The sequence below is a fragment of the Triplophysa rosa genome, linkage group LG8 (genome assembly GCF_024868665.1).
Source record: "Triplophysa rosa linkage group LG8, Trosa_1v2, whole genome shotgun sequence".
Classification (NCBI taxonomy): Eukaryota; Metazoa; Chordata; class Actinopteri; order Cypriniformes; family Nemacheilidae; genus Triplophysa; species Triplophysa rosa.
The window spans coordinates 2336647-2480825 of NC_079897.1; the positions used below are offsets into that span (position 1 = coordinate 2336647).

Below are 144179 nucleotides of genomic sequence, written 5' to 3' on the forward strand. Positions count from 1 at the left end.
GTGTTGTGGTGGTACATTTTACAAGTATTACTATGCTTTACTTACAATATATACACTAAAATATGCAATATGCAGAGGCACTACAGCTCCCCCTAGTGTCTTCTATAGAGATGTGCAATAATTGCGATGATCTGAAACCATCGCGATGAGGTCAAACAATCGCAATGAGATGATTATTTAATAATGGTGACAGCCCTAGTGTCTAATAATATAACTATATATATTTTATTTTATTAATGATCATATTAGTTATATTATAATAATATTATTAAATAAACTATTTGTTGAATTTTGTTGTGTGTTCATTTTATTAAATATTAAATAAATAATTTATTTATTAAACTATTTGTTGAACGTTACGGCTCCGACGCGGCTACCGGAACTGATCGTGGACCTATGTGCATCACGCATCATGTCAAAATACGTGCCTGCTGCAGACGCGTGGAAAGGGTTTATGATAAAAGAGATTCACAACGAACGATTTTTTTGAAGTGTAGGCTGAGCGATCGCTCCGGCCTTTGGATAAAAACCCGCTCCCGCGCTCCAACTATATTTTGCCCGCTCCGCTCACATGCTCTGATGTGCAGTAACGTTTGTTTATGTTATCTATAACCAGTGTTGGGTAAGTTACTCTCAAAAAGTAATTAATTACTAGTTACTAATTACATATTCAATAGTGTAATTAGATTACTGTACAAATTACTCTCTCCAAAAAGTATTTAGTTACGTTACTTATTACTAATTACTTTCTATATCCTACATCAACCTTGATGAGTTAAGTGATTCAAGGATAGACATGAAACGGCTCTTTTAATTCATTCAAATAAATAATATTAAACTACATATAGTATTATTAACCGACCAAAGTATTACAAATGTGAGAATTATTCATTAAAGCACAGATTTTAAAGTTAGACTCTGAATTTTGATGTCAATTCCACTATTGCACACACATATATTACACAAAGTATTTAGTTTAATTACATCAAAAGTAACTGTAATTAAATTACATAAAAAATAAGAGTAATCCCTTACTTTACTTTTTCAAGGGAAAAGTAATTAAATTACAGTAACTAATTACTTAGTAACTAGTTACACCCAACACTGTCTATAACCAGACAGATTTTGCCCCCATTGACTACCAGAGTAGGAAAAAATATTTCTTACTAATATTTTGTTGTCACAAAGTCACAGTGTCCCGCCCCCTTAGTGCCAAATTCAAAATGACTCGCGCGTGAACAATCCTAGCTAGTGCACGCGTAGAGTAGCACTTGCGCGTGTAGTCAATACTTTGACTCGGGGCTTTGTTATTTCCCCCCGTAAGTCTTGATTTACGTGCATAATCTTGGTTTTTGTGTTCAAGTTAGAGATTTGCGATCTCTACAGGTTTAAAATTTACGCACGAGTGTTTTCAGTGTGCGCGCAGCTGTAATCTGCTAGCGCGCTGTGTTTACACGCTCGCATAGTTTTGTCCAATTTCTAACGTCATAAAACGATCGCAACATCCGGTTCACAGGGACTTTAAAGACCATGTCCTTGTTTTTAGAAGGTTGCAGACTTCGAATTGGGACACAGAGTGTGTATCCAATTTTTCATGAGATGAATAATAGTAGTACTAACTGTAAAAATAATTTCCTGAAGATTGCAATTAGTTATGTAGAAAGATGAGTTGAAACTACATTACAATAATTAAGTTTGCAAATTACTATATGCATGAAAAGTTTGCAATAATACCATAACATGTAAATAAAATGCATATGTTACAGTTAAATGTATTAATGTGTTAAATGTTATTAATAGCTTAATAACCGGCGTCAGCAGTGTCCCAGTGAGCATGCCAGTGGCAAGGAACCAAAACTCCACTTGTTTGCAAGTGGAGAAAAAAACCTTGGGAGAAACCAGACTCAACTGGGACGGCCAGTTCTCCTCTGGCACATTAACATAACTGCTGAGATTCACGCAGTTAAATAATAGAAAAATAGAAAAAAGATGACCAATCCTGTCCCGCATCATGGCCAAACTGGAGCTGCGCCTCCGGTGTCCTCGGGAACCCGAGGATTAGACATTAAAAAGCATTTGATGTTAGCCATAGAGGCCACTCCCATACAGTCGAAGTGACACTTCTAGACGTTGCTGCCGGCTTTCATTCTTGGGTAAACCAGCGGTGCTCTAAGATCTGCTCCAACGTAGGGCGTTTACTTTGATCCATCTGTACACACCTTTCTGCAAGGCTTTTGCATGCTGTAAAAGTTTAAAGAAGAGAATTGGTTTGTCATGACCACCTGACACACGTAACCTCTGATCATGTGACATATGATGCATCCTAACTGAACTATATCAAGTCTCTGATAACTCTAAGGCCTCACTGTTTCAACTGAAGCATTAAGGAGGGTTTTACTTGCTAGATCTGACATCAGCTCTAATAACGTTCAGCACTTTCTGTGTGTGATTAACATTTTTTTTTTGTCACTTTACTAACCATAGGAGACGGAAGTATTTTTATGGACTTCAAAGTATAGGGGATGACGATCATGAGGTTTGAAAACCATGTCATGCAGGAGAAACCCTAGTTGCATGACGTTTGCTGTTATAGCACTTTGCTCGTACTCAGGTGGTATATGCTCTCCTGTAACACAGACATCATCAGAGTTGAGCGAATCTGTAAAAGGTTCACATGATGAATACACTTCAACACTGCGCAACAAGAACACAAAATGCCAACTCACCAGCACCTCGATAGTATTTTTTGCCAGTGTATGGTATGGAATAGCCGAAGTCAATCAGCTTGATGTCCAAAGTGCTTGTGTTGATCAGGATGTTTTCTGGACTGATTTTGCAGTGAAAGACGCCTTGGGCAATGCAGTGTTGTGCTGCTTGTACTGCCTGACGCATGATGACGCGTGCTATCTTTTCGCCCAGTGGATGAAGATTCATTATTTTCTTCAATACCGTGCAGGGACCAGGGTCTTCCATAACGATATACGTGTCAGACCGCTCGTGAAACCACTCCAGCATCTGTATCACGTAGGGGCTTATGGGAGGTTGCTTTAGTAGAGACATCATAGCCACTTCGGTCATCACACTATCCATATAGCCAGCCTAGAGAAAATAGTATAAGAAAGGGTTATTTGGCTACGGTTAGCTCTTTAGATAAGAACAAAAATAGTTGTTTTCGATGGATGTTATATCAACTTGATCTCTGTAGATACGATCGCAAGAGCCAAACCTGCTCAAAGCTCTGTGGGACATTATATTGCCTATTTCTTGTTAACTGCCACATGTCATAGGCCATTAAATAACCACACATTAATTCATTATGATTGACAAACTTACCATACTATAATTCGAAGCGCTCCAATAATCTCTCACTATTCGTTTGACAGCAACCTGTAAATAAAAAAACATGATTATATGACAATCTACAGTCTTTGAACCGTGTGTTGATTAAAACATGAACATGAATCTCTAGGTACATAAGGAATAAAAATTTGGTAGAAAGGCACTACCTTTTGGCCATCAGATTTACGGGTTGCTAAGAAGACTTCTGCGAAGCGTTCCCGCCCTAGTGTGACAAACTCCTCGACATAGAGAGAGCTAAATATTTCTGCAAAACACACAGAGAATGTAGTAATACTGAATATGATGTTGCCAATTCCTGTGATTGTGAAAATATAACTGCAGGCGACAATAAACAGACAGACAGACTCACCATCAGACGGCTTAAACATTGGGGGAACAGACAACGGCGTTCTTTTGCGTGCCTCTTTTGCACGTTGTTCTAAAATATAGAAAAGAACAAACAGTGATTAGTTGACAATAGTTGACAAGTGTGTGTGTTATTGTATCATGTATTTGGCTCTTCAGACCGACACAAAGAACAGTGAAAATGCAAATGATCGTCTAAGTATTATGGGTGTAAATGTCCAGGTTTATTTCATCTCACCTTGGGTTTGGGGTTCGTTGTCCACCTTGTCCTGGATGCTGACGCTCTCTGTGGCAGAGGGAACACTGACAGAAGGCCGCTCAGAACTGATCTGTTCTCTGTCAGCCTTCCGCTGGAGGCCAGAAGCACACGGGACGGGCGTGTCCGGCACAACAGCCTCCGCTTTGGTCTCGGGACGCTTTACAGCCTTCCGTGTTCTCTTGAAGAACCCACGGATTCCCTTCTTCTTTTCTTTGCGATGTTGTTCTAAAACACAGAACAAAAAAACTGTGATTATAAAAACCCAAGTGTGTCATTATCATGTGTTTGACTCTTCAGACTCAAATGTCCAGGTTTACACATTTATTTCATCTCACCTTGTGTCTTGCGCTGCCACTCTTCTAACATCAGATCACTACGAACTGCATTGAAAGAAATACAAGTTCCAAATTATTCAACCAAATTGATCCATCAACAGCTAATAATTGCCAGAGAGCGAACACAAATTCAAAGAACACTACAACAAAATGATCAAAATCTAATATCAGCATAAATGTTCACGTTTATATCGTCTCACATTGTTGTGGGTAGTTGGCGGGACCACGGACTGAAGGCACCGTAGAACTGATCTGCTCTCGGACACCTAAAACAATCATATATGGGCGAAAGGGGCAGCTGTGGTGGTGTTCACAGCAGCGGTGGTGGGGGCAGCGGCGGTGGCGGTAACGCTGCTGCCTGCGCTCTCTGAAGCGGCGGCGACAGCGCATGAAGAAAACCTCTCTACGAATCCTTGATCGCCTCATGAGATCCTTTACACCCTGTCGTGCTCTCTTGAAGACACCACCGTTTCCTTTCTTCTTCTCTTTTTTGACACGTTCTAAGACACAGAACAAAACACAGCGATTATTAAAAAAAAACAGGAAATAGTTGACAAGTGTGTGATTATCATCTGTTTGGCTCTTCAGACTGAGGCACAGAGAACCATTTGACTGAAAAGGTAAATGATCTTCTGATATCGGTATACACGAACCAGGTTTACTCGTGTATTTCATCTCACCTTGTTTCGTCTTGGTTTTGCTGCTGTTTCGACAGAAGGGACGCTTTATAGCCTTCCACATCCTCTTGAAAACGCCTTTCTTCTTCTCTACTTTGGCATGTTGCTCTAAAACACAGAACAGAAACAGTGATTATCAACAAAATAATAGTCAGGAAATAGTTGACAACTGAGTCATTATCATCTATTTGGCTCTTCAGACTGAGGCGCACAGAACTAGTTTAGTGCAAAGGAAACGGATCTATCTTTTATCGTCATAAATGTCCAGGTTTATGTCATCTCACCTTGCTCTGGTTTATTCTCCTCACTGTTCTGGAGGCTGGCGGTCAATATGTTTCCTGCTGAAGCATCAGACGGCAGCACAGAGTCCTGCTGGATGTTGTTCCTGACAGACCAGTCGCTGCTGGTAATGCTGACTACATCCAGATCATCATCAACTCTTCTGCCCTGTTTGGGAGGCAAAGCTGTGGCCGGTGGCCGGCAGGGACCACTGACAGAAGACAGCGGAGAACTGATCTCTTCTCTGTCAGCTGTTTGCTGAAGGCCAGAAGCACACGGGACGGGCGTGTCCGGCACAACAGCCTCCACTTTGGTCTCTTGGCTGCTGCGACGGGAGGGGCGCTTCATAGCCTTCCATGTTCTCTTGAAGAAGCCACGGACTCCTTTCCTCTTTTTTTCTTTGGCAAGTTGCTCTACAACACAGAAGTGTAAACTATTAAAACATCTCTGAGCACAGACCAAACAAAAGCGATTAACGTGTTAGAGTTACTCTATTAAAAGCATGAGCAAATGATTTTATTATATTTGGCTAATGAAACAATGAGAAAATTTGGCAGTGACATTTTAAAAAATTCTGTGAAAAACACAAAACAGTGCTGGGCCACAGCGCAGAATTCTCAATGAACTGTTAAATGCTCACATGAAATGTTTTGAATCTACAGTAATGCTAGTTTAATGTCATTTTAAATAAATATCTGGAAATATACTGTAAGATTGGAGATTTGACTTCATGGAACCAGTTTCAAAGGAATTCAAACTTACATTCTTTAAAGACATGATGCTAGATTTTCTTATCATGATGACTTGTGCATATAAAGAAATGTTCATATACTAGAGATGTGATTTTTTTTAGGAATATTTTTGTTATATTCATTGATTAAAAAGTATCGATAAATCATTAAACGCATATGAAGAACTTAAGGCCACAAAAGAGTAACAGCTGCAGTGCATCATACTGATGTAAACAGACACAGAGCTTTCAATACACTACACAATCACAATAAATACTGTTTGTTTATACATGTTTGTCATGCGTGGGGAAAAAAACATTTACATGTAAATTCATCTGTTTGTCGTACATTTATGCCAAACATATAGAGCATAGCGTTATTTTAGACGATGGTTTTAAACGATGCACAGTTCACAAAGATTAAATGTTATGGATACATTACTTACCGGTTGTACTCCCATCGGACAAAACCGTGTTAACCGGTACTTGTTTATCCACAGTGACGGTGAAATCTTCCGTGGCCATACCGGGTAATGGTGTATCCATAGATCGTCCCACTGAAGACATGTTGACCGAGTTCACAGATTCAAAAACACTCGAGTGTTCCGACACTTTCGCGCTCTTTCTCTGTGTAAACTGCTCGATGATTCTCTTCGCTCAGATTGTCACTCAAATAGTCGATATCAGACAAAAACTGAACCAACTGTGAGAGATATTCAGTAAATCGATCGCTAGAGATGAGCAGTGAAGCACTCTAATCAGTCGCGGGATCTCTGCTGCAACTTCTTTTCGTTTGTAGAATTTCAGGACTTGACGTCACAACGATCGTGTGCGTGTACAGCGTCTGTGCGCTTGTGTGTGTGTGCGTTTCATTGTCCTACCCAGACTGCAGAAATGTGCAAAACTAATACATGGTTCACCTATTTTTTATTTGTATGAATGTGCGAACATACACATGACGTTTTTATCCCTGAGTTATATTTGAAACTCTTCACGTTATATAGACGGTTTCATCGGACGCACGCGCTGGCCGGACGTTAACTTCCGGTCTGTGTTCGATTATATTATAACAATTTTATATTTAACTTATATTAGTATTAGTATATATTAATATTTGATTGTATATTAATTGTATTAAATTAAATTAAAACTACTACATAGTTAATGATTCTTTGCAGAGGTCTACCGGAAGTTACGTTTGGGCAGAATAACGCTTGTTTATGTTGTTGCCACTGAAACGTCTATTCTGGCAATAACAGTATAATGAATCCAGTACTAAGACCTAAATGAAGAGTGAAATGTGATGTGAAGATGAACTTAAAGCATTAACTAAACCAGGGCTTCCAACTCTCACGCAATTGACTGTCAATCAAATCAAAGAAGAAAGTTAAGTTTCGAGTGCAACGCACAAATGAGCGGCTAAACATTCAATATCTAAAGATTTTAACAATAGAAACGAGGAGCGATAGTATCCACTGATGCAAACCACAAAACGCTGTTTTAATTGGAAAATATGTAATTTACTAATAATTCGCAATTATCACTGTGACGAGCCAAGAGGCCCCTCCTTCATTTTTGTGCGAGCTTCCTCGTGCCTGAACAAACTACAGCAATTCATCCCAAGCCAGTTTCAATAATTAATCAATAAACTGTTGTTAATGGGTGAACGAAATAAATAAATGCAGTGCGTTGACCAATATATGACAAGAAAGGTTTATCATTGTCTCTTTATGCCTATAATCTTACATTTATGATCAAAAACAACCCACAGGGCTCCCTCGTGTTTTGACCAATGAAAATTCTGCCTTCGTTTACGTACCCTCATGTCATTCCAAACCTGTATGACTTTCTTTCTTCCGCAGAACACCAAAGAAGATTAAGTTTAAACAACATTGGATCCCATTGACTTCCATTGTAGTCATTTCTCAAAATATCTTGTTTTGTGTTGTGCAGAAGAATGAGCCCTTACTATTCCCTTAACTTTTGCTATTTGTGATAACTGGACATACACATTGAAAAATAATTTGTTTTATTCATTCTTAACACCGTTCCAGCAGGCTATATTCATGGCGAGAACTGGTCAATCCATACACAAGTCTGTTCTATACACAAGTCGATCCTTACACAAGTTGGGGGGACGATTTGGAATCCTCAATCAACCTAACCTGCATGTCTTTGGGCTGTGGGAGGAAACCGGCGCATGTAGAGAATCTTCATGATTTTGTCTGACATTTTTCAGGTCTTTTAATGACGGAGCCAATTATTGTATAGAAATACCACTTCAGTCACCAAAAACAAAACATTCACACGGTTCACTTGTTGTATTTGCATTTCCATTCAAACAAAAGCCACTGAATGATTCTGAGTGCATATACTCTCCATTATACTGCAGATATGAAATGTCACAAAACAAACTCCTATACATTCAAAAAGAATGGCTTACAGCAATGCACTGCAAATAAATACACACTAGAAACATACAGAAGGAAAAACAGGACCTTGGTATAATGGAATGTATATACAATAAAGATTGTTTCAGAAATGGGTTTCTATTGCTTAATGTGATCAGCCTCTAGTCTTCCCCTAAAATCATAACTTCAGGTTAACCTTCAGTCTATGACCCCTGTAACTAGCTTATTCAAAAACATGTAACTCAATCTAGCAGCTTTTCTCTAGGGCTCATAAACAAACACAGTCTCTCTGTTGTAATCCAAAACGACTGTTATTTTGACAGATTCTTATAATCTAATAACAAGAGACACTGTAAATGTCCTGTCACTACAGTTTCAGATATGACACACAAAATAAAAGAGTGTTAAAAGAGACCCATGTCTTGCAGATGGAGGAAACCAGACAGCGGTTTCTTTGTGCATATTCGCTCTCTCCAAAACCTCGTGACACACATGAGGCACTGCAAAGCCGTACGGACAGTTAGCGAGCGACCGGGTATACATCGCATGAAAAAAATCCCCAAACCTTACAGGTGCATCGCAGGGCAGAAACTCCTTAAAGTCAAGCATTTTCTTCGTGAGTTTACTCATCAAACCCCATCGCCATTCTGAAGTCCTTTTGAAACGACACCGCGCGTTTTGGTTGCTCGGAATGAGACACAGGTCCTGATTTCTAAAGCAATACTTGAAGAATATTGAGCGGTTTAGAGCCGTAATGGAAGCAAACAAAACGACAAGGTTTTTCCGTCAACTAAGAAATGTAGTTACGGTCACGCACTCCCACTGGAGTTTCCCATTATGGGCATTTCGGTAAAAGTCTTCTTTATAAAAGAAAAAAAATCCTACGCAATATATACATCTGTACCCAGAAATCAACGACAGAACAGAGTGTCCCCTATCAGCAGGCTTCATCCCAGAAGTCAGCGCCATCTCTTCATCTCGAGTCAGAATCACTGCTGTCTGATGAAGAGGAGGAAGAGGAGGATGAGGAAGAGTCTGAACTGGAGCTGCTGGCACTGAGGCGAGACGCAGCGTTGTGAGGTTCCACACTGCTGGCCTTCTCCACTGAAAAGTGAAGAACACAACCAGGTTAAAACGAGAACTGGTTTGGCAGGAGGCAGTGAGCGGCGATGTCAGCCCTACCTTTGGGTTTCTGGGGCTTCTTGGCAGAGTTGAGCTGTCCACTCACATCGTGCAATCTTCTCTCTAATTCTCTCTTTTTCTCCAGAGCTAGCTCCTCTTGGCTCTTCCCGCCGCCCTTCTTCACGGCTGCAGAGGAGAATTCAAGATTACGTTCATTTCGCGCTGTCGTTTTGAAAACCGGTCCCAAAAATATTGTTACTAACCAGCTGCAGATAAGGAAGGGTGACATATATACCACTGCAATGGAGTAAAACTGATTTTTCTATTTTGTGTGTAGTAGACCAAATGAGATGAAGAAATATAGACAAATATCAAAACACAAGGCAAGAGTGTCTTTAGATTTCAATCCGACAGCAATGAAATACAGCGACGTATATTCAATTTGGGTTTCAAGGACAAGGCAGCTCACCGCAAGGTTTGCGAGGTTTCTTGCGCAGGCAGGTCATGACGTATCGCTCCAGCTCGCGCAGAGTGGACGGCTTTAGCATCTCTAAGTCGATCTCGATCTCCTCTGGGTTCGTGTCGCGCAGAGAGGGCTCGCGTGACTGGATGATGTGCACCACGCGGCCCAGCTTCTCTCCAGGCAGCTTGTTGATGTCCAGGCTGAGCTGGCGCTTGTCGTCGTAGCTCATGGGCAGCCCGTCCTCTTCCTCCTCCGAATCGTAGTGGGGAAGAGAAACGACGGGCTCAGCGAAACGAGGCGATGGGGTCGACTTCTTAGTGTTCCTGCCAGAGTAATAAACACAAGGACTGAAAATATGAAATGTGCAATATTTCGTGTTTGTTATCCGTTTGGGTACTAATACTTTTGCAATGTTCAACTTAACTGGTTGCTCAAAATGTTAAATGCTTCCTCAATTTTAGGATGCTATAAATGTAAATGTGATGTATTATAATTAGGGCTGTCAAACGATTAATCGCGATTAATCGCATCCAGAATAAAAGTTTGTTTACTCTATGTACTGTGCATATTAATTTTGTATTTATAAATACAAACACATACACATGAATACATATTTAGGAAATATTTACATGTATTTATTTATATTTACTAATAATTGAAATTATATATAAATGTTTATTAATTTTTAGATTTTCCTTAAATATATGCATGTATGTGTATGTGTTAATAACTACAAAATTATTATGCACAGTACACAGATATATATTATGTAAACACAAACTTTTATTCTGGATGCGATTAATCGCGATTAATCGTTTGACAGCCCTAAAATGTTTAGCTAAAAGTACATTTTCAGAGGAGTACCGAAAAAGATCTATTGTATATTAGTCTACTACTGATCAAATATGAAAGTACACACTTCCTGCCGCTCTTTTTGCTCTGCGCACACGACAGCGAGACTCGGCCATATTTGCTTTTAGACAGCCTGCCGGGTTTCTCGCGGTCGTCGGTCGTCAGGCCGCGGCCACCTCGCCGTTTCTCTGGCTTCTTTTTCTTCTTCTTGTCTTTCTTCTTCTCTCGTTTCCTCTTGGGTTTGGCGATGGGGCCGGAGGACAGAGCCGCCAGCTGCTCATGAACCGCTCGAAGCTGCAGCACAGAGCACATATAAATGAACATCTGAACATATTTATAAAAGAACGCATTTATAGAATTTCAGTCTTGCCCATATATACATTATACATACACAAAGGTTGCTTTAAAGAAACTCGGATACGTCATGTAACACCTCGTTCTCATTGGATGTATGAATTCACACAGGTGTTGTTTTTCACATTAACCTCAGTCAAATGTCATCCTTCCAAACACCACATCAGATCCCAAATAAACAAAAGAACAACACAAGTGAAATGGTTCACACACGCACACAGATGTTTGAAGGGAGCGTGTGTACCTGTGTGCACACCTGATCCTGCAGCTGAGCCAGACGTTGAGCTCTCTCCTCCTCGCTGTCAGAACTCGGACTGCTCTCGCTGCTCGGCTCGCTCTCGCTGCTCGGCTCGCTTTCCGACGATGAGGTAGATGATGATGAAGACGAGGAAGAGGAGGATGAAGAGGAGGAGTGGTGCATTCCCAGCATGCCCATGTTCCGCCCCAGTGGCATGGGAGACAATTCCTCCTCCTCCGAAACCTCGTCGGGCATCTTTGCAAAGCGAAACTCAAACACGTCCTGCAGGAGCGATGGAAGAGAAACATTCAACACATAAAACGACACGTAAAGATGTACAAATGTGACATTTTTTATGGGAGATGCACAAATTTATAAACGAGCAACACATCTGTGACAAATGCTATCGGCTAATATCGTTAGTTCAAAGATTTTTCAACTATTATTCGTTAACAATTAGGCCTATTCAATCATTCAATTTTGGCTAAGTATACAATTCAATATCCACAATACAATTATTGCCCAAAAGGTCATTTATTAAGTCAGAGGTAGGGGATGTAACATTCACCGTGAGCCGGTTGAAAATCAATTCGGTTGAGATGTTAAATGAGTCGCGAAACATGTTTTCAACAGCAGGGGTCGCTGTGTTTACAGCAAACTTGGAAAACGTGGATATGTTAAAATTTCTTAAATTTACAAAAATCCAAGACAGGGAAATCTTATCTTTTGTATAATTTGACAAAAGATATTTTGATTTTAAAAAGCAATGAGCAGCATTTAAGAACTAATAAAAGGACTCTTGTTCATTTCTAATTTGTCTTCACTCATTTTGTAAAAAACAAATTGTGAAAAAAAGAAACAGATTGTGAGATCAGTATTTTATCACACTGTGAGCCGAGTGAATCGTTACATCCCTCAGATGTCAAGGTAAATGTAACGTAACCTGCCCAGTCTTATGTCATTCCCAATAAAAAAAAAAAACGTAACAAGAGGCGGTTGAGGTCATCACCTGCAGTTTGCGCGCCATGGCAACGACATCATGATCTGGCGGGTTGTACTTGTAGCAGTTGGAGAACATCAATCTGACATCAGCGCTGAACTGCTGAGCATCTCTGTACTCGCGCTCGTCCATCTTCCTCTGAACACAAACCAGAGTGATGTCACTTATCACAAAACAAACAGTTTGAGATGCTGACTGTACAATTAAAAGAAAGCGTTCTTGAGCACACCACATCAAATCCTTTCAATGCAAGAATGCAGGTCTCGTCCATGCGAGTCACCTTGATGGTGCTGAGGTCTATTGGGTGTTTGATGATGTCGTGGTAGTCCAGCAGGCCTAGCGTTGACGCGTCCACGGGTTTGTAGAACGGCCACGCGTACGCCGCGTGTTTCTTCGACAGCAGCTCTTTCAGGACGGCGCTGCAGTAGCGCAGATGTTTGCTCAGTTTGCCCCGCCGGGAGGGCAGATGTGGCCGCACCGAGTCCGGCAGATCCTTGCAGGGGGGTTTGATGGGTCGCCGAGACAACGGTCTCCCCAAGACAGGCTGGAGGTGGGTGGGCTCGGCCACACCCCTGACCACGCCCACACCTGGAGAGCAGTCTACGGACGAGAGGGAATGGGGCATTTCTTCGGCCGACCCGTGACCTTTTCCCATGCCTCCCATCCGGCTGGCGGATGTCATGGGGAACCCGAGCGTCGTGGGCGTGGTTGTGTCGGCTTTACGCTTGACGCCTTTCTTCTGCGGAGAGAACAGGGACATCATAACACGCGGTGAGTAATACTTACTGAACCTACACAAATCCATATGAATCGTAATAACGGTGTATGCAAGTTTGGTGGGCGAAACGTTGCACAACGACATGTTTATTATACACGAGACTTATTCATATTTTTAGATACCCCGTGAGTGACGTTATAAAAATTGGAATAGGAAACGATGCGTACCTTTGCAGTGGGTTGAGTGGGTGGTGGTGTCAACAGTGATGGAGGGGGTTCGGAGTTGCTCAACAGGGTCAGCGGGGGGGTGGAAAACCACGAATCCGGCGTGTCGGGAGATGAATGAGAGTATACCGACTGAGACACGGCAGGAACCTGGTGAGCACTCGTAACACTTCCTCCTAAATGAAGAAAAAGGAAGTAAGGAATTGCAAGACGAGTAAACGACAATCAACAGATCATCAAGTCGATGTAAAATCATTCAGTTCCACATCTATCTAGCATGAACTGTGACTGGTCGATGGTTTTTTCTAAGTGGGTGACACAACAGGCTCATGCCGATGGTTAAACCTCACCTCTGCCTCGACGTCCTTTCACACTTTTAGCTCCTCTACCTCTTGGAGCAGGAGGGGGCAACTCAATCTCCTCCTGAGGCATTTGGGCAACTTTCTGTAAGAAGACTTTCTCCAGAGACTGTGCCATCAGAACGATGTCATCCGTCGGCTGTTACAAAAAAGGCCACATTCACCACTTCTGTAGCCATGCAATGCAAGTGTCACTTATTTCATATTGATTTATGCTTGACACGATTACACAGAAAAACACTGACGTTAATCAAAACTATGCACCTTATTGTAGATGTAACAGTTGGTAAACATGGTGTTAAAGTCTTGTAAGCATTCACCGGCGCCACGGTAGTAGTTATTTTCCAGTCGTTTTTTGATAGTGCCCATGTCCATCGCCTGTTTAATAATCTTATGGTAGTCCTGAAAGCATAAGGAAAATGCATTATTGGATGCCAGATCATCAAATTATTATATAAAGCAACTGCCACAACAACATGCTCGAGTTTTCCCAATGGCCAGCCATTCACAGCAACTTTTTCAGGGAGGAACAGATCAAATATTTTAATAATACAAATATATAAATAATAAAAAAGTTTACATTTTTAAAGGGATAGTTCATCCAAAAATGAAAATTCTGTCATTTTTTACTCACGCTCATGTAATTTCATACCTGTATAAATGACTTTGTTCCGATGAACACAAAGAAAGATATTTGGAAGAATGTTGGTCATTTTCAGTTCCGGGACATCATTGACTACCATAGTAGGAAGAATTAAATGGTAGTCAAAGGTGCCGAGAACTCTTTGTTTTCCTAAATTCTTCAAAATATATCATTGTGTGTTCAACAGAACAAAAAAATACAATATTGTTTTCCTACTATGGTAGCGGATGATGTCCCAGAACTGAAAATTGCGAACATTCTTCCAAATATCTTTCTCTGTGTTCATTGGAACAAAGAAATGTATAAAGGTGTGAAACAGCCTGAGGGTGAGTAAATGATGACAGATTTTTCATTTTTGGATGAACTAGCCCTTTAAGTACTCAACGGCAATTGAAATAATCCGGATTACATATTCTCCACAGACTCACAGGTAAATTGAGTCGAGCCGCATTCACAGGTTCATGGAAAGGCCACGCAAAGTGATGCCGCCACAACGCCTTTACCAAGACCTTGTGGAGGAACTGCAGCTGATTGGTCGCGCGTCCCTGACGGCTGGGGTCCTTCACCGGAGGCTGCAGGAGCAGAGGAGGGCCGGGCGGAGGTGCCTGGGGCAGAGACGGACTCTCGAAACCCTCGTAGAGCAGCGACGGCTTACGGATCCGTTTGCCTGAACTCTGTTCCATCCCACTTATGACAGACCGTCCCACACAGCTGCAGCGGGCACGAACAGACAAACATTAACCAAAAATATGAGAACTGTTGCATTTGGAATCAGGGGGTTAAAGATGTAACACAACTTCTTACTGGCTTTATATTAGATATAAAATAATGCAATGTACAATCAAACTGTTGTGAAAAATATGACATGCAGAATATGAATTTTTTTGTTATTAGCAATGGTGTTTGTTTTTGTTTGTTTTGTTGCACATGCAGCTAGAAGTTATTATTTTTGGCCGTCAATAACTCATTGCATTGAATGACATCAACAAAATAGTTTTGATTTTGATTTCACAAGTCAATTTATTTTAAAACAAAAAGTTTTTATTTAGAAAAATAGATGGAAATTATACTGCTATTTAATGTTACTCCATGTCTTTACACACAGACTTCTGCTGGTAAACAGAGACATGCACAATGGCAAACATTACCATTTATCATTTGCACTATTCATTTTAAGTGATGCTCCCAGGTCTTTCGCAAATCATTCTTTAAAATTCAAAAATGAAATGTAAATTATCCACTTAAATAACATTATACACCTGTAAATTCAACAAGCGTCATCCGTCCCAATCCCCGCCTATTCTCTGTTTACAAACAAACGCTGCATGAATATTCCTCCACCCCTCTCCAGACCTGCAGAAACCCTCTGCTGCATACATGCATTACATACTGCATGCACTGAACGGATTTTTATGCAATAATTACGAGGCTCATTGAAATTATGCAATTGACACAAATGCGAAAACGGTTCAAAGTGTTGCAGTAATTTGCGGTGTGTATACGCTACACAATAACATTTCTCTAAAATTAAAAACCGTGTAAATGCCAAAATACCACACTGTCACATCCGCAACGAATGCCGTAACTTTGGTATTTATAACAGGAGCCGTGGTTACCATGTGAACGTGTGTTACAGGGAGCGTAGCCCTTTAAAAGCTGAAGATGGCGGAGGTGAATGATGCAGTCCAGACCCACAACATAAGGATGCTCACTGCACGCTCTTAATTTCATGACTGAAACTCGTTGTTAAAGAATGCAATGCACGGTCGTATCGCCAAGTTGAGTAAGGTATTAAAAACATCCCGTAAGCAAACGCTTTATTTTTTTTCGTCAGATGTGATCAAAGATTACACAGAGGATTCGTTTTGGGTTCCGAGAGCACGACGATACTACCTGTCAAGAGACGGGTTGATGGCCGCCTCCATACGGATGGATCGCGATTATTTTGCGGCGCCGTATCCTGCGGTTTCGCCTCGGTTTTATTGTCATTCAACTGCTTCGTGAAACACACAGCGCCGTCCAACTAGCAAATGGAGCCTTTCTATTTCCGCTCCTGGGTTTTTATACAACGGCGTGATCAACCAATCAGAATTCATCCCGCCTATTTGTCTGGTTTCTTATTGGCTCAATTTGAAGCCTTTCAAACGATAGACACGCCCGTATAAGGCACAGCGGAAGCGAGGGGGTTTGTGCATGACTCACGGTTACCATCTAGTGAGGGTTGAACAATTTAAATTTTAAATATGTAGCACTATTATTAATTAATTGAGAGATAATATTTTATGAAAACAATACGTTTTATAACCTATTTATTTTATAGGAAAGCAAAAGCGTGTCTACAAATGATATATTTATGCATGTTACAATGAATGTCCTATAAATAAGTTAAAATAAAGAAAAACTATAGCCTAATGCTCATTGTGTCGTTTAGTGGCCAGTGGATGTTTTGGACAGTAAAATATCACAGAATCGTATTTAAAGGGATACTTCACCAAAAAATGAAAATTCTGTCATCATTTACTCACAACCAAGTTGTTCCAAATCTGTATCAATTTCTTTGTTCTGATGAACACAGAGAAAGATATTTGGAAGAGTGCTTATAACCAGACAGATTTTGCTCCCCATAATAGGAAAAATTACTTCATCGTTTTTTTTTTTTTGTTCTGTTGAACACAAAAGACGACATTTGGAAGAAGGTAGGACAGCAAATAGTTCTGGGGCACTTTTGACTACCATGGTATTTTTTCCTACTACGGTAGTCAAAGGGTGGCAAAATCTGTCTGGTTCTAAGCATTCTTCCAAATATCTTATTTGTTCATCAGAACAAAGACATTTATACAGATTTGGAACAACTCGAAGGCGAGTAAATTTTTGGGTTAAGTATCCCTTTAAATAGATTAGAATAATCTAGAATACCAAAGGCACTTGGACATTTCTGGAAAAAAGATTATAGTGCAGATGAGCATGACAGACAAGACAACAACAGATTTAATTTGGACAGGATTTATTTAAAAACACTCTTTTATTAATAAGTCATTAACAAACATTATTAAATAATGTTTAACAGAAATTTAGTTTATGTGTATATAAACATCTGAATGTAGATTTGTATTATATAGTGCTAGAATATGTGATGTTTGCTAATGACTAATTAATGCAAATAATATTATGCGTTTTTAACATAATTGAAAGTTTGCATCCACAGATAAAAAAAGTCCAAATGTAGCCATAAACTTAAATAAAGCCCCTCCTATGTTTTGTGATATTTACACCTAATTTAAAAACACTAGCATTTACAGAAATGAGCAGATGAGAAATATGTTTCAATGGACAAATAATGCAAGCATGTATAATGTGAATGTGCTGATATCACAGGGAAGCATGTGGAGCATCAGGGCTGCATCAGTGACCGACATCTGTTGAATCCTCTGTATTGCGACTAATAGACGTATTCTGCTGCTTCACAAACTCTGCATAGAATTCATTTCTGGCCAGAAGCTGCTCGTGGTTTCCCTGCTCGGCCACTTTCCCATCTTTAAGGAAGACGATGTGATCTGCGTTCTCCACCCCGCTCAGTCTGTGAGTGATGAGCAAAACTGTGCAGTTTTTCAAGTCCTTTCGCAGAGTGCTGTACACCTGCACAAAGTAAATGCACCAAAGTCCTGTTTACATCATGTAACATCCAATCTGAGAGATTGAATCTCGGGCTGGATAATATAACAAGTTTATACATGTTTCAAATGATAACCCTTATTTTAATCCAAACTGTTATTTATGCCAGTTAGAGTAAAAAAAAAACTTCCAAGAAGTGATTACAATGCATAGTGGTCAAGACATTCACCTACATACATGGTTACAAAACATTGTAGATAAAAATGCAAAGACTTCCACTAACATTTCAAGTTTAACCGATTCCTTAAATGGATAAAACTGAGCGTAATGGATTAACAAATAACTAAAATGACAAAAAAAAAGTGTGATAATGTTGTTGTTTGATGACATAAACTAATTCTATATACTCCTACTTTGTGTTCACTCTCCGTGTCCAATGAGCTCGTAGCATCATCGAGCACCAGAATCTGTGGCTGTCGAATCAGAGCCCTGGCGATGGCGATACGCTGTTTCTGACCACCGGAGACCTGACCGCCCTTCTCTCCTGCATCTGAGAAACACAAAATATCCCATGTCACCTTCTCCACCAACTTTAAAACAGATAACAGTGAACTGAAACTCAATTCTAATGGATGTAATATTACCAACGAGCAATATATAACGTAAGTTCTAGTGTGAAATTCACAATGACGAAGGTCTAAAGGACTCACCTGTGTCGTATCCTTTAGGCAAATTAGAAATGAATTCATCTGCATTGGCCAGTTTGGCCGCAGCATACATCTCTTCATCAGTGGCGTTTTCTTTGCCGTATTTGATATTTTCCCGCACGGATCGAGCAAACAGAACCGGCTCCTGTGAAACTACACTAATCTAAAAAAAAGAGTTCGGATAAAACTAGGTTACAAAAACTTGCCATCTTCATCTGGGATATAATAAATGAAGCTTTTTGGGAGAAAAAATTTAAAACTACAGAATCAAATAGAAGTACCTTCTCGTGCAGATACTCGTCCTTGTAGCACAGCAGCGGCTTCTCGTCCAATAAAATCTCCCCTTTTTGAGGCTGGTAAAATCTCTCCAGCAAACTTACGATCGTGGTTTTACCAGAACCTGACGGGCCCACGAGAGCGCTAATCTGTCCAGGCTTCAGCTCGAGAGACACGTCCTAAAAACACCACAAATATACTGTACTTATAAACACTAAATAGCTTTAGTTTCCTGTTCTGCGTGGTTGTTCTCGACACAATCCTTGTTAAACTATCAAAAGCAGCATGCAGGATTTTTTTATCCGTACCTTTAGTACATTTGTGTCCGGACGCTTTGGATAGGCAAAAGTCATGTTTTTGAAATGCACGTGTCCTTTAAGTGCTTGAGGAGCATAAGATCCATCAGGAGGGGTGTCGGGCTTTCGTTCCACATACTCGAATATCTTTTCTGATGCACCAACTGCCTTCTTGACTTGCGGCCAGTATGACATCAGGACCTGTAAACGAAGTGGTGTTTTTAAGGGTTCTGAGAGTTTTTTTAAGTGCTTGTATGCAGTTACTAGAACGTTCTGGGTGATTGCTTGGTAACCGGAGAGAACAAATTCGCAATAATTATAAAGCAGTGATATCGATAGACAGCGTGTGAAGCATCACCTCGACAGCTGAAGAAAACTGCAGCTCATACAGCACAAAGGACACCAGGTCACCACTGCTGACATCACTTCCTGTCACAAGCCGCCCTCCGTAGTACAATATACTGACTTTCAGAGCCAGGCTGGACATCTGCGGAAAAAAAACACATTTTACACATTAAAAATGCACTACAATATGTAGACGGTGTAACGCTGGATTTGGAGATCGTTTGAATCTGATAGATGGAACGGCAGTCCCAGCGATAAAAGATGCCGGACATGAACCGCATGCGGTGAGTGAAACTGATGTCCCTCCCACACGCGGAAATAATCGTACAGCTGTATCTGTTTATTATAAATGTGATCAAACTAAAGACTCTACAGATATTTGAAGGGTGCGATACTATTCTGTAAGTACTCAAGATTAACATGAGATATGCAGAAACTGTCTGAGACACGGCCGCTGACATCACTTCTTATTCACGTCAATAAGCTCGGGTTAAACTTACACTATTGGTCCAGGTAGAGGCGGCGTACGCTGCAGCTTCCACTTTGTTTAGCGCATACGTGTCGTCTAAACATTTCCTGTATCTCTCAGTTTCTCCATCTTCATTAGCAAAGCTCCGCACTGTCTTCATGGAAGAGAACGTTTCCATGGCAACATCATTGGCCTTGGCGAGGGATTCTTGCACTTTTACAGAAAGTTTCTGCGGGGAACATGTTAAGAGCTCTTTATGCATTTGACAATTCATTTTTTAAACAATACATAAAATACACCAACAAATTTAAAGAAAGCACAGTACAATCCGTTTCGCTGTTTACACTTAGGATCAAAAGGCAAAATACATCCCAATCAAGAGATAAACTACGAGTATTTTTGGCGCAAGAAATCTTACGTAATAAAATGGACTTGTACTGTAATAAGTGGAAAAACTGTTCTAGTTTACATAATAATATATTGACGTCTAAGTCTGATTTACCTGGTAGAACTTGCCAGAGAACTCAGGAATGATCCAGATGACGGGGAGGCCGAGGGCTGTGAAGATGGACAGTTTGACGGACAGCAGCATCATGGAGCCGAATAAAAAGATGACTCGCATGAAGTACCACATGAGCAGACTGAGCTTCTCACTCAGCGTCTCACTCATGGTGTTTGTGTCCGTGGTGATCCGAGACACAATGTCCCCTGAAAAACAGCAGAGTGAACATTACGGCAGGTACTATGGTATGGATCGTGAAGTCGAATTAAGAAAGCAACATATTGAGCTTCATATAAAGCAAATAAAACAACCTTTCATCAATTTCTAGTTATGGTGCTCACAGATTCTGTACAGTTGTACTAAAATGATAGTCTGAAGTGATATGAGGGGAGGGGACATTCTCATTCTAGAGCATTTTATCGGACAAAACAGGTAAGGATGACTCATCACTATTTTTCTGGTTCATATTGCCAGAAAAGAGAGGCAGTAGATATTAAGTGCGTCTCGTCTATCTGTTGAAATGAGAATCAATGTTATCAGATATGAAATGTTTGCCGAAGTTTTACCCGTCGAGGCTTTATCGAAGAATCCTATGTCCTGTTTTAGGACCGACTGGAAGACGAGTCCTTGAATGGATGTGTGGATTCGGCTCATGGTGACGTTGTAGATGAGGTCACACACAAATTCGCACACAGCGCTGCAGAAACAGAAAGAAATGCACTACTTCTGCATCTACCGTTTCTGCTAGAATAGATTCGATCATTTCTTGACTCGTTTTATGTGTTATTTGGCCCTGGTTATACCTCATAATTGTCATAAGGGTCATGACAGTAATAGCGTGGTTAAAAGCCTCAGGTTCATCTTCATTCATGATCCAATCTGTCATTTTACCGGTGTAATGAGGAATCGCCATTTCACCTGTGTGACAAACACGGAATTCCTCAATCTTGACGCTTACGATCTTACAAATAAACGCACAATTAAAAGAGAAGAATGCCATAAATCATTCTCTATACAGACAAAAAATGGTCAAACATTATTCTGCAATGTGAACATCTACACATACAGTACATGATAGGAAACAGATTGAAAATCTAAACATTTAATGTTCCTGCAAAGCTGGCCAAGATCTAATGCACGGAGCAAACTTGAAAATGAAAGTAACTTTAGATCATTTTCACTGCATGAGTTTTATCTGACACCAGAAACTAATCCTTTACGGATTATGTGAAGTCATAACACACACATCACCACGCGATGATGTGTTTTTATATGTATGACACAACACGCAAAGGCAGTTTTACCTAACGAAGAAATGACCACAAAAAAGAAGACGACTGCGAAGCGGCCTGTAAAGGGCTTCATGTATCCCAGCAGCCTTTGCAGCGAGGCCTTTCCCTTCTGCTCCGTCTTCCGCTTCTCTGTTGACGGGAGGAGAGTGGGCACATAGCGTTTCCACAGCAACAGAGACAAAGCCAGTACAGCATACCCCTGCAGGAGCTGAAATATAATCACATTACAAAACAAACTCCAGTACTGTATTTGAATACAACGTCGCAAGAATTGTTCATTTTTAAAATCTTATTCCATTTAAATGAGCGCACAGACACATCGTACCCCTTGCCAGGTGTGCCAACCCCACACCAGCTCCACAGTAGGCCTGCCACATGCCCAGAGGAACGTGAGGTACACCGGGTAGAGAAGGCCGTGACCCGCAGCGGTCAGCACCCCGTCGAAGCCTCTCATCCACGCAGGGCTGCCAGAGTAGGTGTAGATGAGGAGGAGGAGAAGGAAGGATCTCATCAGGCCTCCGGTCCAGAGAGTGATGAAGGTGTTATTGATGAGGGAGGAGGACAGCTGGACGGTTCCGATGAACATGACCGCGCACGCGTCCACACACAATGCCAACACGGCAAACAGAGGGATGGCCATCTTATCCTTCATCTCAAGTCAATGACAATACAGGCAATATATCTTAATAAACTTTTATACAATCAATTGTTAAAATCACAGGTCAAATCAACTTTGCACCTCTAAGTAATGTTAAATAAGAAGATTTCGGGTGAAGTTGAACGTCAATGTAAAAAAGTCCCAAACTTCACCTCAACTGACCCCCATGTAACGTTACACTTTCACTTTCATTCTCGAATCTATTTTCACTTTTGTTTAATATATAATGCTTTGAAAATTGCAATAAAAGCGTTTTATATATCAAATAATACATATTTAATCAAAGGTAAAGGGGTGAATGCATGCGGTCTAAGCTGAACAGAATGATAAAACACGGTGCGGCAATGTGTGTCCAGCAATTCAACCCCAACATGCCAAAAAGACATAAACGAAACGTCACATACCTTGCGTTGGACTTGAAATGTTATTCAAATTCACTAAAATCTAAAGCTTTCAGTGTCGATGCCACATCAATTCAACGCATTCTCGCTTATAAATAGAAGAAATGGACGAAAGCAGCTCGTGTCTGTCTCACACACTGCACAAGTGCACAACGCACACACAAACCCAAACACACAGAAACCGAAAGTAAAGAAGTGAAGGGAAATCCCGTCAAGGCATAACTAATGAATATTAATTACGTAACGGGACGTACAGAAAATACTCGATACCTATTGGCTGAAAGACAGAGGTCGGTGTCGGCTGGCGAATGGAAAAGTCTCACGAATAACAATTATGCATCGTTGCTTGAGCGTCACCATGTACTGAGCAACGTCGATACCTATTGGCTGAAAGAAGACAGACGTCGGTGTCGGCCGGCGAATGGGAAAGTCTCATGAATAACAATTATATGGCGTTCCATACGGTCCAAAAATATGACTTTGCAGCACACACTCGTCTCACTGAACGTGACGTCTGCGTCTGCCAAACGTGACGTCTGCGTCTGCCAAACGTGACGTCTGCGTCTGCCACTTCACTCATTCCTCTGCATGAACGTGACGTCTGCGCCTGCTAAACGTGACGTCTGCGTCTGCAGCGCAAAACGGACGGATCTTGATTTAGTCCNAGCTCCACCTCCGTGAGTTTAGTGAATCGCTATCAAGCGCCCCCGACTGGCTGTTAACGTTAATGTAAGTCTGACATGCACCTATGTGTAAACAATTATTAACAGAAAATAATTGCATACTTTCTGTTTGCCACTGTTAGTTAAAGCAAAAGTGAATTTTACTGATCTTAAATTAAGATTTTATTTAAACTAGCAACTAAATGCCTCTTTATATTTAAGGCTTTTAACTTGAGGTTATTTAACATAAAAAATATAACTTAACACAATTAATACTTTTCAGAAGATCGCATGACATTACCTTCTTCTGTGTTGCTGCCACCTCTCCCATGCAGACACTGGCACTGTACCTGTTAGGACCGCCATAAATCTAGGGTTCAAAAGGAGGCACGTGACAGAATAAAAATGGTGTTGTGTGTGTGTGTGTCAGCTGCAAGACTTAAGATCACTCAATTAAAAAAAAGATCTGAAAAAAACTAAAATGTCAAAGGAAGCAAAATAGTTATTTTATTAACAAAATTATTGAAGGGTTTCAAGCTTCAAGAGGGGGGTTAAGCCAAAATAATAAACAAAAGACACTCTACCTAGTAGGGAAAGTAACTAACTAGACTAACACAATAAAAAAGAACCAAAATACAGCAAAATACCCTACCTTCCTTATTAACAGGAGAAAACAAGAACAAAAGAAAATAAATTGGCACCCACCTCTCTACTAATCTTTTAACTTATGTGTTAACAAAAATGCATCAGTTTAGCAATGAATACAGTAACAAACACAATTAAATAAACTTTAGGGATATGGTCATTTTTCAATAATTTCATATTCGAATATTTGTGCTAATAAAAAAACAAATTTTCGTTTATTTAAATTAAATTGGTCCGGACCGTGTATCATCTGATCATTTGATTATTCCATTCAATATAACAAACGGAAAAAGAAAAAAAACAGTCGATATTTCGTTTTGGTGTATTTATTTATTGGATTTCCCGTTTCAAGATGAAATAAGAAGAAAAACATCGTTTTGGTTTTTGTGCATACAGAAAAACGGAAAAACGAAATATCGACTATTTTTTTCTTTTTCCGTTTGTTATATTCAATGGAATAGTCAAATGATCAGATGATACACGGACCATGTTGGTTTTCCTCGCACGAAACACTAAGACCTTGCGATTCACTTAAGCGATTCACCAGTAGTTGTACAACAGCCGAACACTTGTACTACAGGCTAGCCCGATATTCCCTTTTTGTGTTGCGCTTTGAAAAAGGTTGTTTTTATAAATGTAGCCTAATTAATAGTTATATAATATTAATGATAATTTGCTGTTAAAAACGATAAATTATTCAAGTTTCAAGTGCGTTTATATTGTTACCCTGTTGTTCTTTCTGCAGCTTCTGGGAGAAAAACCCTCTTTTATGTTGCATTCTGAAAAAAAATATTATAAATGGTATATTTGTGGAGGTGTGTTGTTGGGTGCGATTAACCGCCAAACCGCATGATTTGTTGCGTTTCACCGCGGTAAGAAACAAAAAACTTACCGTCAGCCCTACCTCCAGCACAAATAAAAAACAGTAAACTTTCCAATTTAAGCACACAACGCCTTTTTTACAAACCTGTGATATATTCTAAGGGAGACTACAATAAAAGAGGGACCATAAATTGTCAAAATCAGTCTCATTTCCATAAATGATGGCCCCAAGCCGTGTCAAAGGCAGAACTTTAAACATCTCACTGGCCCACTGTTGAAGGTTTATTTTATCCACGCAGTAGTGCAGTTTTTGTGCAGTTTATGTTACCTATAACCATAATTACAGCATACTATTTAATTTGATACTATTTAATTTGATCTTCAGCGTTCTTCAAGACTTGTGTAGGTTGCATAAACTGCTCAGACTGGTCTTACAAGTTAGTCATAATTTTTTTTCTGTTAGACTGGTCCTAACTTATTTACATTTACGCATTTGGCAAACTCTTTCATCCAAAGCGATTTACAGTACATGCAAGCTATACATCTTATAGTATATCTTTAAATCAGTTACATAAAAAGGCAGATGTCAGGCGGTAACCACCGGCCCTAAGAATCGAACCAGCGACCTTCTGGTCACGAGCCCGAATCGCTAACCATGAGGCCACGACTTATATTCAACACAATGACTACAATAAACACAAATACAATAATATGACATCTGCCAATAACCTAGTAAAACCTTGCAAATGCATACACATTAAACAACAAGTAAAATAATGTTTGATAAGATAAAGATGCTAAAGCTGAGCTTTGCAGAAAAAAACAAATGCTAAAAACAAAACAATTGCATGTAAACAAATCAAACAAATCAAAAGTCACAATGGAGTTAACAATAATATAGTAGTGCGCTGAATAATTTTGCTGTAAGCAATTACATAATTCCCTAGGAATGCAACGCTACAGCATGGACAATGATGTACGTTTTCAATGATTATATCAGAAAACTCAGCAGCAATAATCGATCGCATCAGAACCATATAAACATCAGAAAGCAGCAATAACATGCACAACATATAATAATGAGATATAAAATGGTTCTGTACTTAAATGTACTGCACAAACACATTACACAAAGCATAACAAACAGCATAAACTAAGATTGACAGCTGATCCTTGCCAGTGCGCAACACAATTAACAGAATGTCAAGGAAACAACACATAAACATTAGTTCCTAGGACAGACGCAGACGTCACGTTCAGTGAGACGAGTGTGTGCTGCAAAGTCATATTTTTGAACCGTATGGAACGCCATAGACACTCTGCATTAAGCCGTGTAGAGTAGCGTGTTACAATACGTGTTAGCAAAACTGAAAACAAATAACTTCACTGCTACACGTGAATGACGCGTGACGTCTGCATAGACGCTTCACGGCCACACGTGATTTACGTGACGTCTGCGTTACGTCAACGTCTCGTCTGCGTCTTGAATTCAATGCAATAAATAGCAGAATACAAAAACAGTTCAGACGTGGAGTGAGACGTTCAGTGAGACGAGTGTGTGCTGCAAAGTCATTTTTTAGGACCGTATGGAACGCCATACAATTATGCATCGTGGCTTGAGCGTCAACATGTACTGAGCAACGTCAGCGTAAATAAATTAATATCTATGAGTATTTTGAGTACTTGCAGACATTTAATACATTCTGAGGTAGAAGAGGATTAATGCAAATGATGTTAAAAACATAGCATTTTCACAATATAGAGGCAAAAAATATCCTTGCTACGGTTTATTAGTCATTCTAGGTAAAATATCTCTATAAAAAGATTGTAAATCTTGTTTTTGTAACGTTAAATATTTGTCTACAAATGTTTAATGAATAAAAAAGTACAATAAACGGAAGTATTTTTCTTAACCCATGTGGTTTTGTTATTTTGTCCAACTCTTTCATATTATTTCATTTTTGTTCAACCTGTATCTAGATATAGTATTTTAATATTAAAACCATGCAACAACTTTAACATGCACCGTTAAAACATCCTTATACCAAACCGAAATAAAACAAATAAAGCTGTCAAAGTTTAAAAAAAAAGTTTTTATAACTGTATTCATTTTTACCACTTTCTTATTCGAATTTGAGCTAAATGAGTCACAAATGAACACAAATCAATACAAAAAAGGCCTAACATTGTGTTTTCCGTATACTTCATAAGTACTTCTGCCACCCTACAGGCCTTCTGGATATTTACCAGATACTGTTTTAGACATGAACTTGATAAAGTCCATATTTCTACAAGAAAAAATAGCAAAGAGTAAAGGGAATTTAAACAGGAATATAATATGTCTGGTCTGACCATGAGGAAGGGAATTTTTTGTGTGTGGCATTGTTCAATTGTCTTGTCAAATTTCCTTCAACACAGTTCATTTAGCACTAAAATTCATAAACAGTCTTGAATAGGTCAAACGCCTGCGATATTAATGACCTTTCATATTCCCACGCACATTTTCTCCTATTCTTTTCCACACAGTGGCAGGAAGTCGTCCAGATATCCGCAGTGCTTCTGAAAAAGAATGAGGGACAAATTTGGGGAGGGAGCTTTTAAGGGTGTACACATGAACGTTCACACGGGTCACAGAGCATTTCTGATAACGCTGCATCCATCGGGGGAAACCGACCAAGAAACAGCCACGAATGAGAAGGCACCTGGTTGTGATTCATATTCAAGAGGATGGTGTATAACATCAGGAGAGGAGGAACAGACTTTCATTTGTCTGAGTGGCCTATCATGTACCTGACTGTGACATTAACCTTCCTCATATGGTCCCTCGGCAGATTCTCTCAAGGTGAGTCAAATTCACTTGCCTGTGCTCGAAGGAAATGCCTCAGATGATTGAATTAATCAATAAGATTTATAAGATCATATGATAACTGCTGGTGTTCTGAAGACTTATACTTGAAGGATTTTTTTGCGATTTATGACTATTTAGGCACCATACGTAGGGTATAGGGATTTAAACCCAACCCACGGTTTGCACTACATACCTTCAGCAGTGTGTTTAGTAGTATGCCACTCTTCAAAATGGTCTAAAAAATAAGGCAATCAACTATTTGAGAAAGCTTCAAAAAGAAGAAGGTTGCTTCGGTGAAAAGAAGAAAATGTGACGTTTTGTAAAAAGAGTGTTTTTTATAAAGCACATTTAGCTTTAGTTTACACCGACCAAAGTGCTGTACAAAACACATTATAAAATGACACTCTATAAAATATATTTTTTATTTTGAATCCTTCCTCATTTTAAGTCATAACTTTTAAAACTTTGTTCGCAGCTTTTTCGTTATTTTTTTATTACATTTTTTTACATTTTACTTTATTTGTTTACCTAGAAAAAGCGCAGAATCTTTCATATTTCCTCATTTTAAATCATTACTTTTCATTTTTCAAAAAGCTTAAAACTTTGCTCGCAGGTTTAGGAAAGACGTGATTTTCAATGTTGATTCCCATTACGTTTTTACTCACGGTGTATGGATTCCTTCCAAAAACTGAAAAATAATGTGAAACTAAAACATTTAGTAATCCGGTCGGATCCCGTTTCATATTGTTTGTGGCCGTTTTGTTCGTTATGGTCAAATGTTTTCTTTCACACACCTGCAAAACCCATTGTCTCTCTTCATTACATCTCTCATTGCTACAGTAAAGCCCTTCAACCTTCTTCCACTCCCATTCTGCTCCATTTCCTGTTGCTGTTCGTCTCTCTGGCGACTTCCTGTTTGTGTCATGGCCCTGTTTTCCTGTTTCTCCTAGAAGGTCAAAGCCCCGCCCCCTGCAGGCCAGAATAAAGCTGGAAGCTTTCGAGCACAGCTTCCTCAAAACCTCAAATTGAGTTTCAACACCATCAAATAACTGAAAGAAGTGAACTTAACATTGAAATTAAGTGGACAGCCATAACTTTAAAATCATTAAAGGCGGGGTAACCGATTTCCGAATTACACTTTAGACAACTGAGTCGGGCCGAGTACCAAAACAAGCTTGTAGCCAATCAGCAGTAAGGTGCACAGTGCACAGGACTACAATCTAAGAGAAAATCAAAGGGTTGTGAAGTCTACTGCTGGCACAGAGATACAGTTAAATATTTCAAGTCTGTTGGACTTTACGGTCCATATACTGTAAGTTACATTTTCTTCTTGACAGCATAATTATTTTTCTTTGTTTAGATTAAGGGGTGAAATCTGACCAAATCGTTCTCTTTTTTTGTTCTTGAGTACCTTATTGTTTTCTCTTAAAAAAGCCTCTCCTAGTGATCCGTACGTCAGCTGCGCGGCAGGAAAAGCTTGCCAGGCCAAGTTTGCCAACGGAGCGTGTGACCAGGAATGCTCAAGTTCTGCGTGCTTGAGAGATGGATTTGACTGCCTCAAAGACAAAGGCACCTGCACGTAAGAGATCATCTTAGTACGCATACTAAATACTGTATATGTTTCAGAGATTTTTTTGACTGAAACTGAATACTTTCACTGTGTGCTATTTGTTTTAGAAAATATAACTGTTTGGATATTTCACTCAAACAAAAACTGAACCGTGATGTTGTTCAAAACCTGTATATGACTCTTTCTTTTCTAGAAGACAAAAGAAGATATTTTGATAAATATTTTAGTGGTTTTGTGTCCATACAATGGAAACCTATGGGGGTCAATATTTTTTGGTATCCAGCGATCTTTAAAACAACGTTTGTGTTCCGCAGAGGAACAAAAGTCATATGGGTTGGAAAAATGGGTGAATGAATGATGACAGAATTTTCATTTTTATGAAAATAAAAATAACCTGCTCTCATACAGTGCAGGTTATATTCAGTACTGCCGAGATCACTATGACAACAGCCACTGTGAGCAGGGTTGCAACACCGCCCCCTGTGGATGGGACGGTTCGGACTGCTACAGAAACCAGTACCCTATCTGGGCCAAAGGCAGCTTCATACTGCACACTAAAATTCCATTCCAGAAGGGTCATTTCCAAAACACCTCTCTATTGTGGGCCGTAAGCACGGTCCTTCAGACCAGCGTCAGATTCAGAGGAATGGCACCGTTCCAAGTTACCAATGACCTTCTTACAATGGACACTCGACAGCTGGCTGACCTGTACGCTCAACCTCCATCCTATGACAGTGATGGGTAGGTGATGTTGTTTACTTGCCAGCCATCCTCTCTGACCTAAACCAAGCACCTTCGGTATTTAATGCGTTTATTTGCAAAAACAGATTTAAAAATGTTAAAAACTCACGTGTTATCATGTTTTGGTTGTTTTTTTACAGATATTAATTGGAATGCACAATAAAAGAACATGATTTTTGAACATTTTTAAAAACAGAATGATCTGTTTTTGCAAATGAACTCTTCATTTGTTAACCCAAAAGAAACTTAATCAAGTGTGCTATCAGTATACTACTTTTCGATTAAATTGATATTAAGTAGGCTTCTTGACCAAAAGACTAAACACGCAGTTGGTATAGTATACAAGTATACATACTTTATTACACTTCTACGAATATCCTCAGAAAAAGCCACTTAGACTTAAAATGAGTCTTAAGTACACTTTAAAGTATACATCCCAAAGCAATATTTTTGAATTTAGGTTTCTTGCACTGAATCTTTTGATGGAGACATACTTAAAAGTATAATGAAGTATTCTGTATACTTGGCTAAATACTCTTTTCACATAGAGTAGGTGAAAAAAGTGCACTATAATAAACTATAATACACACGTGCTCTATTTCGATGCGACTTTGTACTTATTATTAACCCCCAAAAAAGTTTTTAGTACTTCTCAAGATAAAGATAAAGTGTACTCAACTGCGCTATTTTGAGAACCCATAAGTATACTAAAAACTATATTTTTAGTTTACTGCACTTTTTACCTGTAATAAACCCCCATGTTCAAGATTTTATTGTAACAACATATAATATAAATAATATAGTACACTGGAGAAATCATTTTAATTTCACTTAAAGAAAAGTAAACTTGCAGTATTAAGACTACTAAACTTGTAGTACACTAAAGTAAATCAAATGGAAAGCAGATGTCTTGCAGGTATTACCTGTTTCGAAGCATCTGTGTTTCCGCTGACTCCATCTTTCTGTCCCGCAGGTCAGTGTTATTCCTGCAGCTGGATAACAGGCCGTGTTCCCGTCTTCCCTCCACCTGTTTCCAGTACGCTATTGAGGCTGCACACTTCCTGAGTGCCATGATGTCACAGAAGCATCCTTTATTTCCCATGATCCCTGAGATCCAGGCGACTGTGATCAGCGTGCGAGGGGTGGATGAGGAAATCGGAACCAGAGAGGAGGTGAAACTTCCAAAAGAGGAGCGCAACGGTGTGTTTCATCATCTTTTGCACATGCATGTACATTTGCATGTACTGTATGTTAGTAATGCGTTCAATAAAATCCGCTTTTATTTGAGATAGCACACTTGCACAGCACAAGAATGTATGTTAGGGTTAAAGCAATACTGAATTTCAGGTTTGTCATGTTTGAGGGAATAGTTCACCCAACTATAAAGAATCTGTCATCATTTATTCATGTCATTCAAAACCTGTATATAACTCTTTTCTTCCATGGAACACAAAAGAAGATATTTTGAGAAATGTGTTCATATGATGGAAGTCAATGGGTTTCAATGTTGTTTGGTTACCAACGTTCTCCAAAATATCTTCTTTTGTGTTCTGCATATGGGAAAAACATGATTTAGATATTATATGTGATCATTATGATTGTAAAGCCTCTCCCTCCTGGATGTGGCCGGTGGTTGGTGTGGTGACTGGACTCGCCGTGGCGGTGGCTGTGATTATTGCCGCGGTGTTCCTGTGGTTAAAGAGAAGACGTCACAGGCGTGAGGATGGAGAACGTGTGCGACACAGGTCCACGGCGACAGACGGCAACAACGGCGGCAAGGCCTGGACTCGACGTGCTGACCAGCAGGAGAAAAGAGGGAGAAGAGAAAAAGACAGTCTGAAGAAAAAAAAGAAAGGAAATGATTTGGGGAAAAGCCGTAAAGAGCCACTCGGCGAGGATTCTATTCGCATGCGGTGAGCTTGAAAAAAACAGCTCGAGTTGAGTGAGGAAACGGTTTTATTTGGGAAGGATTTGACCGTGTCCTGTCTTCTCGTTTTAGACCCCTTAGGAAGGAACTTGACATCGGAAGTGACACTGACATGACCCAGAGCTCCATGGAAGACATCAACAAGACGATCTGTGACCACAGATCACCAGACCAAAAACACTTCCAGGTCAACCATCAGCAACCCCGAATGCTGGGTGAGATCTCTACTGCATCCCAAGTACATTATATGCCAGTGACAGAAAAAAGATTGTTCAAGGAAGATAGAAGTTCATGCAAAAGATGAAAGAAAGTCATTTACTTAACTTCAGGATTTCTAGTTGAAGTACATGTCACTGAAAAAAAACCTATAATTTTACTGAACTTTATTTTTTAATAAAGTTTTTTTTACGTATAATGTATAAAACTGTAATTTTACAGAATTCTACCGTTTTTTGAACAGATTTTCATTGTTTTGTCAAAAAAACAGAAAGACTGTAAATAAAAAAGCACATGAAAAACATTTACTTTTACTTTTATGGGGTTTGTTTACAGTTTTTTTATTGCATTTTAAACAAGGACTAAAGTCGAAGGAACCATCACAAATGCCTTCATTTCATATACTCTTACCAAGAAAGAAGTATACTTTAAGTTATTTTTGTCAAGTGTAATTCAATAACTTCAGGTTATTTGTATATGTACTTTATGTAGTGAGTACTAGTACTAACTTGTAAGTGTACTATTTCAATACTTGGACTAAATTTGCCGACTTTTTCATTTATAAAAAATTTACTTTTAAGTATCCTTAAGGTGTAACTTTCTGAAAAGTACTGGAAGTATTTTTGGAAGTATGCATACTTCTGAAAGTATGCTTTCTTGTTTTTAGTTGTCTTGTTATTTGGGATCCACTTATTCTAATCTAGCATTTTATTTAGGTTAGACTGGGTACCATCCACACGGTTCTTTAACTCAATTTCTATCCACATGCAGCTCCCCCTAGAGGATGGGAAAGAAACTCAATTCAGCCACCTCCAAGACCACCAAGAAATGTTAGTTTTTTTTCCCGATGTCCCTCTTTTTAATATTCAGCCATTTTTTCCTTAAAAAGTTGTAATGTTGACAATACAGGTGTATGTAAAACCACACATACTGTATGAAGCTGAATGTGAAACATCATAATTTCCCAGATGGCAAAGATCATTTAATAATTTCGATAGCAAAATTAAAAGATTTAATTTTGAATTAATGTTGAGATAACCAACTTAACATCGATTCAACATTAAATCAATGATGAGTTTTATTGACTCAGATTTACAAGCATGCACAGTGTATTGTCATGCATTTGATAAAATAATTCTTTGGCATTAAGCTGTATAGCTTGAAGTTACTCACTTTGGATGAATGCGTGTTTATGAATGCATAAATGTAAATGATTTGTTACCTCTGTTGTGACGTGTCAGACGGCTCCAGTGCAGTGGTGCGGACCGGATGGCTCTGTCGTGTTGATCCGAGCTGTCAGGAGTGGTCTTGACCGAGTGGTTCTGGAGCTCCTCAGAGCCGGAGTGCCAGTCAATAACACGGACCACACGGGTGAGAGTCTTATTCAGCCCTGGTCTTCAAAATTGAATAAAACCAGTGCTTCTCAAACTGTACACCATGAGGAACCCCTGGTGTAGGTTGAATCCCTTTTTGACCCCCAAAAATCCATGACAAAACAATCTCAATAAAATGTCATTAAACCAAAACAATATTTTACACAATCCTATTATTATTATGAATTATAATAATAAATGATATTGGTTGGTAACCAAAAAAATAATGACACAAAACGATCTCAAAAAATATAATAATATATACAATAATAATAATAATAATCAATTAAATTGGTTGGTAACCAAAAAAACAATGACAAAATCTCACAAAAATAATATTGTTATTACTATACAATTATGTATTCTTATTAAAAATATTATAAATAATAATACTAATCCAATTATATTGGTTGGTAGCCGTATTTCTCTTCTGTTTCATTACACAGAATTATCATAAATTAGACATTTTATAAAATGGGATCACGGACAGTTTGAGAAGCACTGAATTAAAGGATTAGTTCACCCAGAACTTTATTATTTAATTTCTGGATGAACTATCCCATAAAGCGTTCATCTGGTCCTCTAGAAACATGCGTTGTTCCGTTTTTCGACCTGTTTATTAATGTGTCCAGAGGACCGGAGCCGTTTTTAGACGTTTTGGTTTCTTCTGCAGTTGGGGAGTAACGTGTCTCTTCTTGTCACCTTCCCTTTCCTGTTCTTCTGAAACTCCCCACTGCTGGTCTCTCTCACCACGCTTCAGACCCCCTTATAAACACATCCGATTCAGAACAGAGTTAAAGTACTTCAGCACACATAGAGAGAACGTTATTAACCCTCCACGCTTCTGTCATACTTTCATGATCATACTGCAATCCATTTGGCTTCCTATCGTGTCGACTCAATTCTCATGATTGGCTATCATCCGACCCCTCCACACACGTCACGCTGTTTCCCGATCACTCTTTTAACTATGTGTGGTCAACCCCTTCTCGCGCTTTCTTTTTTTCTCTCTTATTCTCTTCATTCAGGGAGATCTGCCCTCCACTGGGCATGCTCAGTAAATCACCTGCCATTGACCCGGACTCTCGTACGCTACGGCGCAGCTGTGGACTTGCAGGATCATAAGGTACACAACAGACATTCTTTGGTGTACACTTATATTTCAGATCTAAAATAAAGGAATGATCGTAATCCAACGTGTTATTTTCTAATAGGGCGAAACAGCTTTGTTTCTCTCGGCCCTCCACGGTTGCTACGATACGGCACGCTTCCTCCTCCTCAATGGGGCCAATCAGGAGCTGTCGGATTGCAAAGGGCGGCGTCCGCTGGATGTGGCTCGTGAGGGATTACATCATCAGGTCCTCGAGCTCCTACTGGCTCACAGAGTTCAAAGGGGGCCGGTTCCTCTAGATCCAAACACTGAGGTGCTCTGGGACGATCGCACCTACGTGTACTCGCCGTGGGTAGCGTCGCCTCCATGTCTTCCTGGAAGGAGCGCCTCTTTTTCAGGGGTCATAGGTCACAGGGGGATGTCTACGCCTCCACCCGAGTAAGTCATGCGGCGTTTAATGCATACGAAACAAAATGTACAGTACGGACAATGTGAAACATTTCATTTCGTCTTTTTCCCACAGTGATTGGCAGATGAGCCGAGCAGAGTGCACTTCACCTCAGAACTGGCGTCCACCTCCCAACCAATCAGCAACAGCTTTGGTCAGCCCCAGGATTCTCGGTCGTCCATCTCGGCCAATCAGTACTCTCCAGGAAGTGACGTCAGAGGACGAAGAAAGGGATATAACCCAGGAAGTCTTAAGAGCAGCGACACCTCACTTCCTGTCTCCTCAACCCGCGCCCAGACAACGCTCCTTCTCCTGTACCCAGCATGCACTGAACCGCCGCTCCAGCGCCAACCAACCAGAGCTGTCCGCCGCCACGCCGTCAGAGAAAACAGCCAATGAGCACGTTGAAGTCGTGATCGTGCCCCAATCAAAAGAAGCATCCCACCAATCAGAAAATAAAACAGCAGGAAACGTCCCGAGCTCGGCTCAGACAGAACCCGTAAGAGAAAACTCAAGGAACTCCAATTCCAAAACCCAGAATGAGAGAATCAATAATGAGCCGAACATCTCCATCCAAACTACTATGTGAGAGAAAAAGAGAAAACTATATAAACGTTGCTTACATGAAGTGTTGTTTACAATGTTTAATGTAAAAATATAAATTGGTATTATTGAGTAAACACATCAAGATCATATTTCACTTCTTGAATTAATTGCTAAAAATAAACCTTTGTTTGGCATCTTGATGTTTTTAATATAATTACATTTGATTCTCTCTGCAATTCCCATTACTGTAATGCACCTAGACAGGTTTTAATTGTGATATTTAAATGTTACATTAAACAAATTATTACAACGAATGTTACACTTTTGCAATACAATAATGAGAATTAGAAGTAAATGTGTATAAAGGGTAAAGTTCACCTAAAACGAATTTTTTTTTGCTTTAAAACACGTACATGAGTCTTACTTCTGTGGAACACAAAAGAGGATGTAAATGTAAGATATTTTGAGAAATGTCTTCGTGGTTTTGTGTTCATACAATGGAAGTCAATGGGGTTCGGTGTTTTTGGCTACTGACATTCTTCAAAATATCTTCTTTTGTGTTCTGCCAATAAAGGTAAATGTAAAGAATGAAATTCATTTCATTTTTAGGTCAAATAACTTATGAACAAAAATCACAATGCAAAGAAAAAATGTTTGCGGGGGATGAATTTATGCATCATGTCCCAGCTAGGTAATTAGTTTAAAGTACCATGGGTGCATCATATTTGTAAGATTTTTTTAAACGATACGACCATTGAAGCTCTTCTGATGTGTTACGAACTATTCATGCAAAGCAGCGAGGTCGATTCGAGGGGAAGCCCATTACGATTTGTGCAGAAAATCAATTCTCATGTATTCAGAAGTGATGAATGTGTACACAGACAGTCTTTATTGTAAAAGAGGTAGAGAATACAGGTGTTTCACTGTACAGAGAAAAGACAGCACTGTTGATATACTCATTCAAACGGTAAATAAAGACACGCAAACACGCCTCATTCATGTATTGGTACATACACAAACCCAGTAAAAAAGAGAAACGCACACACACGCGCACACACAAAAACAATCTTTGGATTTCTCTATTGCCCCCGTCACCCAAGCCAATTCTATCTGAGCGTTTGATAAACAATACAGAGCAGTGATAACATTAATAATAGAACTATAATGAAAGCAGTCTTAATGCGTCTTTAAAAAGTTCCCCTTTCAACACCTAGATATTGCAGTAACAAATATTGAAAGTGATGTAGTGAAAACTGACAAATAAAACTACAATAAAATATATGATTGCAACTAAAAACCAGTTTTGCATTCAGCTCTTCCTCTCACACAAACGCACTCAGACTCGCTCCGAACGCAGAACAGCCTCATCGGTGAATCACAAGTCGTCCATAAAATCTGTTTTTGCGTAAATTAGTGCTGAACTATTCACACAATGAATTTCGTTCCGCTCGCAATGAATTAAATGCAAACGTTTACGCAATAAAGATTTCACGAACGATTTGCGCAAACGTGTTCTGCGCGCACTGAACTGAATTAGAACGTTTCGTAAAAGTGATTCACATAAACTCCTTCCGTTGTGATTCACGAATGAGGCTCAATATTACAAACGAAAAAACTGCTATTGGGTAAAAGAGTGACCATCGTTCTTCGGTCGTCACTTTTGTTCTCCGGTATCTGAGCCAGACGTCAGGGTGGAGGGTTGATTTCATCAGTCCGAGTTGTCGGAGTGATCGCTTCCGGGTGAGGCGGCGGAGGGGGGCGTGTTCTGCTCCTGCCAGTTACCATTAGTCTGCAGAGAGAGAGTAAAAACAATTACAATTGTCATGATTGTTTGCAAAATTGTATTTTTATCTACTAAACTAATTTCAGACATTTAAGCATACACTTTCAGATCAAAAGTTTTTTTAAATAACGAGAAACATTACACTTTAGACCGGTAGTGTATATGAATGTGTATTATTAATTTCAATGGAAAGGCTATTTTTTAAATGTTTGCTTATTATAATAAAATTCACGATAAATAAGTTAAAGCAAATAAAATCTGCATTGCACCTTTCTTTCATCGACATAACAATGCCACGGATATTTTGCAAGCCGCACCACTGGGTAGTGAAACTTTTGATTGCAAAGTTATTATTTGTGTCATGCGTGCAGAAAGTATCGTGCCAAAATAAATATATTTAAAAACACATCTTAAGCTGGAATTTGCACAGGTGTTTGTTTAGTCACAGAAGCGTGTGAATCCAAAGTTACCTCAGCACCCATGTGATAGGAAGGCTGCTCGCCGTTCATTGGTGGAACACCGAGGAAGCAGTCAGCTGACCCCGATAGCGAGAACGACCCTGAGCCTGTCACAAGATAGGCACGTTTTGTTTTTATAATGATCACAATACATCATGAATATGCAATATTTTAGCCAATTATATTTCACGAATTCTTACCGGTGGAGTTAGGAGTGTGGGGCGACTCCTCACTCTGTGTTGCTCCTAAGGCGGTCTTCATGGCGTATAGATTGGCCTCCTCCTGGAACTTGCCGATGTTCTTCTTATAGCGAATCCTCTTGTTGCCAAACCAGTTGGACACCTGTTACGAATTCAGAGCTGAAATGAATCGTTGTGTTTTGTTTCCAAACCGTTTACGTTCATTTAAGACACAATGGATTACAAGGATGCTTGCTGATATGGGCATTTTGGCATCATTTTATGTGCATATGTCTGTTTAAGAGTAAGAAGACGTGAAAGAGAACTCAACGATAATATTCGTTTGAGCCGTGTCATATGACCCCTTTAATGCTCATCAAACAACAAAAAACTAAGACAAAACACACTCACCGCCCCTGACTGATGAACTTTAATAACTTTAATATGGTTTCATCTATATTTCATGTATACTGTGAAGACTATAAAGTGTTATTTTACATTCGAGTCCTTTATTCAGTTTCTGTACCTGATTTATTAAGGTTGCATAGGTAGAAAACAAACTAATAACTAGACAATATTAGTAATTTATTACTTTTTTGTGTAATCATTTTGGCAGGGCCTGTAATAATGTAGAAATGAATGATTGCATAATAACCGTCGTAACCGTGATTATTCCTCAGGCAATAATCATACCAACAAAATCTATAATCGTTGCATCCCTAGTTAGAATAGACAGAAGAAGATCTCACCTGAGACACAGTTATACCACACGTCTTGGCCAGCTCTTCTTTAGCTTCTTCGCTCGGGTAAGGGTTCGATAGATGTGAATAGAAGTACTCGTTCAACCCTTCTGTGGCCTGTTTGCTAAAATTACGCCGTTTACGCCTGATGACACAAGTAGAAGATAAACACATGCATCTGGTCTTCCTATGAACAATAAAGCAAGCGTTTGTCTGTGTGCACGCACCTGGCATCCAGGAAGCGTGAGCGCAGTATCATGACGGCTTCGCAGGTGCTCTGCTTCAGCTGCGTCTGGATGGAGCTGAACTTGCGGTGGATGATGGCCACCATGCGCTCGATCTCGCGGGGAGAGATGGGCCGCGTGCGAGACTGTTCTCTCAGCAGATTCATCACATGGGTGGTGAACTCGCTGCAGGCCTGTAAACAGCGATGACATTATTAACATCGAAGATTTAAACCACTGTCATTCATGACTGGCTGGTTACGTATTTGTTTAGCATGTCATCAGCAACCATTCATTCAAAAATTCTGAAAGGTTAGATTCCCAATGATCTTTAATAAACGCAAAATCTTTTACGCATGACAAAATCAAGCCAATAAGACCATATCTGATTCTTAACGAACCGCAATGTGTAGCTGGATTTTCAATCAATGACATTTCACACTGGGCGGAGCCACCCGGCACGATGGCAGCGATATGTACCTGCTCATATTTTTCCAGCTCTGTGTGGTAAATAGTCCGAATTTGGCTCAACTTGCTTTTATAGTCGGAGTGCTCCAATGAGCTGTCAGGAGACATCCCACCGGAGCTGGTCGCCGCAGAGACTGCGGCAGCAGCTCCGCCCCCCTTTTCCGGGCCGGCAACGCCTTCGGCTAGCAGCATGTTGTCCAATCGCACGAGCTGCGGGTCCGGATGTTCCTCTTCGTGAGCGTTTCTCATGGAAAGGCCTAAAACAACAAGTTTATCAACTGTGAAGCAACAAATGGCAACTGGTCAGCTGTGACGCGACACACTTGATCACCATCTAAAGCAAGCAAACCATTATCACTGGTTTGCATGCAAGCGACTACATATTGTCTAGGAAGGATAACATGTTATGAATTTGCTTCATAGAATCAAAATTTTAATTTTTTATTACTCAAACTGTGATTTGTGTAGCGCTCCACGGTGGGAAATTGATACAGCGATGGCGGACATACATTTATGTTTACAATAATAATGCATTATGTATTGTATTTGTTTACATTCCCAACATCAATACTTTTACTTGTAAGTTAGTGGTGCAGGGCAGTAGTGTGCATGAAACAGTGCAGCGTGCATTAGTAAGATTAATGATTTTCTCACAGGCTGCCAAACCATGAAAATGAAAAGCTTCCATTAGACACACAGCCATTTAATTACTAACAACCACGATAAACATTTCAATTCTTGCTTAACATTAGTATAAATATTTAAAATTCCCTTAAAAGCTAAGTCAAATCAGTAGCTGTTTATTGCCTTAACTTGGAAATAACTGAATATTACATGCAAATTTAAAATGAGTATTTTTTGGCTTTATGAACCAGACGAACCCAGGTAATGTAAAACAAACTCGTGCAAATAATAGTTTTGCATATGTTGTTTTGATATTATGTATAAAAATAAAAATGTTTGGGACAAAGGCTATATTTTTTTGAACGTTTTAGAAGCAGTGCAATGCAAACCTGACCTGCAGATCAACCTATTAACCATCATGCCATTGTTGTGCAAATGGGACTCTATTCAAACACATGCAATGGGCATCACACAGAAATGATGGGGTTTGAACACAACATTGACAAACAAGAGTTGGTATTATTATACGTTGTTTATTTTTTGTATGTTGTGAATGTATAATATATCCGCCCTGGGCTGAACCCAATGCCAACTTCTAAACCAATTATAAAGTTAACACTAACAGTTATAACTTTAAGCCCTTTTAAAATGACATGCGCGTTTAAAACTTACCTGTTTTCTCTTTAATTTCACACAGCACACTGAACAGAGCGGGTTTCATCCGATGACAGTTTAAAGCGTGTTTTCTGTCACCAAATAACAAACAAAAGTCAGTCGGCTAACATTAGCATGCTTTCTCAGCAAGACTGCCATTACAACCATGTACATTCAAAATAAAACCACGTTCAAAGCTTTATTTTGACGTAAACGATCTTTTTATGTCTATATAATTAATCACATATTCGCTCACATAACTGTTAAGCGGCAACTTATGTCCCATAGCATATTATCTTCAAGCTGTGATTTTATGAAAGGAATGAAAATAAACAAGTATTTTTTTGAGGGGGGGGAGACAGACATACATGCTTAACTTAAATTATAACACATAATTATCTTGTGACGTTTGTATTTCAACAGTGAATGTGGTAAGTTTAGCAAGTCAAGAAAACGTAAACAATAGCGGCTAACATGCTAACTTTAGCATATAGGCTAATCGTACATTTGAATAAAAACGACCTTATATTTCAGCTACTCTTACAATGATATTGTATTTTTTATATGCGTTTAAGATTAAATGGCGTTATTAACAGTACTAGTTTTCAACCATTCTCTACCAAGTAGACGCCTGTCTAGCGCGACGTTAGCTCGACCCTTAACTCACAAGTTTTTAAAAGCAACAATTTCGAAAAAAAACGTATAAAACTTACTTCGCTTGAGCTTCGTCTAAACTTTGGTCGGTTATGGTCATGATCTGCTGTAGGATATCACCGATGTCTCGCCGGTTGTCGTGTCCGTTTTCGGTGCCTTCGAGGCCCCCGGGATCGCCGCCGTCGGGCCGGTGTTGCGAGGGAGGGTGCACCGCGTTGAGAGGATGCATTCCCGGGTGGACTCTCAACCCGAGGCCGCGGCTTGCGCTGGGCCTGTTGCCTGTAACGGGCTGCTGCGGCTGCAACATCCTGAGCAGTGCATTAACCTAGTGTGTGTGTGCGAGGGTGTGTGTCCATGCATCACCACGCTGGAGTCCCCTAGCGATTGACAGACAAAAATAAAACGTGCCCTTGCGTGGGCATCGAAAATGTGCACAAGTGCATGTATTGTGAGCTAATCTGCAGCCCTGTTTCATGCAGCTTGCAATGAGAGGTTACAGAGAGGAAGAATTCAATCTGATTAAGTGCATGTGTTCATGTGCATTGCTGATCCCTGGAGAATTTCAGTGCACAAATATGATAAAGGCCTTTCAAAGAATCTATATTTACTTCAATATACTATAGTTAATTTTAGTGTATACTTTAGCATTTTTGTGTGGTTAGCTGCCTGTAGTGCAACCCAAAATAAAAAAAGAACATTTCAATTATGTGTGAACAAAGCTGTATTTTGAGCTTAATTTTGGATAAATTTACACCTTTAACATTTGGCACCTTTGTGCATGGTGACAAAATCTTGTAATTCAACAGTGCAGCATGCATTAATAAGATTAATGATTTTCTCACAGGCTGCCAAACCACGAAAATGAAAAGCTTCCATTAGACACACAGCCATTTAATTACTAACAACCACAATACACATTTCAATTCTTGCTTAACATTAGTATAAATATTTAATATTCCCTTAAAACCTAAGTCAAACCAGTAGCTGTTTATTGCCTTAACTTGGAAATAACTGAATATTACATGCAAATTTAAAATGAGTATTTTTTGGCTTTATGAACCAGACGAACCCAGGTAATGTAAAACAAACTCGTGCAAATAACAAGTTTTGCATGTCTATATATGTTGTTTTGATATTATGTATAAAAATAAAAATGTTTGGGACAAAGGCTGTATTTATTTGAACGTTTTAGAAGCAGTGCAATGCAAACCTGACCTGCAGATCAACCTATTAACCATCATGCCATTGTTGTGCAAATGGGACTCTATTCAAACACATGCAATGATTTGTGCACGGTGACAAAATCTTGTAATTCAAATAAAAAAACAGCGCAAAAGAACAATACACCCTTAAAAATAAAGGTGCTTAACGGCGCCATAGAAGAGCCTTTTTTGTCTAAATGGTTCCATAAAGAACCTTTAACATCTGAAGAACCTTTCTGTTTCACAAACATGTCTTTGTGGTGAAACATGGTTCTTCAGATTACACAAAGGTAAGAGAGAGGTTAAAGAACCGTTGCCTGAATGGATTTTGTGGAACCAAAAATGGTTCTTCTACGGCATCGCTGTGAAGAACCTTTCAAGCACCTTTATTTTTAAGAGCGTACTGGAAAGCCATTGCTAAAGGTTTGTTCACCCTTTCTTTGTAACGTTTGAACTGTAATGCTCGTGCATGCAGGTGACTCAACGTAGGTGTATAGTTTACATAAGCCTGAGGGCTTGAGGTCTGACTTTTACAAAAATGCAGGACCTGTTATTTGGTGCTGCTGCACGGAATGTTAATGAAGAATTTTGAACGTAGTCAGAAATGCACATACTCCCGTACGCGTTGCCTTACTCTATGTCATCGACTTTAACTTCTCTTTTTGCTGGTAGTCAACAGGAAATCTGCAAAACCACAGACTGTGTTAAACAAACAGGCCGCCGGTTTCAACATGTCAGAATTCGAAGCTGTTAAAAATAAGCAAACATTGCCCATATCTATCATTACAAAAAAGAATCAATAAGACAAAAATGTGAAAAGGTCAACCTGATGTGATTATAAGTGTGTGTTTTAATGCATCAAGTTGTTCCACGTGTTCAGCTGACACGAGCTGTATAAATAGGGGTGGGTCAGGGCCGAAGAGAAGAACAGGAAGAGAAGTCAGACTGTCGGGTGGTGAAGCTGTCGATACATCGTGTCAGTGTTTAGCTCTTTTCAAATGATTCTTGTGAAGTTTGGCTGAGATATGGGGCAGCTATTGCGTGTCCGGACACGGAGGTGAGACGCATGTGGGCTTCACCTGACATTGCCTTCAGAGGACTTCATTTGTACTCTCCTCGGTTTGAGAAGGTAAGGAGGGCCATAAAATATCAGCCGCCTTCTGTTGGGCCAACACAAGAGTACATTACTCAAATGCAGACTTCATTCGTTGAAATAAGGACAGTTCTGAGCAATTTTACTATGTTGGGCTTTGATAACAGATTTTATCAACACACCTCGATAAGACTAGGTGTTGCTTCTTCACATACGGCAGCAACATAAAGAAGTTCTTGTTCTATACGTGTCGCAGTAACGTGCACCAAGCGTCCGTAGAGACTGTCTTGACTTGTTGGAAATATGTAAATAAGGATTCTCAAATTTCTCATTTTTATAGCCTCTCGTGTTTTCTCCATGGGCTATGGAGAGCTCCGTCGAAGCAACTGTGGATTGCCCAGAGATCAAAGTTGAAAGCCCAGAGGAACCTCTTCTCATTCTGGAGGAGGGCGATGAACCGTCGGATCTGATAATCAACAGAGAGCGAGGACGGACAGTGCTGAGAGTTAAGAAAAGTGATGAGGACGAAATCGATGATACCGTTAGAGAAGACGCGCGTGACCACAACAATGTGCAACGAGAAAAACATGACAGCGAAGTAACAGAAGCCGAAAGGAACGAAGAGGGTGGCGTCAATCCAGGAGGTCAACGGGAGAGAAAGGTGGACGGGTGTGAAAATATTACGAAAATGGATGAGAGATTGTGTGGAGGAACGCGAGAGACAGCTGTGAAGATGCCACAAGAAGAAACACAGGAACCAGAGGAGACCAACACGGATATGTCGACTCGAGATAAACCGACCGCTCAAGCAGACGTTAAGCTGCGGCCCAAAGACAGACTGAGGCCTGATGATGCAAAGCAGACGGTAAGACTACCACGTGATGATCATTTAACAAATGTGTCTTTTTTTTACAGACCGAAGAAATGCTTTTTAGGTCCTGTGTTGATCAAAAAAAATCATCAATATAAGTTTGGGTGAGACACTTCCAAAGGCCTTTTTCGGTTTACAGCACAAGCCACACACCGGGATTTGTTCCTTGCGTTTGCTATCCAGTGGAGAATAAGATTAGAGGAAGAGGCAAAAGATACAAAAACACATTTTACTTCCACAATTTGATGGATTTTTGAGTGAAACAACACATTCGATGAGAAACGTGATGATTTCACATATTGGGAAATGATTCGATTGTTAAAAGTGGACGTTATGTGGAACTAGAAGAGAGTAAGTGCTTATAAATTAAAAGGCATATTTTGCAGACACTTTTCTCCAAATTCAATGTAAGCATCATGTGTGATTTGTGAGATTGAACCCATGACCTTCGTGTTGCTAACACAACTAAACTACAGGAACACATATTGACATTTTTAATACTCTTAGAAAAAACAGTGTACTTCATTTTATTAAGTAAGTTAATGTATACTTTATGTAGTAAGTATTCTATAATCAGGGTACCTGTAGCATACTTGTAAGGGTACCGTTTCAGTACTACTTGGAACTAAGTTGCCCCACTTTACACTATTTAGTATACTTTAAGTGTGTACTTATAGTTTACTGGTTCAATACTTGCGGCACATTTTGAAGTACACTCTCAGTAAACCACTCGTTTAGTTTTATACTACAAGTATACTTGTTCGTGTACTAAGAAAGAAGTAGAAAAGACGTATACTAATAGCACACTTGAATAAAAACACAGTCTCACAGGAATTCGTGACATTGTCACAAACTGTAATCTATTAAAGGGGTTATATGACACGGCAAAAAAAATAAATATTGTTTTTGTTTTAGCTGTAATGCAATGTGTATACACGATTTAAGGTTCAAAAAGGCTGTATTTTCCACATAGCGTGCATGTTTGTATCTCCTCTTTGCTCCGCCTCTCTGAAACGCGCAGATTTTTGACAAAGCTCATGGCTCTGAAAGCGAGGTGTGCTATGATTGGCCAGTTAACCAGTGCGTCATTGGTCGTTACACGAGGCGTTTCAGGCAGGTCTGGGTGAGCATTCGCCTTTAGATAGAATGCATCTTTTGTTCCCACACTTTCGTTTTTGCAATTTTACGTGTGTCTAATACATGTATGGGTAACTTATAGCACACCAAAGACACAGAAAAACACGTATTCGCACCATATGACCCCTTTAATTCGTGTTCATGGACATGAATTTCCACATTTTTTCGTGTCAGTCAGCACGACTTTCAGTCTAACATATTTTAATACGCGGTATCTTTCAAATGTGTAAATATCAACGCAATCTGATGGGAATTCATACCTATTTTACAAGGGTGGCTCATGCGCGTGAATTTCTTTTTCCTCATTCGTATGTCTTGTGATGATTTGACTTTGCCTCTGTGACGTTAGGTTTAGGGGCGGGGTTAGGGGAGCCATTTATCATTTCTTTGTGAAACTCGCGTTTTAGCTAAATTAGCCTTTGCGGCTTTGATTTTAGGGTTTCCAAAAAAGTGGAAATTCACGTCCATGAACACGAATAAATAGATTGCAAATTTTGTGCCAATGCCACGAACTGCCTTGAGACTATGTTGTAAATAAATGTCTTTTTGTAAGGGTGGTCAATGAAAGGTTGAAGAGGCCACCTTGTAAAATAGGTAGGAATTCCCGTGAGATCAGGCCATCTCAACATACTTGTCTAATAAAACGCAGTTTTCGAGTGAAACATATTAACACGTTTGTGATGTCTTTTGGTTCAGAGAATATCCGATTCTCCGGATGCTCTGTGTGAGCTGCTGTACGCTTTACAAGAGGGCAGAAGATTTAATGACCAGCGCTGTTCTTTTCAACTGGAGCGGCGCAGAAGATGTTACTCTGAACCGAGCACACCGCGCCACAGCCAGAGAGGTGAGATACAGCCCAGTCCTAAAATATATAGAGTTTTCATCTACATAGTGCATGGTTTTGGTTAGTGCATTTTATATAACTTATAATTAAACTTTTTAAGTTATTCATCCTCATGCTGTTGAAAATATGATTCTTTCATCTGTGGAAGACGCAAGAAGATATTTTGAGAAATGTCTCAGTGGTTTGTGTTTATACAATAAAGGTCAATGGGGGTCAATGTTGATCGGTTACCAGTGTCTTTCAAAATATCTTCTTTTGTGTTTTGCAGAATGTAAATGATGTAAATGATGACAGAATTTTAATGCTTAACAACCTGACTCGTGTCGTTCCGAACAGTGGTCTTCTCCTCCATGACTTCACTGCAGAAGGATGAGTTCTTCGATTTGCTGGAGACCTCGCAGGGTCGCCGTCTCAATGACCAGCGAGCAGAGCTCCAGGACATTCCTTCTGTCCCCCCGCCCCCCAAACCCAAACAGAGAAAAGGCAGCTGTAAGGTCACGGAGGTCAGCCGAACGGTTCCCACACAAACGCCCAAAGAGGACTTGTACAACATGATCGTGGTCTCGCAAGTGAGTGTTGAAATCCTGTCGAACGTTCAGTCATTCTGTTCATATATATTTTGGTTCAAACAGTAGAACATGCATATAAAATATAATACATACACGCATTTTAAATTCAAATCTTATAGTCTTGTTTTACGTAATTCTTTTGAAATTCCTCTTAATAACAGACAATAAAAGTATCGCTTGGACCAATGCTGATATTCACAAATATTGGTGGACAGATTTTGTGTTACTTTAAAGGGGTCATATGGCGCGAATACGTGTTTTTCTGTCTTTGGTGTGTTATAAGTTACCCATGCATGTATTTGACACGTAAAATTGCAAAAATTAAAGTGTCGGAACAAAAGATGCATTCTATCTAAAGGCGAATGCTCACCCAGACCTGCCTGAGACGCCTCGTGTAGCCACACCCCCACAAATCTACGTCAGTTGGTGGTGTGATTTGACTAAGAGCGCCCAAATGTATACTCAAGTAAGGTGGGCGTACCTGTCAGTACAATTGAAGAGGAACCTGATGTTCCAAATATGGTAAAAGGCGTCACATTTCCGTCACACGCTTGCAGTATTCGACCAATCACTACGCACTGGTTAACTGGCCAATCATAGCACACCTCGCTTTTCAGAGCCATGAGCTTTGTCAAAAATCTGCGCGTTTCAGAGAGGCGGGGCAAAGAGGAGATACAAACATGCACGCTATGTGGAAAATACAGCGTTTTTGAACCTTAAATCGTGTTTAAACATTGCATTACATCTAAAACAAACCATAATATTTGTTTTAGCCGTGTCATATGACCCCTTTAAAAATTTGGAGCTTTGCTTTTTCTCAAATTGTACTGTTTTCACATTCAACATTATCTTCTCCATCGCACCAGCCTCCAGAATGTCTATCTTCATCATTTATCTGTACACTTTCAGGGGCAGGGCCGTATCGAGGAGCAGCGCTGCTCAGCTCCGGGGCCGATGGACGACGAAGATTTCTTCTCTTTGCTGTTAAAGGTTCAGGGCGGTCGAATGGATGAACAGAGAACAGATCTCAAACCTGCTCATTTATAGATGATGTGAGAACCAAACAAAAGGTTCCTGCTAGTTCTGGGCCTGTTGTCATGTTATGCAATGTGTGAGTTTATGAATCTTTCCTGTCCAAAAACGAATAACTAAGAACATTGCACTACTTCTCAATATTGCCACATTGACTGCGCTTCAAATATCACAGCTTGATATTGATAACGGATGGGAGACTTACAGTATACAGTAGCTCTTGCTTTAAAGGAAATTTGAAGGATTTCTGCATGTTTCTATAGTATGCACATGCCCTGCTACAGTATCTAAATAAAACCAAAGGTGTAATTGTGGTCAAATGATGTGAACTATGGCCTTTTATATTATGATAACAAATACACAAATGAAAAGGGTCGTTTAAAGATTTTATGAAACTTATGAAATAACAAATATATCAGATACATTTATTAAATATAAACTATTATGTAACAGTAAATGTTCTAGTAGTAACATATGACAAACAAGTAAAGTTGTAAAAGTGCTATCGCTAAAAGGACAATATTTAACAGCTCATATTCTCATATTAATATTCTGCAGAAAGTTCATAATCCTTTATGGAACCATAAAGTCAAAAATGGTTCTTCTATTACAACATTTAGCACCTTTATTTTAAAGATTGTGCTGTTTTTATACAATAATCTCCACATTTTATATTCCTAAATAGATCAGATGCATGTTAAATGCATGAAACAATTCTTGTTTGGTTTGGAATAACAGTGTTAAAGGGGTGCCAACTTAATTTAGTATCCCTCATTTGTTCTAAACCCAAATTTGTTTACATATACATTTTTAATTTAGACATCGAACACATGCTTTTATCCAAAGTAAAATGACAAAATCTAGAAGACAATTCGATTTGGGCTTTGGTAAAGTACATTATAGATGCCAATTAAACTCTGATGAGTTGCACGTATAGCATGTCATGTTGCAACTGTCCATGCTTAAATGTGCTATAAAATGACATCGATTTCTATTTCTACCTGGACTGACTAAACTCACAACTACAGTCAAAACTGACTAAAGTTGTAAAATGAATGGCATTAACAGTGTGGTGTGTTCACTGTTTGTTTAATAAACGTTAAATCTAACAGCACCAAAAACATTACTGTAAGCAAACAAAAAAATAGAAAGAGATAAAAATGTATTTTATTGAAAATTATTTTCATGAAAATTAAGCAAATTCTTACACAAAATCCCATTAATTTAATATATAAATTTATATTGTACAATTATTTTAAAGTAATGAAATGATAACAATACGTTGATTAAACTGTAAATTATACACATCTTTATAGCCTTTTTTTGTCCAATGCTGATTTAAATCAAATAAATAAAATTCCACTGTTACTTCTGTCATTTATCCACTAGATGGCAACAGACACTGGCGATTTTATCTGAACTTTAAAACTTTAAGGCCCGGTTTCACAGACCAGGTTTAAGGCTAGTCCCAGACTAAAATGAATGTGTGACCTGTTTTAACTCAATATAACTTGCCAGGAAATATCTTAAAATATATCCGTGCCATTGTTTTGTCTCGAGATGCACATCAGTAATGTATTCTTCTAATGCATTTTTATAAAAGCGACATAAATATCTTAATTCAATTTAGGCATAGTCCTGGTTTAAACTAAACTGTGTCTGTGAAACCGGGCCTAAGGGGCAGGGATTAGACTAGTCCTAGACTAAAAAAAATGTAAGACCTGTCCAAACGGAAAATGATTTGCACGGACATATCTCAAAATACATCATTGCATTTGTGTTGTCTCAAAGTAATGTCTTTAGTAAGGCATGTTTGTTAAAATCACGTAAATGTCCTAATTAAACTAAGGCCTAGTCCTGGTTTAAAATAATCCTTGTCCAGGAAACCACCCCCTAAATGTTATTGCATTAGCAAAACATCACCCAGTGCAGTGAAAGATGTTTATTAAAAATATATAATACATATAATCCAAAATACTGTATATGATATGTCCAAAAATAATCATATTTAAGAAGTTTTAAAAGAAACATCTTTTGAAGAAACAATTCCATCAAATGTCCTGAGCAATGGACGGTTTTCAATGAGTAAAATTATCATATTGAATAAAAATCTATAACGTTTTCTGAAAGATGTAATGGGTTGCTTACAACAACTGTAAATTCATACAAATATCGAAGTGAGAGGGTTAAAAAACTTTTTTTTTTTCATTTCCTCCAGCAGCTCTTTGGATGCTGCACATCACCAGTCTGTTTTTCTAGCGTTCAATAAATGAATAACTCAGATTGAATTTGGTCAGCAATGAGGGATAAACAGCCATTCATTATGAATCAAATGAGCATTTGTGGTAAAGAGTCTGTTGTAAATAACACACATCTGAACCCTCCGCTCACCTGTGACCTCCGGCGTGTCCCGCAGGGGTCCAGATTTATTGCCCCATCTCAACCACAGGGTCACGGTGTGTGGATGAGGTTGAGCTGGATGAGAAAACAGTCAACAGGGCTTATAAAACACCCCTCAAAATGAGCTTTCCATTTAACAGTGGACGTTTTCATATATCTTCTCCGATTTAAATGTCACTGCCCCTTCATTTTCTTAGCGGGAACACAGTGACATTACGATAGTAAAGAAGCTTGTTAATCAAGCGCCGGCGGCTCGTGTCTAACATGGAAATGTGGGTGAAATTTACGTGCCTCTTTAAATCTGATGATAAAATATGTTTCAGGCCTCTGTGTCAATACATTCAAGTACATTCTGTGTCAAGAAATTTAATTTCCCAGAAGGAGCACATCGAGGCCACGAAGGATGTGCGGACCCTCCTGAATCATGCAAACGCATTGGACACCTTTGGTTGACCTCATGGAGTAAAATCTCTCCTTATATTCAGCTGTTCATCTCAGATCATTCACTCAGAATACACAGAAAGATCTTCTTCTAGATGGATGGACCTGAGATATACGTGAGTGTCACAGCTGTCAAATTCATCTGAGCGTGTCTTCTGAATCCAAAAACGATTTTAAGGGTGCTGACCACAGTAGATGAGGGGTTTGTCCGATTTGGAGTCAGAACAGCCGGTTCTCGAAATAAAAAAGTATATGGGCAAAGGATTATAGCACACAAAGAGACAAATGACAGAGCTTTCTGAAGGAAATATGATTATGATTTATGACCCAATATGCTTTCCTCAAAACAATGTCTTTGGTTTTTGCATTGCTCGTTGTGCAGCCACAGGTCAAATAAAGCTGGATTCATACAATAGTGGCCAAAACTGATGTCCAACGTTGAAAATGTACATCTTCACTCTTTAGTCAGCTGCTATATTATTCAAAATGTTGTGAAGTTGTGTTTGGAGCAAAACGTATTGAGTCAAGACCCAGAAGAAAGACTGCTGTAGCCAAAAACAAGAGACAATCAACAAAATTATTATTATCCAATAAAATTGTAGTCAACTTTTGCTTTAATTTTGGAGAGCTTTTTGTTTATCTATGCATTTTTGTGTATTAGAATAAATATTATGTATATATATATATATATATATAGTGTGGGTATATAATACCTCCATACATAATAACAACTGTTTTCTTTAATGTTTAAAATATTTTACACAATTTAATAAATGCGGAATCAGCTAGCCAAGCAATAATCATTAATCTTGGCTATTTTTATGTCTTATTTCTGTCTGTGAAACACGAAAACTTCTTGAAAGACCAATGAATTAAAAAACACGATATTGATGTGATGTAATCATTTAAAGATCCTAATGGGTGACTTTTGCTGTACCCTATTTTCTTTTCTTTTTAACCATTTAAAAATGGAATGGCTTTAATACTGTGCTCAAAATAGTCCGTCTAATAACACTTCTTAATTCAAATTGAATCTACGGCACCGTAAATTTTGTTTGTTTGATTTCTAAGCACATAACACTAAAAGAGTCCATCCATCCGTCCCTAGACATGCAGCTAAACTCACAAATATCTGTGCCACCCTTCGTCTATTCCAATAGAAAACTGAATGATTATCATATACATCAGTAATATCATTCACATTTTGATATGATTCTTTCTGTTTTATTACAAAAATGTCATTCTTTCATTGTTATCTGCCTCTGATATCCCACTGCGGGGTGTTTTTTCATGAAAAGCCCCTGTCTGATGTGTGGGGTGTGTGGTGTCAATGCTTCCGAATCATTCTGTAGAAACGAAAGGCAGGCGAGATCCTCCATCACTGCATCTGTTATGAGATTTATATAAACACAGCTGCTGGTTTCAGGTTGAATGCTTCAGGTATTTCGATTTGGTTTTGTTTGAAGGCACCAGGACTGTGTCATATTCAGTGTTGGGTGTAACTAGTTACTAAGTAATTAGTTACTGTAATTTAATTACTTTTCCCTTGAAAAAGTAAAGTAAGGGATTACTCAATTTTTCTGTAATTTAATTACAGTTACTTTTGATGTAATTAAACTAAATACTTTGTGTAATATATGTGTGTGCAATAGTGGAATTGACATCAAAATTCAAAGTCTAACTTTAAAATCTGTGCTTTAATGCATAATTCTCACATTTGTAATACTTTGGTCAGTTAATAATACTACTTTATGTAGTTTTATATTATTTATTTAAATGAATTAAAAGAGCCGTTTCATGCCTATCCTACTGTTGATGTAGGATATAGAAAGTAATGAATAATAAGTAATTAAATACTTTTTGGAGAGAGTAATTTGTGCAGTAATCTAATTACACTATTGAATATGTAATTAGTAACTAGTAATTAATTACTTTTTCAGAGTAACTTACCCAACACTGGTCATATTCAGAAATGAATGGTGAATGTCCAATGAAATCTGAAAATCCTAGAATCTGAATTGAGGTGGATCCAGAATGGCAATTCAGATTTGAACTTAAAGGCAAATGATGTAGTATTGTGTCAGAAATGGTGTTGAATAAATGACATGTTAAGATAAAAAGTGTTCTCAAAAGGACTGGCAGGTACCAAAGTGTCTCCAAAAATATATTACATTTACAACTTTTATGTGAATGCTGCGGTTTCTAAAAAAACAACGTTGAAAAATCAATTAAAACTTACTGTACTTACTGACTGTAAAGTGTTCTTGGATTTGCATTCTCTCTTTCCATTATTTCACCCCCATCGTTTTCTGATGTGTTGCCAAATTTAACTTAAATTCCTCTCAAATCGAAAGGAAGCCTAATGTTAAACTCTACATTTTGGTTCAAACACGCAGTAATCATATCATAACTTGCATTTGAGGGATGAAAGCTGTCCAGAGCTTCAGGACTTTCACTTGGCTCAGATTGAATGAGTTTCATGAAGATTTGTGCTTTCATTGCTGCACATGACAGACTTTGGTCAAACCACTGACACCCGAGGTTTATTGAGAGATGAAGGGGATGTTTTTTATTAATGGTCATGAGAGTTCATGCAAAAATAAAACTTCTCCCCTGATTTCCTCACCTGTATTCATCTTCCACATAACAGTCAACAGACTTTGATGTGCACCAAAGTACAACAGACACAAAGTTATCAAATATCATTTATTTCTATTTTTTTATTAAAAAAAACACTTTTCATCTCTTAAAAACCTTATTTCATTGTTCATAATAATGTAAAATAATGTCTTTACAGGGTCCAAGGACAAAGCAAAGAAATCAACTCAAAATCAGAACAACGAAGTCCTCGTCTGAGGGAAAACCACAAATACAGAGTAAAAGCATGATGTTCCTTGCAAACCGCAGGAATGTCTGTAAGCATTCGGAAGAAGAATATAATGATCCTCATCTCATCTGAGGGCTTTTTCCACCATTTACTCTGTTTTCATCAAGGATAAAATAGCGTGTGTTTATCCCGACACCTGTATACTCAATGTCATCAAAATCCAGTGTTTAAGAAATACATCTAAATTCATTTCGCATCAGCGTACATATGCCCACATATGCCAGAAGTCACACAGGAGGAAAACTGCGTTGAAGACTAATAAAATCATTAAGAGGGGTCTTAAATAAAGGCACGTTCATTTGAGACAAAAGAACAAGCGCGTGAGCTTTATCAGATCCTGATGTACCTGACAAAAACCGCTCTATTCTCTTATGCATTTCACTTTTACATATATTTCTCATGTCATAGTATCGCTCACACCAACATTTCACATCTATTCTGACGGACAGCAAACATCCAGTTAACTCTATACCAGCATCATTGTGCTTTCAAGAATACTAAAACAAGACAGATTTCTCTTTTAATGCAGTCAGGTTCTTACCATAACTAAGAAAACAGCAAAAGCGTGACATCCAGTTTCAAATGTTTTTCTAATACATAATCATATTTTAACGTAAACCAATCAATAAATAATGAAATAAAAATGGAAATGTTTGTGTAATAGAGGTGGGTGGTATGACTGTAGACTTACAGAAATGTTGATATCATGGTAACTGAATGCATCTGTATTTTTATAATGGAAATCTGATTTTGCCTCTCTATCGCCATCTCTGTTCAAAACATAAGATTGCAGATGACTTTATGCACTTGTCTTTATATTTGTGGCAGATCCATCAAATCGTGCCTGGCGGTAAAGTTTACAAATCATTATTGAAAGCGGATTTTTATGTACTTGATCAATAACTGATTTTCGTATATTTTTAAACCAAACAGTCACAGGTTGCATTGTGATGTGATGTTCACGTGTGTTTTTCGGACAAGGAATTTTTAGATCCACTGAATGTCATTTATTATCTTTTTCATCCGGATTCTGATCCAATTTAAGCCAAAAGATGTATAAAACGTTCATCTTGAAAGTGTACGCACGTGTCTCGAGTGCCCGTTTATACATCAGGCCTCAGGATACTCATTCTAAATGCACCAATACAAAAAACGGCTTTACGTCAGGTAACGGTAAATATCATGTTTTTTTTCCTCATTTCGACACCGTTTGTGTGTGTGCTTCTTCAACGCTCTGACTTGTTCTCTTAAAGGGGTCATATAGCGCGAATATGTGTTTTTCTGTCTTTGGTGTGTTGCTCATGCATGTATTAGACACGTAAAATTGCAAAAATGAAAGTTTGGGAACAAAAGATGCGTTCTATCTCAAAGCGAATGCTCAGCCACACCCCCACAAATCTACGTCAGTTGGTGGTATGATTTGACTAAGACCGCCCTATACGCAAGTAAGGTGGGCGTACCTCTTTGGAACCTGATGTTGATGAATGAAGGATGTTCTTCTGACCTCACAATCTTGTATTTTTCACACGTCTTCATTGATTTGTTGTGTACACGTTACGCATAATTCATGTAACATTTACTTTCTTGACAACAGTGTATCTTGTGCTTAGACGTGAACCGTGTTTTAAACATGTTTACGAAACCGATCACAACTGCATGTACTGTTCTTGCGTGTGGAGTAAAAGCGACAGTTTGGCATCTCGAGTAAACGAAAAACACAACCAACAGTTTAGGTGTTAGTCATTTCTGACTAAAGAAACATTGGAGATTGACAAAAATATGAACTTGTATTTTAAGGAAAACAAACGGCGCTGAAACAAAATAGGTGTTTACTTAGTATTTTGTCTCTTGTCTAAATATTCTTAAATCTAGATACATTTTTTTAGTTGCAAAATGACCTAAGATGTTAAGTTTTGTTTTATGAAACAGTGTTCATGGTTAAAAAAGCGAAATATCTGCCAATGACGTAATCAAAATAAACTTGATTTAAGTACTTTACATTAAGAGGTAAAGCTTATTTCAAGTTTATTTTTCTTACCGTATTGGCAGATATTTTTAAACACACAATTTAAAAGAATACAGAAAACAAGACTTACTATCTACGGTCATTTTGCTTCTGAAGTATTTCGATATAAGAATTTTTTGATTTTCCACTGAAAAACTAGGAAAAACACAAAGTAAGAAATTCATTTTTTGGTATGCATGGGTCTCCAAACGTGTCTCCAAACGTCTCTCCAAATCAGAGGGGCTTTAACAAATATCTGCACAGTTTCTGTAGACACTACGTAGATGTAATGATGATTTTCTGAAATAAATCTGGTTGTGGGAATGACAGAAGAGAAGCTGCACTGTGCACATGGCCACCGAGATGCCGCTGCACTTGTAAGACTTTGAGAAAACCAGAAAAAACACAAGACATGTTCGTGGCGTTAGATCTCGATACAAAAAATGATACTTCAACAAGGCTTTTATAGAAAGGAACACATTTAAAAAAAACATTACACTAAGCAGCATGAACAAGGTGTTTTTGCATTTACACAAAACCCTGTTGGACTCTCAGAACTCCATCTGAAAGTTCAGGCACTGTGACGCTGTGATCTGCGTGTGACGGGCACGCTCAGATTCTCGGCACGACGGCGCCCTGCGTCTGTAAAAGGGGAGTAACACTTGCCGGATCAACGGAAGGCGAACAGAATAAATATGCATCGACATCTCGCAAGGCCGGCGGTCGGTTCCAGAGGCAAACCGATGTGCGGTACTTCGTATTCCGACTGCGTGTGGATTTGTGCGTGCGGCTTTCCATCACGGAGTGGGTTGTCATGGTCACCGTTGTCATTGGCAAAGCATTACAGGAGGGGGCTTGGAAGACAGAAAGCTGCCACAAGTGGCTTTTGGTCTTTTTGTTGTGCATCCAAATGCCAAATTCCATCCGCCTTGATCGAAACTTCAGACCTTTTGGACATTAACGATGTTGCACCATCCTAATTTCTTCCAACTATTTCAAGCACAGCACCACCTCCATCTGCTCCTCCTGAAGGATTCTATTTCCCCATAAACACCCGAAGCGGGGTTCTGGAGCTCGCCGCATGCCGTTATTCATCCCTGTTTGGAGGGACGGCGGTTTTAGTCTCATTAGAGTCTCTCGATGTCTCTGAACTTCTTGCGCAGGATGGACACCTGGTCTTTGAACAGAACGGGATCCAGTCTCATCTGCGAATGCACCAGGGGCATCGTGCCAAACCAGCTGGCGAATGTGTTCATGCAGGTCTGCCGCTGGGCGAAGTGGTCGGGATCCGCCCAGCGTGACGCTCGGGAGGTCTGCGGAGAACAGGGAGGGTCGGTTAACTGCCACACTTTCATTCACACACAATTGCATGGTATTTTATACATAATTACAAAAATACATAATGCTTTCTCTGTGCGCCATGTTTATCCTTTCAATACAATATATACATCGCATAAATAAAAGTAAGCTCATTTTTAAGAATTTGCATTGAAACGGTATTAAACATATTTAATGAAAGTTCATATATTAAAGATACAAACATTTCTCAAAAAATACTCTTTAGAATAATATTTGACTTTTATATGAATTTATACGTTCATCCTTTTATTCCCAGTAATGTTCTCTGTATTTTAATACACTACAAATCTGCATGATAAATATAATAAAACAAATAATATGAGTCATTGTTTTGCATGAGAATGCTCAGGGATAATAGAAAATTGGAGGGTGTTGCGAATATAAAACTGGTTATAACACTAAAATATAACCAGAACATATTCTTTAAAAGGGGGTTTCATGATATTCGCCCACATCCTGGCAATAACCATCTAACACGAGCACAAATTGCTCAGGAAATTAACCGCACACGTTTAATATAACACAATAAAAAAACAGAGACTCGAATGTTTTTATGAGACGTTTTTGAATAAACGTCACATCAAACCCTTTCCCAGAATTCCACATTCGACTCTGCAGGGAAATACTTTGAAAATGGAAATCGAATCAAACCGATCATTCTGACAACAGATTCATGTTTTATTTATTGATGTATATAGGCTTACCTGTCCCATCATCATCTCTTTGTACTGTTTCTTTTGAGTGACCTTGATAGGTGGCATCTTAGTGACAGAGGACACCAGGAAGTTCATGAGGATGTCTTCACAGTTAGACAGCTGGTCAATCATAGTCTTCAAGCTGGCCGGCAAGTAGTGAGTGAACAAGTAGTTATAATACCTGAAGTGGGAAAAGATGATCGATCAAATCCTTCCACTCTTACTCTGTGTTTTGTCCTGTTTCCCAAAACAAATATCTAAACATTCTTAAATAAAGACACATTCATTATATCTTGTTTTTTTAATTAAAAAAACCCCACCAAAGGGCTAAGAAAAATAATCTTGTTTTTCCTTTGAATTAAGTTTTTTTTAAGTGTAAACTCACTTAAATGTAATCATTGTTTCAAGACGTTCAAGCAAACAAGGCTTTAATATCTCAAGTCATTTTTCTTTTCAAGTATCTTGTTTTAAGTGCAAGAAAACGAGACAAAAATACTAAGTTCTAAATTAATTTTATGCAGTGCATCGCATAAACACTGTAAAATTAAAACGAATAAATAAACGAGTAAACAAATTTTTTAATTTGTTCTTGTTTACCAATGCAATTACCTAAACCATAAAACAAGATACATTCTCTTGAGAATAAAACTGATTCAAGCATGTACATTATGATTCTAGAGAAATCTAAAGAAAAATATGTGTGCCACTGGGGTAAAAAGATCCTCAGAAAAATCTGAAAAAAAAACTCGCTTTAAGCAAAAACATCACAAAATTTCATTGGATTTCTCTATTAAAAGCAAGATATTAAATCTTGTGTCATTTTTCTTCTGAAGAGAATATATCCTGTTTTAAAGGTCCAGTGTATGAAATTTAGCGGCATATAGCGGTAAGGTTGCGAATTGCAATCGAAGGCTCACTCCACCGCTCTCCCTCGCTTTCGAGACACTACGGTGGCGGACACAGAACTAAGATGTCGTCACGTTTTCGCTTCTTTGCCGAAGGAGATAACATATTTAGGAAACGCGCTCTGTAGAGCAGTTTGTCCCTTTAGGGCCACTGTAGAAACAATATGGCGAATTCCATGTAAGGGGACCCGCGGTGTATGCATATAGAAATAACTCATTCTAAGATAATAAAAACATAACGCTTCATTATGTAAGGTCTTTGTACACCTCTGGAGACATAGTTATGTATATTATATTGCATTTCTCTCAATAGATCCTCCAAACCATTACACACATCCCCTTTAAGAATGTTAAGATAATTCTGTTTGAAAATGAGAATGGCAGTGAATTTTTTGGATGACAGTAATAAGAATGACCTGTGGTAGAAAGCTGCTCCTGTAAGCACCATTGAGTAGTCATTGGTCCACTTGGAAGTGTAGCCCCATCGCTCTTTGTTGACGTCCCAGAAATGACTTCGTGCTGGATATCCCACAATCCTATCTGGGAAACTTTGCCAAACAGTGAAAGCAAAATCCACCTGTGGAAACATTTACTGGGAATTTATCTCTTAAAAACAAAATTGTGAAAGGTGCAAAATTAATTTATTTTCCCAAGGTTTTTTTCATGCATTGGTCACTTCTTACTTTCTTTCATTATGTGGAAAAAGTAGTTTTTTTCATTTTAATAGTCAAAATATTTCTTTTCTGAATCTCTGGACAGTCTGATCCTCGGCTCACCTCAGTGGTTGAAAGCACCGTATCTTCATCCAGACTCAAGACTGCATCTGTTTTGATGACATCATAGGGCAGGAAGCGACTGCTCATCACCTGCACAGGTAATCAACACACAAAACCTTCAGCCTGAACACGTGAACGTTCATTTCCCATGACGTTAGACATTTGATTTGATAAAAAGAGAAGACGAAGATTCACCTTGCTTTCGCCCTCGATTACGATGACCGGGACAGATGTAGATGGCCAGCGGTGCTTCGCTGGTAAAGGTTTATCACAGTTCCACAGGACAATGATCTAGAAGAACAAGCAGAGAACATCAGATGCTATGAACATCTGTCAGTCGTACTATAAAGTCGTGACTTTAATGTGCCCATTATATGGGTTTTAAAGGGATAGTTCACACGAAAATTGGTCCCAATTGACTTTCCATAGTAGGAATAAATATAACATCAAACTCACTGGAAATAAAATGGAAATCATATTCTATTATCTAAAATCTAATATCTCAATATTTATTTGAATTTTGACAATGTTCAAAATATCAATTTTATAATAATTATTTATTCAAATGATGTTTTTTTCTAAATTAAAAAAGCAGGATTTGGATCGAACATATAAATGTTTAGTTATAACACCGTTTTTATGAAAGAAACACGTATAACTGATTCAGAAATCATTCTCATATTACAGATTGTGCTTTCTTTTTAGCATTACTTCATCTGTAAAGCAAACACAAAATAGTTTACTGATGAATTTTTCCATCACGTGGCTTGTTGTCGCTATTTTGTGTTTGGTTTACTTGTGAAATGTAAGGAAAAGCTTAAAAATGGCCTGTTGGCACATTCATCTTCATTTACAACAATATTCAATCTATTCTGTAATTTCCCATCTTCAGCACAATTATCTTATCTTAACATATCATGTAATATCTAATATTTGATATATATCGGCTATGTTGTGGTATTAGTTGGTTTATCCAAGTTCATTCTCAACAGCCTCTCACTGAGCTATGACTCGGTGTCTCTGAGTGACGCTGTTATTTTCCTCTTCTGAAGAATGAAGCACATTGAGGGTTATACCTGAGAACAGTACTGTGATTTGGCCACAGCCACTAACAGCTTGAAAATGGGTTGAGATTGAGACACAAGAGGTGTGACGGCATGAATGACAGCTGTGAATTTCTGCTGTGGTTTCACACCTGCGGAAAACACAATCAACACCATTCATCCACACAGCCCCAACACATAACACATATAGTCATAATATCCATCGTTTATGATGGGAGATGTGATCGTGCTGCACTATACTGTCATATATAAATCTTACCAAAAAATACAAGAATATCATGCCACATGACTACAGCCATGGTATCGCTCAAGGTACGGCGGTATGGGCTAGTTGCACAAGATGGCGCTGGTGAGCTTCTGCGACGCCAGGCTCAGCAAACTAATTTCTGGTCGTACTATCGAGTTGTTTTGGCTTTGCAATGTAAAGAGGATCTGTCATATCACTGATCTATTATTAAAAACACCCATATTTGCCGGCCATAAATCCTCTTTTCCCATACAGTGTTATACGACCGGAAACGAGTCTGCCGACTCTGGCGTCCCAAAAGCTCACCGGTGCCATCTTGTGCATCTAGCGAATTATCATGTGATATCACAGCGTACAACATCTCAAAAACAAATGTAAAGACTATTGCTGCTGCAACAATCTTAATAGTCACGTCTACATGTACATGCACGCACACATTTATTTCGTATATATTGACGTCGTACAGGGGTCACCAAAAGTGATGTCCAACTGACGTCTTCGCTCTTCATTCAAATGTTTCGTTAAACATGCATTAAAACGTTTGTATGCATAACGCTGGATTCACACGCGGCTTGACGGAGGGCGTGTCTGAAGCGTGGCCGACGCGATTGTCATAGTGACAACAGCCAATCAAATTGTTCTCCGGTCTTGCATGAACGCAATTGGCTAGCGCCTGCACTAGGTTATTTGCATAAGACGATCTGGTAACACTTTACAATAAGGTGCTATTTGTTAGCAATTAGTTTATGCATTAGCTAACATAAACTAACAAGGAACAATACTTCTAAAGCATTTATTAATATTAATTCATGTTAATTTCAGCATTTACTAATACATTATTAAAATCAAACATTGTCACTGTTAACATTAGTTAACGCACCATGAACTCACATGAATAACTGTATTGACATGAACTAACATTGACAAGGATTAATAAATGATAACAAATTAAATTGTTTATTGTTAGCTAATGTTGGCTAATGCAATAACTAATGTTAACTAATAGCACCTTATTGTAAAGTGTTACCGGCGATCTGATTGGCTAACGCATGCGTTGGTGCTTGAAAAGTTGAGAAATGTTCAACTTCTTGCCGCGAGCAACGCCAGCGAAGCGACGCTGACGGACCCGCAATTCAGTTCGGCAACGCGTGACGTCACCCATTCAAAGTAAATGAGACGCGTTGACGCTGACGCCCCGTGTGAATCCAGCGTGATGCATTGGTGTGTTTGGAGTATAAACTGAAGTTCAGCATTGAGAAGAATCGAAGGAGACTTGGTAAAAAAATTCACACATTTGCTTTATAAAGAGGAGAATGACACAAAATATTACAATTGTAGGCACTGTTTGCTTTATTTCATTTGCACCTTTCCCTGGTTTTCTATGCATTTGTTGTGTATTGGAATATTCCCTGATACAGTATGCTGTCTTTGCCTTTTTGGCAAATAATATTTCTATAAATAATATTTCTATAAATAATAATATAATCTGAGGTGCAAATATTTTTCAAATATGACCCCCCTGGACATCACCTTTGGTCACTACTGTATAAATTCATGCATATATGTATATTTCTTTTTTATCTGCCCTTTGTTGTAAATTCTTCACAATAGACACAAACTGTAATTGTGAAGCGAGTTTTGCTGGTGCTATAATAGAGAACACTCACCCAGCGTGGCGTAGAAGAAGGGAAAGTCTCCCAGATATGAGGAATACTGTGGATGCGTGAAGAGTCCGCCCGGCTGGCGGTTCCACATGAGCGTACTGCGGCCGTTGTGCTGTAACACCCGATCCTGGATGATCTAAAGAAAAACAAGATTTATACAAACCCATACCATCCAGGCATATCTATGGCAAAAAAGGTAGCTTTAAAAAGAAGTATAAATACTAACAAAAACACTCTCTGTTTCACTCTATACGTTATATGATATATTTCCCTCATCTAAAATAGAAAACGCACATATGGATAGTTCTGACATCTGGACAGAAATAATATAATAATATACTGTACACAGATGGTTCAATTGATAAGAAATACATTCTCAGAGAATGTCTATTTTACGTTTCGACAGCAAATGTCACGTCCGTAATGCTGGAATTCCTTATAAACCAACATCAGCAAATCTCAAAGATCATTAGTGTTCAAGTAGTCCAATGCTCATAAACGTGTGTGTGTCTGGAAGAGTCGGATTTATTCGGACACAGATTCCGGGTGTCACAGATCCCACTCAAGACATGACCCAGGTGTTTTCTTACACACCAACAGCGATTCAGAAGATGTCTGAGCTCGTCCAGGGAAGAGCGCGTGAAACCAGAGCCCGAGACGGTCCAGTGCAGCTCCGCTTTCATTCAGGAATAGATCTCCACATGATGGACTGACCAGACAAAACCGTGTTTAAAAGAACACCATCTGTCTTTTATTGATTTCAGTCGATGTGGCCGAAAAGTATATGTGCAATTTTTGTTTTTATGCAATTATATTTTCATTACAAAAAATGAAGGACCAATCAAGAAAAAAGTACACATTTTCGAATGTTTGCCGTACTTTCCAATAAATGTATATATTACATTTACAAATTATTAATCCATTTTCTTGCCTTACAAATCAAGAATGCTACAACTTCATCATAACTAACGTACAATGTTGTTTAAACAAAATCTAGCATTCATTTTAATAAAAGAAATCCTTATTACTGTGCAGGATGAATTTCACTCCGGTACTTCAGAAATGAGAATCATTATGCAGAATAATGATTATTACAGGCAGATTTGTGAAACATTTAAGCCACATTATGGTAATGGGAATTTGAGTGTAAAATGTGCTTAATTATCATGAAAATATATGAAAGAATTCGCTTATTTTCGTTATGCAAAATATCATTCACACCATTCTGGTTTGGAGATGAATTGTGACTCTTCACTGAGATTCATTCAAACGGCAGTTTGCACGTCTTGAAAGCAGCAAGTGATCAAGAAATCGCTCACCTCCAACGTAGTGAGCACGATTTTCTCGACAGAAGAGAAGTAGGCCTCCCACAGGAACTGCGTCTGCTGGCGGAGAGACAGAATGCGATCCTGATGGATAGAATGCACGGTGGATGGGATCTGTGATGAGGAGATAGCAGTGTTATCTACATGACATGTCTTGACAATCACAGTTCATATTAGTGACGTTTTTCTCCTTTCATACAGCACTCGACCAAACCAAGCTTTTATAGCCATAAGAGATATTATATTTTAAATACAAGTTTACAGAAACGCTTCAAAAACTTGTGCTCTGTTACTGACCTTAATGTCTTTCTAAACAATTTACAGTTACAGAGTTTAAGATCTGTCAACATAATGTGTGACAATTTATAGTTTTAATTTATAAAATGCCCTGACAGACATCCATTGATTCTCAGTGCAATTTTCTGGTGACCAAAAGACAGACAGATGCAATCATAACTACAGCATCAAATCCTGTGGTTGCTAGGCAGCGAAAAGACAGGCAGGTGCCAACATAACTAGAGCGTTGAAAACTGCTAAAAATGAGTGGTTGCTAGGCAACTGACTGACAGACAGACAGACAGATGCAATCATAACTACAGCATCAAATCCTGTGGTTGCTAGGCAGCAAAAAGACAGACAGATGCCAACATAACTAGAGCTGCGTCTTAATTCGTTCACTCATTCCCTATTCCCTATATAGCGAATGCTAAATAGTCCACTATATGGGGAAGAAGTGAATGAAAATGAGTGAACGATTTCGGACATTGACTTAATATAACCTGCGTCTGACAGTACTGTCGCGGACATTCGTCATAACGTTTATATTACACCTGTGTGGCTTTATGGATTGTTTTGTAAAATGGTAAAGTTCATCTTCACCTTATTTGTCACGTTTTTGTATTAGTTTTTAATAAAGAGTACAAAACAACTGTTTGCCACGTTTATTCTTTTACGTTTAATAAAATTATTTAATATATTTAAAATAAAGCACCACTGTCTATAACATCCATTTAATCCGTTTATTCTCAAAAAGTAGAAAATAACTGTCAACAATAACAAACACAAGTGTATAAACATGCATTCGTGGCATTAACGGTCACTCTCATCCAGCTGATTCTAATCAGACGGTTGATTCGCGCTGTATAATGGGAAACAGTGAGTGAACGAGTGTACATCGGAGTGAACATACAAAATCAGAATGCATTGTGGGTAAAAAGTAGTGAACGAATGTAGGGAATGAGTTGTTCACTCCGAATTCGGACAACACTACAAAATGGCGGACACCCGATTTAGTGCACTACATAGGAGATAGGGAGCGAATTCAGACACAGCTAATAGCATCAAACCCTGTTGAAATGAGTGGTTCCTAGGCAACCAAGAGACAGACAGATGCCAACATAACAACAGCATCAAACCCTACTGAAATGAGTGGTTGCTAGGCAACTGACAGACGGACAGATTTAATCGTAACTACAGCATCAAACCCTGTTTTGATATGAGTGGTTTCTAGGCAACAGACAGACAAATGCCAACATAAATACAGCACTAAAACTGCTGAAACCAGTGGTTGCTAGGCAACCAAGAGACAGACAGATGCCAACATAACTACAGCATCAAACCCTGTTGAAATGAGTGGTTTCTAGGCAACTGACAGACGGGCGGATTCAATCATAAATACAGCATCAAACTCTGTTGAAATGAGTTTCTAGGCAACAGACAGACAAATGCCAACATAAATGCAGCACTAAAACTGCTGAAACCAGTGGTCGCTAGGCAACCAAGAGACAGACAGATGCCAACATAACTACAGCATCAAACTCTGTTGAAATGAGTTTCTAGGCAACAGACAGACAAATGCCAACATAAATGCAGCACTAAAACTGCTGAAACCAGTGGTTGCTAGGCAACCAAGAGACAGACAGATGCCAACATAACTACACCATCAAACTCTGTTGAAATGAGTTTCTAGGCAACAGACAGACAAATGCCAACATAAATGCAAGCACTAAAACTGCTGAAACCAGTGGTTGCTAGGCAACCAAGAGACAGACAGATGCCAACATAACTACAGCATCAAACCCTGTTGAAATGAGTGGTTTCTAGGCAACTGACAAGACTGGCGGATTCAATCATAAATACAGCATCAAACTCTGTTGAAATGAGTGGTTTCTAGGCAACAGACAGACGGGCGGATTGAATCCTAACTACACCATCAAACGCTGTTGAAATGAGTGGTTGCTAGGCAACTGACAGACAGACAGATGCCATCATAACTACAGCATCAAACCTTAGAACAGCCTCGGGCTTTGTTCCATCCGTCCTGCTTCAGTATTTACCCAACCAGCGCAGAGGACAAATAAGTCACAACAGGTGTACGCATTCATTAAAACATCTAATAACTGTAAACAGAAATACCCCTTGAGGTAGATTTCCATTACAAACATTTTACTGGCCCACTGGTCTCGCCGTTTGTTAAGCCGGTCAGTGCCACGGGGGCCAGAGAGCATATTAAGTATAGAAATGTGTTACAGCGCCCTGACAGAATCTGTCACGGTTCTGACCCCAGAGCGCCGTTCTGCTGCCGGCTGTTAATAGGTGAGGCCACGAGGTCCCATTTCAATTACAAAGCAACATGCTTCTGCTCTCACCATCCAGTCCCTGGAGCTCTTCAAACAGCCCGGGAAGTTATGAGCTCGTGCCCGGAAAATTAGCATGTGACATTAGAACCATTTCACTTGTGAGCGATTGACATGAAAGCTTTTCCACATGAAAAATACTGTAGCATACTTTAGTATTCACTATAGCAAAAGTGTAGTAAATTGTAGCGTATGTAATATATTATAGTAATTAATGGACTCTTTTATTGTATACTGCAGTATTCTGTATTAAGTACAGTGAATTAATAAACTGTAGTAAATACTGTAATATACTTTAATATTTACTATAGTAAGGATCAAAACCACACTAGCATCTAGGAATTTGACTATAGTTTAGTATGGTAGATACAAATGTATACTACAGTATTCTGTAGTGTTACTTATAGTGAATTGATAAAGTGATGTGACACGTGGTCAAGTGTGATGTGACACGTGGTCAAGTATGGTGTTCCATACTCAGAATTTGTGCTCTGCATTTAACCCATCCAAGTGCACACAAACCGTGAACACACACCCAGAGCAGTTTACTAGAGTAAACTCTAGTAAATACAGTAATATACTTTAATATGTACTATAGTAAGGTTAAAAAACACTAAAGTATTTTGGAATTTTACTACAGTTTACTAGGGTAAACACTAATGTGTACTATGGTATTCTGCATTAACTAGAGAGAACTGATTAACTGTAAATAAGGTTCAAAAGGTTCAAGGTTCTCAAGGTTCAAAACCACACTAGTTTCTAGGAATTTTACTACAGTTTACTATAGTAATTAAATACAAATGTATAATACGGTATCCTGCACTTACTAGAGAGAATTGATAAACTGTTGTAAATACAGTAATATACTTTAGTGTTTTTGAACCTTACTATAGTAAATATTAAAGTATCTTGGAATTTTACTACAGTTTACTATAGTAAATACTAATGTAAACCACAGTTTTCTGCATTAACTAGAGAGAATTGATAAACTGTAAATACAGTAATATACTTTAATATTTACTATGGTGAGGTTCAAAACCACTAAAGTACCTTGGAATTTTACTACAGTTTACTATAGTAAATACTAATGTATACTATGGTATTCTGCATTAACTAGAGAGAACTGATAAACTGTAAATACAGTAATATTTACTATAGTAAGGATCAAAACCACACTTTTTACTACACTTTATTATAGTAAATAAATACTAATGTAAACCACAGTTTTCTGCATTTACTAGAGAGAATTGATAAACTGTAAATACAGTAATATACTTTAATATTTACTATGGTGAGGTTCAAAACCACTAAAGTACCTTGGAATTTTACTACAGTTTACTATAGTAAATACTAATGTATACTATGGTATTCTGCATTAACTAGAGTGAATTGATAAACTGTAAATACAGTAATATTTACTATAGTAAGGATCAAAACCACACTAGTATCTAGGAATTTGACTGTAGTTTAGTATGGTAGATGTATACACATGTATACTACAGTATTCTGCAGTATTATTTAGAGTGAATTGATAAACTGTAGTACAGTAATATTTACTACAGTAAGAGAAAAAAACACACTTGTGTCTAGGAATTTTACTACACTTTACTAGTAAACACTAATGTATTGTATACTAGTATATTTTACGCGAGTTAGATAGCACAAGATTAAAACATATTATGCCACTTATTACAACATAAACAGCGAGCTGACTATATAGGGAGCATTTCACAGGCATTTTTCGCCTGCTTAAGACATACTGACATCAAACACTGTGAAATAAACTGTAAATAGAACATTAGCTGTCCAAAGATCATGGGTTTGATTCACAGGGAACATGCATACTAATGAAAAAGTGTACAGCTTGAATGCACTAGAAGTCATTTTAAATGTAGGATGTTGCCTTGAAAGAAAGATGACTATGATGCAGGTTAACAGAAGAACGTGAAGATGTTTCTCAGTCGTACCTGCAGAAGAAGCCTCTCATCTCCAGTGACTGCTGCTGTACGCCAGTCGATGATCTCAGAGAAGGGCAGTTCCCATCCGTTACTGAGCATGACGGGCACGCAAGCAGCCTGCACACACACAGACACAAGCATCAGCAAATACTGATCAGCATCTTTCATCTCAAGATCTCACCAGAGAATCATCGAGAGGTCCTGCAGCACAGCTGGTAGATCATTGTGTGAGCAACTCGAAGGTCATGTGGTCGAACCACAAGTAACATATAAACAGACAAAAATATGAATTTGGACGGTAGATTGCTTTGGATAAAAGCACCTGCCAAATGCATACAATTCCAAAAAAAAGTTTTGATTTAAGTAAGCATGCTTAAAACAAGAAATATTGTTCGTAAGAAGCAAAATTATGAAAATATAATTTAAACAAGATAAAGCTGTTTGCCAATGGGGTAAGAAAGATAATCTTGTTTTTCCTTTTGAATTAGATTATTTTTCTTAGCCCACTGACAAACAGCTTTGTCTTTTTAGAGTAACATCACAAAATTTGGTTAGATATACCTGAAACAAAGACGTAAATTGTCATGTCATTTATCTTCCCACGTAAACCTTACTTATTTACATTATTTGGAAAACATATGCAAGAAAATAATATTTTGCTCTGTAAATGCAATGTAAATGGCTGCTATTGGTCAAAAACGATCAAACTTTGGTATAAATTCATTCTTGCATTTCCAGCGTAAAACATCTCTGTTTGTGTGTACGTTGGTTGTCAGTTGTCAGCAGGAAGAAACAACAGACAGATGGTTTACTGTTTATAATATCTCATGAATACCTGTTCACCAGTTTGCATATCAGTTTCCATTAGCGGTCATTAGTACAGAGTGTGAAACATCTGCGACTGACGGACACACTCTCCTCCTCTACAGACGGCACGCTGTTGTATGACATCATCACTGAGCCACAGGTGCCACTCACAGGTGCCACTCAGACATGGCACGTCACAGCATCATTTCATATTTACCATGGAATTATACAATAAATCACAAACGTATGACAGGACAATCATTTTATTTAAAAAGAAACTAACACAAAGGTGAGGTTGTGTGTCTGGACATTTACATGAAAATAATATTCTTAAAGCCTGTTTACACCGAGGGCCTGCTTTACTAACAGCTTGCGGCACAAACGCCTCTTTTGGCGTAAAAAACTATAGTCGGTATTTACTAAAGTGAAACATTGACAGCCAATAAATATCCATTCTAATTTAAAGGACCGACGTCCTAAATGTGAAACTGTGGCAGTAAATGTATTTTATTTATGTAAAACAGAAATATTTCCATCCGTCAGGCCATTTGACCTACCTAGTGCATCATGAAAATATCATTTATTATCTTATCGCTACAAACACGGTACAAACTCAATACACTGTAACACACCGTGTTTTTGAGAGATGGTGGTGCCATAATAATAAAAACATTTGTGGACATTGTGTAGTTTCATATTCTTCACCTTAAAGTGCGCTATAAATACCATGGTACATGGATAAAGAAATATATCATTTAATTCCATTGTATTATCATCTGATCGCTGTACCGTGGTACTCCCACAGTAATGCAATGCGAGGCAATACGACAAAATGAAGCTCATATTGTAAAAGAAGAGTTCAAGAGTTGGATTTCGGCAGGTCTCTAATCTGTTAAACTGCCCCCCATCACTAATATCATCCCAATACTTTCAGTGCCATTAACCCACTCTTCAACCTGCTGAAATACATACAGACCGCATCATAAAAGCTTATGTCAATGCCGAACACCCACACGTCTCAAAACACAATATGTAATGGACTGAAGCTCTATTCCCACACAAGAGAGGCTTTAACAACACCGCTAAAGATAGATCAGCTGACTTGACAATCTTCCTGATCTTTATGTCCGTAGGAGTGAAAAATCACTTATGGGATCTCTTTAATAATGTCTGTTTATCCTCGACAGCAATGAAACGATATTAGCTCAAGTCTTCTGTTTCCCGGATTTTCCTCCTGAGAAAAACACGCCGGTTCTCTGAAGTGTCTCCTCTAGAACTCAGATGAGATCTCAACATCGTCTCTACAGTCTCTTGCATCATGATGACTACACAGCTCTAACCTTGCCCTTTCATCGATCAGTTTGGTATCAACTTAGTCTCGGATGTTTTTTCTGTTTAGGAGAAATATAAATAGGACAAATGTTGAAACACATGAAGAGTATGGGGGTGCAAATGAATGTAGATTGTAGAAGCAAAATAATCTGGATTTGGGTAAATTTGATGAGAAATGTTTGAGTTGAGATCTTCAATCAATAATATTGACTTTTGATCGCAGACTTGACATCTCTTCTGAAACTCTGAGACATTTGTGAGATTTTTTTTCTCCGGAGAAATATGTGAGATGAGACTTAAGGAAAGTCATCGATCATTTGCTGTGATTTTTCTGAAAAGTGTAACATCAGGTTATCTTCACAATTCCCCTCTCCAATGATTTAGGAGAGCGTTAAAACAAAGATGTTTTCAATACCCTAGAAAATATTAAGAGCCATAGTGAATATTGTAAAAGGGCTAAAACATACAAAACTATAACAGTTCGAAATGCTTTAAGTGATGGGAATTGAATGGAAGTGAAAATTACCTGCAGAGCCTCTAGAAAGCGGAATGAGCCCAAACGACGTCCTCGAGGAACCAGACAAAACGTGGAGTTGTGCAGCATTTCTTTATAATCGTACCTGTAGAGACAGGAAATGACATCTTCAGAACCAAAGTCAGTGTGGTGAGTAAATGCCTGCCCCTGACTCTGCATTCAACCATCATTGAAAAAAACAAGAAGTTAGAGATTTGCTCTTTAAGCCAAATACCAACGTCTGATGCATAAGGCAACACTTCAGCATGTTCGAAGTCGTCATCTGATTGGTTGAAACCTACAGGATTACCGGGAGACGTGCGTGTCGCGTTCTTTAACAGTCCGCTTGGAAAACAACGTGAATCTGTCTGAAGTAGTAAGCTGTTGTGTTTACATCGGTTGCAATGAGAATTCATCACGATCGACTAAACGCTAAATTCTTAAAAGTATGCGAGATTCACGGCATAGACTCGTAAACGTTGTTGCGGTTAACTTCTGACACGTTCGTGAATGTACACCGGTCTGTTACTGTGTGGACATTTGCACACCTCCAAACATGACGCAGCACAAAACGAAACGTGATTGGTTGCTTTACATGTCCGTCTTATGGCCTCTTGGCTTGGCCTTGGCCAAAGAAAGCGGCTAAGAAGGTCCGGCTACGTGAGCCTAACTGTTTTATAGTAACGCCGACATGCAATATCACAACTGTATGCAGTATCATCACAAATGCTGTGAAAAGACATGTAGCTCTAGACATTTATGTACAGCAGATACACAGCAAAGAGCTCTTAGAAGTCTATGTTCACAGTCGTGACCCGTCGACCTTTCCTTTGTAGACTGCGCTATGATGGATAAAAGCATTACCAAACGCTTCTGGCAGCGATTCAGTCAGCACTTGGATTAAGAGACTGTTTGGAATTTCAAATGTGCCATTCCTCCGACGCCGCGGCCCATCCGCCATCTCTCTTACACATTTCCACACCTCTCCCACGTCCTCACGATCTTCTTCATCTTTCCGATGAGCAATCGGAGACAGAATTACTCCGATACATTTAGAATAATCGCAATGGCCAGAGCGAATAGAAAGGTTTTGAATGACAAGAGGGTGAATAAAAATTGACAATTTTCCCCCACGTGTGAACTATCCCTTTAAACACGATTTCATTATAGCAGGTGCGAGTCAGGCCTACCGCCCCCCGTGCAGAAACACCGCACCGTCCCTCAACCAGAAGCAGCGGAGCGTAGAGAAAGTTCCTCTCATAACACATTCAGAACGGAGCGGCGGAGCCGTGCTGACTGCAGACAACTGATGGAGTGTGGTGTGGGAAAGAAGGTTCTGTTGGAGTAAACACATCCATAATTCAGCTGCTGCTGGGGGCGCGTCAGCTACACGCTGATGACCACACGCAGCGCCGCCACATTAACAAGAAAACAACGGCGTATCAAGTCTTCATATCGCTGTTGTAAAGAAAGCGTGATTTCGACCTTGATGCTGTGGGTCGGTGTTTGTAGCTCGGTTTGCCGAGCATTGCATTAGCAGCGCAAGAGTTGTGCGTTCGAGGGATCGCATATATTGACTAAATGTAACGCGTGAATGCATTGGAAGCTTGCCAAATAGAAATGCACTCCCCACATGACAACACAATGTTGTGTACTTCAGTATTTACTAGCGATGCGCCGAAAGTAAATGAATATTTCTTAACTTTCGGAATGTTATTAATTCATATAATGGCTATTAATGTTCAACATCAAACTGCTGATTCGTTTTCGTTACACAGAGCACAAATACATTTCATTTTCTGTTCTCTTTTGATTGACGGGATATATCGGCCCTGATTATTGGTTGTTTTTAAACTAGCCATAGTGATAGTGTAAAGAAATGCTCTTATCATCACATACCGATTATCGGGCGATATATCGGGGCATCTCTAGCATTTACTATAATACACATAACGGTACTATATTTTAATAATCACTATTAATTCTATAATTTTTTGCTACATTTTTAAGTACAGTCAAATTGCCAAATCATTTCAACGTACTCTTTTTTTAAATTATGACACGCGGTGAGTTGCTGTAACTTATGAAAATAAATTTAAATCTTAGTAATCCTGTACAAACATTTAACGTAGTAAGTTGAAATGATTTGCAATTTGATTAAACTTGAAAAATACATTTTTACAACGTATAGTGAAATGATCAGCTGTAGTAAATACTGTAGTATACTTGTAGTATATATTTACTATGGTAAAGTTCATAACACTATATAGTTTCGACACATTTAAAAAGAGTTTACTATAGACCGTTTCGTCGGACGCGCGCGCCTGAACGACAGTTAACTTCCGGTCTGTGTTTGTTTATCGGTTTGGCTATTTTTGTCTAGTTATATAACTATTTATATTTTATGTCAATATTAATTCATTTTATTATTTAATTGTATAATAATTGTATTAAATAAATGATTTGTTGTATGTTCATTTTATTTAATAAACAATTTGTTGAAGGGGTCCTGTAGTTTTGTCGCATTTAAAGAAATCGTCTCGGACATTGCCATCTAGCGGTTGAGCTTGGTATCGCAGTCTTAATTCAAAATATTGGAGAGACAAGTTTAGCCATGTAACGGTTCTTCTCATTTTCAATCGATTGTTTGCGAATGTGTACTGGAAGTTAAGGGGAGTCCACGAACGCGCAGTTATGTTTGTTTATGTTGTTGCTTTGAAACCGTCTATAGTAAATAGTAAAGTATACCACAGTATCGTTTCATGTGCGATGGCTCGATGCAAAGCTCACACGGTCGTGCCCGCATAGAAATACAGCATCAGATCAAATCATGAAACTGATTTTGTTTTGTAATATTTGGCACTGTTGCCATAGTAACAGGTTGGCATGGGTGGCATTTGTGCTTAGTGGAAATGAGAGCAGAGATCACTGCCAACCGGCTTGTAATGATGATGCAATTAGAACAAGATTGAACCTGCACTTCTCATCCCAACACACGCACAAACACAAAGAAGTGAAGCTTGACAACTTTCTCAACATGTTACAACCAATTTACATCCTCAGGATCTGCTAAAAAAAACATCACACAAGAATAAAAGCATTTGAAGATGCTGAAAGCAGATCCAGATGTAAACAGTTGGTTACAGCCTCTGGTGGAGGGTAAATCCATATCTGCCATCTGTGAAACGGCATGAACAAACATAACCTTATAATACTGATTTATGATTCTCTATTCTGTGTCATTAGAACCCTCTTCTACGTATGTAATATTGCAACATCATGTGTTCAAGATTGTACAAGCATGTTCTGAGCGGTGTCAAACAAAACCAAATTTTGGAAATCTGGAGAAAAGCTTCAAGCGGTGGAATCTAATGTAACCCATTTTAGTGTGAATAGAATACCGTGTTAAGATGTTTTTTGAGATTGCAGCGCCACTTTTATAAGTTCTCGCTTTCAAAAGACGCTACTTGACTTTCAAAAACAACAAATGCATGTCAAGAGCAAACATGTAACGCTTGCAAAATGAAGAGCCGTTGCATAGCACAAAACAGGGCACTTAACCGTTGAAAATCGACAATATAATAAAATATTTTAGAAACAGGCAAGCTTATGTTTATGAAAATAATGATCAGTCATGGTGACCGCATCAGTTTTGGCACCAAATAGAAAAACGGCATCACTACGATAAAAGAATGAAAAACATTGCTGACATTGTTTACAGCAGCTTGTTCCTAGCGAGGCAGAAATTCGACTACAAAAATGCTAAACCAAAACCTGTACTGTTAGCATTATATATTTACTAAACTGAATTAGCGATTTCAAAATAAACAAGTGTTTAAACACAACATCTGGGAAGAAACTAGGACACACATTTCACTCCTCGAGTCATAACTTTCAAATCAGGTGTAACTTTTGTCCCGGAACGGAATGCAAAAACCTCTTGGAAAGTGGCAGATGGTTTGAGTAGATGTCAGCCCGCAAGGGCAAATGCGACTGATTATCCACTGCCGAATGTGTCGTGAATCATAATAACCATCAGAGTTACTATCACCAGTCCTATAATTACACTAGAAATTTACACGCGAGTACCCAGAGAATAAATCTCAAACCAGCTACGTTTCCATAATTAAAACCAACACCTTTCTCCACAAATCAACAACCCAGACAGCTGGTTGTGTTTATTAGAGACGATATGGCAGTATTATGGCAAATTCAAGAAGAGATTTTTAATCTCAAGAAAGTCCTATGTTGCTTTATAGGAGTCCTGATGCGCCAGAGCTATTCATGTTTGTTTGTTTGTGGCAGTACAAGACACGGGTATCAGACAGTGTCGTGGCCCGTTGTGACCCCGGCCATCTGCTTGGCCTGTAGATGTTGCTCCTATACGCAACGAGAGAGCCGGCAGCCAACTGCACATTCTCACAGGTTTTGTGTAACAGGTTTTTAATGTGCAACCAGTGCACGTCTACAAGGTGACGGGTTCAGTTTAATGCCAGACAGACGTAAAAATGAAACAACGAACAAACAAACAGAATTGTGATACCTCACCGTCTGGATGTAGAAAATAAACCAAATACAGAAACCGGCATTTTCTTTTTCTTTAGAACATCACACGCTTTCTTACTGTTTTGAGAAAAAAACCTGCTTTACAACGATAAAGCACAGAAATGGAATTTGGGATCTACATGTTTTAACGGAAGCATGGCCCTTTAGTCGTGACTATTTTAACAACACAGTTTCACCGAAACATGTCAAATTTTGCAAGTAAAAGAGACTTCAAACGCTATTTCACATAGACTTCAAATGTTTTGTTAAGTTTTCAAAAATGTACATTTGAAACTACTATGCGTGTGTCCTTCAAAACAAGGGTATTATATTTAGTGAAACTATTAAAACAAATATAGTTCAAATTTAAATCAAATATTTAAAATATTTAAGTTGGGGCACTAAAATTATTAGCTGAAAATACATTAAAACTATACACTAAAACAAAAACAAACTTATTTAGCAATATAAAAACAACACAATAAATCACCAATAACAATAAAAACAATAAATAAATAAATTATTAACACAATAAAATGACAAAAACAAAATGGTTAAAAATGAAACTAAGCACAAGTATGAAATATACCAAATTAAAAGCTATTTCAAAATGATAAAACTGAATACAAAACTAATTCTGCTTCAGAAATCAATTGGCATCACTTAAAATTGCTAATATCATTAGATTACAATGAATGAAAAACACTCTCACGCTCTAGTTTTAGTTTTGCTGGGAACATCAGCATTTCTAAAGGTCATGAAAGATCATTCCCAAACATGACATGCTTTGAAGATGTGCATTAACAGGCATCCGTCACTGTTCCCAAAAAATGTTGCAAGTAAGCTGAGATCACATGGGAAATGTGTCCCGTCCAAGCTTGTGAAGAGGTTTTCATCTTAACGGGCATAACAAGGGACAAAATAATATCTGATCCATCTGTGAATCAATGCCTCTTGCAGCATCATTAAAAATTAAACCAATAGACACGAAATGAATTCAAATTATATATACGGCATCTCCAAAAAACCTTCGACCTCAAACATTATATGGTAACATAATAAGATTGTAATTGTTAACATTAGTTAGCTTATTAATGTTAGTTCATGTCAACACAATTGTTTATGTTCATGGTGCATTAACTTATGTTCAAATTACAACATAATGTGAAATTAACATCAAGGAAGATTAATAAATGCCGTAGACGTATTGTTCCTTAACAGTTCATGTTAGCTAATGCTTTAACTGATGTTAACATATACAACCTCATTGTGTTCCCCAATGGTAAAGGATCAAACCAATTGTCACTTAAAAATAAAGCTCACTTTTAAACAAAACACTTAAAAAATAAAAAATAGATTGCCTAAAACTTTATTACATTAAGACGGACACATTTTGATAAGCGGCCAAATGCGTCTGTGATTGAATTCCCTCACACTTATCTAATGCAAAGACAGAAATTCCCATTATTTTCATGAGCCTTTGGAAAGTTGAGCTCACCAGCGACGGAAGCACTGAGTTCCTGTTATTCTCTCAAAGATTAGTCTTCCGTACTCTTTGTTTCGTTCTAAAAATGGGTACAAAACGAAAAGATGAAGCAGAAATACATTCTACAAAGATGTCACACATCTGCATAATTCTTACAGAAAACTGTTCCCGGTGCATTCCAAATAAATAACAGCATGCACACTTGAAACGAGCCAATAAACCGTATTTCTTTCTAGCTTTCGAAAAATCAATTGCACAAAAGACAATCAGAGTCTTCCCGCAGCTCATATACGAGTCCCAGACCTCTCGTTCGCCGGATGAGTTCAAAAGAAGCTTCATGAAACATTTACAGTAGCTCATCTGCACGCTTCTGCTCTCTCTGACCCGAGGTTCATTTATCTAACCGCTACTGAAATCCTGTTCCCATTCAAAGTCTGATGCTGCCACACGCGTTTCTTTCTTTGCCTGTGTTGTGTCTATGGGTTACATCATACATACAGCCGCGGAAAAAATTAAGAGAGCATTTCAAAATGATTTTGAGTTTTTCTGAATTTACGATTTATAGGTGTGTGTTGAAGTAAAATGACTCTTTTTGTTTCATTCTGTGAACAACTTTCTCCCAAATTTCAAATATAAAATGGGTCCCAGATAGCACAATCCATCTGGTTTACGTCTATTTGACGTCTGCATTTACATCTGTAAGACATCTGCAATACATAGTTTGCTCATCTGCAATACGTCTCGGAGACGTCTGAACGTCTGTAATACGTCTGCTAAAGATCTGGAGATCTGCTGCTTAAAATCATCTGCTAAACATCTTAGAAAGAGCTGTTGTACATCCATTCTAAATCATAAACATCTTACAGACATCTTCTAGATGTCTACATGACGTCTGACAGCAGACATCTCCGAGACGTATTGCAGATGAGCAAACTATGTATTGTAGATGTCTTGCAGATGTAAATGCAGACGTCAAATAGACGTAAACCAGATGTATGTGTGCTATCAGGGGTGTTTCTGAAAATAAAAAGTCTGAAATACATATTATGAGGTCAACAAAATTGCATGGAGTCATTAAGATTTTAATCTGGAGCATGTTTATTTTTATATTTGTAATTGAATATACAGGAAACCTTGAAAAGACATGTTGCGGAAATGTCATTTTTGCTAATATTGCAGCTAATTGGCAGCTAGTAAGGTCTACTAGTTTTGACTCTTACCATGCTAATATACATGAATTAAACCGTAATAAACATTTATTTTTAAAATGTAGCTTGAAAGTACAGAATTACTAAGCTGTATGATTAGGACGCACAATAAATACTGACACAGAAAGGATGATATTTACCTCACATTTTTGGGATCTTGTGAATGATGTGAGGTGGCCTAATCTGTCAGCAATGTGCTCATCTGGTCATTTCTGTTTCTAGAAACTAGACTTTGTCTTTGATAAAACTTCATTATAAAAGCCTTTTTTCAGTGTTGCGGTAAGGACTCAAAAGTGTGGGACAGGCACATTTTCTTCATAAAATTATAAATATGATCAGTAAAATATACAAAAAATTAGGGCTGTCACGGTAAACCGACGATAAATATCACGTGATTTATGCACAGCTTTTGAGTGAAGTACGGGAAAATGCTGCTGCATCCGAAAGCCAGAGGGCGCTCTCGTGCGGAAACTCCAAACACGCACTGCAGAAGAAGACCATGACACGTTCTAGAATCTAGGAAATGCCTATGGACGTCGTTTTATCACTGTTACTCAAGCCTCATAAGGTATTTTTATGATAATAAAGTATATTTATAACGATCATGTTTGACGGGTGTTGCTTTTTCTAAATGCACATTATAAGCGACTCAAACTCGCACTGCTTTTAGATCGAGCAGCATTTCCTACTGATCCCAGAGCCGTGCTTCACGGACAAGATAACGTTACGCATTAAAAAAAAATATCGACACATTTCATATCGCAGCCAGCTCGATTACAATAGGATTTAGTGGTATCACGATAAATTATCGTGCAGCCCTACAAAAAATATTTACGATGCTGTAAATTAATATGTATATTAAAACAATTCCATTTGAAATAATGTCAAATTGTAATTCAATTATCTTATTTTACATATCTTAATATTGTGACCAGAGTTGACATGAACAAAAACGGTGTGTTTGGACCTATAAATGCTGTATAAATTAAAACACGTGACGTAATAAAACACAATGCAATGATGAATTATGTTTTGTGTGGTGCATAATGTAAATTCATTCAGAAAATGCACATAAAAAGTATAACAAAACATGTAGATTCTGTTTGTTTTACTGGACGGTAGAGAATCGACATGCACCTGCACACGACGACCTCATCGCGATCGATCCGTCAGGACAGAAACACAAGACAGCCGGGTCAGATCTTCTCCGCTCGGCTCATGTGACGCTCAGGGGTCACTACTGAAGGCTGATGGAGCGATGGAGAAGGTCATTGCCGGGCTAAATCTCATTCTGTCCTCTCTGGTCACCACAACAACTGTTACATCAGTCCCCGAATGATCCACAAACATGCATAATTCATCAAGAGGAAGCCGTGTTGATGGAGAGACAAGCCAAGACATGGAAATATTGATTCCACGCTCCTCTACCGTTATACGACTGGTTAACAGCGGTGACGAACATGCCGAATTACTGGAATTACAGAAAGCAGGATCGAAAATGAACCAGTGATCGAGACAGAAAAAAAGACTTCAAAATTGATAAAAATGTTATTTAAAGTAACATATTTTTTCAGGTTAAAGGGGCAGTTCGGTCAAAAATCTAAAATCTTGCATCACTTATTTACTCTCATGTCTTTCAAAACCTGTATATATGAGTCTTTCTTCAGCAGAACACAACAGAAGATATTTTGAAAAATGTCTCAGTGGTTTTGTGTTCATACAATGTAAGTTAATGGTGTTTTTTGATCATCGACATTCTTCTTTTGGATTCTGCAAAAGAAAGAAACTCATACAGGTTCGGAAATGACATGAGAACCTATCACATTAAAAGTTACAATTTACATTAATTGCGTTTTTATGATATCTTGCAGATTTTTGCAGCTACTTCTATATTTCATAGGTAAGCCAGTTGTTTAAATATTATAAAAAACATATGTAAAAGTATTCTTTCGGTTTTTGTATACTAAAAGAAATGGAATCTGTCAATTGTAATCCTACTTTAAATGACGTTTGTAATAAAACTCACTTGACAAAAAAATATTCAAGTTATGTTTTGTGTATTGTAAGTCCAAATGGATTTTTAAAACAGCAAAAATGGTCTTAAAAAACCAAAAGCCTATGTAAAGCTATAAAATGCTCCAAAAATGCTCAAGTTGCGTGGGGTAAATGTTATACTCCAATAAGAAAGTTTTGGGACTCAGGTACTGACCTATAATAACTGCAGGTCAGTCCAGGAGTTTCTGCCCCAGCAGGGGTAAAAAGTGCCACATTAAAGGTGGACAAAGTAATCTGAAGGAAGGCATTCATGGCGGCGTACCATAATCCTTCCGGGTCATGTAGAGGCCGCTGGGTTTAATGAGGCATGATGGGAGTGAAATCTAATGAGGACTTCACAGTTTTTAAGAGCAGGATGCTAACCCGCTCGACTTCCAGCTCCAGTGGAGAACCAACTGTTCTTACATGCGGAGAGTAAAACTCCAGGAGTCAAACCCGTACATGAGCACCATAACTTCATTTCATTTCACTCCTAATGATGTGCAAAACTACATATTTTCAAGTTTATCTACGCAGTTGGTTGCTTGCTTGAATGCAGAATCAATTTATTGGTTGGCTGGTTTCGTTCACCTGTTCCCGATCGGACGTTGTTCTTGGTAAGCTTTTATGTTTATAAGATGCATTGTTTTAAAAATGCTTTACAAAGCCCAACAAGACGGAACAAGAATGTGACTCTTAAATATGTTTTTAGCGATATTTGAATATATAAAACCAAGCAAGACTTGTATATAGTGAAATAAAGTAAAAAATATATATATATAAATTATTTTCGCAAAATTATTCTCGAAATGTGTCACAATGGAACATGCTATGAAAACAGGCTGTTAAAAACCAATACAGATCAATTAAACAATTAGACAACGAGTCATCCTTCACCCCTTAACCAGAAAGCTCATTTGTACCCCAACCTGCAGACCAACACCAGCACAAACTCCTGAAGTTTAAACACTTTTTTGGACTGTAACTGCGGTCAGGTCATTATTTTAACAGCGGGTGGGATTGAAAAGTGGGCGTCCAGCCGAGGTCTTTGGTTATAACCTCACACAGGGGAGTCCGCAGAAAGAACATGAGGTTTTTATGAAGCATGGCCAATCTTGCGTACAGCATCAGGTAAGAGGGGCGGGGCCTGATGTATAAACGAGCCGTACGCACAAAATGGGCATAGAAATACGCTGTTTGCCACGCACGTATCCGGATTTGTTTAAAAAATCTTGGCGTAAATATGTGTGCACCGTACGGATGCTCTTGACTGGATTGAAAAAAGTAATGAAGTAAACAAGGATTTTAAACTCATATGGTACTTTCGGCGGGGTGGAGATGCACGTACGCACAATCTTTCTCTGACTGGGATTTACAAAGGGATTTTTGTGCAGGTTCTGGCGTACGCATGGTTTTATCAATCTGAAAACCTAGCTTTTGTGCGTACATACACTTTTAGGATGAAATCTACGGCGATGAGGTTAAACCACCTGCTTCGCTTCTACCCAACACTACAGAGAAAAACATGCTGGATTTAGTGCTTAGAGACACAGAACCGCCTTCATGCCAACTCACAGACACATTTACTGTGATGTGACAACTAGCTTTCAATGGATTATAAATGCAACTACAATTCAAATAAAGATTTATAAAGTTCAATAAAATGAACTACTTCACACAATATGTGTGATTGCTTGGCGATTTTAACACCAATCTGAGTCTCGTGTCGTGCATTACATCATAATGAAGCATTTCGTTTTCACCGTCAGAGGATGACAGCACAACATGTCTAACATCTGCAATATAATCCAAAACTTTGTGTGATTTTGCTGCTTTAAAAGGTTGAGATGGGTTTTGGAGATGCACCAAGTGGCAAAAGTAATAGAAAGGTGAAAAACAATCTGGGAAAAACCAACGTCACCATTGAGAGGACAAAGATGAAGACAAGTCCAGACAGAACTGACAAAACCCCAGAGGTAAGATGCGAAACAGGTTATCAGAGTAAGACAGACATCTTGATTGAGAACAGAAATAAAGAGGCTACATGTTATCCAAGGTGACGATGCAGTTTAAAAGGAACGTCTCGCTACAAAATGATAATTCATGGTCTTTTCAAAGAATGATGTCGTGAAGACATTTTTGTTGGTGAAAAACTACGTAATGACTAGTGAATGATACCGTCAGATTTACGAATGACAAACGCGTAGAATGTATGACAATAAAAGTACTCTTGCAGAAGCTTTAAGTCATAATTCACCACACATCATTACAAGAGACTTCAATGACTGGGTTACATTAAAGAATCAAACGTTGGGAGTTATGAAAGCAAGTTACTTTTCGATATTAGTTTGATTTATTTATAACGTTGCTTTGTTTGTTATTTTGGGCAACCGTCCTCATTCACAATCACCATGGGTTTGGAGTGACATGAGCTTGCCTAAATTACTAAATGTTTATTTTTGGGTTAGCATTATTAAAACTTTCATATTTAAAAAAGGATTTCTCACTAGTATGACGATAACATGCGAACGCTCCTCAGATGTGTGTACGTCAGCGGTGCAGGACGCTTCAGCCCTCACAGACGTGCGTGACGGGTCGCCCGCATGCGCTCGAGCTCAGAGCCATGACCGAACACAGCAGTGGCCGCTCTTATCTCACATGATGAAGTGAAGCCGGGTGATAAGCGTCTGTATTTCTTACAGTAAGTGTGCAAAAGTGTCTATCTGCAGAACAGTCAGAGTCTTTCCCACGCAAGGGTCCTGGCTCTGGCCGGCGCCGCGGGATATCACCACACATTATCAGAACAAGACAAGTCTGCCGTCCACCAAGCCAAAGCTTCTATCCACAAATCCAATCAAATACATACTAAACATGATTGAAAATCATAAAAACTTGGCGCTTTTAAAAAGCTTTAGACATTTTTTAGAATTGTAGTCTTCTTAAAGCCGTTCACTATCTGCCAGTCCTGTGTTTTAAAAGCCAGTCATAACTAAAAGAGAGAAAACTAAACAGCAAAACACAGAAAACTTTAATATTATCAATAAGATTAATTTTGATATGAAACAAGTTAATGACTATTTTCATTTTGGAGCAAACTGTTTGATGTCATCTTGGTTTTATAAGCTTCTGTAACTTATATTAATGTATAATGTCTCCTCGTGGCCGATTTGTAATGAAATCATATATTCACCCGTGAAATGTAAAGTCGTTTTTTAACATCAATATATTCACAGGCCCTGATAATGTACTGATTAAAGCTCAAAATGATCGAATAATCTCGTGATATACTTTTCTCAGCTGGAAACAAGAAACAGCTGGAGGCGAAATCATTAAAAAAGAGTTTTGGAACGAGCGAGGCAGATTTTTAATGCGGCTCTTTCTGCATAGCAGGTAATGGCGGACTAGAATGACTTCTACGGACTGAAACTGACAGTAATCTTCAGACCGGCGAGCTGTACCGCAGATTTAAAAGAGCAGGATTTCGTGATCGGCCTGCGTAATTCTCCTTGTAGCTTTCAAAACGCATTTCCAAGTGCAAGCGGAAAATTTGCTGGAGGCCCGTCATACCGAGGAAGCGTGACACGGCGGTCATGCGCAGGGCGGGTCCGGCACGCGCTGGAAAATCCGCTCTCAGCATTCCTTGTCGGATATATCACCTGCACGCCGCTGCCAAGGTCTACAAATACATCATCCCGTCAGAACACCTGGAAGGTTTGGTAAACAGACGACCTAAGGGTCATAGATGATTGTGTGAAACAAAATTGGGTCATTGCGAGCCAACTCAACCAGAGGTCAAAAATTTTGATTTTTATCATTCTTTTGCTCCAAAAGGTAATACATTAATGAAGAAAAAGGCCAAAATAATAAACGTCTTGCATGAATATTTACCGAGTCACCCACTCATTTGTTTTTTAAACATTTTTCTTTAAATACCATAAATGAAGAGTTCATTTGCAAAAAAGATAACTACGTTTTTAAAAATGTGCAAAAATCACGTTTTTCTATCGTGCATTCCAAGCGATATCAATCAAACTGCAGTTGGGTTGTTTTGATTAAGTTTAAATAACTCCAAAAATACAGCATACTAGTGCAATAAAAAATGATAACATAATAAAAAAAACATATATTTTTTAGGGCTGTCAAAAGATTAATCGCGATTAATCGCATCCAGAATAAAAGTTTGTGTTTACATAATATTTATCTGTTTACCGTGCATAATAATTTTGTATTTATTAACACATACACATCCATGCATATATTTAAGAAAAATCTAAATATTAATCAACATTTATATATAATTTCAATTATTGGTAAATATAAATAAATACATATAAATATTTCCTAAATATGTATACTTGTGTATGTGTTTGTATTTATAAATACAAAATTAATATGCACAGTACACAGACATATGTTATGTAAACACAAACTTTTATTCTGGATGCGATTAATCGCGATTAATCTTTTGACAGCCCTAATATTTTTTCAAGTGATATGTTTTTGCGAATACATAAACTCTTCAAATGTTATCTGTATGCAAAGTGACATGCATTTGGGTTTTGACCACAGGAAACAACTAAACTTTGGTAATACTATTCTAAACTATACTATACACAGGTAATACTATACTTTGCACATGATGTCATTGAAATCCCAATATCTCTGGGATTGTACCATTTAGGGCCTTATAAATGTAGATACCGAAAGACAAATTTAATAGGAACCAGTATCTAAAAAGGGCATTCCAATATATTGAATAATTCATGAGAAACAATCAAGCACTCTTTGCAAAATACAAAAAAAGTCAAACGATTCTACTAACAGACCTGATGCTGCCATGTTTTTACGTTTTTTTTCACCCCCTGTAATTTGCTTCCAAATCTCAGGTGAAAATTGTCTTTTTTATCCATCTTTACAAAATAGTGGATAACCCAGTACGTTTCCAAATTTGGTTGATTTGAAATGGAATGACCCGGTTGAAACCTCGACTAACATTAGTCATTAACAACATGAACAGAAGCATTTAACAAGAACGTGAATATTAAAAGTAAGACTATACACCGATATCATTTAAAATATGATTCTTCTATCCCCATGCATTTGACAAGAAAATTAGATCAGAGAATAACACCAGACCATCGATACTGACGGTCATGTTTTGACATCTACAGTAAGAAGTAAATCATATGAAGTAGAGAGAGATAAGCTATAAATCACGATGGAGACCTCTTCACCTCTGCGTCAATCAATCATGAGCAGAAATGAAAAAGTCAATCACTTCTGCCTGAAGAATTAAAAATACAAAATATAAGAAACAACTAGTCTAATTTCTTTTGTGTTTTACAGAGGAAAGAGTCATATCTATATTTTGACATGAGGTAAATAGAATTAAATTTGTATTTTTGGGTGAACTATGCCTTTAAGTGACCCTAAACTTTTGAATGGCAGTGTATATCGGCATTCATATTCAGACAAACTTTTAAAAATAGAGCGAACATGAGACAAAACAGCATCCATCGTTCATGTCGCCAAGCAACAGACTCCCATCCAGACCGCCGGTGATGCGAGTGATACAAACTGTCGTGCTAAACTTCCGAATCACATTGGACGACCAGAATCAACTTGAAAGGATTAGTATTCGTGCTTCACTAGCAAAACCGTACTAGTTATTCTCTCTGTTACTTTGAATATAAATATATAAATCGGCAAAATAATGCAATAAAATGCAGCGATCCATCATGCACACCGCTCGGGGCTGGAAAGCCGACAAACACTTTATCCTGGACTCTTTATTAGTGTGCACCGCTCGCACAACAGGTCCATTAGTCAATGCCAAGAGCCTGTTAATCCGCCTTTTTCCTCCTACGCATGCTTATAGAAAACATCGATATGGCTAAATGTGTTTAAATGGTGAAGAGCTCTGAATACTCAACTCTGAAAACTCTGACTGAAACTCATGAGAAGACTGAAGTGGATTGACATCAGCGAACATCTCGATCGTACAGAACTTTGTCATGTCACGTCACTTTATGAGCTCAAGTATTTTCAAAGGGTTGTGACGCACAGGCGAGTCTCGGGTTACCATGGTGATATCTTGACCCCATCCACAGTTTCCCAGCATTCCCGGTTCTTCGGCTACGATGAGCTCTGACTGCGTTGAGGTTTCTTCAACTAAAAGTTACAAGTGCCATCTCTCTGACCCTCAATACTGAAACATATCTTGTACTTTACGAGTAGAAAAATGCAAACGTGTGAGTTAACCGCTTATTTACAATACGTCATTTCAGCATCTGTGAGACTGTGAGACTATTTTAAGCTCATCTGAAAATGTCTGTTCAACTCATTCTGCTCATTCTCAGTCTTTTAACCTTTCTCATGAAACACCAGACGAACATCTGCTCCTATCTCCATCTCTCATTCAGATACAAACACGGCCATTTATGCATCTGGAAAACACACCTGCTTGATGTGACAAAAATAAATAAGGAAGGATAATACAATTTTATAATCAGAACCTCTTTGCATTCGGTGATATATCATCTAACCAGGTGACATTTGACAATTGGTCCGTTTTTGTGCATCCTTTCTATTGCAATTGTTCGTAATACTGCTGGCGGATTAGTTAAAGAAAGGTGTGCTGTTACTACGAGAGCAGATTTGTGAATTTTGATGCTGAAAGGTATAAAAAATGTGGTGACACGGAACCACATCTGGTGATTATAACATCGTGGAGATTTAGGGGTTGGCATTTTTCGTGCCAAAAACCACCAAGCTATCACCCAGGACATGGCTTTCATAACACCTCAGCAACAGCATAGCAACACGTTGGCAACCACCTAGAACACTAGCACCACTTACAACAAATCATGAAAAGAAACAATGGCTTACAATAGAGGTTTTGGACTAACCTCCAAAAAACTGAGAATAATATTCACGTTCTCTTCAATAACACAGATGTTGCTATTACTATTTAGACTTCAGTCACGGGGAAAGCCCACACATTTAATATGCCAACAAAAATGTTTGATTGGGAAACATCTGTATGGTCTGTAATTAGACATGATGGTGAGTAATATTACCCTTCAAAACCTCAAGAGACTTCACAAACTGAACGTATAACCACATCAGACACAAACATCACAGCTAACATAAAACCAGGTGAAATGTCAATGTTTAAAATCTACCCAACATTATTATTCAAAATTATTATAATAAAATAAAAAAATATATAAAAATATTAGAATATAATATGATTATAATATAATAAAATTACATTTTGGCTGTCACACCATAGGACACATGTGCGGTTTATTTGCACAGCTTTTGAGTGAAGTACTGGAAAATGCTGCTGCATCCGAAAGCCAGAGGGCGCTCTCGTGCGGAAACTCCAAACACGCACTGCAGAAGAAGACCATGACACGGTCTAGAATCTAGGAAATGCCTATGGACATCTTTTTATCACTGTTACTCAAGCCTCCTCAGGTATTTGTATGATAATAAAGTATATTTATAACGATCATGTTTGACGGGTGTTGCTTTTTCAAATGCACATTAAAAGCGACTCGCACTGCTTTTAGATCGAGCAGCATTTCCTACTGATCCCAGAGCCGTGCTTCACGGACAAGCGACGCATTAAAAAAAATATCGCCACATTGCATACCGCAGCCAGCTCGATTACAATAGGATTTCGTGGTATCGCGATAAATGATCGTGCAAGCCCTTTTGCTGATGTTTAGGTCCAGATTATTGCAAATAAATATAAAATCAAACGCAATCAAGCGTTTTTCCCAGACATAAAGCACCAATTTTTATCTTTATCTATTGATTTTAAAGATTTAAGATCTAAATGGAAAATGCATTGTCTTTAAAAATTACTTATTGTGGTAAGGAAAGAAAACTCACATTAGTCGAGCACTGAAATCAGCTGAGAAATAAATGGAATGTCGAATGAGAAAAAAAGTGGACGTGGCTTTGGTCTTTCTCTGCGATTTGATTGGATGTATAAAAACAGCCGTTGCATTTTGAAATGGAACTGGCAGCAGACTGACAGTTGAAGGGGAGGAGTTAACGGATGCTCCGCCCAAGCCGTCTAACATACCTCATTTAAAATGGATAGTCACTACAGGACGGAAGTGCATTTTCAGATTTTAACTATAGATTATGAGGACACAGAATGACCCACATTGATAAAGTACTTGCAATAAACGCTGCAATGCATGAAAAAAATTCATTGGGACTTTAATAATACTTTTGTTCAAATAAATGGTTGCCAAATTTCCTCACAACACATGCCTAATGAGTACAACTCAAAACTTGTTTTGTATTGTTCCCATTTTGGATATTTGCCTTGCACATTAAAAACAGTCAGGAAAAAACCTTGAAAAACCAGGAAACCGTCCAAATCCACACAGGAAACAGTCCATATTTTACACAGCCTCTGTATGTTCCCAAGTTATCGCTGTTCATTACATGCAATGTCACTGACAGAATTTAACTACAGTATAAAGCAAAGCTCAAAATCCCTAACCACAGACAGCAGTCGGACGGACGGAGAGACTATCTGAAGCATAAACCTCAAGAGCTCACGTCACGCTAGTAATGAAGAAGCGGGGAGACAAACACATGCTGGCCGTATGACGTGACGGCGAGATGTATTTATAGAGAGGGTTAATCCACCACAAATCGCATGCAAAACAACACAAGAAATAAATACAACACAGTTTGTTGTTTGTCAGTCATACAGTAAGATTTTTATCAACATTCACAGATGTGCCCGCAGAGCCGTGATGGTGCTGGATCGTCTGTCCCATTCTGCTCATTCAAGGATGATTTTGGAATGATTCAATCTAAAGGCATTTGAATGAGAAGGTTGTTTTTTGTTCATCACTTTGAGCAGGCTGGTTCATGTCTATTCTAAACAGGAAGTTCATGGTCTGTACTTGTGTTTTCCCACACATCCGAATGGATTTTCCCATCTGGTTTGCACATACTGTACATGGTGTAAAGCACTGTAAACTATCATTACTTCCGAAGGAAACACTAGCTGAACACTTGACTTAAGACACATGGACCTGTGAATACTTCACTCGTGTTACCGTAATGAGACCTTTAACTTAAACACGAAGACTGAGAGATGGAGACACCACGTTATCATTTCTGCATGTGGCTGATGTTTTTATCCGCAGTGCTGAGCTATACAAACAGCCACATTAACAACATCAAGCTCTGACCTCTGACCAAGTCCTTCAAAGATAACTTTCACAAGAGCACAGACACGCAGTACAGTACAATCGGATGTTAGTCAATAAGATCACCTGATGGCTCTGTAACATATCAAAGACACACATTTTAGTTTAAAAGACACCTTCAGATCAGACTCCATCAGACATGTGTGATGTTTTCAGGGCCTGAACTCAGTCAATCGGCACTTCCTTGTTATTAGTAACAGAGAAAGGCTGGATTTTCCACATAACAGTCTGTGGAAAAAAGTCAGTGGATTATTCCACTTTATTAACACACACACAGACACTTTACAGTAATATTTTAACTATACAGGGCTACTAACACGAGTTACTACTAAGACTAATTGCTTTTGAAAAAGTATCTAAAACAATAAGAAACAATAAGAATTCACTAAAACAACAAATGACTAAATACTACACAAACTAAACAACCAACTTGACGAGGCCAGATTTTATTATTACCAAGACTTGCTTACAAAGTTACAAATGAACACTAGATGTTTCTATCAGATACAACATGCAAGTCTCATCCCTTGGGTGCTAAGATCCCACCTAATAAAGGATTGAGATTCATTTAAGATGATTAGCTGTTAACAGGGCACCAATGTAAATCCAGAGTTATGTAACCCAACCAGCAAAACCATCACCCATAGGGTTGATTTAGCAACCATAGCAACCACTTCAGACTTCTGGGAACACCCAGACAACCAGAACTTTTCACACTAACTTGGGTCATTCTACTTTTGGTTAAACAATAGAGATACAATGAACTACTTTTAACTCTTAAAGACGTAGTTCACCTAAAGATGAACTTTCTTTCATTAGTCACAATTTCTACTTTTTTGCATTCCACATACAAAATATACTTTTTTTTTTTTTTTAAGAGTACAACATGCGATTAGCAAATCTTTCAACTATTTTTATTTATTTTAGGGGTTTTTTGCCTTTATTGGTAGAGGGCAGTGAAGGGCAGACAGGAAAGTGTTGGGCAGTGATAGGGGAGCGGACCGGCGAAGCACCGAGACGGGACTCGAACTCGCGTCGCCACAGGGCTACTGGCGCCGACACAAATCTTTCTACTTTACGTTTCACCCACTTTTGGTCCTCTGAGGCCATTGGCTTGTAATCTGTCATCTGCGCATCTGGAATACTAAAAGAATAACGCTGACGATTTCATGCACTCATTAAAAATACATGAACACCCTGAAATTTTCAAGTGAAAAAAATAACATGAATAAAACACATCTGATCAATTATTCAGCGCCACAGCCGTCAACGTCGCACATTCACAAGAACGGTCATGTTCAACAACTTCAGCATCCGTCCGTGCCGGCCGTAAGTGGGTGAGAAGAAGGCCTGTGGCTACAGCAGAAAATGAGAACAGAAGGAAAATCCACTGATGGCACTTCAAGGAAAACGACCCGTACTGGAAGCCACGATGCTGGCGTGTTACAGTCATAAAATACTGTTTTTGGGAGTGGCCTTGGGTTGTTATGAGCAGTTTACTGAACTTCAACTTTTGCGATCAAAGCCAAACAGGCTGTAAGAAATGTTTAGTTTAAAAACTGGCAGGGGGACTTGAAGGGATAGTTCGCCCAAAAATACAAAAATTCTGTCATTATTTATTTACCCTCATGTGAGTCAAAAACCTGTATGAAACACAAAAGAAGATATTTTGAGAAATGTCTCAGTGGTTACGTGTTCGTACAATGGAAGTAAATGGGGGTTGATGTTTGGTTACCAACGTTCTTCAAAATATCTTCTTAAGGTTAAGAATGACACGAGGATGAGTAAATTATGACAGAATTTCATTTTCAGGATTATCAAAGGATGCCAAAATTAATGCCATATTCCCATTGAATCTATAGAAACAATCTGAAAATATGACCCCCCCAAGTTTTGCCAAATATAAAAATATATATAATAACCCTATTGTGCAAACCTTCAGAGCCAAGAATTTAAACATTCCCATCAGATATAAACAGTAAAACATATGCTGCAGTATATGCTAATAACTGCCCATTGTGCCCTGCCCTGTGTTTCGGTGCGAGTATTTCATTAACCTCATTGATTGGCATGCGAGTATCATCTTCATTCACCCTGAACAGACAGTCAGTAAGCAGGTTGCCTGTGAGGTCACGCTGTGAGAGTCAAGGGGTCACTCAGGACACAAGCGATCTAGGGTGGTGGCGTGGGGTTTGGGAATCGACTACACAAACAGAGACAAGCCTGCTTCCCCCCGCTGGCACCAGAGACATTGTTTTCACTAATCCGTCAGAGAGCCCCCCGGCCCCCGTCTCACCGAGAGCCACCGTCAACAGGAAAAAAACACACACAGCAGGAAACCGGGGCCCAAGGCCCCTGCGACACAGATGGAGCCGACTGTTTGTTCAACAACATTAAAGCCAAAACAGTGAGGATGCAAGTGTCTGACTTCTTAACACCTGTCTCTCCCATCTAAAAACACAACTTAAGTGGGGGAACAGTGAGACATTTGGCGTTAATATAATTTAAACAAACGTAAAGTGGAGAAAGGATGCAGATCTACGTACAAAACATTACCAAGCAATTGAAATCTGTCCTGTGAGATGGAGATATTCATGGTTATGTCATAAACGTTGAAAGCTTTTGCCATCACATCCTAACGCATAAAAGCTAGATCAGTTTTTTTTTCATCCGCACTCCACTTCAGATTCGAAATGATGTTATTATGATGAGCATCAGCTTAAGGGTTTTAAAAAATTCATTGCATTAAGAAGCAAGCTTTGTTTCCATCATCTGAAAGCAAGCCGACATGAAATAAACTGATATCTTGTGAACGCAAGATATATTCTCTTCATACACCAACCGAAAATATGAAAAACGTTTCTCATAACACTTTATAAAAACAAATGTTCATTGAAAAAACATAGGCAATAACATTATTTACACTTGAAACATTGATTCAAATGAGAAAGATTTTCACATACAAGGGCCACAACATGGGCCGTATTAATATATATTTAACGCATAATGGAAATCATTGCATTAGATTTTAAAAAGTCAAACTAAGTAACATTTCACTGAAGAAAGACAAGCAGAAGCAAGAGGTGTTTTGATTGAAATGTGTACATGAAAATAAATGCCAATACATTTTTTATATCTAATGCAATGACGTTTCAACATCTAATTGTTACTTATGAGTCCAAGTACTTTTTAGGCTCACTGTATGGTAGGGCTGCATAACGATTAATCGCGACTAATCGTTTGCAGAATAAACGTTTTTGTTTACATAATATATGTTGGTGTACTGCGCATGATAATTATGTATATATAAATACACGTACATGCATGTACTGTATATAATTAAGAAATATGTAACTTTTGATATGTTTTATATTTATATATATAATTTATATTATATATAAATATGAAATATATTTTTTCTTAAAATCATGCATCCATGTGTGTGTATTTATAAATACATAATTATCACACACAGTACACCAACATATATTATGTAAACAAAAACTTTTATTCTGCAAACGATTAGTCGCGATTAATCGTTATGAAGCCCTACTGTATGGTCATATTTGCAAGTATACGGAATACCAAATTCTGATTTAATACGTGCGATAACGTGAGCTGAACTTACTTGTCATATTCCGCGTTATCTCTGTCGCAGCGAGCATCTTTGTGCTTCTGCCAGTCTTTGCCATGTTTGCATGTGGTGAGCAGAACCACATCTTCAGCATTATGAACATGATGCAGTGCATTCCTGGTATCAGACCCAATGCCAGTCAGATAGCGCTTGCCTTTGAAAACCAACATATATTTCCTGAAGGGAGGGATGGTGTTATATTTTAAATACCCCCTTTCACCTCCAGTCCTGGGGTGATCTTTGGAGAACAAGGGGATGGAGATGTCAAAGTTGGGCCTGAAGTTCTCGGTGCTGATGCTGGCTTTGGCCAACATGGCTTGACCGATATCAAACCCCAGATCCTCGGTATAATCCGGCCAGGTTCCGGAGTATAGGTTAAATATGAGATGGTTCCTCCCGTTGTTCCAAAGGTTCAAGTTCTGGATTTTAGTTCGAAGGTTGTGCACATACTGCGGGGAAAGCTGGTCTCGATCCAGCGTGTCCAAGTTCAAGACAAAGAGGCAAGCCTGTCCCGGGTCAGAGGTGTAGAACCTGGACCCTTCGATGGAGGATAAGATATTCTGGTAGCTTTCCGAGATCTTCTCGCCCTTATGTGTAGGGTAAACGTAAACTTTAAAGCCGTTCCTTTTGCACGGGGAGAAATCGAAGCAAGACTCCATCCTGCACTTGTAAACTTCAGGGCGGTCATCTCTCTTGTGTCTTGGAGATGCGCGGACGTTATAGTCTTTCGTGTCGGTCTGGTGCCAGGGAACGAAGGCTCGTAGAGGATCTGAGTAGTGAGGCCAGCGTGGATGGGGGTCATCCCGTCGGTCTGGACTCCTTCTGGAAGCCGGTCCTTGCAGGCAGAAGATCAGAACGAGACATACGCCTGCGGAGAAGAGAATTAAATAGCGTTTTTTGGCCTGCATGTGTCCTTTGAAGCGGATGGAGCCGTTTGCTGATGAATCCAAAGATCTCAACTCCAGCTGGACGGCATCTTCCACACACCTGAAGGGATCTGATGCTCTCAACTTCCACCTTCTGATTCCAATCCCAAATCCAGCGCATGTGGGCGATTTAACCTAAACCCCGTGCGTGGATCTGCCGCTCTCCTCTCTCGTGCCTGCTTCGATCACATCAGACATGTAGACCTAAACTGCTGACATGCGAGATCTGAACCCTACAGTCCATGGAAACTCCTCTGCGTTTGCAGAAACCATCGGAAACTACTTGAAAAGAAGTGTTCTTGGAATCAAATGTGGAGAATTTACCAGCAAGTCGGTGAGATGGACCGGAGATCGATGTTATTTCGCGCTGTCACAAACTTCCCAACGGAAGAAATCCCGACAAATCCCTGTATTCTCACGTATATTGAGTGACAAATCCTCAGTGTTGACGCACGAACGCTGACCGCCTGTGTAACCCTGCGTTTTATTATCTAGACTCACAAAAATAACAAATCGCCCAGGTTTCGTTCGGCGCGTTACACCGAAAGCGCGTTTCTCACGCGAGTGATACAATGTGACATTCCAGTACTTTAATCCTCGAGCTTCCAGTTCCGATTGTTACATTGTAGCATTCCAATCCCCGCACGACGCCTGCTGACGTCAGACGCGTCCGCCGAACGCAGGGCGCTGTGATTGGCTCGCGTCATTTCCGGGAGGGCAGGGACTTCTGTAATCCATTCACAACCAGTGTTCGCCGTGACGTGATTTTAAAGCAACAACAGATACAGCGCTCTCAAAAGACAGTGATACCTCGAGCTGTGTTTGGACACTCGTACAGTGGCCGCGCTTAAACGTGTACGAATGCCATTCCTTAAGGGGTATAATTGTAATATATTAGATAAGCATAATATAAGATTATATTGAATTCAAATATAATTGTCTTCTCTTAATCTTACATTTTTATATTTCTTTCTTTTATTATGCTTTTTTTTGTATAAATATATTTATAATATATTATACATTTTGTATAATCTGTATAATTTTATTGTAGACTGGGGAGAAAGCTGTACCAAGCATTTGGATGTGTATGTTAGCAATAAACTAGAAATTTGAAGCATGTAGTTTACAGAAAGATCATGGAAACGGTTGGTTCAAACATAACATTTAACTAAAAAGAATAATTAATGATAAAACAATATGTCATATACTGTACATATCATACAATAACAATGAAATGAATATATGTGGAATATGTTTATTGTTAATGTGGTGAACTCCAATGCAACTAATGCAACACATACACTTAAATTCCAGAAACCAGATTGTTAAAATAAATCAAAGGCTTGAAAAAGTGAAAAGGTGAAGCTGATTCTGAGAAAAGATTAATCAGGTCATGTTCTGTAAGAAATAACTTTATGTTTGGGTCCCAAAGACCAAAATGATTTATGTTTCAGTTTTTCAGATCAAAGCTTCAGTAGATTTCTTAATGTATTAGTATTGTACTTTTTAGTATTAACTCGTGGAGTTGCTTAGTTGAGAAAAACAGGCCTTCAATAATTAATGTAGATTATCCGAATTAAATCTTGTCAGCAGGAGGCCATCGAATGTTCCTTTGAACTATTTGTACCACTGCAGGGGTCTGAGAGCGCAGAAGTGATTTTGCCAGACAGGATCTGAGACGGCCAGAGAGCAAAGGAGGTATTTGAAACCGCATTCCACAGAAGTTGTGGAGCCGTATCCATACTCGGCTGCACGGGCCAGTGATCAAAGTGGAGGTCCTGCCTCCTCTGTGTTCTGTCCAGCATTCCTTCCATCTTCTCGCTCTTTCCTTTGCCGCTAATATTTCACGTCCACATTTATATCCACAGTTGTCCTTTAAGATGCGTGACGTGGCATGCTTGATCGTCTTCATGGAGTCTGCAGGGGTTTATTCATATTTTCTTTGCTGAATTTAGAGGGAAATGTGTGGGATAGAATTAAACATGGTACATTTACTGTTTTTAGACAGTTAATTGAATATTAGTTCAAAGTCAAACAATGTGAGTTCAGCAGATAGCACGTCGTGTTTGTGTAAATGATTGATTAATTGAGAACCAGAGACATCTCAAACATTGACACAATTTCTTCCAGTGCGATATATACACAGACGCACTTAATCTTGTTCAAGCACATGTTTCATCAGAATGCTTTTGAAACCTTTTCGCTTCAGGGAAATGTAAAAGTTCATTGAGTTCATTCAGTTTTTTCCAACATATATTCAGTCAAACACTCAAAAAAATGCAGGGTTGTTTAAAGGGATAGTTTGCCTTCAAAATGAAACTTCTGTCATCATTTACTCACCCTTTATGCTGCAAAACACAAAATAAGATATTTTGAAAACTGTTGGTAACAGAAAACCGCAACCAAAAACTGCTGGTTCCCATTGACTTGCATCATTTTTGCCCATACAGTAGAAGTCAATGGGGACTAATGGTTTTTGGCAACCAACATTTTTCAAAATATCTTGTGTTTTGCAGAAGAAAGGGTGAGTAAATGATGACAGCATTTTCATTTTGAAGGCAAACTATCCCTTTAATTCATGGTTGGGTGAAATACGGGCAAACCCAACTGCTGGTTTAAATTAACCTAAAATGTCCATGTTTGATCTGACCATGAAACAACTATACATAGGTTAATTTAAACCCAGCGGTTGGTGTTGTCCATATTTTACCCCATCATGTGTTGAAATAACCCAGCATTTTTTCTTTAGAGTGTTCGTAGTATTTTTTATGTCAATTAAATTGGCTTGTTCAATCGAAAATCATCATGAACTTTAATGTCTGATACAACATTTCCTGAATCAATTATCGTGGCAATTAAACACGCAGAACTCTGATGACCTCCAACAGATACATTAGATGAAAAAAACCACAGGAATACTGTAACATATGGCTCAGCGGTTGACAGATTGTTCAAGGTCTGATAATATCGCTGAAGGAAAGAAGCTGACAACTCCTTCACCTTCTGGGCTTCAGTCAAATATTCTTTGACTCAGAGTTGAAGAGTCTGTTAATAATGCAACAAAATGAGACAGAATATAAGTATGTGTCAGTCTGTGTCAACCTCAAAATAAATGCTTATTGTTATTGTGATTCAAACTGAGATATGAATAAATGTTACATCATACTGAAATAGGACAAACTATTTAAAAAAATGTTATTCTGTTAAATCATGCTGCAAAATATTTACCCACTATTATATGCAAACACATGCTTCTTACTTTTTCTGATAAAACTGTTTTTGCTTTTTGTACAAGTACATAAGTGTCATGGCTCTGCTTCCTTAGTCATGTTTTTCTTGGTCCTGTAGCAGAGCCATGACAAAGTCTTTGGTTATGTGTGGAGAGAAACATATTATTGTCCGTTTGACAATAATATACGTTCTCTCCAGTGTCTTGTCATTGACCCCATTCCTCTCGTTTCCTCGTTATCTTTCCCTGAGTGTTTAATGTCCCACACCTGCCCCATGTCGTTATCCCTCGTTTGTCTTCCCTATATATACCCTCTTGTTTCTTTGTCCTGTGCTCTTGTATTGCGTTTACTATGTTGTGTATGCATTGCGTTTGTGCTCATGGTCCTGTGTACCGTGGTTACTGTTCCGTGCCTTGTTTTGTGACGTCGTGTCGTAAGTCTGTTTTGTTATTTTCTAGTTTTGCCCCATCGTGGGAAGTTTTTGTGAGTGTTCTTGTTTTGTTACAGTGTCCGCCTTTTCCCTCTCGTGGGTGTTTTGTTTTGTTCCTTTGTTTTGTTAAATAAAGTATCTGTTAACCCCTTCACTGCTGTTGCCTGCGCTTGGGTTCTTCTTCCGTTGCCACAGTCCGTGACACATAAGACTGTCTGAGCAACACTACAAAATGACATCTAAAATATCTTATCTTTTTACTGCTTAAAGGGATGGAAATTAAATGCAAATTCTGTCATTATTTACTCACCCTCTTGAATATATTTACACAGAAAAGATATTTTGAAGAAAGTTGGGAACCAAACAGCACCGGCACCCATTCACTTCTATTGTATGGACACAAAACCAATGCAAGTGAATGGGTGCCGGTTACCAACATTCTTAAAAATATCTTCTGTGTTCTGTGAAAGAAAGTCATGTTTGAAATGACAAGAGGGTGAGTAAATGATGACAAATTTTTGTTTTCGGGTAAAATATCACTTTAAGGGCTTGCTTTAAAAATCCAATGTACTCGTACTGCCTGTGTGTATGCAAATGACACACGAAGACTTCGATTTTGTTTCTTTTATATATAATTTAAATATAAAAACATCCTACTGATCCTCTTTAATCAATTTCAAAGATTTTTTCAAAGATCTATGGCAAGTAAATTATACGACACGTTCTGTCTCGCGTCTCCGTATTTTGAAAAGCCCAGAAAATAGTGTATTATATAAAAAGTGATTCACAATCCCAGGTTCAAACTAAACATGTATACAAACAACTGACAACCCAGGGGACATAATTTCACAGAAGAGTGCAACGGGAAATGAGTTGATATTTATATGAAGCGCTGACCCTGATGATCTGAGCTATCACAACATGTCTAATCTACACCAGACACAGTAAACAAGCTCAGCTGTGTCCTAATGCTTTTGTTTTGACCTGCTGTGAGAAAAAACACCCATGAGGGGCCTTTTCCAGCATGTGAAATGTTGATCTGATGTGAAATTTTCATATCTGTCTGTTAGCTTTGATGCATTTTATAAAAGTCAACATAAAAACTTTAAGCGTATTTAAAACTTGATCTAAGAAGGTATTTTAGAAGTATTGAGAAGTACTATTGAGAAGTATAGAAAATATTGCCTACGTAGGCAGCTCACTTGGCTTTGGAACTAAATTTCAACAGTAAACACATCAACGCAGGCGAGAACAATATTGCTCTTCGAACCATTTCACAGGGTCTTTAAGGCTTACTGAAATGTATGGAGTCGTGACAGACACTGTATTAACAACAGGTCCAACTGTTTGACAACAAGGCAAATCTGATATGAACATCTGCCAAAACACTTCGCTTGAGATCACATTCATAGTTTGAATATGGCGATGTTTATTCTACTGCGTGTCATTTAGTGTCAACCAATGTTCGCCCTGCTGTGAAACCGCATTATATGGTGCTTTGAGCATATCAAAACATTGAAACAAGATACAATTAGCAAGCAACAACTCGCAATAAAATATACTGTGCAATGTTCTCTACACAGTATACGTGCAGGCGACGTGCTTTTGTGTCATAATCCTCTAAGATCTGAGATGGTTGAGATAACATTTGTTACAGATTCTTCTACGCCGTCATCTGTCAATATGTAGGTTTAATTGATGTATAAATAATCAATCTGTCAAAAGTACATCAATTCCATCTTCACCTGGTGCTTACGCTGGTGCCAGAAGAAAGGTATCGTATCAACAGTGCTGAATTCCTGAAGGCTTTCTGATCTCTCTCTGCTGTTTGCAACAGGCCGATACACGTATACGGTAGCTTCAGCGACAGGACGATCAGAGTTTAGATGAGAAGAATCTCAATTTAGAGTCTGGTACATCTCAGAGGAAAAACCCAGAGGGCATGCTGGTCTTCATGGAGCCTTTTTTATAGCTGGGCAATTCCATGAAAATGTCAAACGTTACCAAGTTTTTACCAAAGGTTTTAACAGCACAGGCGTTAACATTTGCTGGTTCAAAAACCCATGTGAGGTCTCTCTTCAAGTTTTTAAAGCATTTGTTTTATTTTTAGTGCCTGATTTTTCATAGTCAGGTATAAGTGCCATTTTCAGAATTGTCACATCCATAATTCCGGAAAAAGACAAGCTGCTGGAGGCAGGCAGTGGGACGGAACTACAGCACGACCACACATTACATCATCGCATTAATCCCTTCGTGTTTTCTACATTATGCACGTACGCGGCGATTGCCAACAAAACGCAGACATATGACTTAGTTTGACTTGCCGCGTGCAGTTCATGTCCGGCATCTTTTAGCACTGGGACCGCGCCATCTATCAGTTTCAAACGATCTCCAAATCCAGCCGTTTATATAACATCCATCACTGATATGCAGTTGGCGCGTGGGCGGGCTATTTCTTTCGCCTTGCCGTGGGCGTGCTCTTTCGGGAGAATTGCACAATAAAAGGAATAGGATCCCTGTTACGAAACAGGGATTCAGACTTATAAAAAACTTTCCGAAACAAGTTGGAATGCTGGGGGAGTGTATCAAGCACAGAAATACAATGTCATATGTCCAACTCGTTTTTTCAGGTTTATGCATTTCAATTCACAGAAATCCGACAAAAAAAAGAAAAAAAGTTTGTTGTCTCCCAAAAACTGTGTCCTTTTTGTCACATCGATAACACATGTTTATTTCCCTTTTGTAAATAGAAAACTTGTGCGTAGACTGATATTCTTCTGATGTTTAAACTCTACCAGCGGGTTTAGTGAAATACAAACAGATGATTTCATATATTGGTAACAAACACATCCTCTGAGTGTTTTTATGTCACGTCCACAACCCAGGAGATTTGATTTGAGAGTTCTCAGTTGTGTTTCATTGAAGAATCAATTTGGTTTCAGACGTTGCTCCTAAAATTGCTTATAAATAAAATAAAAATAAGTAACAAACGAGACAAATGTAAAACATGTAAGTGTAAAATAAATCAAATTAAAAAATCCGGATTTGGGTCAATTTGATGAGAAATGTTTGTTCATATTAAGATCTTCTTGATGACTTTTGATTGAAGACTTGAAAATCTGAGCTCAGTTTGTGACATATCTCTTTTGAAACTCACATTGGTGAGACTATAAAAAAGGTTTAAGGGGTCATATGGCGCGAATACGTGTTTTTCTGTGTCTTTGGTGTGTTATAAGTTGCCCATGCATGTATGAGACACGTAAAATTGCAAAAACGAAAGTGTGGGAACAAAAGATGCATTCTATCTAAAAGCGAATGCTCACCCAGACCTGCCTGAAACGCCTCGTGTAACCACACCCCCACAAATCTACGTCAGTTCGTGGTTTGATTTGACTAAGACCGCCCAAATGTATACTCAAGTAAGGTGGGCGTACCTGTCAGTACAATTGAAGAGGAACCTGATGCTCCAAATATGGTAAGAGGCGTTACATTTCCCTCACACGCTTGCAGTATTCCACCAATCACTACGCACTGGTTAACTGGCCAATCATAGCACACCTCGCTTTTCAGAGCCATGAGCTTTGTCAAAAATCTGCGCGTTTCAGAGAGGCGGGGCAAAGAGGAGATACAAACATGCACGGTATGTGGAAAATACAGCGTTTTTGAACCTTAAATCGTGTATACACATTGCATTACATCTAAAACAAACCATAATATTAGTTTTAGCCGTGACATATGACCCCTTTAAAAAAATATATATTTTCTGAACTTTGACTGAAAGGTTTTTTTGAAGAACCAAGAAACCAGAAACTCCCCCTGTGTGACAGGTAAGATAATGGAAGCCGCCGCCCCTGGGCCTTACCTGGCCTGAAAGCATTCAGCGCTCCGTCACCTAAGCCGTCACCTCTTTTATTTAGCTACTCGGTTTACTGACGTCATACACACTACACTGCTTGTCTTCCTAAAAAGAAAGCAATGAGAAATTTGTTATTAACTTTAAAACAGCACAGCAGAGCCCTCACCATGTCAGGTTTGCTGAACCCTGGGACCATTTATATGCAAATACATGTGACAGATTCAGTGTGCTCACATAATACAAGACAGACGTTTGATCAAAAGTAATTTCATATCAGAGACTTTAGGTCTCCAGCTGTGTCTTTTCATCTGACATCCTTTAAACACTTAGAAGGTCGCTCTCTGCATTATTGTCTTGTTTCTTGTGCCCCTCTGAAACAATATCGAGCTTTGTTTGATCACCCACACATGAGCACAATGTGACGTTCAGCATATCTCAATTGTTTTTCTTGAAATATATGTTACAACATGAAGTTTATGAAATACAAATCTAAGCCGACAAACACATTCAATGCAACGTTACTGTGCTCCCTATACAAGAGAGATTTTACATTTTAGAATTAACAAGGCAGACCACATGTCAAGGTAATGTCTCGCACCCTTTATAATACGAGATTGTGCTCCCTAGGTGGCTTGCACATATTTCAATTGAACGCAAACCCTGTGTGGAATTTCAATGGGATCAAATTGAATCAATTCACGGGGAGTTTTAATTCGCACATTTTGATTAGTCCCATTTCTCAGAGCCGTTCCTGTTGAATACCAACCGTGTCTGATATGCTAAGCAATGCCATCACCTTTTCTCATTACCATGCCAAACAGGCACGAAAAGATGCTAAGGAGATCGCACACGTGAAACTGCGGCATCTCAAGGTTTTAAGGTGTGACCCTGAAGCATTCCAAAGTCAGTTGATGTCTTGGAAGCTATTTTATATCAAAAGGCTCATTCACAGTCGTCCAACAGCAACGTTCTAAATTCTCATTCACATTGATTCATCAAACTATCTTTTCATTGGCTTTTGTTGTTGGGTCCTATTCATGTTATTTATGAAACAAACCAAACAGCTCCTAGATGAATCACAACCTTACAAAGCTTCATTTAAAGTGATGCCATATATGAAAATCAAATGAATATAGAGTATGGTAAAGTACAAAAAAATGTATGATGAGACTGCATAAATATATGTATCAGGAGCAGAGAAGAGAGAACTGGAGTACCTTATTTTTATAGATGCACGTGACCAGTGTTGGGCAAGTTACTCTGAAAAAGTAATTAATTACTAGTTACTAATTACATATTCAATAGTGTAATTAGATTACTTTACAAATTACTCTCTCCAACAAGTATTTAATTACTTATTACTAATTACTTTCTATATCCTATACCTTGATTTGTTAAGTGATTCAAAGAAAGACATGAAACGGCTCTTTTCATTCATTCAAATAAATAATATAAAACTACATAAAGTAGTATTATTAACTGACCAAAGTATTACAAATGTGAGAATTATACATTAAAGCACGGATTTTAAAGTTAGACTTGGAATTTTGATGTCCATTCCTTGCACACACACATATATTACACTAAGTATTTAGTTTAATTACATCAAAAGTAACTGTAATTAAATTACAGAAAAATAAAGTAATCCCTTACTTTACTTTTCAAGGGAAAAGTAATTAAATTACAGTAACTAATTACTTAGTAACTAGTTACACCCAACACTGCACGTGGCATGCATAAATTCTTTGAATTAAAGAAATTACCATTCTGTGTGATCAATGCATGGTAACATAAATCACCTTGGTGTTCTTTGAATCTGTCCCAGGTGCTGACAGACAAAATATGCTCAGTAAAAGCAAACAAAAAACTATAGTATAGCATGTTAAAGCTGTGTCATATTTGAAGCTTCCTGCAAACTTATGCATAACATCTCAAATCCACAATAAAATTGGACAACGTGCATAAAATCTATCTTACAATGTTAAAAACATCTGCATTCGCACCTTCGTTAGAGTACTATAGGCATATGACTAACACGCTGTGTTACATTTCCAGTATATAGTAAAACATTACATTCCCATTGCTAGTCATTTCTGTTCTGACACTGAACCGATTTCCTGTAAAATTCCATCCTGCCACAGCAAGATCTGAATTCAATTAGTCCTGCTATCGAAGGCTCAGTAGATCAATGGCCAAGTATAGCCGCAGGTCTGCACCGTGAACGCCCTTAATCACCTCTACCAGTTTAAATCAACTTAACACCATGAAAGAGACTCGGGACTTTAATGACCTGCCTTCAGTAACTGAGTCAATTCCTCTGACAATAGAAGGTAATGAAGGCCTGCAGCAAACTGCACACACGGAACAAAATCAATTATTCGTGTTATTCCTGACTCTATTTCAGTAGTATGCATCCGTCCATATCTCCATATGTCCGTACATCCAACTGTCCATCTACTCATCCTTCCTTCTCTCTCTCTCTCTCTCTCTCCATCCATCAATTAATCCATGCATCCAATATCTACATTTCCATCTCTCTCTCTCTCACTCTCTCTCTAGAAATTGCTTTCATGATGAGCGACTAGGTAGTGTGGATGTTAAACAAGCTGGTTTTATAAAAATATTCTATGAAAAATACATCGAAATAAAAAAAAAAGATTGTGAACGCAACCTCGCCGTCACACCCGTTACTTTAGTAACACAACATCGCCCTCTGCCAACAGCACAGCGCCATCATTGGGTTCTTCGGCAGCCGCTTCCTGTCATTCACCGTGCAAGCCCCGCCCAGCGCCGAATTTTGACTGTAAACATCCCGCCGAGAGCGCCCGCCATCTTTGTCAGATTCAATGAGGCAAGGGCTGCTAACTTCTCTCCGCAGGAGGGGAGAAAATAAAGCAGCCGAGTTTCATACGGATACGATTCATTGAATGGTATGTTTTGGAAAACGTGTGTTTTTGTGGTTAGACGTGTTAGTGAGCTGCGATATTTTTGCAGGAGAATTTAATTTGATGCTCGCGCTCTTCGAGGGCCGTTGCTAATCAACAGTTGGCTAATGCTAATGCTATTGCTATCAAGAAAAAAAATACGTGGAGTGTGTAAATATTTTAACGTTTTTAATTGAATTTTTTTGGCGATTTGCACATTTGCGATGGTCGATGTAAAATAGATCGTATTGTGTGGTGCATAATTGCTGTATTAAATAGCGATTTTAAAGCTAACGTTACATGACGCGGCATGCTAGTCAACTAACGTTACGTTACGGTTCTTAGCCAAACGCTTATTTGAAAATTAAATGCAGTTTATGCATTTTGTCTTTAATTTACGTGCTTGTTTTAAGTTATACGTTTTAGATGAGTAGTGTGTGTGTTTTAATGGGCCTTAATTGTGTTATAGATTTAGTCTTTTTGTTTTGGTGTGGCTGTAAAGGCGCGCAATGCTGTTAGTAATACATCTTATAAACACGAAAAGTAGGCGTGCAGTGCATGCAAGGCACAGCTAAAGCTGTGTGTTTTTTATATGTAAATTATGACTTCTATGTTTATATGCAATGCATATGTTAGTTGATGGGGTTAGATCACGTGTGATGTCTGTTCTGCAGAGATCATATCAACATGTATGAGGTGTCTCAAATTCTCGTGAGCTGCCTACCTAGGCAACATTTTTAGGCACGTTCAAATGCATAGATATTGAGAGACAGCCCTAGTCTCTGAAGTCTTTAGAATGAATGCTCATGTGTCTTCATTTTGTCCCGTTCTAGGTGTAGTAGAAAGGTCTCAGAGCTTTGACCACACACCGGGGCAATGTTTTACGCCCACTTCGTCCTCAGCAAACGTGGGCCGCTGGCTAAAATCTGGCTGGCGGCCCACTGGGACAAGAAGCTGACCAAAGCTCATGTCTTTGAATGCAACTTGGAGAGCAGTGTGGAAAGCATCATTTCTCCAAAGGTGCGTCGTTATTGCTGCCTGTTTGTTGTTTTAAATGCTTTGTTTTATGGCAAATGTTCATTTGTTTTTGTCACTTGAATAGGTGAAAATGGCCCTTCGTACATCTGGCCATCTTCTCTTGGGTGTGGTGAGGATCTACCACAGAAAAGCCAAATATCTTCTGGCTGATTGTAATGAAGCCTTTATTAAGATCAAAATGGCTTTCCGCCCAGGTAACGGTTGCATTATATTACCAGCTGTTTCACAAATGCACATTATGCATTGGCTTTGCGGTGCCTGATTCTTACTGTCTAGTATTAAATGGATCACGTTGTGTGTTTTTAGGTGTTGTGGATCTGCCAGAGGACAATCGTGAGGCTGCTTATAATGCCATCACCTTGCCAGAGGAGTTCCACGATTTTGACCAGCCGCTTCCTGATCTTGAGTAAGGACCTGATGTTGTGTTTTCTGTTTATGTTGTGTTTGTTTAAAAAAAACACCAAAGACTGTATGCAAGCTATCTATACTGATCATTTTTTCACTGGAGCAGCATCTGCTAGTGAAATACCCAGTGTTTACCATGTGAACCTTAGCAAAACTGTTATACGAAGACAAGTAAATAATATTTAGTCTTAGTGATTTTGTGTATAATTTATTAAACTGGAATATTTTGTGTATTACAGCGATATCGATGTGGCGCAGCAGTTCACTCTGAACCAGAGTCGTGTTGAGGAGATCACCATGAGGGAGGAGGTTGCGAACATCAGCCTCATGGCCGACAATGACTTTGGTAAAATAATACAGGCTTTGTTTACAAACTCATGAAATGAGAGCTACTTTGCTTCAGGCTATCAGGTGCGAGTGCTGTTTGCTCTATAAAGTAATGCTGGTACCGTCTTACCAGGTGACTTTGGCATGGATGATCGTGAGATGATGAGAGAGGAGAATGATTTGGACATCATTCACGGTTCTTCTGCCTCCAACCTGCTTTTGGAGCCTGAGCCTGGTCCTGCCCATCTCCCAGACAAATCAACGAACCTCGACTATGATGACTTTGGGGAAAACAACCTGGACAGTAGTGATGGTGGAATTCTGGGTAGGTTCTACTGAACTTGACTGATAAAATGTTAATGTGATGATAGAATGATGCTAAATTCAGTGGTTTAATTTCAGTGGATAAGCTTCTGAGCAATGAAGATGGTGGTGGCATATTCGATGATCCTCCTGCCATCCCTGACAGCGTGATGATGCCACAAGACCACGGTGATGATGAAGATGACTTTGATAACTTTTCTCGTAAGTGAATTTAAGCATGAGCGTGTCTTCGCTTTGAATAAAAATGTTAGATGAGTGTATATCGCTGATCTAATTAGAACCTTTCCTTCTTGACAATTGACGCGCTTGAATTGTTTTAGCTGTTGGCGGTCCTGACAGTCCAGATTCTGGGCCAGCCGAGCCTCTTCCCAACACCACGGACCAGACAGAACAAACCACTCTGGTTCCCAATGAAGAAGAAGCCTTCGCTCTTGAGCCCATTGATATTACTGGTAAAAATTCTCATTTACATTGAACTGAATTTGTAAAGATATGCCTTATGTAGAGTTGCATCTGTTTATTCCAGAATCGTGAAATGAGTCAGTAAAATTAAAGCATTAACTCTTCTGTCACTAGTGAAAGAAACCAAGGCTAAACGAAAGAGGAAGCTCATCGTCGACAGCTTGAAAGAGTTGGACAGCAAGACCATCCGTGCCCAGTTGAGCGACTACTCGGACATCGTTACCACACTGGATTTGGCTCCTCCCACGAAGAAGCTGATGATGTGGAAGGAGACGGGAGGTGTAGAGAAGCTCTTCTCACTGCCTGCGCAGCCCCTCTGGAACGGCCGGCTCTTGAAGGTGACGGTTTGATTAACTGCTGAATTCTAAAACCTAATGAGCTGACAAACCAAACTGCAGCCTTAACCGTACGCAGTGAATGTTTGATTTCTTGACGTGATGTGAAATGTCTGTTGTAGATGTTTACACGCTGTTTGACCCCACTGGTGCCTGATGATCTGAGGAAGAGGAGAAAGGGAGGAGAGGCCGACAGCTTGGAGGACTTCCTGAAGGAGCTGGAGAATCCAGAGGTGCCAAGAGAGGAGGCACTGGGACACAGGAGTGATGTGATTGGTAAGCTTTTCCTTGATTAGTTGATCAAATTCGATTAGTATAACTTGACACTTTTTTTAAATGGTCCTTTGATGGCAGCATGCAGTTTCCTGCTTAATTTCTAGCCTGTATGATTGCTAATCAAAAGACCTTTAGGACACTTTGCTAGCACAGAAACTATGTGGACTGAAGTTAATTTGGGAATTTTGTTTCATACAGATCAGACCATCATGGAGGAGCCCAGTATGCTGCAGGCTTCTTCTATGGAGGGCAGCAGAACTGCTCTGGATGAGTCCATGATGCCTCCTCCATCTCGCCAGCGCGGAATGAAGCGCAAGACTCTCGAGAAGGACGCAGCTTTGCCTGTACGTCACGTTTCATTTGAGTTCTCTCAGGACAGGTGTTGAATCGCTTTATCAAATTAAACTCTCTTTAATGAGTGTTATTGTTCTCATTTTCAGCAAATGAGTGTGTTGGAACAGACACTGCCTCCCATGGATCAGTCAGTTCTTTCCCAGCAGTTGGAAATGCCTCAGGTGGATCTTCCTCCAGAGGATTGTACCAACCTCTCTAGACTGGTCCCTGAGCTGGACCTGCTGGACGAAAAGGGCAAAGACAAGGATGACAGCGAGGAGGAGGTGAGACGGCCTGTCAGTTACAGGACATGCCTGAGCCAAAATGCCCAAAATTCTGTAATTTTATTAAATTTTCTACTCCCTCCCTCTAAATAGGGTGAAGAGGGTCAATCAGGAGACCAGGACCAAGAGGAAAGACGGTGGAACAAGAGAACTCAGCAGATGCTTTACGGACTTCAGGTTTGTGTCCTTAGCATTCTAAGAAAACCCATAAGTTGACATTTTAAATGCATGAGAGTATTTCCGCCTGTATGGCCTTAGATTGATGTTTTCTTTGTTTTAACAGCGTGTGGTGGCTAAAACCGGAGCCCAGTCTATCAGCCTGCTCGATCTGTGCAGAAACAATAACAAGAAACAGGCTGCTGCAAAGTTCTACAGCTTCCTTGTGCTCAAGAAACAGCAGGCCATTGACCTGACCCAGGTCGAGCCGTACAGTGACATCGTCGCCACGGCAGGACCACGGTTCCATATTGTATAGATGCGTTAAACTCTATTGTTTTAGTAGTTGTATTTAACAGTTTTGTTTTGCTACTGTTGCTTGTTTTTTTGTATCTGTTTTGTCCTTTTGGGGCCAATTTGTTTTTTAAGGTAAAAGCCCAATAGATCATGAAAACATTGTTCCCAAATATAGTAAGGAGTTATATGCAAGTACATATTGGACTTTTACAATGTCAAGACCATTGGGATAATTCAGTCTATTGTTGGTCTTTTATTGTTTTTCAGTTTTGTTTTATTTTCCTTCATAATCTTTGTTTCAGTACGTTTTACATTGTAGTAGAGTTAGATGTGTACATTTTAACTTTTTAATAATGTCACAATTGAGAGGAAAAGGTTTATTTTTGGAAACCTAAGTGGAAACAATAGCTCAATGTTTTGTATCTCTCTTTTAATGGCAATTACGATTATTAAAGGTTTGTTTAACTCGTTCGTACAATTGGAATTTTATGCACTTGTTATGATTCAATTTTGATTAAAAACTTTCCTAAAAGTGAAACTCGTTAATAACTTAAGGTCTGTGATTACCGCATGGGATGCCCTTTAAGTTCAAATAATGCACAGTTTAGACTACACGTTCTTTTCTTTAGTTAGACTTTGAGGTAAAAGATGCACACAGATTGAGTCGGTAAAATTGAATACCTGTGAATTATCTACAAACAATACAAAATCAGTTTACATCATAACTGGACTATTACGTATGTAATTTCCATGGAAAGACTGGTTGGTTTAACTGCAGGAGTATCAGCAGTGTTTCTTTTAACTCTGCTTAATGGTCTCTCTTAAAAGTATTTTAATGCCACTATACAGTTTTATGTATAAATTGTGTTAAAAAAAAGCTAAACTTCAGCACTGTCTATTCCAGGTGCTTTCAAAACATTGGTTGTTTAATGTATTGTATGATGCCATTGCTTTTTCGTGTTAACATAGTTACTCTATTCGTTTAAAATCAAACACGTCATTTAGTAGTTTAAATACATCGACGTATCGCGAGAGCTATACTGTAATGCACATGCAGTGCTTTGGTGTCACACCGATCGGTTTGAAGTCGAACAAACCGAATGACTTTTATTTTGAAACGAGAAACGATCCTTCGCACCGGAAGTGGTCGGATCTTGCCGGAAAAGCAGACCTTCACGTGTTTCCGCTCACAATGGCAGGCCGCAAAGAATCCGCCGCTTCTGCGTCTAATTCACTGGATTCACCGGTTAAACTGATCCAGCTCGAGGGGCTGGTGAGTGAACACTTCCGTTAAATATTATTATTAAACATAAATCCGCTTTAAGAGAGATTTATTTACTCTTCCTGTAGTCTAGGCTGCTGGGGGAGCTAAGAGCTAGCAATTAACCATGTTAACTTAATACCATGACTTTTACATTATTTCACTTTTCCATAGTTTTATTGACCTGTTTATATGATATTATAATGTTTGGAAGAGTAGTACGTTGGTAATATCAAGTGTTTTTATTGTGTGTTTATACCCAGCGTCCAAGAATACCCCAGTATTACCAGGGTACACTCACTCAAAAACATGGATACCTGTATTATTGTTTTTTTTTACAGAAATATTTTATGCACATTATGCATACTTTATAAATAATGTTACAGTGAATATGTTAGATTGTTTTTGTAAATATGTTAGTGGTACTTACAGCAATGGTCTCTTTCTTCCATGGTTTTATGAACCACAGGTTTTAGCATATGGCACATAGTACTGAAATTCATGTACTATGCTATTTACGTACTTCTAAAATACAATGTTACTACTTTAGTTCATGTACAAATGTGGTGAAAGGCGCAGTTTCTTGTTAGTTTAGGCAATTTTTGTTGTTGTTAGTCTGGACTATCAGGGGCCCGTTTCAGAAAGGAGGTTTAATTCAATTCAATTTTATTTATATAGCGCTTTTCACAATGTGCATTGTTCCAAAGCAGCTTTACAGGAGCAAATAAGAAAAACACAGAAAGGTAAAACACAGCACAGTGCATGGTGTTTATAGACCAAGCACGATCATTATAATAAATAATATCTAATAAATAAATGAATAAATAAATAAATAAATAAATGCAGTCTCCCGGTGAGCAAGCCAACACTGCACTGCTCTGCTGTGGCGAGGAACCCAAACTCCAATGCTGAATAATGGAGAAAAAAAAACCTCGGGAGAAACCAGGCTCAGCCGGGAGGGCCAGATCTCCTCTGACGTGTCATAGCTGCACTCAGTGACCCCGACCAAAGCCACCGAGCAACGTCCACGAAGAACAGGGAGAGCCCACGAGCCGCGACCCAGGAAGCCCCACCCGCCGAAACCGTGCAGGTCCAACCCGGTCTCATTCCGCGATCAACAACAGACAACAGAGGAACAACCAGGGAAAAGTAGTAATGGCATAATTAACTTTATTCCTCTGTTGTCCGACATCGACCACAAAACAAGACCAACCAGACCAGATCCACACAGTCCCAACAAATGAAACGCCCCGAACCACAACCAACAAGCCCCCCCACTCCCACAACACCCACCCAGCTACCTCCAATCAAAGTCACTGAGTGCAGCCATAACTTCAAACTGCTGTCGTGTGATGTAAGTTTAGCATTAAATACCAAGTATTGTAAATTTAGCATTTATGTGACAGGTAGTCCGTCTTTGCTCTCGGTGGGGATGGAATTGTCTGAGCTGGGCCGGCCAGATGGTCGCCTTTTTCTTGGGTGGTGATGGAATTGCCTTGGATGGAGCTGGATGGTCAGTCAGTCCGCAGGCTCTCGCAGGAGGATGGCACGGGATTTTCAGATGTAGCTGGCGTAATCTCTAGTTGTGGATGGGCATATGACGTTCATCTGGGCCTGGCGGAATCTCTCCCTACCTCGGGATGGGCATCCCGAGGCGAGGGCAGAAACAGAAAGAGAATAATTAGCGTAGCTGCTGTTCATTAGCTATGTATTAGTGAATGCTTGGCTGAAAAGATGTGTCTTTAATCTAGATTTAAATTGGGAGAGTGTGTCTGACCCTCGAATAGTATCGGGGAGGCTATTCCAGAGTTTAGGTGCTACGTATGAGAAAGCTCTACCCCCTTTGGTGGATTTAGTTATTCTAGGTGTTATCAAAAGTCTGGAGTTTTGAGATCTTAGAGAGCGTGATGGGTTGTAGTGTGGTAGAAGCTCTGTTAGGTTTAGTGAAAACTCTGAGTATATTAACCCTGAAATGAGGGAAACTCTGGGTTTTCCGTTTCAGAATGTGAGGTATGTCAAACCTGAGAAAGCGGGGTAACTCAAGCCCGTTTCTAAAGGAGAGGTATCTTATACTCAGAGTCAGTAACCATAGTAACTTACTCTGTGAACCTAACCTGGTCGGGAGCAGGTTTTCTTTGGTAAACCCAGAGTTTATTTCGATCTCCTCCCCCTTTTAAAGCGCAAGTGGTGTAACTCATCCATTCATTCATTAATACAGTCATTCATGGCACACATTTTGATTACACAGAGACCATCTCAGTGACTTATACTGTATGTCATATGTGCTTTTATAGAGGATTCATGAAGAGGCTGCATTAATTCATTGGAATGTACTTTGATTTCAGGAGAGCACCGAGTGGAATTTTGTCATTTCCCTGTGCATTTTTATTAAAACTGTACCGTTTTTCTTTACAGTGAATTAGATGTATCAAAATATATCTCATCCATCCTTACACATAAATAAAGTGCATGAATAAAGAAATGAATAAATACAGACATACATGCAGAAATGAAGCGATAAAGGTAATAAACAAGTAAATTTGACATGCAGCCATTCCAAGTGAAATCTGTTCAGAGCAGGATTTGAACCGGCGATCAGCCTAACTTTGCACGAGAGTCTGACGCCCTACAGGTGTCCTATACACCATGACGTCTTACTTGCGTAACTAGAGCACTCATGGCGAGTGAGAACATACGATTTTTTTATTATTTCTGTTGTTTCATTCATTTAATGATTAATTTATTTGTTTATTGGTATCAATTTATTAATTTAAACTTAAGTCATTTTCAGGACATCAGTAAATCGAGCGGAAAGTGTGCCTCACTCTCATGCGCTTTCTGCCGCCATGTTGCTTTTTTTGGTGCTGTTGCCATGGTGAATCTTGCTATCTTCGCTCAATTGATGATGGCTTTTTAAATCAATGGTGCACGCGCGTAACCTAGAGTGAACTTACTCAGAGTGGATTGAACTAATTGAAATCACCTGTTCTGAAACCGAAAACTCAGAGTTGCGATTCTCTGAGTAAATCAACTCAGAGTTCACATTTTAACTCGGTGTTGGTTGAACCTCCTTATTGAAACAGGCCCCTGGTCAAGATGTTATAGTCACCCCTAATATTCATACATATGCTTTAGTGTTTAAAATGGTGGGAAAAGGAAACAGAAATATTATTTTAAATGATACTATTTGTTCAAATAGTATCGATTTCTTAGCTGGGAAAAAGTTGTGCAGCTTTAAAGGGATACTCCACACAAAAAATGAAAATTCTGCAATGAATTACTCGCCCTCAAGTTGTTCCAAACCTGTAGAAATTGATTTGTTCTGTTCAACGCAAAGACAAATATTTGGAAGAATGCAACGGACGTTTCTAGGACATCATTGCCTACCATAGTAGGACAATAAAATGGTAGTCGGGGGTGCCCTAGAATTGTTTGCTTTCCTATATTCTTCAAAGTATCTCATTTTGTGTTCAACAGAACGACAAAAAACTCTAACTATGGTAATCAACAATGTCCTAGAAATGTCAGTTGCTAACATTTTTCCAAATATCTTTTTTTTGTGTTCGTCAGCACAAAGAAATGTATACAGGTTTGGAACAACTTGAGGGTGAGTAAATAATGACAGAAATTTCATTTTTGAGTGGAGTACCTCTTGAAGACGTCTTAGGTTTTTAAGTTGTACTGACTGGTTTGTTATACGTGTAGCTTTTAACTGTGATGGCCTCATTTGTCATTGTCATAAAGTGTTTTCCAGTGGTTGCATTTTCCTGTGTTTCTGTATACAGACAGAGCAGTGATTTCCATTAGTTAAAGCTGCTGTTGAATGACATTTAGACTAAACCACCCAGTTACCATCCCAATAATGTATGTTGGTGTTCTGGTGTTGGGTCATGGTGCTTAGAAAAGCTGAAGAGTTTAAAGCTTTTGTGTGGCTGAAGTTGGTAAATGCAGTGCATTATATCTCACTGCCAAAAGAGGGCGAAGTTGTTTCTGGAAAAAACGTTTCTCCTGTCATTATGTACCAGCAGTTACTGCATTATAGACACGAATTGACCTTGATAGGACAGATTCTTTCTCTTTTTAATTAGCTTTTATCTTCAGTCAGAGTTAAAGGATCCATTCACCCAAAAACGAACCGCTTGGCGTTGTTCATTCACCCTTAATATCCCGTCATTTTTTCGTTTGGGTGAAATATTCAAGCTGCACTTTGTTCATATAGTGAAAGTGGCGGTCAGTGATTTATACAGCCAAGTTTTAAAAGTATATAAAAATAACTGAAAAAGAAGATTGAAGAATATTCTTCCAGTCAGACTACAACGTTGGCCTTTTGGTTCCTGCATTTCGCATGACTGATCATGGTGATGTGTGAAAAACATAAATAATGTTTATTAGTGAATATAAATAATGCAGTGAATTGTCATGACAGTTTTTGAGTGAATGGTCTTTCAAAGCTGCAGTCTGTAAGTTTTGCCTCTCTATCGCCATCTCTGTTCGAAACGTTAACTGCTACTTAACTGGTTACTTTGTTAAAGTCGAAATTTAAACACAGATTTGTTAATGTGCTTTTTGTCTATTCAAGTTTTTTAAATTCCAAACAATAAACAGTTCTTTTGATTAGATCCAGCTTTGGTTTCGCACAGGGTGTCAAACTTGTCGTCGACGTTCCCGCTCATTTGTATGCGTGGCACGCTATTCTGTACTATTACAATGTTGTCAAAAGGTGTTTGTTTTGAGGGCTAGTCGAGCGCCAGTGTTAGAAATCCTATTTCATCATCATCTTTATGAAGATAAATCGTAGGCCTCTGTACTCCGGAACGATGTTTATCACGCCAAGAATGCATGTCTTTTTCTCCATAACTGACAGGGACAGACGTTGACGGTGGCGTAACCCACGGGGAACACGTTAAGGCTTTTACGTGATTGCCTTGGGCGTGCTCATTGCATCATGTGTCTGCCGAGACAAGTTTGAAAGAAAGCGTGCCCGCAAACCTTCGCAATACACTGTGGAGAGACTGCTAGTCATCGCAAAACTCAAGCGCCTCTCAAAAATAGAACTGGCAAGCGTGCAATCCTCCTGAGTTCATGGGGTATCATTAGATGGAGTGGTGAGACTGTGTTGAGCTGCTTTGATGGTGCCATGTAGTCTCTGTGAGCTACAGTCGAAACGTCGCTGCTGTAACGCGTGCCGCTCGCTCACTCGTTCTGCATTCTGTTATTGTCATCCGGGGTGGTGGAGTGAGAGAACGGGGTGGGGAGCAGAGGTTGTGCTAGACTTTTGCTCGTAAAAAATCCGTCTAATCTATTATAACCCGTCACTATGGTGCAAGGTGGCGTTACGTGGTAATTAGCATGTTCGTGACATCATCACGCTGTGCTGGTACTTTATTCACCTTCATGTGGTTCAAAACCTGAATATGACTGATTTCTTCTGTGTGACACAAAAGAAGATATTTTAAGAAATATCTCAGTGGTTTTGTGTTCATACAGTGGAAGTCAATGGGGGTCAGTGTTGTTTGGTTACCAACATTCTTCAAAATATCTTATTTTGTGTTCTGCAGATGAAAGAAAGTCATATGGGTTTGGAATGAGGATGAGTAAATTATGACAGAATTAGAATTTTTGGGCAAACTTTCCCTTTAAATCTAAAATCAAATCTCTCCTTGGTTTTGCGCTGATGGGCAGACTCATCATTCTTTTGTTATGCATAGTTGTAACTTAGATTGCGTCCACAAAGTTCCAAATAAAAAGTATACTGTGGAAAGTATTTAATTAGATGGATAATAATTATGGGGTTTATTATCATTTCTTGGTGGATTGCTGGGAAAAATATCTAGTTGTATTGTCAATATATCATTAAGCCTGTGAACTTACTCCTACTCTTTTCATGATTTAATGGTTTTGGTTATAATGCCGTACCACCCACCCCTAATTCTGCCCTTAGCCTGATTTCTTTTTCAGACACCACAATGGCTCATAAATGCTGTTTTATGTTGAATTTAAACTCACAGGGTTGCTCTTTTGAAAGACGATGCTTTTATATAAATATGTATAGATGTATTATTTGTGACCCTCAGGATTGAATATACTGCATTGTTGAAAAAGAGACAAAAACGCCTACACAGCAATGCACATCAATGAACAATTGCATTAGTTTAACACGCTTTTTAAAATTGTGTGTTAAAGGTCCAGTGTATCAAATTTAGCGGCATTGAGTGGTGAAGTTGCAAACTGCAACCAACATCTCGCTCCATCCCTTCCCTCTCCCTCTTCCCTCTCCTCTCTTCGGCTAGTTGTCGTCACATTTCCGCTTCTTTGCTGAATGGGATGACATTTACGAAATGCTCTGTAGAGTAGTTTGTCCCTTTAGGGCCACTGTAGAAACAACATGGTGGATTCCATGTAAGAGGACCTGTGGATCATGTAGATAGAAATAGCTCATTCTAAGGTAATAAAAACACTTCATTATGTAAGGTCTTTCTACCTCTGAACACATAGTTATGTGTATTATATTGCATTTCTGTCAATATATCTTCCAGAAAATTACACACTGGACCTTTAAATGCTTGCTTTCAAATGCCGATTATTCAGAAATGGCAGGAAATTTCCTGTTCTTTTAAATGTTATGACCGCTCGAGCAATTACTGACACTTATTTCTCACACCTCTGCCATCTTTCTGTGTAGTTTTAGCCAGCGGCTTAATGTTATGACTGTCACCCGACCGAACGCTGTTCAATTCATTCGAGGAAGCAGGTGTGTGACTTACTTCCTGAATGATTTAGGTGAACAGGCTTTTTCACCATTCCTTGAGCGCGCCGCCTCGGCTCGAAATGAACAGATTGGCAGGAGTCAGATAGGCCGGTATTGACTTTACCTGCTTGTTTCATTCTGACCTTAAAGCCTGTTTCAAACCCTCAATGAAGCAACAATAAGCTGGTGTTGGAATGAGGTGCCGCTGTGTTTCTGTATGTGCGCTTTTTAAGAGAGACAAAGGGCATCGCTGTAACTTACTGTTTACTGCGAATCCATTCATAATTAATTGAACACGCCGTTGTGAAATGGTTCATATATCTTTACGGCTGGAATGCTGGGAGCCCGCAGCACCTTTGTCAGGTCATTTCAGCTCGCCATGTTACGCGTGTCCGGAGAATTGGGAGTAATTTGGGCTGTAGCTCACATTTTATGAACATGATGAAAGATTTGTTGGCTTTAGGATATGGATGGGGTGGGATGGATGTAGTTAGGAATGTGATGATTTCTGGTTCAATGATCAAATCAAAAAGGTTTTTATATCAAAAAGTACCGATAAGAATACCGTTAAAGTACCGGACCGATAAGCAGTATCGATAAGAGTAGTAATACCAATAAAATCTTAATGATACCCATCCCTACTCTACACTACATGCAGCTACTATCAATTATAGCAAAAAGCGGTGGATGGTGTAATGGTCATATCGACATTTGTATCGTTATCGCAACAAATACCAGAACATATCGTGATAGAGTTTTAGGGCCATATTGCCCATCCCTACTGACAACCTGTCAGACAGAGCATCAGTACCCGGTTAACCCGGTACGTCGGCACTAACAAGAGTCTTATTAAAATGAGGTACCGCTAACTTTTTTATTTTTAGGTACCGACTTGGACCCGAAGTACCGGGACTTTTGTTTGTTTTATTTGTTAAAACAAACCCGTTGCCAATCAGACTTCGGCTGGAAAGAAACCGCTATAAAAGTTTTGTATGTCATGATATTGTACTATCAGTATTCCTTCTATGTGAATCCGATTGAATGGTGTGTGCTTTGTCTTTCTTCTGATTTGTGGTCAGTGCAGTGAATAGTGTTGTATTGTCATTGTATTCTTTCGCTGCACCCGTATCTTTATCTCTTATCGCATTCAATTTAGACTTTCATTCTCTGTGGTGCTGCAGATTCAATAGCGTCATGGGAATCGCTCTGGATGGATTTTAGTGCTTTGTATGTGTCAGCAATATATGTTCAACAACTGTTAATAGAACCGGATGGAAATCATTCTGCTTTTTACAACAAAAGCTGCTTCTTGATTTGTCTCAGATTTGGAAATCTATAACCAGTTTTCAATAAAAAAAGAGCCATGTCTCTTTTATAGTACATCACAAAAAGGATACAGAAATATATGTTTAAAATTTTAATAAAGTTAATTACAAAATAGTCTGATAGAAACACAAGAAAACAAGTAATTTTTAAATATAAATGCAAACACCAGAATTGTTTTCAATCATTTATAATCTCAAGTGTTCAACTTTGCAATCAGCATCAAAGAGGAAACAATTTAGCCTCGTGTTTTCTTAACTCTTCCACTGTGAATTTTATTTGACTCATTTCAAATAACCAAATTGTTCGTTTCAATAAAAAACCTTAACGGCAATCAATACAGCCTTTAGACTCAAGTGGGCACGCGTGCGAGCCGTGTGCAGTGCAGACCGATCGAGTGCGACATCATGTCACTGCGAGATCAAACACTCTCGTGATACCTTAGGCTCGTTTGAGATGCGCCTTTGCTCGCCTGAAATGAAGACGAGAGTAGGCGGCTGCAGTAAGGGGAGGAGTCAAAAACAGCTTGTAAGTCGGACACTCCCTGAATCTGGCTTTTTTGTGTTCCTGTAAATGTGAGGAATGGAAGACATTGCGTTCGCGTTTTTTATCACGGACGAAGCAGATGCACTGGAAATACCCCTATTTTTACATGGAGATGAGGACAATCTTTTTATCTATTATTAAAATTATTAAAAGTTGCTTTTAAGGCACAGTGGCCCTAATAACAAATGTTTGTCTTTTTGCTAGGAACGTCCCTAGAATTCGTTATTTTGTTGAAGAAGTGGTCATTTTGTACAGTCCTTCTGACTTTCAAAGTCATTTCAGACTTTCTAAAAGGCATGTGGAGGTATGTAGCCTACATGGTGTAAGAAACAAGCAACACATCATGTTAAGATGCTGTACAGTGTAATGTAATATAATTATATGTGTGCATGTAGCATTTGTTTTGATGGATTGGCTTATTTATTTCATGGAATAATGTTGTTGAATAAAAGTTTACACCTACATAAAATACAATAAAGTAAAAATGACAACAAATAGGACTTAAACAAGTAATAAAACGAAACAAATAAAATAAAGCACATGCCCTAATTAGGCTACATTAAAACATCCCTTTATAGTATACGATTTTACCTAGGTGTTTTCATTATCACATATAAATAAAAATATATAAACTACTATAAATTGTGAACTTCTTAAAAACCAGCTAACATTAGGCTTGTTTGAGATGCAGCTTGCCTCGCCTGAAAAGAAGACGAGAGTAGAGGCTGCAGTAAGGGGAGGAGTGAAAACAGAGCAGGCAAGATGGACACTTCCCAAATCGCGCTGTCGAGTCGACTGGAAACGTCAGTAATGGAATAGATCACGTTCACGTTTTTGTCGCATTTTTCTTGGGCCAACTGAGTTTAAAAGTGAGAAATGTTCATAAACTTATATTAGACAAACTCTCAACCATGTCAAGGCTGTACGAAAGAATTTTGATATGTTCTTTGACAAACGGATGCTTAAACTTAGAACCTCCTATTTCAAGTTTCCAGTTTATCCCCCCAAAAAATACAATTCAAAATCCTTCTGGGGAGTTCCTATATTGTGTAAATTCTGTAACTCATTTCCAGAAAACACAGACCCTATTTTTCAGAGCATATTTTCCTTTAATTGCTGGACAAAGTGCAATAATTGTAGTTAAATGAGTAAAATGTTGTGAATTTAACATGTCGTTTATAAAAACTGTAATATGGAAACTGTGAAAAAGGAGGTCAAACTTTTTTTAATATTAACAACTTACTTTTGTTAGCTAAGATTTTTTCTAAGATTTTTTTTAATTGTTTGTAGTATTTACGAATTATTTGGGACAATATTTAAAAATGCTGTCAAAAGCAAATAATAAAAAGCTGGAATTTTGTTAGACTTATTCGATTATATAAATACTATTTCTTGTTTTGAGTTTATTGATATGGATGGATTGAACATTTTGATTTTTTTTCTTTCTTTTTTGTCTTTGTTGTTTGGTTTGTATTATCTTTTATTATTTTTTCTCGTCTGATTTTGAATGTAAACTGTATACCATCTTGTTTTGTAATGTTTTTGTTATACTTTAATAAAAATGCGCTTTTTATCGCAGATGAAATCTATGCAATTGAATTGCAACTGCTTTTACATCAAGGTGGTTATGAGGACTATATATTTCACATAGGTGTGTTTTTTCCACATATATATCTCAAAACCTACTTCAGTTAATGGACTTATTAATGGAACACTTAAGAAAAAGATATCAGCTGACATTCTCGCCCAATGAGCATTTAAGCTGTGTCGTCAGCAAGTTGTTTCCCTTCGTGCTTTTCATCAGCGCAGTCGGTGGAGAGCAACTGCGCCCGACTGAAGAATCCGATACAGCCGCCTGGCCGTCGCGAGAGTTTTTTGACACACGTCAGCATGACATCAGAGCAAGGCGGACGTAACTCGGACACATTTCTTACCGGCATGCATCTCGCGCTGATCACCGGTGATCGGTTCTGCGCAGAATCTCAAACGAGCCAAATGATATCATGTTGTCATCGCTTTGCGCCGCATAAAGTGAAATACAACTATGACAGGAGCTAAAATCCATTCCGCGGAAATCCGTGTGGCCCTGGTTATAAGTTGCCCATGCATGTATGACACACGTAAAATTGCAAAAATGAAAGTGTCGGAACAAAAGATGCATTCTATCTAAAGGCGAATGCTCACCCAGACCTGCCTGAAACGCCTCGTGTAATGACGTCACTTCGTAACATGACTGACTAAGACTGCCCAAATGTAAACGCAAGTAAGGTGGGCGTACCTGTAAATCTCATTGTATCGTCACTGTCGCAGTCATGTCGCGGAGATGCTGTGTGTTTCGTTGCGAAAAGAAAGACTCTTTTTTTTTTTTTTGACCTGCCAAAAGATGAGACGACTAAAAACGAATGCTTGTTTCTATCTCAAACAAACTCTGTATGGTGTATATGGTTGTTTGTTTATGGTCTTTATAACCTCGTATATAAAAGGTAAAACAGTTAGCTATAGTTTTTAACTATTTAACATATTTTTTTAATAAAACCTTACCAATCCTTTACATCCTGATCAAGTCGCGCTGGCAAAGTTGATGTATCGGCTTGATCATCTTAATTTTCCGTATCAGATTCAGGCTCGAATTGATATGAGGAAGTACCGATGACATTTTATCGCCTGTCAGTACAATTGCTTTGGAACCTGATGTTCCAAATATGGTAAGAGGCGTAACGTTTCCGTCAACGCTTACAGTATTCGACCAATCACTACGCACTGGTGAACTGGCCAATCATAGCACACCTCGCTTTTCAGAGCTTTGTAAAAAATCCACACGTTTCAGAGAGGCGGGGCAAAGAGGAGATACAAACATGCACACTATGTGGAAAATACAGCATTTTTTAACCTTAAATAGTGTATACACATTGAATTATATCTAAAACAAATGATAATATTCGTTTTAGCCGTGTCATTTGACCCCTTTAATATCAGTGAGAGTGTTTGGGCCCGTCCTTTGATTGAAGAACATTATAAACAGAGATCTTTATTATGCTGCTGCCCCTTTAAGAGCTCGCGCAATATACTGGACCACACGTGTGTTTTGTTTCCCAACTGTTTGGTCATGAAACTGAATACCTTTACAAGGTTTCTTGTTAATATGAGAATTTTGACGTTATTTTGTGTTCATATGTCCGTTTCAGAGTAAGAAGGCATGAAAGAGAACTCTGTTTAGTATTTTGTGCTCCGACTCTCTGGGCGCACCATCTCAAACAACCCGCGAGACCTGAAGGCTTTTAGTGATTATTCTTCATGAAAGCTGCATTGATACACGTTTGGCTTCTATCAATAGCGACTTTCAAATAAATAGTATTTAGGGGGGCACTGATAGATAAGTGAATGGTTGAAGGAGGGGAGACGAAAATGAGTGCCTGAATGCGCCGCTTGCGCAATAGACCATTTCTGCGCATTAAATTTATAATACGCAAAAAATATATATTGATCAGTTTGGCAGTCGCACCGGTGCGACCATTAAGAAAAACTTGTCGCACTGGCAGGAAAAAAAGTCGCAAAATGCGACCATTTAGTCGAAGTCTAGAGCCCTGAGTGTATTGTAGTAGGAAAACGAGTGGATTGATATTTAAAGAGCTGGTGTGTAATTAGACAGAGAGTGTATTTGTTCTTCTATTAACCTCGGGTCTTTCTCTTTCTTTCACTGCTGTGAATGGTCACAGAGTGCCATGTTAAGATGTAAAAGCAATCTTCCATTTAGCTCTGAGTCGGACTTGTTTTTTTTAAAGGCACATACTTCCACTTTTTAATTCATGAGTATGCTTCCTTTTCTGGACATTTAAATCCGAAGTGATTGTTTTTGTCCCCTCAAAGTTCACGGTCGAACAGCTTTATTCTTGCTACAAAGTTATTTACACGTATGTAGTTGCGTCAACCAAATTTGGAAAATGTTTAAAAATTATTTTTTTGCTGACAGAATTTGAGAAATAATCCACTATTTGAGAATGCGGTTTAATATGGCGGTTTTCACCAAAAATTTGGAACCACGTTGCAGTTGGTAAAAAAAGTCTTAAAAATATGGCAGTATCGTTATTTTATTTTAATACAAACATTGGTAAATCTATTAGTAGAATCTGTTAATTTTAACAATTTTTGTTGCATTACATGCCAATGGTAACAGTTCAAAAATGAGAAAAAAGACGTTTTGTGTTCTTTTTCCAAAGTTTGCATGCTTTTATCTTAAGTATCAAAGAAAAGAAAACATAATATCCTTTTAGATTCTGTTCTTAACAACCTTGTCTTTGGTTTCCATATTTATAAGGCTCCAGTGTTTCTCCTACCATTACCTTAGGGGGGCGTCCCGCCTCTATAAGTAAACAATAATGCAGCAGTAATAAAGTATTTTTAGCTGTCAGTCAGTTTACTGTTTGCTATATAGGTTTGTGACAGATTATAAAACATAACGTCTTGTATCTACATATAGCATTTATGATATTAATAGCATAAATAATCAGCATGTTAAGAGCATTTCATTGTGAATCATGTTTTAATTGGAAAGAATATTTAGAATCAGTTCTAGTATGAATGGCATGGAAAGGCTGTTAGTAACTTTGTAAGTACTCCTGCTCATGATGTATTTATTTCAGTTGTTACAGTTTGTTGTCAGTAGTTTTTTAAAATATTAAAATAGACCACTGGGACTTCGCTTCAGCACCAGAGCCTACAACACATTTTCTCAGTTGCCAGACCTTCTGTTTCATACAGACTGTGGCTATCAGAATATAAAGTAAATGGCCTGATAAAACATTAGATTGATTGATTTAACACTATTTATTTTAAAATGTATTGTCCGGACCTCCGCCGCAAAAAAAATATAGAGACCGCAGCCCTCCCCCAAAGCCGTAAACCTAGGGAAAACACTGGGCTCTGTATGGTAAAATTTTAGACATTGGGGATCTCATTGTGGCTCATGTACAAATTGTAGAATGATAAATGTTTTTAATGGTTGAAAACCACATATACAGCTGAATGTGTGAAAAACAAATAAGGTTAAAACCAGAAACGGATAAATTTTTTCGCATTGAAACAATATTAGGGCTTGCAACTAACTATAGTTTCGACTAATCTAACGATTAGTTTTTCGATTAGTCGAACAATCTAATGATTAGTTCTTCGATTAATTTATTAATGTTTTTGGGATTACTTTATTAATCCTTTGGCACACTTTCCTATAATTAATAAATTCTAGTATTTCTTACATTATAAAGCATATCGTACTTTTTACACCACTACATTTCATAAATAAATGTTGTTTTAAATTTTTAATTCTTGATAGCATTACAATTACAATTTTCTTAAGCATTTTTTATTTTAAAAGTCGAAAAAGATTGGATTTTTGATGTTCTAAATACGTTATTTTTGTGTAACAGAATTTTTGTGTACATCTTTTTTTTGGAGCATTATGTATGATATTGGCATTGTTTTGGTCCCTCAACACAAACAAACAATCATTGTTGGCCATTTAAGAACTCACATCCGTCGACCACTATTGACAATTACACCATAATAATTTGGACATACTGTATGTTAATAGAGTGTATGTGACTTACTTTTGGTCATAAAAACTGCTATCGTAACCGGCCTTTATAAAATCAGTTTAGGTGTGAAGTAAATGTCGTCATTATTGCACTTGTTTTGTCACCCTGAGATGTTGGTTGGGTAATGTTTCAGTCCACAGGTTGATGATGTGTTTGTGTGTGTGCAGGTGGTGTTGAAGATCATTAAGCATTATCAGGAGGAGGGTCAGGGCAGTGAGGTGGTTCAGGGTGTTCTGCTCGGGTTGGTGGTGGAGGACCGTCTGGAGATCACAAACTGCTTCCCTTTTCCCCAGCACACTGAAGACGATGTCGACTTTGATGAAGGTATCCTTCATTCTCTATACATCTAAAAGAATAATTCACCCAAAGCTGAAAAAAACCCCATTATTTAACAGCCCATGTGTCACTTCAAACCTGTGTGTTGTTACTTTACATGCAAAACCCAGTAGAAGAATTTTGGAGCAATCTTTTCAGTTTTCAGATGGCTGGTGATGATTGTTTCTGTCAATGATAAAGAAAAAACACAAATTCACTTAATTCACCCAAAAATGAAAATTCTTACATCTAGGGATGTAATGATCCACTCGGCTCACGATCAGATTTATTCACGGATTACTTTTACAAAATGAGTTTAGACAATTTAGAAATGAACAACTGCCCTTTTATTATTTCTAAAATGCTGCACATTTTTTTGTAAAATAAAAATGTATTTTTTGTCAAATAACAAAACTAAACTGCAATTAAAAAAAACCCTCCAAATTAAATAAAAAAAATGAATAATACAAAAGTCTCTTTAATGTAAACAAACTAAGAATGTATGTATTTTTTATATTTTTTATATTTAAGAAATATCAGCATATCCACGTTTTCCAAGTTTGCAGTAAGCACAGCGGCCCCTGCTGTTCAAAATATGTATTGCGATTCAAATAACATCTCAACCGCTTGAATCGTCACATATTATAATAGATTTTCAACCGGCTCATCGTTACATCCCCACTTTAATCATTTTGTCCCGTGACCAAATATCATTAATACAAGGATTTATATGAATGTATTGATATATGATTTGAAAGGTGCAGCAAAGTGAAAAACGGACATTAAATGTTGAGCGGTTGATTTGTAAAGGTGCTAACTTTAGCCTGCTAGCGCTGAAATTATAATTCCACCATCTATGCGATTCACCATCCAAAGCCACGTCTCCTCCAAACACATGAATGTATTTCGTAAATCCACGTAACGAATTACAAACGAAACGTTTTTTGGTCCTATGCCTTTCACAGACGATATATAATTATAAAAATATTATTTGACCGCTAAACTTCTTGATTGCTATCAGGATGTAAAGAGATTTCCAACCAGCGTGACAAAAAAAAATTCTGGACAGGATCACCTATTCTGCCTTTAATTTCTTCCTGTTCAAACACTTTGCTCTCGTCAGACTTAAAAAAAAAAAAAAGTTATACTTCAACTTAGTATACGTATAGTAAAACATTATAATATGTCACACGAGTATAAACAATATTTGTTGTTTATGATCTTTTTTGGAGCTTACCATTGTGTGCAACCAAGAAAAAAATACCATTTTCATTTTTTGGGGAATGATTTGTTTAATGATTGGCTATTTTGTTTGGCTTTCAGTAAAGTGAACAGTGAGCTGTTATTGTTTCTCCCGTTTGATTGCCTTTTTGGACATTATTTAGGCCATACTGTAATGTGGGGGAGCTGGAAATGTTGCCATCCCATAATCATTGCCAGGTCTGAGCGAAACACGCTTATTATAGTCTCCGCCCATTGCCAGAGGTGTAAAGAGTACCTGAAAACCATACTTAAGTAAAAGTACAGATACCTTGCAGTGAAAATTACTCCATTACAAGTTACAAGTCACCAATTCCAAAACGACTTCAGTAAAAGTCTCCGAGTATCTGATTTTAACAGTACTTGAGTATTTTACTCATACTGAATGTAGGCTCAAAGAAGCACTAGTCCTCAACACTTAAGAGACACGTCAGTGAAAAACAGTTGATTTGTGAGGAGAGCAATCGCATTTATTTTCTTAAATCATAATAAGACTGAACACCTCAAAATTGCAACAAATCATGGTCGACACCATAACCTACATCATTACAAACACCCTAAGTCTCATTTAAGCTCAAGTGCTCATAAGTAAACCAAACTCCTTCAAAAGGGTCTCTTCAATATAACAGATAAATAAAATAATGTTAAGTAGAATTAAAAAGTCAAAGCCTTTTTGCACTGGACATGCTGGTTTGGGCCTCATCGCCAGCTGCAGTCATGTCCTCATTTCACATACACGGTTAGCCCTTACCTGCCATTTCTACAGTAATATATTGGCAACACTGTTGCCAGCTAGTTACTGTAGGTGTTTTACAGTAAACTACTGCAATGGCTGTTTGAAGATACATTATTAAAGAATCTATTAACGCACTTAAGTCACACAGTCTTAGATGAACAAGTCTAAATAACAGATGAACACAATAAATCTGTCAAGATTTCACCAGAGGAGAATTAAACACAAACATCAATAACATCTTCACATATTACAGACACCACTTTCACTTTATATCTGTCATCTGTGTAAGATCTTATTGAGATTTAACTCTAGTTCATAGTGGTTCAATTAGCTATGTTTTAAGTCACCATTATGGCGATCAGTGTTTGCTTTGGTTGGACTCTTTGACTTTCTTGTAGCTTTAAAATATACACTTTTACCGCAACTTTATGTTTGCTTAGTAACTGAAGATACATCTGAAAGAATTCAATCATTAAATAATAATAATATAGCATTTAAGATTTATTAAGATATGTTTGGTAAAGTGATTACATGTTATAATGGAAAGATCTCTGTCAGAAAATCTTTCTTTGCAATTGAGACACAGTTAGACACTTGACATACAAACCTCATCAATGATGACAAACAATCATGAATGAGTTTTGTACTATGTACCCAGCATGCATTGCAGCATGAAGCTGTTCAGTTGATTGTCACCATTGTTGAGATTCATATGTGGATTGTTCATTTCTCTGTGTCCGACTCATTCTATAGGTTAATATTTTGTCTTTTGAACTTTTGAAAATTGAAATACTATACATTCTTTTTACTGGTGTACATCACTTCATGGCAATAGTCCCACCATATGGTCAAATTTTGAGAAAACATGTTTAGAGCACATTTAGCAAGAGTTAATTTTTAAAATAAGAGCTATAGATGTGTGACCTACAGTAACTAGCTGGCAACAGTGTTGCCAATATATTACTGTTGAAATAGCGGGTAAGGGCTAACCGTGTATAAATCGCCAGCGATTGACATCTACCTGATACTGCACTCATATTCACATAAAGAAGCCATGTTGACAAGTTTTTGTAAGTTAGGGCAAAATCCACAAGATTGTAGTACCTTCATTGCCCTGTAAATGGCGATATTAATTATAAGATAGGTGTCATGCAAAATGTAATGTGTAATTGCATTAGTCATTACAAATGTAGTGGAGTAAAGAGTACATATACTTGTTCAAAAATGTAGTTAAGTAGAGAGTAAAAGTTGCTAATATCTTTAATACTCAGTACAACTACAAAGTAGCCAAAAAGATACTTAAGTAAAGTAACTAAGTACATTTACTCCAATACTTTACACCACTGCCCATTGCATCGTGTTGTTCTGTCCGTTGGGAGCTGGGTTATTAGTTTCCAGTGCTGGTCTGGTCCAGTAGCGATAGTAATTTGCTCCTGGCCCTCTATCGGCTCGGCGTCAGCCCTCACCAGGAGGTCGGGGCCCCATCCCTGGCCCTTTTGACTGAGCCTGTGACCTCGCCGTTAGAAAGCGCTTGTTAGCCGAGTTGAACCGTTTGGCTCGGCTGAGCACTAACAAGCTGCAGGTCCACATGTTGCAGGACCTGAGACCAAACCGGTGATGTGCAAGGATGACGTGGTTTTATCTCTCCTGATGCTGATGCTGGTTCAGTACAACATGGTGCAGTGATAAAAGAAGAGTGGAAAAGTGTTTATTTCAAAGCCGGAAAAAATAGGCTATTTTTGAGTGAGATGTAAAGAAAAACACATTGTAGTGGAACTGCAAGGTCTGAGATGTTTCCTTTCAGTTAGAACAAACCATATCTATCCAAAGCATCTTATAGTGCGTTAGGACTTACACGTTGTGACCCTGTCTGTGAAAACCCAGATTGTTTTGATATGTACTGTTTTCTTCTACTTGATGCAAAGATCATTCTGTAAAAATATAACCTCGTTATCTTCAATATTGACTGAGTCAAAAATTGAAATCTATGTTTCAGAAACCAGCTTCAGGTAGTTTTTGTGCAAAATAATAAAACGTAGTGGTTATGTGCAATAATTTTTTTAGGTTTTCAGTGTTATATAGAAAATTCTTGTCCAAAGCTGAATAAAAATGAAACACTTGGCTGAAGGCCGGACATTGCCTTTCGTATTTCTTCCATTTATTTAGCCAATTTTTTCACTATTGCATAAACTAACTGAATGGTCAAAATGCTTTTTATATTTTGTCTTGCTTTTCAACATAATACAATATAACTTCAAATAAAATTGAGCAAAACAAGTAGGCTAAATAAAATAAAAATTGAGCCCTCTCCTTTCTTGAATAGCCTTTAACTGACTGCTGAAAGAATGAAATGTACTCTGTCCCCCTACAACAAAACACTTTATTAAAAAGTGTCTTTCAACATTATACGCTAAAAATATGAATGGACGAATATTATTGGCTACATTGCAAAATGATTTAAAGAAAAAAAACATCCATGCAAGCAATTCTTACTGACAACCATTTCAGTTCACGTCTCTCCTTCAAACGCCGACTGTCACTGTTCTCTCAGAATGTGCACTCGTGGCTGGGATGCACAGAACATACTTTGACAAGTTGCTTAGTATTGTTACATGGAATTGTGTGCACGCGACCACTGTATCACACTCTCTCTCTCTCGCTCTCTCTCGCTCTCTCTCTCTCGCTCTCTCTCGCTCTCTCGCTCTCTCTCTCTCTCTCTCTCTCTCTCTCTCGCTCTCTCTCTCTCTCTCTCTCTCTCTCTCTCTCTCTCTCTCTCTCTCTCTCTCTCTCTCTCTCTCTCTCTCTCTCTCTCTCTCTCTCTCTCTCTCTCTCTCTCTCTCTCTCTCTCTCTCTCTCTCTCGCCCTCTTTCTCTCTCTCTCTCTCTCTCTCTCTCTCTCTCTCTCTCTCTCTCTCTCTCGCTCTCTCTCTCTCTCTCTCTCTCTCTCTCTCTCTCTCTCTCTCTCTCTCTCTCTCTCTCTCTCTCTCTCTCTCTCGTTCTCGTTCTCTCTCTCTCTCTCTCTCTCTCTCTCTCTCCCTCTCCTCTCTTCACTCTTTTCTCGTTTCTTTGTTCATCCTGTAGCTTTAGTATCATGTAACACACTGCATGCCAGCACTACTGAGAATATGAAGATGTTATGAGACATTTTTAGGTTAAATTAACAGGACTTTAATGGCTAAGGTATATTTGTAACAGGAAAAAGAAATAAAGAAATAATTGATTATTTAAACAAATACACATTTTTATTTACATATTTATTTCTTTTCTATTTTTATTTTTTAGTCATCATTTGCCTTTGTAAATAACGCAATAAATATCGTACCGCGGACTTTATACCGAGGTATTATCGCACAGTGAGATTTTGATAGTTACATCCCTAATTTGTTATATATAGTTAATATAATATTATTTAAACGCATTTAAAATATGGTAATATGTATAACTACCACAATAATTACTATATAAGAAAAATGAGTGGTAGACTGTTCCCAAAACGAGTTGGTTTAAAGGCAGAATATGTAATTATTTTATGAAATATCCAGAAACCTCTTGCACAGCGTGATATATTCCATGCAGTTGGCTACTTACACTATCCCAAATGTTCCCAAGATTGTGCATATCCAGAGAAATTCCTATTTTAAATAATGGCTCATCGCTTCTCCTTTGTAATTGTCGCATATCAGTGACTTAATATCCGCATCCTCATTTTCCGGTTGTAGAAACTACAGCAGTAGTCGGTTATACAGCATCTGGGACGGGTTTTCACTAGAAAAGGGATACAGCTACCTCCACTGGGCATGCACACTTCAATACCGCATAATTTTTGTCACGCTGAAAACAGTTGATTAATATATATTTTTTTTATTGTAAGGTTAGGTTTAGGGTTGGGGTAGGTGTAGGTGTTAGCTAATGTCATTTATTGGCGAGATTTTGCGTCACTTCCGGCTGTAGCTGTATCCCTTCTAGCTAGGGCTGTCACGATTATTAAATAATCGTCTCATCGCGATTGTTTGACCTCATCGCGATGAGTTTCAGATCATCGCAATTATTGCACATCTCTATAGAAGACACTAGGAGTGGCAGCTATTAGTGATAGTCAAGATGGAATACTTAAATGACCCAAACACAAATAAAACATATACATTACCTGCAGTACAATTTAATATTATTTAAGCTAAACTCAGCGTGAAAACTAGTCTACCAAAATTTCATTAACATTACGAGTAAACTTTTATTGTAGTCTTGCAAGTGAGAAAAAATAGTAGAACATTTCAACGATCATTTTAATGGTGGCTTCAATTCACCCTGATCAATTACTTAATTTACAAGTATTTGGGGTTGTATTATTGACAGTAAAAGCCTAAACCTTAGATAGTATGATGACCCAATTTTTTCGTATGTATTTCCAAGAAAAAGAACATAGTCTTGTATATTCAGAACAATATGGTCGTTTCAATAGCTGAATCAAAAATGATATGAGAATTAAATAGTCAAAGCCTCTAAAACAGACAATTAATCGTCATAATCGCCAACCTACGAATTATCCAAATCCATATAGACAATTAATCGTCAAGTCAATTTCATAATCGTGACAGCCCTTGTCACGATTGACAAGGGCACGATTGACCGTGACAGCAACAATCTCAATCCTAAAAAACGTAAACGTAGGCCAAATGAGGCAAGCAGGCTTCTGGACAAACGTAGGAATAAAACAAGAATAAATTGAGAGCGCTTCGCGACCAATTTAGACTCGACAGAATGTGTTTTAATAGACAGGTAAGCAAATCTTTTTTATTGTACAAGAAATGGTCATGCACAGATTATTTGAATAGATATGAATGCAGTTACCTATGAAATACAGTATATAATCCGTATTTTAGTTATTACTATTGTTATAGGTGTTGTTCGATGACGCAGTATGCTGTCGTGTAATGTTAAAATGTTCTACACATGCAGGTATATTGCACTTCATTTGTTCACCAGACTTGATAAAAAGCGTTATTGAAGTACAAGTCTATGGCAGTGTAATTAAATACAGTATGTGTTGCACAAAAATATGTAGCCAGTAACGTTACTTGTAAATACTGTGGGTTCGTTCAAATTTACTTTTTAAACGACGACTGTATGACTGTTTTAAACACGTAAAACTGCTCAGCATTATGCTACCAAATCATTTGACAAAGTCATTACATTCCACGTTTCTTGCAGCTAATTCATTACGATGACATAAAATAATGTTATCAAACATAATACATTCATTCATTACCTTGTGAGTGCACCATCTAGCGGTCCAAATTTACATATAAATTTACAGCCTAACTTGGTTCTTAGAAGTAAAAAAACAACAACAACATTCAGGAGCTTTGGAAGTATAGATATTTAAAATAGATTTTTTTCAACACACTCTTTTAGGGTGAATTCACTTTCTAACTGTTGATTAGATGGAATGATTGACACAGCGTAATGCATGATTAAAAGTAAATGTGAGATTGTCAAATTTTGTTCAAAGCAAAAATGTCAACTTGGCTGATTTGTTTTCAGGAGCAGAACATTTGCCAACGTTATGACGAGCTGATGACGGAGTGGGAGAAAAAAGTCGAGCGAATGGAGAACAACCCTCGCCGTAAAGCCAAAGACAGCCGCACACGTGAATATTACGAGAGGCAGTTTCCCGAGATCCGCAAGCAGCGTGAGCAACAGGAACGTTTCCAGAGGTCAGCCAGGCCTTCGAGTTTACCTTATGACTCAGTGCTCTGTCAGGCACACACATTCACCAGTATTGCTTTTCGCCGACACAGTTGTGATGTAACATCTTGTGTAAACACTGCCTAGTGTTCTGTCTGACCCAGCAGTTGGCCAATCAGCATTGAGGATCCCGTGGGTGATGGGGTCAGATGTCAGGTTATAAAAGTTCCAGGTATAGAGGTTGCTGGGCTTCCCTGAATAACAGGGATCTGTCTCCCTCTCTGGAACACTACTTGGGCAAAACAGAGGAGCATTAAAGGGACAGTTCACCCAGAAAAATGAAAATTCTGTCATCTTACTCACCCTCAAGATTGTTCCAAACCTGTATAAATGTCTTTGTTCTGCTGAACACACAGGAAGATATTTGAAAGGATATTTACAATTTTCAGTTCTGGGAACAACTTGAGGGTGAGTAAATGGTGGCAGAATTTTCGTTTTTTGGTGAACTATACCTATCACCATTGACCTTGATTCTCCCAAAAATACAGATACCTTTTTTGCTGATAAAACAAAAATTTGTTGCTGTTGTAGTTGATTGCAGATTGCCATACCGATGTAGAGGTGCATGTCCAATCGTTATTCCATTAATAGAGCTAGAAATAGTGTTCTTTGTTTTTGGGACTACAGAGGTGATGCATATTTGTCCTTGAATGCAACTGTAAAGGACAACACAAAAGAACGATGCTGTCTATATATTGTCTAGGAATTATTTTGTGGCACTCAGTCTTTTACTCAAATCATATTAAAGAGTTAAATCATAAAAAAACAGTTCTTGTGGAACTGTTGATTCTGTAGTGTTAGTAAAAAAGTAAGGATACAGGAAACCCTGCCAGTTGTAAGTTTGGCGTTCCTTCCACATTTGCTGAAGAATGCCAGAATTGCCAGAAACAAATGTCATAAAAAATCCAGTAGTTAAAAACACGCCATCAGTTTTGAATAAGAAAGTTCTGTTTCTTTAGTTAAAAGGTCAAAGGAGTTCCGTTAATTCACTTCTAACCGTCCAACTTCAGTGAGTGATGTTTGCCAGTTGTGATTGTTTAGAAAAGCCAGTATGTGTAGCCATTGTTGCTGGAGCCCGTCTCTAAACCGAAGAACTTCAGAGCTCATGAATAGACCTAGAGGAATCTGGCCAATAGCTGTAACCGCTGCTTCAAAGGCTTTTTTTGGGAGAAGAAACAGGGTGGGACTCTGGTCTGGTAGCTCGCTGGGAAAGCGCCGTTTCATGGATCGGAGACAACAAAGCCAGGAACAGAAAACTCTTTCTCTGACCATGCTTCATCCTTCTCTTCTTTAGGGTGGGTCAGAGAGGTACAGGTCTGTCTGCCACCATTGCAAGAAGCGAACATGAGATATCGGAGATCATTGACGGCCTTTCGGAGCAGGAGGTAAACCAGTGGCTTTTAATATCTGATCTGTAAGCCCAAAGACACTAGTTGTTGTACTTGTATCGCCCATTTAGACAGGAAAAACTGACACGCATAGTGACCAGCCACCCACCATTGGGTTCATTTTCTATGTGCCATTTGTACAAAGTAATAAATCTGATTAAAAAAATTATGCTTTTACTTCTATGTTCTGACAAACCAATGGCTCCCGGAAATTGTCTTGGAGTCCTTTGGTAGACTGATAGGAGCTTGCGATTCACAAGTGCTTACCAATTTTGAGTGCAAGATGCATCAAGATAGTCAGTGACCGCACAGTGGGATGTGGGTGTGTCATCATAGGCTCGGACTAGAGTAATGTCAACAAGTGCTGCAGAACCATCCTGGACATCAACACCTTTGTGTCTCTCGCAGAACAATGAAAAGCAGATGAGGCAGTTGTCTGTCATTCCTCCCATGATGTACGATTCGGAGCAGAGACGTGTGAAATTTATCAACATGAACGGCCTGATGGATGATCCCATGAAGGTCTACAAATCGCGCCAGTTCATGAACGTCTGGACTGAACATGAGAAAGCACTCTTTAAGGAGAAGTGAGTAACTGTGGTCACATTGTTGTAATTGTGTGTGTGTGTGTTTCTGAACTTTTTCTGTTTTCTGGGCGACAGGTTTGTGCAGCATCCAAAGAACTTCGGGCTCATTGCTTCGTTTTTGGAGAGAAAGGTCAGTGTGTGTTTGGTTGACTGCATTCGCACACAGAGCTCCCCTGAATGTTCACTGCTAGATGTTTGAACTGAACCACTGTAACAGGTTTACAGGCTCACATCACACCTACCACCCACGGACAGTGTTTTCCATGGATGGTGTTTTCTTTTCAAACTACATGTGACAGCTGTATTTGTAATTCTCTCGCTCTCTCTCGCTCTCTCTCGCTCTCTCTCTCTCGCTCTCTCTCGCTCTCTCTCGCTCTCTCTCGCTCTCTCTCGCTCTCTCTCTCGCTCTCTCTCTCGCTCTCTCTCTCGCTCTCTCTCTCGCTCTCTCTCTCGCTCTCTCTCTCGCTCTCTCTCGCTCTCTCTCTCTCTCTCTCACGCTCGCTCACTCTCCCTCACTCTCTCCCTCACTCTCACTCTCTCACTCTCACTCACTCTGCACTGGTGATAATATTTTCTGTTGCCGAACATTCGGTGCATCCCTATTATATGTGAAATTTGTGTACAGTATGTCATGGAATCTATAGTTTACTGCGATAAATGCAATTTTTTGGCTAATATTGAGATTATTTAACATGATTACCCGCGGGCTTTTAAATCAACATAAAAAAGACCTTGTCTTTTTAACTTGAATTCAACTAAAAAAAAGCTGTAGATTTTTGAAAAATGGAATGCCGCACAAGAATAATTTTACTTCGACTATTTTATTTTGTAATCGACGATTACATTTAATTGCGATTGCAAGGTGAATCAAACCCATGACTGGAGTTGGTCTGGTGATCTGACCTGGAAACAGTCAGAGATCAGATTGACCAGAGTAAAGCTCATCTCCGCGTAATGAATGAATGAATGCAGTTGTTTGATTATTGGTTTAATATCTAATATCTATTGTCTGGGATCTCGTGTGTAAGAGACGAAGTTCCTGGCTGAAAACTTCAGGTGTTCTGTGGTTATCGATTAAGCGCACGGTACAGAGACAGACACTGGCAGGCATGTGCATTGCTCTGAGATTAGACCCACAATGTGGCCGTTAGATAAGCCTATCTATCCCACCGCTTCCCTCTACATTAAACCAAACCAACTTTCCATTCCCTCTCCCCGGTTTCACACGTGTGGCCGCGCGGGCAGCTGTCAGCTGAACTCTTCTGATCTGAATTATTAACTCGGGGAGGCTGAACCTATTAGGGATGCATGAAATTACGTGTTTTCAGATCCGTAAAGCTGGTGGGTTCGTCTGAAAAAAGACCAGCGGCTTTTAATGGATGTCGGGGTAATTGCGTTGGTATGGGGTCATGTGCATCAGACACATTTGAAAGGGGGTTAACACAGGACATGTTCGTGCATTATATAAGAGATTGAGTTCAATGGCGTGGAACAGAATATAGATGTTTTTTTTGTCGGCAGATGCAGAGAAACATCTGGACGTCATGTAGTGTTCATGTTGATAAGCCAGTGATTCTGTAATGACTTCAATTTCTTTAACCATAAAACCCATAAGGTGATTGTGTAAAGAGTCTGTTTTTATAGAGATATGTGAAGGTTTCGGATACTTTTTTGGTAGCTTATGAATTATTAATAGTCAGCATGTTGCTCAATATGTTTTGGAAGAGAGCGTATTGACTTTTTGAGTGTAAAATGTTTTTGATAGGTTTTTTTTGGTTCAAATATTTTTGTGATGCAAGCTATAAGAATGATCACGGATATGATATCTCTGGTATTTCTCCCTGACATCGAAGAGTCTCCTCCTTAGAAAAAGAATCTCACAAACGTCTCTGTCATTAGAGTTTCAGAAGAGATGTCAAGAGCGTCTCAAACTGAGCTCAGATTTGTCAAGTCTGCAATCAAAAGTCAATATTATTGAAGATCTCAATATGATCTTCAAACATTGAAACATTTAGAATCAAATGTCCTCAAATCTAGATTATTTGACCTCTACAATCTACATTGTACACTCTTCATATATTTGGACAATTGTCTCATTTGTTTCTGTTTTTACTTCTCCTAAGCAATGAGAAACATCTGAGACCAAGTTGATACGACATAACTAAGAACTCCATCAAATCTCTGAGCAATGTAAGACCTCTGAACACCTGAACTCGGACTCTAATGTGAATCTTAAAGGAAACGTAATCAGCGAGGAATCACGATCCAATCTCCTGTTTGGATTCTCATGAGACGTGGCCCGCCATCGCGACCTTGGCTCTGATCCCATCTGCTACTTAAAGGGCCTGATTTATTAATGCCACTGAATGTGTCCTGTCCAGGGTTTTAGTAGATTGATCTGCACCCTTCTCAAGACATTATTAATCACAGCGGAAGATCAGTCGCCCATCTTCCGAGAATCGTGCCACCTGATGTGTGATGTCACCTTTTGGCTCTTTGCGTGAGGGGGAACAAATGCACTCGTGTTTCAGGGTTCCCCCAGTGTTAGAAAAACGCATTTTTATAAGTTGCATTTAGTTTGGAATACGTTGAAACAGACTTGTTGAAGGTTTCGGTGGTTGTATAGTTTCTCTAGTTCCAAGCGGAAAGAGAAGAAGAGTGATCGTGAATTGTCTCTGCAGAATCGTCTCAGATTCACAAATGAGCATTTCACCTGAATAACAGCGCAACAGTTGAAGTTGCACATTGCACACACATCATCAGAATTAAGCACCATCTGTCAGATTTCGTGAGGTTATGAACTGATGTGTCACAATGCTGCCACGGCAGATAATTAAACTACAAATTAGAAACTAGAGTGCCATTTTCAGAAGGAAGTTCTCATGCATGCAAGACAGAAAAATAAATTCATTTTCAGTAAGCTGTCTTTTTTTTTTAGGGTCGGATGAGTTTATTTTTCACTTTCTTAATTGTTGGACTTTGCTAACATGCTGGATTTTGTTTTGCTTTCTGTTAAGTAAACATCATATTTGAGAAATTGTGCCAAAGTTGTTCAAATCATACACTGCGTTCCAAATTATTATGCAAATGATATCTTTCTCTGGTTTTCCTAATTTGTCGATGCAAATGACAGTCAGTATAATTTTCAAGTAATCAACAGTTAGGGTACTTTTGGAATTTTATTGAACAAACCTCCCACTGACAACAGTATTTATTTAAAAAATGAAAAACTCAAAATGCACTGTTCCAAATTATTATGCACAACAGAGTTTGAAAACATTTCATGGGTTGTAAAAAACTGAAAATGGTCATTTGTTGAATTTGCAGCATTAGGAGGTCATATTTACTGAAATCAAAAGCTATTTCAATCAAAAACATCCTAACAGGGCAAGTTACATGTTAACATAGGACCCCTTCTTTGATATCACCTTCACAATTCTTGCATCCATTGAACTTGTGAGTTTTTGGATAGTTTCTGATTGAATTTCTTTGCAGGATGTCAGAATAGCCTCCCAGAGCTGCTGTTTTGATGCTAACTGCCTCCCACCATCATAGATCTTTCGCTTGAGGATGCTCCAAAGGTTCTCAATAGGGTTGAGGTCAGGGGAGGATGGTGGCCACACCATGAGTTTCTCTCCTTTTATGCCCATAGCAGCCAATGACACAGAGGTATTCTTTGCAGCATGAGATGGTGCATTGTCATGCATGAAGATGATTTTGCTACGGAAGGCATGGTTCTTCTTTTTGTACCATGGAAGAAAGTGCTCAGTCAGAAACTCTACATACCTTGCAGAGTTCATTTTCACACCTTCAGGGACCCTAAAGGGGCCCACCAGCTGTCTCCCCATGATTCCAGCCCAAAACATGACTCCGCCACCTCCTTGCTGACGTCGCAGCCTTGTTGGGACATGGTGGCCATCCACCAACCATCCACTACTCCATCCATCTGGACCATCCAGGGTTGCACGGCACTCATCAGTAAACAAGACTGTTTGAAAATTAGTCTTCATGTATGTGTGGGCCCACTGCAACCGTTTCTGCTTGTGAGCATTGGTTAGGGGTGGCCGAATAGTAGGTTTATGCACAACTGCAAGCATCTGGAGGATCCTACACCTTGAGGTTTTCGGGACTCCCGAGGCACCAGCCGCTTCAAATACCTGTTTGCTGCTTTGCAATGGCATTTTTGCAGCTGCTCTCTTAATCCGATGAATTTGTCTGGAAGAAACCTTCCTCATTCTGCCTTTATCTGCACGAACCCTTCTGTGCTCTGAATCAGCCACAAATCTCTTCACAGTACGATGATCTCGCTTAAGTTTTCGTGAAATATCTAATGTTTTCATACCTTGTCCAAGACATTGCACTATTTGACGCTTTTCGGCAGCAGACAGATCCTTTTTCTTTCCCATATTGCTTGAAACCTGTGGCCTGCTTAATAATGTGGAACGTCCTTCTTAAGTAGTTTTCCTTTAATTGGGCTCACCTGGCAAACTACTTATCACAGGTGTCTGAGATTGATTTCAGTGATCCAAAGAGCACTGAGACACAATACCATCCATAAGTTTAATTGAACAATATAAAATTAAATGTTTACGACACTTAAATCCAATTTGCATAATAATTTGGAACGCAGTGTATAAGCAACGGTGTGATGGAGTTTATATTCAGATTGAATTCTATTGTGACCTGTTTTTATGTTACTGCTTTTTGTTTATTTTTACCCCCAAAAGTTACGGGTTGCACCTTTAAAAGGTCCAGTGTATGAAATTGAGTGGTGAGGTTCCGAATGCAACCAACGGCTAACTTCCCCCTCACTTTCGAAGCACTACGGTGGCTGACACAGAACTAAGATGTTGTCACGTCTTCGCTTCGTTGTTGGAGTATTTACGAAACGCACTCTGTAGAGTTTGTCTGTTTAGGGCTACTGTAGAAACAACATGGCGAATTCCATGTAAAGGCTCGGGCATACTTGACTTCCGCGTCCGTGTCTGTCTCACGCACAAACGCGTCCGCACAGCTTCCTGCGCATACTCATCACGGATAAGGGCGAGTTCAACACATGCACAGTACAAATGAGTATGTGTGCTCTACCAGACCGTCAGAGGGCAGCGCTGAGTCGCGTCATCCACTGACCCACTGCAAATTAATGATTGAGGAAGTGTTTTCGCTATGGGTGTAATGGTTCTCGGTAAAAAATTGAACCACATGGTTCTCCACCAACGGTTTAGCACGAGCTTGGACCGCGGCTCATCTTAAATCTGACGATGGCATTATAATATGGTTCGTAAAAAATGATAATGCGTAAAACAGACCCCTAGTTACACCCCTAGTTTTCGCCATTGCAAACAATCCGAGCAAACAGCAAGACAACAAGAACAACAACCAAACAGAGATGCTTTTTAGCTTACTGTTCTTGGTTTCAGCGTGTTGGTTTTGTATCATTCTTCTTCAATAACGACACCCTGCACACTTTCTGTGTGTGTATTGACCCCTAGTGGAATAGTGCACTTTTTCACGCATGTGCAGTTGTACGCGGCACATCCGTGCGGTCTCAAATAATTGGCTGCACGCAGATGGGGTGTGCGGACGACCGCGAACCCTTCTGATGACAAAAATTGCATCATGCGGACGACGCGCGAACACAGACGGACGGATGGACGGACCTTACTTCGGCCTTAAGGGGACCTGTGGTGTATGTAGATAGAAATAGCTCATTCTAATGTAATAAAAACATAACGCTTCATTGTGTAAGGTCTTTATACACCTCTGAAGACATACTGTAGTTAGTTATGTATATTATATTGCATTTCTGTCATTGATTCTCCAAACAATTACACGTTGAACATTAGAATTGTATTATTTTCTGGTTTGAAACTAATGCTTTTACACAAATCCTTGATATGATTGCAGTTCTACCTGGTGAGCAATTTAATTTCTTTATCATGTAGATCGTACTTGCTTGTGTATTTTAATAAATGCGTTTGCAGGGAACCTTTTACAAAGCCCAGCTGACTCATTAATGTCTGAATTGCGGGAAGTGGGGGCGACACAATCGAACTGAATTGCTTTCATTATTAAAGGCTTGTACTGCAGCATTTCTGCGCTAGATCTCGTTCAACATGTTTAGCGTGCGGCACGATGAAGGCAACTACTCTGAATGGCTTCTTTAAAAGCATTTTAATTGGATGACCTCCCCGTGATGTCATTAGGGCACAATGAATCGTCTCGAGTATTTTCAGCGAAATGACACAATCTGACTGTATTCCACCAGACAGTTTCTAGTAGTGAAGATGGCAGACACTTTTTATTATTAATACTAATAATTGTAGTTGTGAAACATTGATCTGGGATACAGGCAAAACAATGACAAGAGCTTTTGTTGGCGGATGGAGAATCCTCATTGGCAAACGTATTTTAATAAGCTTCTCTGAAGAGCCAGATTTCAAGCAGTTGGCTGCCATAAGGCAAAACAGCGTAAATTGTTCCCGTGTTTTGTTTCTCTCGAGGGCTTCCTCGTAATTGACTACTTGAAATATGGACTTGGAGTTGTATGTGGCGTGGATTAGAGTAATTGAGTCTCATTTGGTAGTAATTGCGTGGTTAAGTTGCCTAAATTGTTACTTATGTGTGCAGGAAAGGTTTCTCAATGTCGGATTTGCAAAGAAAGCGTACACATGTAAATTTGTTCGTGCCATCGTTCTAATGTTAATGAATCAGTGATTTGCATAAAACACCCAGTAAGTTTGTTATAGAAGGAGTATGAGGGAAAGTTTACCACAAAATTAAATTTCTTCATCCTCATATCATCCACTTTTGTGACTTTCTTCATTGATAACCAAACATCATTGAACCCTATTGAGTTCCATTGTATGAACACAAAACCACTGAGACATTTCTCAAAGTATCTTCTTTTGTGTGCCACAGAAGAAAGAATCATGTACAGGTTTTGAAGGATTTTTATTTTTAGGTGAACTCAAACGTGTAAACTTGCAGATGTGTGTGCTCGTGGTTTTACACTTCCCTATATTTGATTTTATATATCTGTTCTCATCTGTAGTAGATAGCGGAGCGTGCAAGACCTGATGCTTCTATGAAAAACCCCCTCATTTGTACCTGTTGAATTCTTGGCATCTGACAACAAGCGAATCGTGAGAATCCCTTGAGAAAGCCTCCCGGCTCGGAGCAGGCGGCGCTCACGCCCTTATTATTCTGATATTGTGCCCCTGTAAGTCCTATTGAATTTTCCTGTCGCTGCACTTGAAATCCTACAGGTAATTAGAAGCCCACCGGAGGGGATCTTTCTACAGAACAAGTGTGAAATATGAAATCATCCACCATTTGCAGACGCGCACGGGGACGAGGGAGCCGGCGAATACATTTCCTTCTGTTCTCTTTTCTCATCCAGCTAGCCGGGGGGCGGGGAGAGAGGAGATCTGGAGAAACGCGGAGGGAGGGTCGCGGCGGCACGCGCCCTGCGCACGTGTCCTCCCTGACAGATGCATGTGTGGCGGCGAGTAAACAGCATACCGGCGTCGGCGAGGCGCGCTGGCTAATTTTCTTCTCCTAGCAGCTGCATAATAGGATCTGAGGCTTGCTTTGTTGCGCGTTCCACCGGGCATCGGAGATTAGCTGCAATTAATCTTAGTTAAGAGAGCCCAGCGTGTGCCTGACACCCGTCTACGCCGGAGGGACGCGGCGGAAAAAAATAAATAAACATCAGGCTGGTTTATTCCAGTCAATATCTGGTGTTGTAATGGGACGAGAGGCGGTCGAAGCGGTCCTTCGGTTGACAAATACGTCCCATCATTCAAGCTGTTGTTCTGGTCCCTCCTTTTATTTCTCGTGCGCCTCTTTTGTCCCTTGATCTTCTGTTTATAGGGTCTTCAGGGGTGGGCGCCACTTTCTTCTGTTTCTAATATATTTACACCGACTATGCTAAAATTTGTAATGTACTTTTTGTAATATGAAGTAATTAAACTAAATACTATATGCAATAGTGGTATTAAGTCTAACTTTAAAATCCGTGCTTTAATGTATAATTCTCACATTTGTAATACTTTGGTCAGTTAATAATACGACTTTATGTAGTTTTATATTATTATTATTTGAATGAATTGAAAGAGCCGTTTCAAGTCTATCCTTGAATCACTTAGCTAATCAAGGTTGATATAGGATATAGAAGTAATTTGTACAGTAATCTAATTATATGTAAAAAATAAAAATATGTAATTAGTAACTAGTAATTAATACATTTTTCTGACTAACTTGCCCAACACTGCAACTAGTAAACTTAGTTTTGTAATGAAAAACTATGTTTGTTAAGGGACCGTTTTCATACGATGCATTCTTGTGATTAAAAACAACTAGACCGAGCGCAACAAAACAGAAGGCTCCCAGAACATGCATTAACGTCACGGTTGTTTAATGAAGTGGTCGGCCCGTATCTTCAAGTGCTGTTGGGAAGCCTGGCCAGGTGGAGGCAGTGATGCAGTTAGTGGTGTGGCAGGGGGCACTCTGTTGAATTTAAAATAGTCGTCCGAAATGGTCGGAGTCCATGTTAATATTTGTTTGAGCTGCTTTCAGATGATTGGCTTCAGTGTTTTAAGGGGTAAAGCTGGTGTTTTTTTCAGTTTTGTTCTGCAGTATCATCACGCAGGCGCCACGGCCGTATCAAATTAGAGAATTGCAGTTTTGGAGAGCTGAGTCGCATGCATAATGCAAACCCCACCGCTGCAGCCTGAAGAAACCATAGTGCTGTCTCTCTGCACGGGTTCAGTGTAATGAAGTTGAAGTTGAAATCGATGATGATTATCTTTCTGGATTTAACGTGTCGGGCTGGATATGCTTGTAATTCCTCTGATCTTTGCAGTGACTCGGGTTGTTAGATTCATTGAATGAAGCTTTATATGTAGTTTGCTAGATCAGAACATAGAACATGGCGGTTAATTTTTAGAATAAAATTAAATAAATAATATTTAATTTATAATATTTAAAATATTATTTTGACTAATGGTAAAACTGTGATAATTTCTATTAGTTAAAATATAATTCTGTCTTTTACTCGCCTTCAATTTCTTCTACATCTGTATACATTTCTTTGTTCTGATAAACACAGAGAAAGATATTTGGAAGAATGCTTCTAGTCAAACAGTTCTTGGACCCCAATGACTACCATAGCAGAATTTTTATTGTTCTGCTGAACACAAAAGAAGGTATTGTAATAAAGCAAAAGTGCCCACTACCATTGCCATTGTTCCTACTATTGTGGGTCCAAGAACTGTTAAGTTTCAAGCATTCTACCAAATATCTTTCTCTGTGTTCAACCAAACAAAGACATGTATACAGGTTTGGAACAACTGGATAGTGAGTAGATGACTGTCCCTTTAATACATTTAATCTGCTTAATTGTAATAAAATGCAACTTATATTTAAATATATTTGTGTTTAGGTCTGTCCTCCGTTAGTGGTGTTTTTCAAACTTCATGCCAAAAATATTTACAACCTCTTTGTTTTTCTTAAAGGGACAGTGCACCCAAAAACAA

The 144179-nt window shown here is 38.7% G+C and overlaps 10 protein-coding genes across 12 annotated transcripts in view; 5 read left to right on the forward strand and 5 right to left on the reverse strand.

The window, feature by feature from the left end:
* Positions 1-948: 948 nt before the first annotated feature.
* LOC130557754 (serine/threonine-protein kinase pim-3-like) lies at positions 949-5078 on the reverse strand. The gene is made up of 10 exons (XM_057339772.1): positions 4980-5078; positions 4500-4799; positions 4300-4344; positions 3944-4189; positions 3710-3778; positions 3507-3604; positions 3334-3387; positions 2727-3099; positions 2480-2626; positions 949-2241 (listed from the first exon to the last, which is right to left on the reverse strand). Exons 1-10 carry the CDS (start codon positions 5038-5040, stop codon positions 2144-2146), a joined length of 1491 nt encoding a protein of 496 aa, XP_057195755.1. The 5' UTR covers positions 5041-5078; the 3' UTR covers positions 949-2143.
* Positions 5079-7178: 2100 nt separating this feature from the next.
* Positions 7179-16387, reverse strand: brd2b (bromodomain containing 2b). Of its 3 annotated transcripts, none has more exons than XM_057339764.1 (12): positions 16263-16387; positions 14798-15080; positions 13991-14128; positions 13718-13865; positions 13371-13543; positions 12706-13164; positions 12435-12563; positions 11444-11707; positions 10901-11127; positions 9988-10304; positions 9579-9704; positions 7179-9500 (listed from the first exon to the last, which is right to left on the reverse strand). In XM_057339764.1, exons 1-12 carry the CDS (start codon positions 16292-16294, stop codon positions 9370-9372), a joined length of 2427 nt encoding a protein of 808 aa, XP_057195747.1. In that variant the 5' UTR covers positions 16295-16387; the 3' UTR covers positions 7179-9369. The 3 variants fall into 3 exon arrangements, with proteins under 3 accessions (XP_057195747.1, XP_057195748.1, XP_057195746.1); XM_057339765.1 differs by having other exon boundaries at positions 7181-9500; positions 11432-11707; positions 14798-15056; XM_057339763.1 differs by having other exon boundaries at positions 7181-9500; positions 11432-11707.
* Positions 16388-17362: 975 nt separating this feature from the next.
* On the reverse strand, positions 17363-23532 carry tap1 (transporter 1, ATP-binding cassette, sub-family B (MDR/TAP)). The gene is made up of 13 exons (XM_057339767.1): positions 22931-23532; positions 22194-22520; positions 21881-22076; positions 21380-21494; positions 21143-21273; positions 20577-20782; positions 20106-20303; positions 19619-19747; positions 19273-19461; positions 18970-19143; positions 18692-18851; positions 18395-18531; positions 17363-18005 (listed from the first exon to the last, which is right to left on the reverse strand). The coding sequence occupies exons 2-13, from the start codon at positions 22518-22520 to the stop codon at positions 17772-17774; spliced, it is 2196 nt and encodes a 731-aa protein (XP_057195750.1). The 5' UTR covers positions 22931-23532; the 3' UTR covers positions 17363-17771.
* A 2650-nt stretch (positions 23533-26182) lies between these two features.
* On the forward strand, positions 26183-36831 carry notchl (notch receptor, like). The gene is made up of 11 exons (XM_057339766.1): positions 26183-27898; positions 29339-29483; positions 29883-30215; positions 31189-31415; positions 31822-32128; positions 32215-32357; positions 33130-33188; positions 33600-33729; positions 34760-34857; positions 34946-35280; positions 35366-36831. Exons 1-11 carry the CDS (start codon positions 27784-27786, stop codon positions 35877-35879), a joined length of 2406 nt encoding a protein of 801 aa, XP_057195749.1. The 5' UTR covers positions 26183-27783; the 3' UTR covers positions 35880-36831.
* pbx2 (pre-B-cell leukemia homeobox 2) lies at positions 36700-42077 on the reverse strand. Its single transcript, XM_057339773.1, has 8 exons — positions 41680-42077; positions 40985-41058; positions 39701-39945; positions 39224-39414; positions 39006-39141; positions 38278-38419; positions 38090-38184; positions 36700-37625 (listed from the first exon to the last, which is right to left on the reverse strand). The coding sequence occupies exons 1-8, from the start codon at positions 41925-41927 to the stop codon at positions 37545-37547; spliced, it is 1212 nt and encodes a 403-aa protein (XP_057195756.1). The 5' UTR covers positions 41928-42077; the 3' UTR covers positions 36700-37544.
* A 1656-nt stretch (positions 42078-43733) lies between these two features.
* Positions 43734-48782, forward strand: LOC130558063 (G-protein-signaling modulator 1). Its single transcript, XM_057340286.1, has 5 exons — positions 43734-43951; positions 44256-44780; positions 46620-46767; positions 47104-47336; positions 48246-48782. Exons 1-5 carry the CDS (start codon positions 43889-43891, stop codon positions 48381-48383), a joined length of 1107 nt encoding a protein of 368 aa, XP_057196269.1. The 5' UTR covers positions 43734-43888; the 3' UTR covers positions 48384-48782.
* A 5153-nt stretch (positions 48783-53935) lies between these two features.
* ext1a (exostosin glycosyltransferase 1a) lies at positions 53936-95118 on the reverse strand. Its single transcript, XM_057340162.1, has 11 exons — positions 93533-95118; positions 71396-71489; positions 68740-68847; positions 64131-64250; positions 62815-62947; positions 60913-61031; positions 60032-60127; positions 59837-59926; positions 59477-59637; positions 58165-58336; positions 53936-57414 (listed from the first exon to the last, which is right to left on the reverse strand). Exons 1-11 carry the CDS (start codon positions 94444-94446, stop codon positions 57229-57231), a joined length of 2193 nt encoding a protein of 730 aa, XP_057196145.1. The 5' UTR covers positions 94447-95118; the 3' UTR covers positions 53936-57228.
* A 9673-nt stretch (positions 95119-104791) lies between these two features.
* On the forward strand, positions 104792-109688 carry rad21a (RAD21 cohesin complex component a). Its single transcript, XM_057340016.1, has 14 exons — positions 104792-104910; positions 105738-105924; positions 106007-106136; positions 106249-106348; positions 106587-106693; positions 106808-106999; positions 107077-107199; positions 107319-107450; positions 107575-107798; positions 107918-108071; positions 108270-108415; positions 108512-108688; positions 108782-108865; positions 108972-109688. Exons 2-14 carry the CDS (start codon positions 105781-105783, stop codon positions 109161-109163), a joined length of 1905 nt encoding a protein of 634 aa, XP_057195999.1. The 5' UTR covers positions 104792-104910; positions 105738-105780; the 3' UTR covers positions 109164-109688.
* Positions 109689-110282: 594 nt separating this feature from the next.
* Positions 110283-144179, forward strand: part of eif3ha (eukaryotic translation initiation factor 3, subunit H, a) — a 65281-nt gene continuing 31384 nt past the window's right edge. The window contains exons 1-2 of the mRNA XM_057340062.1: positions 110283-110414; positions 124778-124934. Of these exons, the coding sequence (XP_057196045.1) occupies positions 110334-110414; positions 124778-124934 (238 nt within the window). The 5' untranslated portion in view covers positions 110283-110333. The remainder of the gene's footprint in view (positions 110415-124777; positions 124935-144179) is intronic.
* LOC130557926 (nuclear receptor corepressor 1-like) lies at positions 132427-134936 on the forward strand. Its single transcript, XM_057340063.1, has 4 exons — positions 132427-132634; positions 133960-134050; positions 134462-134640; positions 134716-134936. The coding sequence occupies exons 1-4, from the start codon at positions 132435-132437 to the stop codon at positions 134837-134839; spliced, it is 594 nt and encodes a 197-aa protein (XP_057196046.1). The 5' UTR covers positions 132427-132434; the 3' UTR covers positions 134840-134936.

What these genes read in the sequence shown, in the direction of transcription:
- LOC130557926 (XM_057340063.1), top strand. Translation starts at nt 132,435, where the DNA reads ATGTCAACTTGGCTGATTTGTTTTCAGGAGCAGAACATTTGCCAACGT. An exon ending in CAACAGGAACGTTTCCAGAG is followed by an intron (nt 132,635 to 133,959) that starts GTCAGCCAGGCC and finishes TCTCTTCTTTAG; the next exon opens with GGTGGGTCAGAGAGGTACAG. An exon ending in AAAGCACTCTTTAAGGAGAA is followed by an intron (nt 134,641 to 134,715) that starts GTGAGTAACTGT and finishes TCTGGGCGACAG; the next exon opens with GTTTGTGCAGCATCCAAAGA.
- rad21a (XM_057340016.1), top strand. Translation starts at nt 105,781, where the DNA reads ATGTTTTACGCCCACTTCGTCCTCAGCAAACGTGGGCCGCTGGCTAAA. An exon ending in CAAAATGGCTTTCCGCCCAG is followed by an intron (nt 106,137 to 106,248) that starts GTAACGGTTGCA and finishes GTGTGTTTTTAG; the next exon opens with GTGTTGTGGATCTGCCAGAG. An exon ending in GGAACGGCCGGCTCTTGAAG is followed by an intron (nt 107,799 to 107,917) that starts GTGACGGTTTGA and finishes TGTCTGTTGTAG; the next exon opens with ATGTTTACACGCTGTTTGAC.
- LOC130557754 (XM_057339772.1), bottom strand. Translation starts at nt 5,040, where the DNA reads ATGTGGAAGGCTATAAAGCGTCCCTTCTGTCGAAACAGCAGCAAAACC. An exon ending in GTGGCAGCGCAAGACACAAG is followed by an intron (nt 4,190 to 4,299) that starts GTGAGATGAAAT and finishes TCTGTGTTTTAG; the next exon opens with AACAACATCGCAAAGAAAAG. An exon ending in GTAAATCTGATGGCCAAAAG is followed by an intron (nt 3,388 to 3,506) that starts GTAGTGCCTTTC and finishes TTTTATTTACAG; the next exon opens with GTTGCTGTCAAACGAATAGT.
- tap1 (XM_057339767.1), bottom strand. Translation starts at nt 22,520, where the DNA reads ATGAAGGATAAGATGGCCATCCCTCTGTTTGCCGTGTTGGCATTGTGT. An exon ending in GTTGGCACACCTGGCAAGGG is followed by an intron (nt 22,077 to 22,193) that starts GTACGATGTGTC and finishes ATTATATTTCAG; the next exon opens with CTCCTGCAGGGGTATGCTGT. An exon ending in TGTGGTCATTTCTTCGTTAG is followed by an intron (nt 21,495 to 21,880) that starts GTAAAACTGCCT and finishes TTTGTCACACAG; the next exon opens with GTGAAATGGCGATTCCTCAT.
- LOC130558063 (XM_057340286.1), top strand. Translation starts at nt 43,889, where the DNA reads ATGTGGGCTTCACCTGACATTGCCTTCAGAGGACTTCATTTGTACTCT. An exon ending in CTGATGATGCAAAGCAGACG is followed by an intron (nt 44,781 to 46,619) that starts GTAAGACTACCA and finishes CTTTTGGTTCAG; the next exon opens with AGAATATCCGATTCTCCGGA. An exon ending in ACCGCGCCACAGCCAGAGAG is followed by an intron (nt 46,768 to 47,103) that starts GTGAGATACAGC and finishes CGTTCCGAACAG; the next exon opens with TGGTCTTCTCCTCCATGACT.
- pbx2 (XM_057339773.1), bottom strand. Translation starts at nt 41,927, where the DNA reads ATGTTGCAGCCGCAGCAGCCCGTTACAGGCAACAGGCCCAGCGCAAGC. An exon ending in AGCTGGAAAAATATGAGCAG is followed by an intron (nt 39,415 to 39,700) that starts GTACATATCGCT and finishes CGCTGTTTACAG; the next exon opens with GCCTGCAGCGAGTTCACCAC. An exon ending in CCACACTCCTAACTCCACCG is followed by an intron (nt 38,185 to 38,277) that starts GTAAGAATTCGT and finishes ATCTTGTGACAG; the next exon opens with GCTCAGGGTCGTTCTCGCTA.
- notchl (XM_057339766.1), top strand. Translation starts at nt 27,784, where the DNA reads ATGGTGTATAACATCAGGAGAGGAGGAACAGACTTTCATTTGTCTGAG. An exon ending in AAAGACAAAGGCACCTGCAC is followed by an intron (nt 29,484 to 29,882) that starts GTAAGAGATCAT and finishes GCTCTCATACAG; the next exon opens with TGCAGGTTATATTCAGTACT. An exon ending in CTCCAAGACCACCAAGAAAT is followed by an intron (nt 33,189 to 33,599) that starts GTTAGTTTTTTT and finishes GTGACGTGTCAG; the next exon opens with ACGGCTCCAGTGCAGTGGTG.
- ext1a (XM_057340162.1), bottom strand. Translation starts at nt 94,446, where the DNA reads ATGCAGGCCAAAAAACGCTATTTAATTCTCTTCTCCGCAGGCGTATGT. An exon ending in ATGAGAGGCTTCTTCTGCAG is followed by an intron (nt 64,251 to 68,739) that starts GTACGACTGAGA and finishes TCCTCATCACAG; the next exon opens with ATCCCATCCACCGTGCATTC. An exon ending in CGGTGCTTTCAACCACTGAG is followed by an intron (nt 59,638 to 59,836) that starts GTGAGCCGAGGA and finishes ATGTTTCCACAG; the next exon opens with GTGGATTTTGCTTTCACTGT.
- brd2b (XM_057339763.1), bottom strand. Translation starts at nt 16,294, where the DNA reads ATGGAGGCGGCCATCAACCCGTCTCTTGACAG. An exon ending in CCATGGCGCGCAAACTGCAG is followed by an intron (nt 11,708 to 12,434) that starts GTGATGACCTCA and finishes TCGCTCCTGCAG; the next exon opens with GACGTGTTTGAGTTTCGCTT. An exon ending in GAAACCTCGCAAACCTTGCG is followed by an intron (nt 9,705 to 9,987) that starts GTGAGCTGCCTT and finishes TCTCCTCTGCAG; the next exon opens with CCGTGAAGAAGGGCGGCGGG.